The sequence below is a fragment of the Parasteatoda tepidariorum genome, chromosome 3 (genome assembly GCF_982258835.1).
Source record: "Parasteatoda tepidariorum strain Cologne lab strain chromosome 3, Ptep-v5.0, whole genome shotgun sequence".
Classification (NCBI taxonomy): domain Eukaryota; kingdom Metazoa; phylum Arthropoda; class Arachnida; order Araneae; family Theridiidae; genus Parasteatoda; species Parasteatoda tepidariorum.
In genome coordinates, this window is record NC_141757.1 from 122,784,975 (window position 1) to 122,929,153 (window position 144,179).

At 28.2% G+C, this 144,179-nt stretch overlaps 2 protein-coding genes across 3 annotated transcripts; one reads left to right on the top strand and one right to left on the bottom strand.

Moving 5' to 3' along the window:
• Window positions 1-11,005: 11,005 nt before the first annotated feature.
• On the bottom strand, window positions 11,006-112,037 carry LOC122271661 (kin of IRRE-like protein 3). 2 transcript variants are annotated; one of them, XM_087160029.1, is made up of 14 exons: window positions 111,681-112,037; window positions 72,699-73,037; window positions 64,105-64,215; window positions 61,320-61,520; window positions 52,235-52,531; window positions 50,577-50,867; window positions 34,538-34,831; window positions 25,728-26,027; window positions 20,520-20,642; window positions 18,965-18,992; window positions 17,005-17,099; window positions 13,894-14,030; window positions 11,956-12,248; window positions 11,006-11,126 (listed from the first exon to the last, which is right to left on the bottom strand). In XM_087160029.1, exons 1-13 carry the CDS (start codon window positions 111,769-111,771, stop codon window positions 11,997-11,999), a joined length of 2,559 nt encoding a protein of 852 aa, XP_087016155.1. In that variant the 5' UTR covers window positions 111,772-112,037; the 3' UTR covers window positions 11,006-11,126; window positions 11,956-11,996. The 2 variants fall into 2 exon arrangements, with proteins under 2 accessions (XP_087016155.1, XP_087016154.1); XM_087160028.1 differs by lacking the exon at window positions 11,006-11,126 and having other exon boundaries at window positions 11,714-12,248.
• Window positions 75,054-76,825, top strand: LOC147814265 (uncharacterized). The gene has a single exon (XM_087158507.1). The coding sequence runs from the start codon at window positions 75,054-75,056 to the stop codon at window positions 76,800-76,802; it is 1,749 nt and encodes a 582-aa protein (XP_087014633.1). The 3' UTR covers window positions 76,803-76,825.
• Window positions 112,038-144,179: the final 32,142 nt, after the last annotated feature.

Genomic DNA, 144,179 nt, shown 5'->3' on the forward strand with positions numbered 1-144,179 from the left:
TCTAGATGGGGAAAATTGACCTTCGCAGAATTTAATATAACTTTGTTTAAAATTTATTATTGCTGAAAACACTGTTGTAATATTTCTATGCGTATTGATTGTCACGTGATACACCATTTGTTTGCTTTGTTTATAATTGGACTTATAATAGTTAAACACAAAACATTTAGGAAAAGTAATTGTATTAACGTTTGATACATTAAGTCTGTTTTTATAAATTTCTGTTGTCATATGAATGTTCTATTTTTAGATCTTTTGGGATGTAAGGCATATTCGCATGTTTCTTGACGCCTGTACTTACGCATGAGTAAACACTTCAAAATCACAATGAACTACCAACAGTTTATTAAGGACAATCCGTTTAAATATTGCAGTACATGTAACTAGCAAAAAATTATGGAATTCGCGAAATGACAGTGCAAATAAGGACAGACCAATAAAATAACAAAAGATATACTGTTAAATTTTTTTATAGATTCAATGCACTTTTAAAACATCGATGCTAAGACTCCACGAAATATTGTTTTTGATGAAAGCATTTCCTGGGAAATATTCCATCCGTTTGTCAGACACTATTATAACCTCTTTTGTTTGAGGATGCGAACTGAGTCGAAAGCATTAGACTCTATACTGCACATCGAATAACAAAATGAAATAGGAAAAATAATATAAAATAAAAGGATAATGAGTAAATAAATACAGTCCAGAATATATTATTTTAGAGACCTTATCCAAATTGAAATAAAAAATGTATTCATGAATTACTATTCAAGCAAAAGAGAAACGCGGTGTCGCAATCGATTGAATTCATAGTGAGGATACATAATTATACTTTACGGGGCTCAATTGCTTTATAATATTTTGAAAATAGATGTAGATAGATATAATATACATATTATATACATACAAATTATAGATATACATATTATATAATATACATATTATATAATATACAGATTATATAATATACAGATTATATATATACAAATATACATATACAGATATAAGATACATATTATATCTATACATATATAATATGTCTATTCATTGTATAAAATGCCTATAATCGAATGGAAAATAATTAAATGATTAATATTTAAGACAATGTTCTATAGAACAACTAATAAAACATCCTAGGCATTCTATACAGCAAATCACCCTTTAAACACTTTTCTTCCAATCTTGAAACTGCATGCTTTCCAGCTTCAAGAAACCTGTGAATATTTGGAGAGGGGTATGAGCACAAGAACTCGCTAAGTAGCCTGAGAGGTGTAAAAATTATTTGTTATTTATGCCTCCAAATTTTGCCAAGGCACTACGTCTAGAGGCTCTTTCTCAGTCAGAATATCTCGGCGGTAAGAAAGCCATGGTAAAACTCCAGCGATGGTAAGAAACCACGTGATTTTGAACTTGGTCAGACAACTAGAATATTGTCTGAGCTGGTACCCCTCTCTCCAAACTTGTTTAACTCAACCAACGAAATGACGTATCGCTGTGTATACACATCACTGTATACGCAGATAGACCACCACGATAGATTTATCTTGTATCTAGCTGCATATACAGTGGTTGTGTCGCTGGATGTTTGGATCGAAATTGCGATCCCTGTTAAAAATAGAGCCCTGTTTAGAGGATATGTCGATAAAAAAAGGCTTGTTTATCCCGTATCAACAGGAAATTAATACAAAGCAGGAAATGCTTAGTGCAATTCTACCCAATTTATGAGGGGATCATTACATAATAATTCGCGCATTTCATACTTAATGCAAATGTGCTATATTGCAAGAAAAAATGGATTAGAGAACTTGTTTGCAGAAGTATTTAATATAATAGGCAGAACAATATTTATGTTGCATTTTTTTGCGTGATGGCAAAATAATCTAATAATAATTTATTATTTTTCCATGATGTGGCAAAAGGTCAAAACTTATTTTTATCATAGGCTTAAAAAAAAACTACGAAAACAAGCTAATTCTGTTTCCCTATTGAGCAAATGTAGCAGAAATATTCTTTAAACGTGCGTGCCTAAAACACAAAAATAGTTTTTTTTTCTTAGCATTCTACGATAACTGACAATTTTTCAGAAAATAGTATTTGAAAAATCGAACCATCTCCCTATAAATTAATCTGCGTTTTATCTTCTTTGAGATTAAAAAAAAAATGCAAAAATCAATGGTTGTGCAAAATACAAAGATAATAATGGCCAGATGATGGATGAAAATACGACGTAGTAGTGACAGTTTTCACTTGGAAAAACTAAGCGATGCGTATGTGAGTTTCGTGGAAAAAAACACCACTTGAATTACATATTTGAATTTGGCAATGCACTGCTGAATTTGGCTGTGTAAAAATAACAAAGAAGAAAAAGTATTAGTACAAATTTTAAGTTTCTGCGAAGGATAATGTAAATCGATTACGTTGTCATTGATTGCATAGTTGAATTTTTACTCTAAAAATGATTTATGGCCTTTTTATACGTTAGATTTTAAAGTACTTGCGAAAACTTATGAATGAGTTGAATTTATAGAAAATAAACTCTCCATTCCTTTTTTTAGAGAATTTTTTTTAAATATTTTTACTGATGTGAGCGAGTTTAAACTTTTTTTAACAAAGAAAAGTTAAGAAATAAATTGCACGTAGAAAAATTTAGATTTAAAAGAGACTTCAAGAATTTTGCGGTTTTATAACCAATAAAACTAAAAGATAAAATTACACCAAATAACGCACTGTTTTCTCAAACCAAGTAAGCATTGTAATAGGCATCATTAAATACTTTAAATCAAGTAATTAAAATTAAAATTATTTAAATTTTTAACGCTTAAAAATTTTTTTAAATAATAATTTTTTTCTGATATGTTACTTAATTAGGAAGCAGAACCCGGGTTGATTCGAGCAATTTTATATGAAAAAATAAAATATATCTAATAAGAATCCTTAATTAGAGGTTTTTAATTTTCTGAAATTATTGATTCTTGACGCAACTGAAAATCTAGAATTTTCGCTACAAAAACCAGAGTTGAAACAGACCTATTATGAGCCAAAATAAACATCTGACACTTTGAATGAATTTTTTTATTCACTTTTATACATTTATATGAAATGATTTATGTGATAATTTTTTTATTGGATAAATAGCCTTATGTTTAATAGCAGTCATAGAAAATCCAAATCTAGTGGTCTGAACTGGGAAAAAATGATTTACTTCTGCTGCAATTTATTTATTTGTTGTAAGATCAATTTGTGCATTTGGTGATGCTTTTCATATTTTATTGTTTGATTCATGATTTTTCAAATGATTATAAAGTATTTTAACGGTGAGTACTTTAAGTATTAAATACTTGAAAATTCTTTTACGGGTAAAAATGTGCATGAAACAGATAGATCGTACTTATTAGAAAAAAGTGTGGACTTGCAGAGAACAATTATTTTGCTATATTAAAGCAAAACAGCAAAATAACCGTAACTAAGATAGTATTCGAAGAATAAATGATAGACAATTGTAGAAACCCCGTTTATTAACGGCTTTCACCTAATACAGTTAAAGAACTAGAATTTTATAGCATCAACTAGATTCATCTAAATTGCGCTTAGTTCCTTGCAGCCTGGTACATATTATAGCCGAGAGGGCGAATATGTCAATTGCACTGCCGACAGAACTTTAGTTCGAGTCCCAACGTTGACAACCACATTTCCTCCATTCACTTCAAAATGTGAATAGTATCCAATGTGCTGCACAGTACGGTTTTCGACCCTGAACAACTGGAACATGATGCTCTCATTCGCACATAGATGGCAGCACCGTAAGGTTGGTTAGCACCGAAAAGTCTAGCATTTCCCATCTGTTACGATAGATGAAATAACCAGATAAATTAATCAAACCGTATTACACGGTTTATTTGATAACCACAGCTAACTTAACCAACTTACCACAACCTAATAACCAACTTAACCACTACCAAACTCCAATGTTCAGTTAAATTTCTTTTTACAGTATTGAAACCATGCTAGCTGTAAATGTTCAGAAAACCGCATAATTTTTTTTATTCAAAGGTAATTTAACCCTGCTAGTTAAAAATGGTTTCAAAACCGTAAGGGTAAAAAGTTTTCTTTGCAGTAAGCTTTACAGTTCATTGGATAGACTGGATGCTGCCGGTTATTTCACCGTAATTTTAGAATAAAAATTCTACCTGTCTGTTCTGAGACTCCAAAGACCACCAACTATCTATTTTCTCGTTCTTTGTAGCATACTCGGTGTATAAATAAGCTTAACCAATTTATATAATTATCAAAAAACCATTTACGTTTTCCACACTGGTTTTGGGTCATTAAACTGTACATTTAACATAATCTCCAAATTAGAAGAAAGAAAAAAAAAGGAAATTTTAATTACATTTTAGATGAAGGATCAACGCATGAACAAAAGAGTATGGGGAATTTGAAGAGTTAAAATTAAACATTTTTTAATTAGAAAATGGATGATTCCAAACAAAACAAAAAATATCTATAATAAAAAAAAATCACTTTATGGCAAAGACATAACAAACTTTCCCCAGCAGAGATAGATAGAACGAGGAATCTACCTGCAACAAAACGAATGTCTTACCAATTTCGCCAAGTATTAACATCTTTTGAATTGTAATGAACTGAAAGTTATATTTGGAGGTCGCATTTCACCCCAGAGTATACTATTGCACAATTTTTTTTTAACCGACACTATCTAGTTCTGTTCCAAAAGTATTTTAACAGAATCATACTTCTTTTGTTGGATATTTTTCCTTATCAGTATTTGACACGATACTTGGCAGTAATTGTTTAGAGGGAATTTGTTTTAAGAATGGAAAGAAAAATTTAAAATAGGTTTCACTAAAAATTGTAAGCACGAGGCCAATTTTGTATACAATTTAGAAAATAAGTTTTCTTTTTGTCGGAACAGAATCAGCTATTTAGAGGTTTCATAAATTTATTAAAAACTAAGAAAACTTTCTTTAAAAAAATTTTGTTGCAGAACATGAAATTTATTAGCAAAATTTTGTAAAAAAATTTGAAATAAAAAAAAAGAATTTCAATTTTAAAATATAAGAATTTTAATACATTAGGTGATGATAGTAATGAAAACAAAAGTGTATATTTCAGCTTTTCATCGTGGTCAATCATGTAGACTTCTTATCGAGAATATTTGCTGAAAAAGTCTAAAATATTTTCTAGTAAATCGAATTCCTTATGAAACTGTTAAGGTGTTTCAGATAGTTAATGAGTAATTTACTCTATCGAAAAGGAAATATTCTTGACTATTTTCTTTAATGCCTTTCTAGAACTTCTCCTAAATTTCGAGGGCAAGCTAAATGGGTATGAATATTTCGAACAAAAATCTGAATTACTAATCCTTTCTTAAAGTACTCGTAAGTTGTCGAAAATGTTCTTTTTAATTACTTTTGAGTTTAAATTCATATGATTTTGCATTTAAGAGCAAAAATAAACATTTTCCAGAAATTAGTAGAAAAAGCTATACATTTCAAAAAATGTAAATTATCGGTAAATGAGTTTTTTAGCAAGAAGTTTGGAATTTATTCTTTGTTTTAAATATATAAAATTTCAACACAGTTTTTTTAAAATAAAAGAAAAGTAATTATTTCTCGTCTTCTTCTTTTTGGCTCATTTATAATATAAATTTTAATTTTTTTTTTATAATTTTATTCACAATCCAATGTTTTCCCAAAAGTCAGTTTCAGTTGAGTTTTTGTTTTTGAGTAAATTATTCTGAAATTTGTATAAATAATTTAATTTGTCAAGAAAATCTTGACTTTATTCTTCGTAAGAAATCTATCTTAAACTTTATGTACAAGGTTTTGATAAATATGGAATAGTAAGCAGTATTTTCAGATTGCCTAGAATGATGCTTTAGTTAAAAAATACTAACATTTCCATGCAGGCAATAAGTGTATTATCCTGCGAAAATATTGAAAATGTGTTAGGTATCTTTCTTGAAATAATAGAAAGGATCATACTGATAAAAAATGCTACTGTCGAAAATAAAGTGCGGCTTATCATTATATATCCTTTAGCCCTTTATTTGTTGAATATAAATGTTATTACTAAAATCTGAAAATTGTTTTATGGACACATATACAAAGTAAAATTTATTTTTGGATTTCTTTAAATTTTGAAATATTATATTCTGATAAATCCTATTAAATTTATTCAATCTATGGACTTACAGGACCCTAATTGAAACATAAAATTTAAACTTTGGGATCATAAATTGCTGATATAAAGAGTTTACAATTTTTGTCAGATAATTGTGATTTATATCCATAAATTATTCGTATATTTAAAAACCTATATAAATGAAACTCTTTTATATATTTTATTCTAAAACATATTTCTGAGTAGTTAAGTATATAAGGATATTTAAAATGTTACAGATTAAAAAGTACTCTCGTGAAAGAAAGATAGCACGCCTTTGTGTAATTAATTACCGAATTCCACTCAAGTACAATTTCAATGAAAACGAAAACAATAATTTTTCTTCTTTACATATTTATTACATTAACTAATTCATTAATATTCTGTTGTAAGAGTTTTTTAAAAAGTATAATATGTTCTAAAAGTAATTATAAAAGTAAAGTAGACATTAAAATTAACTATAATAGTGGAATATCTCCTATAAATGTGATAAGATTCATTATTAAATTTTGGACATTATTTAGATATATTTTAAGTGGCATTTTTTTCTTCGTTTTTATTTATTCTTTTATTGTATTATTGCTATGTTTATAATTTTTTTTTAAAATCATATCTTAATAGATGTAAGATTCTTTTTCTTTTTGAGTTATGGAATTAAGACCGTTCTTGTTGCTTGTTGAATAACTGTTTGCGTGAAAGAATATAAGCTGCTGAAGTCAGTTGAAAATGTTCTTTGTACCAATAATAAATAATGCATAAATAGTTAAAAATTCCAAAGTACATTTAGTTTGTGAAATGTCACTTTATATATGGAAATGCAATAACGGATAAATATATAATAATTACAAAGTGGGAACTTTTTGTTGCACTTATACAAAAACTTGTTCTTGCTTTATTCGGGTAAGGGGATTTCAAATATGTAATAATTTTTTCTTCCAAAGTGGCAGTTTTTTAAATGATAAGTTTAATCTACTTGTGCCAAAATGTACACTTCAAAAGAAAAGTTGTGTGTAACAGAGGCTATGTATAAGCTCGGCGGTAAACTTTTAGGGGAGTTAAAGCTCATAATCAGGATTAGAATTTCATAGGAACATATGCCCGGAGATTTCATCGAAAGTGGCAAGGGGCATTTCCCTTCTATGACATTTCCAGAAGCACACAAATAAATATTACATAATAGGAAAGCGCCCCTTGTGGCTAAAGACGACATTTCCAGGCATGAGTTCCCATACCGTTTTAATCCTGGTGTATCCTAACCCTCCTAGAAGTTTGTCGTAACATTTATGTGAACCACTGTTATGTACAACGTTTTTAAAATTGGACATTTTGACAAATAATAGACCATAATTGTCATTTAAGGAAAAAGATCGTAACTTGGAGAGAAAAACCAATTGTAATTTAACGCAACGAAGTGAAAATATCCAAGATCTGTTAAAAATCTCATGAAGTAGAAAAAAATGTTCTTTGTTTTCTGTCGTTTATGGATGAACTTTATAACAACGCCAAACCTGTAAATATTTGTGAAAAGAATGTATGAAAAGTACTATACAACATAAAACATTTTATTCAATCACATAAAATTTCACAGTACTTTACAAATATTTTTAACCACAAGATATAAAAATATACTCTATTTGATATACATACATATTAATATATTCATTTGATCATAGCAAAAAATTTTCTTTTTTGCAACAATTCAATCTGCGAAACCGAAATATACAGTTACAACTTTACAGAAACATAATAAAGCAAAGTTAATGTATGCAATGACTTGTGAAGGAAAAATGTGTTGTTAAAACAAAATAACAACTTCACACTTCTTATTTTTAATAAGAATGGTGTGTTTATGATATTTTAAAATAGCATGGGATTTTATGAATATATCTATGTATATGCAATAGCATGTCCGCATAAAATAAAAGGAAAAAAAAACCTTTTTAAAAAAATTAATTATTTCCCTCCAGTTTTTTTTGCGCATTTTTTTAAAAAAATAAATAAATAAATAATGAAAATTTAATTTATTTTTGAAGTTACACGAAGTGAATAACTGAAAGAAAGATTAAGCTTAATTAAGTTTATAAAATTAATTTTCAATTGCTTAAAAACTGTAAAACGTGTAATATTTTAGTATTTTTGTAAATAATTTTGCAATTTAATATTTTTGTTGAATAAAAATTATATTGCTTTGCAATAATAATACATCATTTGCCTTATCTTGCTTTCTTTTTTCATAAATGAGGTTTTTTATTTAGAAATATAGAATGAAGCGATACATGCTTTTGAATTAGGATGAGTGTTCAGAAAATTTTAAGTAGTTTTCTTATAGCAAAACCAAGAATTTAAAAATCATATTACTAATTTTTCTAATTGAATTTCAGACAATTAATGCTCAGAATATTTTTTTAATTAAAAATGAACTTTTCCTGAAGCATCAAAATATAAGAGGAAATAAACCTTTCTTCATTTTTCCTATTCCATGTACTGATTTCAGTTCAAAAGATGACGCTGCAGATAGTGAATGAGTAACTAAAAAAAAATATACTCTTGATACGTTTTTTTTTATTATTAGTTTACTATTTGCAGTGTACCGTTATCTTGTTATAAATTTTTAAAGGAAAAAAGAACATCAATCTAATTTAGGGCATCCTGCACTATTTTTTAAAAAAAATAGATAAGTGAGAAACATGTAAATGAAAGCATTTGGTTTAAATTTCATATTCTTCTATTACGAATTTTGATCGCTGATTAAATAAAACCATAATTTTTCACTATATATGAAAAGAAAACTTCAGCTGCTTAACAATGTATTATTTTTTTCTTCTTTTCATTGATGATTGGCTTATCGTTTTAAAATAATATCTTCCTTTTCATATCATTAATATCATAATTTTTATGATAACAATAATTTCGTAATCGTAATTTTTCATTAATAGTATCATCATTTTCCCGGTTTTTCTTTTTATTGATCTTTTTAAATTAATGTATTAATTTTTTCAATTAGAGTCAGCTGTTAAACGTAAAATTTACAGTAAAAATAAAACGAATAAAAATACGCTTTCTGATTTAAAAAAAAAACAGTTATATAAAACTGAGCATCAAAATCAATGTAAACCGCAGTATATTAATACAGATTTTTGTATTATTAAAGTCGAATCTAATATCGAAGTAATTCATACTAGTGCATGAAAACATTTCTATCTTCTCTTTAAATTAGATGAGGAAAAGCAATCAGAAAAATTCATTGAAACGGAATTTGTTGACAAGGTATTGCAAGTCTGGTGTTTAATTACAAATTTAAAGCAATACAAACGACAGTATATACTTTTATAAATCTACTAAATCTCCCACTATGATACTTTTATAAATATTGAAATAAAGTAAGACTAAACAACTAAACAAAAATTCCTGAATAAACGTTTGCGAATCGTCATCAAAATATGCATCTAACATAAATTATTTTCAGAACTTAAAATTTAAGAAAATTATGATAATATAAAAACAACTATCATGTTATAGAACAATGGAAAATACCTTGGACATAATTTTAAAAATATTTTATGGTTATAAATTTTTGTTTAAAATGCTTACGATTTATTCCCCAAGTAAAAATGGTCATTGAAATTGTGTTATGTATATAAATTTTCACAAAATGTTAGATCAAGTGATTGCTTTTTATTATTTTATCAAAATTAAAACACACTTGTTCTAATACAAAAGTAAGCGTATGAAATCATGATTACGGTTGTGATTAAGTGATAAATAATTTTGAAAAATAAGCGAAAATTGAAATTTGTAGTCAATTACAACTGGAAAATTTAAATCAAAGTGAAATTGCAGGAATAATTATCATGGGTCATGTTTTTTTACAAAATAAAATTGTATAAAAATGTAAAATATTTTAAGTTCTTATCATTAATTTTAGAATTCAAAGAAAATAGTACTGACACTGTTTGGTATCATTAACTATGGGTTAAAATAAGGATTCTGTAATATTTTTCTTAGGACAAAATTAAAGATAAGTGTTTGTTTCTCACTAAATAAATTGTTTTTGAAAAGTTTACTTTAGTCTTTGTATTTATAATAAACTTATTTATGCAAACTTCAATGTTTATATTTATATTATTACAATGTTAATATTTACACAAGTTTTTTTAAGCTACAGGAAAGGAGATGTTAAGATGTTAAAAAAATAATGATTTTGAATATCGAGACTTAAAACATTTTCAACCTTTAAAGCATTTTTTTAAAATAATTTTTATTTCTTATTTTTCACGTTATATTTAAAAGCTTATTCCAAAAAGCAATAAATATATTTTATTAAGCTTATTTCCACAGTGGTAGGCAAAAATTGAAATTCATTTTATTCTGAAAGCCGAAATAAAATGTATTTTAAATATGCAAAAATAAAATTCATTTGCTTTTATACACAATATTCAAATGATATTGTTTACACACATGACTAGGAAAATAACACGCATGGATGACAATAATTTTCTAATGTTTAAAAATAATATACTGCATAAGAAGGACACTTGCATACTTGTAAGAATTATATTTAGAGCATGCATAAATGATGATAGTTTTTATTTTGTTAGAATTGTTTGGAGCAAGAAAAAATATACCATTAAGCAACATTCAGTATTAATATTTATCACCAATATCACTTCATTACTTACATCAATAAGATTTTCAAAATAAAATAATGAAATATAAATAAAATAAATTGATTTCATTTATATTTGATTAAATATTCATAATAAATTTATTATTAATAATAAAAAAAATGTCAATAGAACTTTGTGTGTGACATTCCTTTTATAATGTGAACTACATTTACTGCTGTCATTTCCACTGTTTCCGTATATCTTCATTTATATATATATATTTACAATGTCAAATATATTTCATTTCGTTGATATCAGTTAGAATTACTGTTGAGCCTGTAAAATAAATATCAGAAATTAAATGATAAATTATTGATAAATGCTCATTGTTATCAAAGCATAATAATAAATTAATGTTATATAAGTTATATTTAATTTTACGTAGTCATTATTTAGTGTATTATTCACACAATAATCTAATTTTATAGTAAATTGTAAAGAAAAAAAAAGTTGGTTAGTTATTAATGTCAATGAATTATGATGTTACGACTCAGTTTTCTCCAAGTATTTTTTCAAATTCTTAACCATTCAGATTGCCAGGATAATTAAGGATTTACCGAGTTACTTGGTAGAGCAGGGTTCATGTTTTGAAATACTCAGTTTATCTGTAGTCATTCATTTAACTTTTCTATTTTCTACCGTAACTTTTTAATCTAAATACATCATCTTAAGTTAAAGTTGTAATTTTTTTCGTGAAAATTAGTTTATTTTACTGTAAATTATTTTTAGATTCTCTTATGTAGCTCTGGTAATTTAATTCAGTCAATGTTGATAATCAACATGGAGCCTACACTGATTCGTTCCAATCTTATACTATTTCATTTAATCAATAACAGTTTAGTTTTTAAAAGCAGGCTATTTCTGTTGGGTAAATTGATAATTACTTATTGGGATGTTTTTAAATTCGATGCTAGCAGGTACTCATTTTTAACTTTAAAATGAATACGATATTGCAGGGTGATATTACAGAGTTGCAATATAAGATGAACTTTAAGTACAATACAGAACTATACACTTGCATTATTTATAAAATTATTCATAAAAAAAAAACATAATAGAAATGATAGAAATAATTAAGAGTTTACAACGAATTTTCAGAACGCACAATTTAAAATATGTCACGGTTTGTATTGCAACATTTTAATGTCAAACATCCGTTTGCTTTGCAAAAGTTGTTGAGGGCTGTGATGAAAATGTACTGGAAGAAGTAAGCGCTGCCTTTGTTTCAGAAATAGTAGATAATGTCTGTGAAGGCACATGTTGCTCACTGCAGGGAGTTGTAGCACCTTCTGCAGTGCTTATCGTCGGAGTGTTGTGGAACTGCAGAGTCACCATTTCTACAGGCTGCGTGGGAATCACCCAATCAGCAGTTGACCAAGGGGGGATTGTTTCAAAATTCTAAAAACGAAAACGAAGTCATTTACATTTTGCAAAATTAAGATGCCATAATACCGATAGCTCTTCATAAAAATATTGTTAAAGAAATACGAAAGGAAATACATTTTGCCACACACTGTAAATAAATTTTTTGGCATAATTCCTCTTATATATTTTGCACTATGAGTTATCTCCTCATTTAATTTATTTTTATGTTACTATGCACTCTCAAAAATAAGTCTCATGTTTGACGATTTAGCAATCCTTGAGCAGTGGTTCGTTACTTTTGAGAATCATTTCGTCACGAAAACACGTGATTTGTGACAAAACGCGAGCTCTCAAATTTGACGAAAATGCTTCCTGAACTCGGAACCTCATCACAGTACATTGTGATAGCTTGTTAACTGGAACAAAGCCCAGATGATGGGAAATAAAGTGGCGAAACAAGCCGATTAGCTGTATGGTGGTCAAGGTGTTGGCCTTAAACCTATATGAGTCTGGGTTCACATCGCACTTCGGGCATGTGTGTAATTTATTCTCCTGTCCTTATGTTGTTTGGGTTACTTTGATCCATCTATATAGTTCCCACAATAAAGTGATTATTATAAAAGTTAGATACATTAGACGCAACGAGTTTCTTCTTTTTTTTTGGTAAAAAGTAGCATAATGATTTATTTTTTTTAAATTTTGACGAAATTCATTCTATCGAAGATATGACGGCAGTTATTTTGTCACCTTGACGCATGTACCAGAAAATGTTTTCGTCAAATAAGAAGTCGTGAAATGTGAGCTTTCATTTTTTTACTGTGTGGTAATCCTATTAAAGTTTGATTCTTAATATACCATTTCGCTCCCTAACATTCATATAGATAATGGCCAAAGCCTTATAAGTTTGCAATGAAGCGATATGCCATTACCACAGCCATTCAGTGTGAACTGAGTAATAAGGGTTAATTCAGACATATAGATAATATTGCCGTACCTAATTTAATGTCAAACGTCTCAAAGAAAGATTCTTAATAATTTCATTAATTATCAAAATTCACAATAAATATATTTGTAAAAATACTTTTTTATGGGAATTAAAATTTTTTTATACATTTAAAAGGTTCTGACATTTTGCATCGTATATCAAAAAAAATGAAATTTAAACATTATTTTAAATTAAAACAAAATGATTTACGAGTTTATTTCTGGCAGAGAAGGTTTACTTCTCATGTTAACCTATAAGGAATTAAGTGTCTGGTATATCCTTATTACTGGAGTTTCCCGAGTTAATCATCAACTAATTGTTTTGAATAATTTTTCTTTTGATCCATTGAAAAAATTATCATTGAACTTAGCTTATAATTTTTAAATTTTTAGTTTTTAAATATTTTTAAAACTTAAACATTGAAAAACAAGTAGCTACTTAACAGTAACTACTTAAATAGAGAAATTCTGGATATTTAATATTCAGACTCCATAGATTAACGTGGATAAATTAAAATCACTTTTCTGTTTTAAAAGGAATCCTTTAGGGAGAATTTATGTATAGTTTTTCCGTCATTATTGTTTTTCTAAATCTTGAAATGATGCGTTAATATGCCATTATCCTAACATCAAAAAAAAAGTCACTGCTCAAAATTATTTAAAATATGTTTGATATAAACTTTATTTCTCATACTTTCATTTTTGCTTGTGGAAACATATCTTGATTAGATGGAAGTGTCACATGATTTGAATATGAGCAACTGCTTGAAGAAAAATATTTTCTTAATCCAGAGTCTTCGGATTTTAATTTCTCGCTAAAAACAACGACATCTAAAAAAAATATGGTTAACAAATGTTTTAGTTAAGTTTGTATTATTTAAAATAAAACTTACTTTACACAAAACCTTTATTTTTAGAACCATTGTGAACATAATTTCAAATGACATTTACCATTGCATCTGATTTTATTCTAAACAAGTTTACATATGTTAACAATGCATGCACTGACCCTTTTGTGTGAGTTATAACTTTCTATCTAACCTAATTTTACAAAAAATAGCATAAAAAAATATAATTTTACGTTATATTATTACAATAATATTACTGTATGCCTAAAAATGGTCCAAAAAAATGAAAATAGGTAAATAAAAAGGCATTCAAAAGAAATATGACAGTAAATAAGTATGGTTAAGCATAATCATGGTAATTCCATTCATATGCTAATTTAGTCTACATATAGCGTTACTTACTGAAGAAGCATTCTTCTTTGCTCTTTGTCAAAATATTCCAAATAAAAAATGCTATGGATGTTTCGAAATTTTGTCTTGAGTTGCTGTTACATATAATGATTACTTCAGACCCCTGTAACTTCATATATTTCTTATCTCGAGCCCTCTATTAGCAAACTTTGTAACTAATTTTAAAATCTTGTAAAAATAAACGTGGTTTCCTAAGCAAAACGCAGCTTGTCCTTTCGTATATCATTCCGGTTTTCTTTAATTAGTTTTTTCTTAAAAAGTCAATTTTTTTTGGACACTCGGCAACTTATTATTTTTTTTTAAATTTTTAATGACAAGATTGAAAAACAACTGCATTAATAAGTACAAAAACAAATAGAAAGCAAACATCGAAAGAAAATTACAGAGCGCAAGAGAAGCAGCTGTAGCGATAATTTATGAATCTGAATGGCCCCTGTCCTCCCAGTAGCGGTCCACAAGAGAGCGACTCGGCTAAGCATGAGATGGTCATCATCCATGAGCCGTATCAGATTTTAAATACTGCAAATAGGACTTTAAACTAAGCAGAAACAGCGCAAATGTTTCGAGAAATAGTCATGGCCAGTGGCGAGCCTAAATTCTTCCACCATTTAAATTTAGATCATTTTGAGACTAGATATGATTGACTTTGCAGAATTTTTGAGTCGTTTTAAGGGCTATGAACCGTGGTGGCTCAGGGGATAGAGCGTTCGCTTTCCAATAAGGTGAACCGGGTTTGAATCCCAGCGATGGCTGGTCGATATGAATTTTGCATCCGACTTTCACAGACAACAGTGCTGATGTAAAATATCCTCAGTGATAGACGAATCATTGGCTAAAGTCCCTAATGTCCTCCACTGATGGCAAATGTCTTCTAATTCTTGACCCAGGAGTGCCCTTGTCTTCTGGATTGGGTTCAGAACTACAAGGCTACTGAGATAAACATTAGTTGTTGTAAACCTACAATTGGGCCTGCTGTTCAACTGTAGTTATAAAATAAAATAAAAAGAAAGAGACTCTATTTGAATGGTAACTTAAATACCACTTTTTTTGTTAGCAACACTTAGTGTTTCGAGCGTATAATTGGTAACTTGTATAAACTTGCAGTTTTATTCTTAATTTGTAAACAGGAAAAAAAGGTCCCATAAGTTATTTTCCTGTTCAGTAAGATAAAAATCTGTGTGAGATGTTTTGAATCTGCAAAATATTTTAATGACTATTAGTTCTACAGCAATAGAGGTTTTTTTTAAACAATTAATTCAATGAATTACATTTTTAGCTACGCCTTCATTTTCAAAACAATCCTTAAAACATTTATTCTTTATTACTTCAGCACCAATCTTTTAATTATTGTAATTTACAGTAAATAATGGCGAAATGAAACTTGCTTTAAAATTGTATGGCCTAATACTTGACATTTTTAAATATTTAAGAAACATCTCGACTGCAGATATTAATATTTAAGGCAAAATATTAGAATCTACGTCTCTACCTTCCATTCTCTGGAGAAAATCATAATATTTCTGATCTAGTATTCTTAATTATAATTAGAAAACAAACGCTATTTTATTATTTTCAAGACAAATGAATAGAAAATAAACGCTTTATTCAAGTTATATTTCGATAAAAATCCTGAAAAAAAATAACCCTTATAGACAAAATTACGCAAATTATTATGAATTATTGAGATAAATTTGAATATTCTTGTATTAAAAATTGTTAGACATGAATTTAACATTTCTCTGTTAAGAAAGGAGAAGCAAATTTTGAATACACAGCTTAATACGCACAAAAAAATTTGACGAACGTATTTAACTTTAACATTTAACTAAAAATTTAAATTAAATAAATAAAATTAATGAAATTAATAATTAATAAAATTCAAATTATGTTGCAGAGCATTATATTATTCAAATACATATTTAGTATATTTACAAATTTTATTGGTGAATTTAAAATCAAATTTATACAGAATCAAGAATTTATAGTTGGTTTTTGGTTTGGCACAGTATAGTTATTTTAGTTCATTTCAAAGAAGTATGTCAATTTCTGGGTTTTTCAATCGGATTGTAATATGTAACAAAAAAATCGTTTAAAAATTCAGAAATGAGAATAATTATTATAAATCATAATAATTTCACTGCGCTCTTTGAAAAGAACGATTTTTGTTAGTTAATTAAGGAAAAAATTAACAAAAAGGTTGAGATTGCTCAATTAAAGTACTCACAAGGATATCAAATAAAGTAGTTTACATATATGGCCAAGATTAACTATTTTTCTGATATTGCAGCTCATAGTTTATGGAATCTTATCTGTAAATTGGAAGTGGAAGGAATACCTATTTTATACAAGTTATACAAGTTTTATACAAGTAAACTTGAGTTTGACTATTAAAATTTTTTCTTTATTTGCAGCTGTTTTTAAATACACTATATTTGAAAACTTTAATTAAGAACATTAAAACTTCAAATACAAATCAGTGTTTTAATACCTTAAAAAGTTTAAAAAGTAAAAGAAAATGCTTTGGATAGAACATAACTTTGATTTACCTGGTATGTTTTCTCTTAATTTTTCGTCTTCTCTTCCGTTACATGGAAACCCTTCTGAGCAGGAATCACCAGATTTCTCTGAATTATGGGCGGATCTATTTTGAACAAAATATTTACTTGTAGTTTGGCTATTCTAAAAGCCCTAATTAAAATTGAATTATAACTAGGAAAGAATTAAAATACGAACAAATTCAGGACACATTAATACGATAATTATTTTCTTACAAAATGCAAAATATAATTGTGCCACAATTATTATCAGTAAGCGATTTATACAAATTTATACAAGAAAGTTAGACGCAACGGTTCAACCAACGAAACACGATTCGACAGGGCGAATCAAACAGGGATTAAGCAGATTGCATTCAAACAGTAAACCATTCTTACCTATAGCCAATTTCATTAACAACGTAGGCACAAATTATAAAATAACTATAAATAAGCAAATGTTGCAACCGTGTTCTATCTATGCAACCAAATGTTGCCGTAGATGACGCCACTGGAGAACAAGAACAATCTCATCCCCTCTGCCTAAACAGGCATACGTCAACAACAGGAGCAAAAAGAAATTCAGTGAGAAGTAGAAAAGGCATTGCACGCCAGATTTCAAGACTTTCTGAGGTGGAACACACACCCGTATAGAATGGCGGCAAGTGGTGGACAAGCATCTCTACACAGAATGGTTTACGAATACTTCGAATAGACCGAGGCTATAAAAAGTTATAAAATTAGATTTCTCGAGAAGTTCTCAAACGATTTCATTTAAATTTTGATATTTAAAATTGCATATTTAAATTATCCAAGAAGAAGAGTACAATACAAAAGTTTTTCGACTTGTATTAAATAAAATAATAGAATAAATTGTTAAAAAATTATTTTTACGTGTAATTACTTTTCGATAAACGGATTTCATGAATGCGATCAATTATTCTTCGATTCACTTAAGAAGTTCTCGAGATATTGTGAAATACGCAAAATGTACGAAATTGCGACTGCTATCTTGCCTTAACTAATTGGACCGTATTTTCTAGATGGCGGCTAGCCTCTCTTCATATTTTGAGGCTGTAGAATCCAAATCCGCCAAATAAAGATATGCTTATTCAGGTAATGTTCGTTCTTGTACCTGTATTCGTAACTTAAAGTATCATAAGCAATAATTAATTAGCATACATAAGATTGGGCCATTGTTAATTAATGTGCTTAGACTCTGTGTTATCCAATTTTTTACTAGTAAATTGTATTATCTGTCCGTTACATTTATATCATGCTCTGTATCACCTATATATGTAACGCAACTTTTACTGATTAAATAGCTACGTTCTCTTATGTTCTAGAAATAATTTTATTCTGCTAAAAACAATATATTCATAATCCTTTTGGAATTTTTTTAGGACAGCTTGTGTAAAGTTTGAGTCATTCCTATAAGTACCAGGATTTATTTAATTGTTTTCACTTCACAAGCGTAAGATTATAATATATCTTAAACATTTTATACTGATATAAATCTTTTTCAAGAAAGAAGAAGAAGAAAAAAACCTTTTTTTTAAAGTAATTCTTACTCAAGGATAAAATGTTTATGACCCGTAAATATATTTTTTCTGGTAATTTTATTTTTAGTGTACATAGTTGCATTAAATTTTAATACATCTAGTCTAGTTAGATTAAGTTGTAACCAGTTTTAGTACATCTATTTTAGTTTAGTATGATTTATTATTTAGTATATCTTACGATTAGAACTAACTTTATTTTTAAGAAAATGAATGTATAATTTTTTTTTTTGCCTTAATATATTTCATTCAGTTGATTAATCATGAATGAATGATATATATTTATTTTAGTAAACAAGCTTTAATCAACTAAAATATTTTTTTTTATCAACTTGATGTGAAAGGAACGTATAATGAAAATATAAATAGTTTAACTTCATAAAAATAAATTGAGATTAGTTAAAATTACTCACTTTTCATTTCCTTGCTGGTTCATTAATTCTAAAAAAAATCAGATTTAGAAATAAATGCCATATTTTATTCAAAATTTAATTATAGTTATGTAAAAAAAATTGGAAGGCTTTGCAATTTTGTGTGAACACTTCTGAATCCTCAGTAAAAGTAACGAGTTAAAAAAATACTAATTGTTTACATTCTTAAATATATTTTAATGCTAAGAATAAATTTCAGATTTACTATAAAGCACTTCATAACAAACATATTTTTAAATAAATCATCGTATATTTTTGACTGATAGTATCACTATTATATCACCCAAATATATACTACTAAAATATATTTGCGTTTTAGTATGTCCACACTGTAAAATATAAATTCAATAATTAATTAAATTACATTTAATAGATAGAAGAAGGTTATCTCATTTTCTTATTACGTACTAGCATCATTCGACAAAGAATTTGTTTTCACGACTTTGCATTGGGTTCAGACTAATTAGTACTAAAGGGTTTTTCCTCGGTGTTCTCGCATCCTGAGCCTGGTATTTTGGTTCCTGGAGAGTATGTCTGTGTTACAAAGCGAACATTCTTTATTGTTTTATTCCCCCAAAGACAATAATACTATATGATTTTCCGCCAATGTTGAGTTTTGTTTTCAAGCAATTAGTAAAGCGATGTGGGGGCTCATGGGCTAAAGTACTCGTCTAGATAACAGGTGTCCCACAAGTTCGCATCCCAGCCTTGGCTGGTCGATACGAATTCTGCTTCCATCTCGCACCGATCACTGTGTTGTTCTCTGTGGTAGACGGATCGTGGATTATAATTATTTAGTCACCAGGCTAACCGTCGGTGGTCTTCGTAGTTTTTCTTTCCATTCAAGCAATTGCGGTTCAGTTCCATTAAAAAAGTCATCCACGAAGACTAGTTTGTCAAAAGACTTGACCCAGGAGTTCAATTGTCTTCTGGATCGGCTTCAAGCCTACGAGGCTACGGAGTTAAACAGTGATTGTCGTTAATCAGAATTGGCCTTGGTGCTCAACGCCGGTTATGAAATAAAGTAAAATGCAACTAGTAAACTACAAATAATGTGAATTCCACATCCAAAAGTGATATTCAATTCAACTGAGTAAAAGGACTAGTACAGCCCATTTTTTCAATTGCGCTTAATTCTTAATAGTTTTTCATTGATTTAAAAAAAATAATAATAATTGACCTTCATAGTGAATGTCAACTTGCGAAAACAAAATTAGCATTTTCAATACAATTTAAATAAAAATATATTTCCTTTCAATAGTAACTGTAAATGCACTTACAAACTTCTAGATCTAAAATTTTAAATAAACCAAAAACTAGTATATTCTATTTAAGTAACATAAATATTTTATCAAAAATATATGCAATATTTTTATTTATTTGACATTTGTTTAACAGAGTCAAATGCTTATACATAAAAATTAAGTGCGATGTAAATAAAATAAACTATTTTGGTATTATAACAAAATTAGAAAACATTTTAAAACTGCTAACTAATCATACGATTTCAATAGAAAAATAAGTTTTAATTTCATACTTTTTCTTCTTATTAAAAAGAATTTGATGGCACATGCTGTAACTAACAACACCAAAGCAAAAGCACAAGCAACGGCAGACGATAAATATACTATGGGACTGTACTCGAAAGACCAATTGCTACCTGCAAAATACGTAATAAAATGTGTAAAATTCATTATTAAATATTTTAGAAATATACAAAGACTGACAAAGAAGTACTTGAAATGTCACAAGTTAATCGCACTATAATTGAAAACTAACAAATAAACAAAATTAAAAAACCAACGAAGAACTTACACAAACGCGAAAGGTTGTCAGAAAGGAAAGGTTTTATTTATGTAAGTACAACGCTGATGTGAGTAAGAGATAAAAACTCAAACCAAATAGATCATTTATCACATAAAAAATGCAAATAAATGGTTCTTTTAGTATTCTGTTTTGGCCCCCCTATTTCGAAGGCAACATGCAATATGGTTCGGGTATTGAGCCATACAAGTCACTTATGATGTCTTATGGCATCTTGTTCTGCAGTTGTAAACACGCCTCTAATTCGACTAAACTCGGAGTCTGTTCAACTTGCCATCTAAATAATTTCAGACATTCTTGATCTGTGACAAATCTAGAGATCGATCAGGCCAGGGAAGGGTGGTAATGTAGCGTAGGCAGTCCTATAACACTCTTATTGTAGTTGGTCGAGCAGTGTTTTGATGAAAAATAGCTGCTGGGTGGCCAGTCTTCAGTGGTCACTCATGTGGTTAAAGAATGTTGTGAATACGCACCGTCAAGGCACCTTACATCAATATTAGACGCGGTCGTGTGCCTTATGCGATTGCACCTTACACCATCACAACAGATGTAAGAGCTGTTTGCTGCTGTGCAGTGAAGGCTGGATTGAGACGTACATGATTTCCATCACTGCAAGTAGAACGGAATTCATCGTTGCAGGTAATCTGGTTCCATTTAGTTGCAATCCATTCCTTACGAATTCAACACCACTCAAAATGGAGCCACCGGTGGGTGGGTGTCAATCCTACTAACGCTGTACAGCGACACACCATTCCCCCAGGCTGTGTGATGGTGTTAGGTGCTATCGCTTACGACTCACAAAAACCCCTAATATTCATCCATGGAAACATGACAACCGAGCAGTACGTTCGTGACCATATATAGCAGGTCTCCCAGACACACTTTTCAATAACACAATGCATGCGGCTACTGTCCCAGGCTTGCCTGCACCACATTACCACCCTCCTACGGCCTGCTCGATCCCCTAGATTTGTGATCGATTGAGCATATGTGGGATCAAATTTGATTTTTCAATTTTTCTTCGATTTGATTTTTTAACCACTTATTTATACCAACGTTGTACTTACACAGGGGCACTTTCATCCTGACAATTGTTTCTTGGTGCGCAAATTCTTATGGCAATGAGTGTATCTAGGCCAATTACTATAATTATTTTAGACTCACTAAGCAGGTACCAGAATTACCTAAGCCGCTTAAAATAGTTTGTTTAGTTATATTAAAAAAGTAAAATTCATAAAAAAAAATACTAAATGGTGTACAATTTTTGTGAATTCACTCAGTATTACATATTTCAATAGCATTTAAGTACATTTAATGTTTTCAATTGTTGCATCCATTGTTTGTATTGATGTAGTCATTCAGTCAGTTCATTCATCAGTATATTCAGTCACTCAGTTCAGTCATTATTGATAATGTTTTTGGACTTCACAAATCTCTATAGTAGAAGGTGAATGCACAAATCATCAAAACATGTTTGATTGCCAGGAAAGCAGGATTAGATAGACAAATAAATAAATACCTCTTTAAGTTTCAAATGACATTTGGACTGGCTTAAATGTTTAAAACAGCCACGTTCCATAATAGTAATTTGCCTACTTTCGATGTCAACTTTTTTTTCTCATTTTAAATAGCAATTCATGATCCACAATCTCTTATATATATATATATAAATATATATATATATGGGTCATTCTCACAAAAACAGTCATTTTCATGTCCCCAGTATATTTTATGTTTGTTTTACAGCTTACGAAGAAAAAAAATTCAGGGAAAGTGTCCTTCAGAATGCAAGCTAACAAAAGAATAAAAATAAAATTATCAATTTTTATTTTTTATTTATTTTAGGTAATTAAAATATACCAATATGTCATTCCCTCACTTGTCCCCACTGCTGATTTAAAAAAAGAAAAAAATTGTTTCTGAAATAAATTTTTTTTTTTTACAAATTCGTGTTTTTTATTTCAGAATACTGAAATATAGAATTCAGAAAATCAATTTTAAATTTAATTTCTGATAAAAATATTAACACAGCACTATTTTAAACTTCGTCCCCAGTGTTTCGCGTTATTCCCTCACAACAATGTTCATATCACCTGCAATCTTCTTAGAATAAAAATATTTTAATAAAAACTTCAGAAGTTAACAACTGGCATCATAGAACAAAATTGCAGTATATTTCCATCTTCAACTTAAAGAAGCTTTGCTGTGGAATAAATTTGAATGAATCAAGCCAGGTAAAATTTTTTACATTCGTCATTCCCTCATGTCATTTTTTAGAGTAAAATAAAATACAACTTCATCGAGAAAGTGGATAATTATATGTTGCTTTCTCGTATGAATATAATGGTATGCGATTGACTTCAGAAATTAATTAGGCCTAACTGTTATTTTTAAATTTTACTGAATTCGTCATTCCCTCACTAGTGTATAAAGTGAGGGAATGACGCTGAAGTAAGGGAATGATTCAAGATGAGTATATTATCAAGATTTTTTTTGTTCAATCGTGCCAGCCAATTTTATTTCCTAAACCTGTAAAAACTATTAAATATATAAGACTAAATTATAATAAATATTAGATATACTTAGTATGTAATAATTTTCAAACTTTAGGTAGATGTAACTTTGATAAAAACATGTATTAAAATAAAATATCATTCCCTCACTATTAGTGTCATTCCCTCACTTTTTAAATAGTGAAAATAATTAATTTACTTATTAATTAATTTGAGAAATAAATTAAAAAATTAATAAATTAATTTATTAAATTAATTAATTTATTTAATTAATTTATTTATTAAATTAATTAATTATTAATTATTATAAATTAATTATTTAAAAAATTAATTAATTTAAATATTAAGTATAATTTATAGGATATATAATTTCTTTATAATACCATTACATATTTCTATTAATATAAAAAGTTTCAGAGCTTTTTATTCACTTTACTTTTTTGGGATTTTATGAACTGAAAAATGACAGTTTTCGTGAGAATGATCCATATATATATATATATATATATATATATATATATATATGTATGTGTGTGTGTGTAATCAAGAATTACATTTTTGCATTACTAGGTCTATTTTTTATAGATATTGTATCCCCATATTCAAATAAGCGGGATTATTGGTTTGAAGAGTAAATAACGTTGCTCTTAAATAATTATCATGGTTGAAATAATCAATAACGAATGAAAGTTCGGGTCTTTTTTAATGATATTTTGATTCAGAATTAATTTAAATGTAATTAGTTTTTTTTTTTACAATTCTAATTAATATACATGGTACTTCAATATTTCCTTCATTATGCAACAAAAATAATATTCGATTTACATAATTGTGTTGAAAATTAATAAAAATGGCATAACTAAAACAATTACAAAACTGCTAAATATATTCTGATTATATTCTATTCATCTTATACAGGAATCTTCTAAGGAATGTCTTCTAAGGAACATCATAAAATGTTTGTTTTTGAATATATAATGTTGTAATAATGCTTCTTCTTTCTCCACCTAGCTGATTGTTTAGTTTCAATTCTTGTAAGGAACATCATAAAATGTTTGTTTTTTAATATATAATTCTGTAATAATGTTTCTTCTTTCTCCACCTGATTGTTTTGTTTCAAATCAAGTAAAGAACATCATAAAATGTTTGTTATTTAATGTAAAATGCTGTAATAAGGCTTTTTTTAAAATTCACCTGACTTTTTTTATTGCTTAAACTAAGTAAGAGACATCGTAAACTATTTGCTTCATAACTTTGTTCGAATATAAAATATTTCAATAGTGCTTCTTTTATTCCCACTTTATATTCTTGCTTCAAATCTAGTATAAGAACATCGTAAACTGCTTGCTAATGTATGTATAATGCAGTAATAATGCTTCCTCATATTTTCATTTTAAATCTAGTAAAAGAACATCGTAAACTATTTGCGATTGTATGTATAATGCAGTAATAATGTTTCTTCTATCTTCACTTATTTTTTTATTTTCAAATTTAGTAAAAAACATCGTAAACCATTTGCTATAAGTAGTTTGTTTGTTATATATACAAATATATGCATAATGATTTAAATCTTTTAACATTAAATCGAGCATTGTATAATTGCAAATGATCAAAATGTAAAATTAAAAATTTGTACATATCTGAGGTTGGAAATTTTGTTTAATTGTATATTTATTCTGAAAATCCTGATTATACTTATGAGTCTTGATTTTGATAAGTCTTAGATTTTACTTTAGGTTTATCATTGATGTGTTAAATGATCACACTATTTTTTATTCTTCATAATAACGTATTTGTTTGGACATGAAGCATTTTTATACACATGATATTTATTGTCAAAAAATTTGGCTTATTTTGCTGTTGAATGTGCATTGCTTGAAATTGATATCACAAAATTGTATATATCATGGCACCACATCTGTATTAAGTATGACTTCTAAGATACAAAGCGAATTCACTGAATATTAAAAATCAAAATAGATGTGTGAATTAATATATAGATTACATATATAAATGTAATTTTTCTTGCATTTTCTTTACTGTTCAAAAAAGGACTTGATCTTCTTATCTATAAATATACTTGTCAAATCTAACTTAATTGTTTTTCATGATTTTTCATTCAAACATATTGCTCAGAGCGTGCATATTTTCTTAACGTTCGAACTTGATTAGTTTGAATAAATCATTAGACAAAAATAACACTTTTAGATCTAATGTTTCTACAAGTAAACGCCAATGCTTTGTAATGCATCAGCTAGGGCTAATACATTTCACTTAATATAACTTAGTATCTCTAATATTTCTATTATATAATTTTTGTATAATTCTTCAACCAACTATATTAACAATTCTAAATTTTCTACATGCTAACTTGATTGGTTTATAATATAGTACAAACAGCAACTTACCATTTGTGGCATTGCTCTTTGTACCAGGGGAAGTCAGCACATCAAGTATGAGGGGTTTACTTTTTCTTGCATTATTTATGAGGAAGACTTGCACTGAATAAATAGAATTTCGCCTCAAATTCTTTACTTCAAACTCTGATTCTTTGGTTGTGAAATTTTGCACCAGCAAATTTTCATTGTCCCTGATTTCTACATAGAAAATGTCCTCTGCGTTCATGCCTGAAGTTGTATTGCAGTTAATTGAGATGGAGCTGTAAGTCCTTTCTGCTTGGAAGCATGTGTGCAAAGTGGAAAGAATGTCTGAAAAATATGTCGCCAATCTTTCTTATAGGTTAATCAAGTCGAAATATATTTCAAAATGAAAAGATAGTCCAGTTATTGAGTTTTAAGGATAACTTTAAAAAGTCGCCGGTCACACTAACCTAATAACTTATCAGACTTTTAAAAAATTAAAACTCTTCAGAGTTTAAAGTGTCAAAAATATGCATGTATATTTTAGTAAACTTTGCAATGCACATACCAAGTTAGAGAGACATTCTAGAGGTTCTTATTTTTTTTGAGTATTTTTTCTTAAAGGAAAAGCTTTTCTACTTTTGTGCTTCGAAGAAAAATATTCAAAATTACTTCGTGTTTCAAAAAAATATATATATTTAATTTTCGTCAATATATTAATAATAGCGTGTGCTATAATGAATGCTGGTTAATTGAATTAATCTTTCATTAATTAAAAATCAAGAGTTTATAGAGTTATAGCTATTCAAAATTATTTTATTTGCAAGAGCAATGAAAAAAAAAACAATTAGGATATAAAAAAACTTCGTTAATAACATTATCAACATAATGTACAGTCGGCAAAAAAAAATATATCACCCTGAATAACTTTCGCTCTAATGATCGGATCTTCACGAACTAAGTGTCATTCTTGATCGTTCCTGGGGGTGACCTCAAATATGCTAATTAATTAGTACTAACTATTAATTAAGTTACGAAATCAGACACAAAAACATACTTTCTCTGAATAAACATATATTTTTTTATACATATTTAGATTTCTTATCTTCAAAATATAGGGGGTAGCCGCAATCTGGGAAATGTGGTCCCCATAGTATGGTCAGGAGAGCGATTCAAAGTTTGGTCCCCTTAATGTTAATTTCGCTTTTTGCGTTTTCCGTCATATTTTAAAAACTAATGAAGCAATTCAAAAACAATTGCACCCACTCATGAAACTCATTTACCCAAAGATAATTTCCTGAAAAAAATAATTTTTAATAATTATTTATTATTTTTTATTGTTTAATTAAAGTGAGGATGAAAAAATGTTGAATTGTAAGGTATGGACTTTTTATGACCATTTTAATCTACATATTTTTCATTTGAAAAATCTAAAGTTTTAACTGTTTTTATTCATTAGAAGATGAGAAAAATTAAAATTAATTATTTTGAAAAAAATAATTTGGCGACAATGAAGAAATGATTGAATGGGGTGATTAATATTAAAATGCGATAGACTTACGAGGAACTTGACTTAGCGCCCTTAGCGTAAAATTTCATTCATATTTTTTCACTAATAATCATTTGCTAATATTTTTATTTTTATTTTTTAAAACTATAAAATACGATGTTCCTTTTTTAGTCGTCTAAAATTCTATTTGCAATTCAGTAAAGAAATTTGAATGAAACATTTTATTCAAAGAATGTCGAGTTTTATAAAAGCATGCTTCTGATAGAGTATGATTATACACCTGATTGTGATTATTTAGAATGATTATTTTTTATTTTTTAAGTTTTTTCTCAATAACAGATACAGTTTCAATAATATACATACGTATGAATAGATTTGGAATAAAATATTTATCAATTTCTTAAATATATTTTTTATAAATATTAATAAAAATACGTAGTCCACATTTTTAAGTATCTCTCTCATCATCGTAAATTTCTCAACATCTGATGTGTCGTCTTAATCTTAAAAGTAATTTTTTAATCACCTGTCCGGAAGTGTTTCGCAGAACTATTTTACCAACTATTTAATTAAATTTTAACATTTTTAACAATCTTATTCTTTACCCTACTACGTTTATTATTTCTTCATTAATATACTAATAAATTTTTCTATTTCTTTAATTCTTTCTTTAAAGTAAAGTTCCTTTTCAAATTATAGCCAAGTTTTTTTTTAAAAGAATTATTGTCTGCTAGCTAAGAATAAAACTTGTTAAGAATAAAACATTCCGCTGTTTAAAGTTATTTAATGCAAAACAGCTGATTATTTACTAAGCATACTATTTTTTTCGAAAAAAAGCATTAAGTATTGATTGTCTTCTTTTGTTTTGTTTCTTGTGACTTCAACATAGATTATATAAAATAGTGTTGATTTTTAGAAGTCACTACAAAGAGTATAAAGATACCGAACATAAGAAGCTGTCGAATACGTAGCCAAAATTTTTAAGCTTCTTAAAATATATCAGTATCTTAAATGTCGTCCTAACATCTTAGTTGTGAAAGTAAATTTTTTATTATCTTACCACGTGTGATTCGCTAATTATTTCCTTATATCTTTTACTCTTTCTTCATGATTCCGTGTAGATTTTTTTCCAGATAATATACTAAACTATTTTGTTTAATTTTTAACTTTAGCAATTTCCAAGATATAATTGTAATTTAATTTGTTATCAGGAAAAATGCCTTATTTTGTTAAGCAGGAAAAACTAAAAATTGAAATTTGTATGAAGATTCCGAAACCGTGCAAATTTTAGAATCATCTGATTTAAAAAATAGAAAAAAATGCAATAAAAAATACTCGATTTCCGAACTTATTTTCATTAAAAAAAAAAGCGTGGCAAGAAGGTAAACATACGTTATACAGAAACTTTGAAAATCAATTTTTCCTATATTTCGTCCAAAGGGGATAAGAATGATATTGATCTAAGGGACCTACTCAATAATTTCATTTACAGAATGAAATCTGCTTGATCGAAGCATATTTCTTTGAAAATAAAAACGAGGAAAAAATTAACTTTTATTATTTATCTAATCTCATTCCATTTATTAACTGATATCGGTATCTGGATTAAGGATATGCGATGGAAACCCCGTTTACTATTATACTATAAATGCATTAAATCATGTAGCCTGAATAATTTATTTTAAGCAAATTATTTAATAATTTTAAGCAAATAAGGGTGCAAAAATAAACTCGATTAAAATACTCCGAAAGTATACCCTAAAATATAAGTAGAATAAACTTTGGAATCGATATATAAAAAATACCTTTTCAAACAACTTCGAGTAGAAAAGAAACGCTAACTTGTTTGAAATAGTTGTCCTTGTAACTATTTAATTTCGATTCCGGGTGCTAGGGGACATTAAATTTTCACATTCGACTTTGGAAATTTCAATTGTAAACAACATTTTTTTATGTCCTTAAATTAAAATGTTCAGGCTTGCAGCAAAAAAAAATTGCACTGCATTTTTATGAAGTAGTGAATTATTATTTTAATTCAAAAAAAAAATTTTTTTTTACTGTTTTACTGCATTGATTTTTTCACAAAGTAGTGAATTATTATTTTTTCAATCTAAGAACTTGTGCCTATAAAGTATGTGAGACTTATTTTAATATCGAGTGAAATAATTAAAGTTGTAATAAGTTGCTTAACTAAATAGATAATCCCAAGAAACTGAATCGAAAATATAAAAACTTCGTTGATTTAAAAAACATTAGATGATAGTAAAAATAGACATGTTTTGAGTGTCCAATAATAAAAGTCGCAAGTTATTGAGGCTTGACAAGTTTTAAGAATAGGCGATTATATTTGAACGCTCAAAACAAGTCGACTTTTACTTCCCTCCTCATATTTTTTGAAGCCAGTTGAGTTTTTATCATCAATTGTACTGTTCTACATTTAGGTCTTGATCATTAATTTGAAAAGGATTTTACACTCGTTAAAGTAAACATATGCATTTTCATATTTTAGCAAGATTTATGTGATCTTTAAAAACGTAAAAGCATCAATATTGTAAAAATTATATTTAACTTTAAAATTAAAATTTTGAGACCAGATATTTTGAGTTAATGAAATTAAATATTTTATCTTTTAAATTTTCATGCCCCCATTTCAGTATCTCAAGGACCTTACGAGCTCTGCTTTAAAAGAGAGTATCGTATCAGATATATATGTTACCGGCAAAGCATGAAATCCGGCATTCTGTAGAATGCCTAGGCATTGTATATAATGCCTAAAATTAGCCGGCAAATATTTCACACATTTCCTAGCCATTCTATTGAATGACAAATGAGAATAAATGTTTTTTAACTCTAGAAAGACGGAAAATTAGTATATACCTATATTGCCCAAAGGCAGTCAAAATGACTGGATTGTGAATGCGTAAATAAATTTGTTTAAAATTCATTTTTAACTTTTTTTATATTATATACAGTTATATAACAAGTCATTAGTAAATATTAACAATAAAAAAAAATTATATGTTGTACAAAATGTAACAAAATTCTAAGAAATTGCGTCATTATATACATCACAGTTTTTCTAAATGAAATTAAAAGCAGTCAAAATGACTTCCTTAGGCAATCTAGTGTCAATCAAATCTTAAATAATTTATAAATTGATTCAAATTTTCTTTTCAAAGAAGATTAAAATAACATAGAAATTTAAGTATTGAACAGAAATTAGCTTAAAAATTGTCTATTGCCTAGAAACATCGAGATATTTTCGATTAACTATTAATTAAACCTCTCCGAACAATCACAGAGCATTATTTCAACTTTTTTTTACAGTCATAGCTTTGTTGCTTAGCAACCTGGTACAATTAAGCATTCTTTTTTTGAATTAGTCAATGGGTTATCTTAAAATAATCATTTGCGCAAGCTGCTTAAAATAATCATTTTTTGGCGGCTTTCTGGACTAACGCCAAATATCTTAACCTTTATTGTGACCCAATTTTTCTAAAATTGTGTCTACCCCCACTAATTCAAGTGACTGAATTCAAATATGCAAAAAAAATATATATGTTTATTCAGAGTAGTACGTTTTTGTGTATGATTTCGTAACTTAATTAATAGTTAGCACTAATTAATTAGCATATTTGAGGTCACCCCCAGGAACCATCAAGAATGACACTCAGTTCGTGAAAATCCGATCATTAGAACAAAAGTTATTCAGAGTGATATCTTTTTTTTTGCGGACTGTACACATGAAAAAACACCAAATAGAACTATTCCAAACACAGTTTCAAACATTAGATGCAAGCAATAAATATTACAATTTATAAATTTGTTTTTCCATTGATATTTTATTTAATATTTTCCTCTTAAAATCATCAGGCCTATTGTTTTTTATTATATATATATATATATATATATATATATATATATATATATATATATATATATATATATATATATATATATATATATATATATATATATATATATATATAAGTTCAAAATGAAGAATAAAACAAAGAAAAATTATAGACATATGAAAAAAAGGGGGTGGGAAATAATAAGTAAAAAAATAGCACTTCATCAGGGGACACACTGCCTGCAAACACACAGGAGCCTTTCTGTTGTTAGTGGCCGAAGCCAAAGCCAATAGTGCCCCGAGTCCCCAAATGAAAATACAAGCAAAAATAAAATGAAATAAATACCACATTAAATTTGGAAAAATCACATCCCAGATGTACACATAAAAATTTTCTAGAATGAAACGCCTCCAAAGCACATTATAAGCATTCTAAGCAAGTAACAGTTACAGTTAAAAAATGAAAATATTAAAATAACAAAATTAGTAGCGCAAAAAAAAAAAGAAAAAATTATATATATATATATATATATATATATATATATATATATATATATATATATATATATATATATATATATATATATATATATATATATATACAACAAAATAAACGAATACAACAAAACACGAAGAAAGTTAAGAAAAACAATAAGTTTCATTTATTGCGCATAAGCTGCAAATAAACAGAACTCATTAGATAAGCTCAAAATGAATATAAAACATAGGAAAATCATAGACATATGAAAAGGGGGGAATAATAATGGGAAAAAAATAACAAACAACTGCTTTAAAAAAAAAGGATGTTTTTCTTTAAAAAAAAAAAAACAGAAAATAAAAGATATAATCTTTTCATCAGCCCACACGATTATATCCGCAAAAAAGAGTGCTTTCTGATATTGTATCAATACAGCCAAAGCAAAATATATTAATACGATAGTGTGAGGAGCACTCAAAAAAAATTCTTTTTACAAAAATTACAACAAATAAATTAGAACACAATATGTAAAAATAACACGTAAAAACAGAAACTAAAGTAAAATAAAAAGAAAAAGCAGCATAAAACAAAATCCCTAAAGCGAGTAGCGAAATCAGATGTACTTACATGAACGGGAAATTTTTCAAGAATGATTTAAAAATATTTTTGCAACAAGATTGACAGATTACAAAAAATGAAAACAAAAGAGCAAATTGAGTGTAACTAGAGGAATTTAAAGTGCCGTTCTTACTGCATTGCTGTAGTGATTTGTAATGCTGTGCATTGATTTGTTAATTACCAAGGATGGACCCGAAATGGATGTGCGCAAGGTAATATTATACTGGATAATTTAAAAAGTTGACCGTAAATAATTTTAGGAAATAAAAAAAATATTTATTTAAGAAAAAAAATAAAATAGAAAACAGAAACATAAATTGCCTGTTTTGCAAATAATTTTAGCCACGGATTTGCCGAAATGGATTGGCACATGGAAAAATTCTATAAATTATCAAAGAAAAAAAAATAGTAGATAATTTTAACAATAGTTTGATCGAAAATGGGTTTGCACATGGAAAAATTATTAAATAAATTTTTTGTAAACAATTTTACCCTCGGATTCCTAGAAATGGATTTGCACATGGAAAAATTATAAAAATTAACAAAGAAAAAAAATTTTGGTAGATAATTTTAGCCACGGATTGGCCCAAAATGGATTTGCACATAGAAAAATTATATAGATTAGCAAAGAAAATTATTTAGTAAAGGAATTCTTTAGTAAATAATTTTAACCACGGTTTTGCCTGAAATGGATTTGCACATGAAAAACTTATACAAATTAACAAAGAAATTATTTAGTAAATAATTTTGGCAATGGATTTACCCGAAATGGATTTGCACATGGGAAAATTATATAAAATAACAAAGAAAATGTTTAATAAATATATCCACAAAAATATACGATCAATTAAATGATTTTATCTAAAATTTTATTACTTTAGTTGGGTATCCATTGTTTTTTTATCAAATGTTGAAAGAGTTTATCGATTTGTTTTTTTTGGATAAATAAATATTACTACATATTCTTTAAATTCTGTTCATTTCATTAAAAGTGGTATTTAAATAGATGCTAATAGAAACATTAGAATTCCAAGTAATTAGTTTATTAATATTAAAATTGAAATTATTTCTTTTATCGTATAAATCAAAAAAGCAGATATTTTCAACTTTTATAATACCCAAATCCAAAACATTGAAATTAATATTATCATCATGATTACGAAGTAAGATTAATACCTCAGGGAAAATGATAAATGATAATGTTATAAAATGATAATGATAATTAAATGATAATTTAAATGAGTGATAATTTAATATTAAATGATAATTTAATAAAATGGTAAAATCTTGGAAACTGAAGATAATTAAGTCATCAATATATCTAAAAACAAATTTAATACTAAGAGTATAATTTTTTTAATAATAATGCAAAAATAAGTTAGCTAAGAGAGATGAATGATTAGATCCTTGTGGTATTCCATCAATTTGAAGAAAAATATCCCTTCCATTGTAAAGATAATTATTAAAAAGGCAAAAATTAATCAGAATTTCCCTACAATCAATATCGCAACAAAGGATATTTCTGAAATCATAGTAATAATTCAAAAGGACATCTTTTAGTTTAGAAAGGGGAATGCTATTGAAAAGATCCTGGATATCAAAAGTCGCAATAGAATTAAATTTATTATGTTTAATGAAAACTAAAACCGGTTGATTATTAGTGATAATCCAAGAGAAACCTTCTTTAGAAATATTGTTAATAATTTTATTAAAGTAGTTAGAGAAAATGGTGCCAGGTTTAGTTAGATAAGTATTAGATTAGTATATATATATATATATATATATATATATATATATATATATTATATATATATATATATATATATATATATATATATATATATATATATATATATATATATATATATATATATATATATATATATATATATTATATATATATATATATATATATATATATATATATATATATATATATATATATATATATATATCTATATATATATATATATATATATTATATATATATATATATATATATATATATATATATATATATATATATATATATATATATATATATATATATATATATATATATATATATATATATATATATATATATATATATATATATATATATATATATATATATATATATATATATATATATATATCCACTTTTTTACATTTTCCATATTTTTTTTTCTTCTCAAAGTTTTCTTAGTTAGCTTCAGTGTTCGGAGGAAAACAATTTCTACCTTTTCCAGAATTACATTCAAACTTACACTAAACAAAAAACTTACACTACTATTGTTGCATTTGGTTTTTAAATAGCTGGTGCTTTAGAAGGATGAGGACATAATGGAACAGTTTTAAAAATGCTTTCATTTCTCTAAATTATTTTGAAAGTAAAGCAGTAATGAATAATAAATTACCAGTCTGCGAAATATTGAATGCGCATGGAATACTTTGTTTTCCAATAGAGTTTGCTCCCCAGCAATACATGCTGCCGAAATCTGCTTCAGATTTGGGAATGTATTTGAGTAAACTAGTTTTTGAGGATCCAAGAGCTTTTAATTCCTGTACATTTCCACCTGTTGTAGAGCTGCTAAATTCCCATCGATAGTTAACTGTATCTGGGTCAGCTAATACCTCACATGGTATCTCAATTGGTTGATTTATCATGGCTGAAAAGGACTTCCTCTCATCCGTCTTGCACATTGGAGAATCTAAAATACATATCGCGTTGAAAAATATAAGAAGCAAAAAAGAACAATATATGTATACAATAAAATAATAATTATATATATATATATATATATATATATATATATATATATATATATATATATATATATATATATATATATATATATATATATATATATATATATATATATATATATATATATATATATATATATATATACTAGGGGGCGCTAAGCCTCCTGTTCGCTGCCTCTCACGAACCCCGATGATTGCTTCGCAATAATTGTCTTTTCTTGGCAGAAAACAGTTTTTCTGTTAAAGTTAAAATTATTCTCTTAACATCTAAGTACTAAGAGGAATTCTGTTTGCTTACGCTTGCGCCTCTACTTCCCACGTCCAAATATTACTATCTATTAGTATCATAAACATTTAGATCTCTTGGTGAACAGAAGTGATTTTTCGAAGTAATGATTTCTTTGTATAACATTTATATTCTTACAAAATTACATTGTTCAAACAAATTTGATGAGATCATAGCAACCATAATTTAAATTTTCGCTAAAAATAGCAGTTCTGGAAAATAACGTTAAATTAAGGATACAAAAATATATAAAGGAAAATAATTCGCGATCGCAACACTCTAGTACGCCCTCTAGCGGGATCCTGAAAATATCAGACATTAATTTATCATGTTTTCATTTACTTTCATCAAAATCATTGGCAGAATCAGACGCCATTTTCTTAGCAGCAAATAAAAATCACAATTTCCCTAAGGAAAAGCCGAAGAATTTGAAAAAACTCTCCAGAATATTGGGATATCTTTCAGACCCAGATCACGCCGAACATTTGAAGAAAAATTTCTCAATAATTTCTAACTTCTATTATCAACAAACTTGCATACTGTTACAGATGTTTGTATTAAAATAAAATGCATTTCTTCTGTCTTCAATTCATTACAAATTAAAGTGAAGTCAACATTGCTTTCGTCATTACAATGAATAAATGCGAATTTAGAACGTACAGAACTGTAATAGTTATAGAATATTCTTCTTCGTTATAGAATAGTATATATTTCTGTATCCATATAATTCGGAAAACAGCAATAAAAAATTATCCAAATTACTTGAAATAGTAATTTGGATAGGATTGATATAGAATATATATAATCCTTGAAATAGGATTTGTGCTGATTGTTAATTAATTTTTATCGTTTTCGAGGTAAGTACTTTTCAGTTTTGAAAGAATAATTTCAACTAGAATTCAGCTATTCTGTTTTTAGCTACATATTCAAATTCACATCAAGATCTTACAATTATAAAATTTTGTTGCGTAGTATGTTATCTAAAAGTAATGAAGGGATAAACTATGTATCTATTATTTGAGAAAAAATGTTTTCAAACAAGGAACATATCATTTTGGAATTCTCCGAATTTATAAATCAGGTAAGTGTAATGATTTTTACAATAAAAAATTTGCTTGTAAATATTTTTTTTTCTCATTTGATGATAGTTCTCTACGGAATGGTCTTTTACGTCTGATTAAGAACTATAAGAATGAAAAGAGAAACAATATGGAAGTTTTTTATTTCAATAAGAGGAGCTTTTAAAATCGTTTTTTTATCTTAAGAATTCTTTATTTTACGTTTTTTAGTTTATAATTTTTCGATAAAAATTGTTGTTAAAATAATCGTTTTGAAAGATTAAATGGTGCAACATTATGTGCTTATGTATGCTTCTTGCACATTCCAATGCTTGAAGTAATATGATTCAGAAAAGTATGGAATAAAAATTCGGCACTTACCTATTAACGCCACCGCAACTACAGATTTGGCGGTTTTTAAGTGCCACCAATCAACACCTAAAATTTTTGCGACAAATCATAAAATAAAACACTTTATTTAAAATCAAAGTAGTTTATCAGATTTCGGTGGACAACGGACAAAATATTTAGCTACTGAAAAAATAAAATTGCATCTTGCTCTATTTTTGGCAAGTCCCAAAGACGCATTTTCGTAGCACTAAAAAATGGTAACAAAAATCGAAGAACAAATCATTTTGGAATTCTTCTGATTTATAAAGCAGGTTTGTGTTAATTTTTATAAAATAAAAAAATTCACTTTTAAATAATATTTTTCTTATTTGATGATAGTTTTCTATAGAATGTTTTTCTACGTCCGATTATGAATCAAAAAAGAAAAAAACATGAAAGTTGTTTATTTTAATGTAAGGAAATTTTAGAATTGGTTTTTTCTTTTTTGTTTTGTATCCTAAGCATTCTTTATTTTACGTTTTTTAGTTTCTAAATAACGATTTTTTATTAAAACTTAACATATTTTGACAAAAATTGCTGTCAAAAAACACTTTTTGCAAAATTAAATTATATAAAATTATGAAGCTTACGTATACTTTTTGCTCATTTTAATTTTTGAAGTAATATGATTCTTAAAACTATGGAATGTAAAGTTTAAATAGGCTCTTCAGGTTACATCATTAAATTTAGTAAAACTATTTCTCAGGGGTTAGGTTTCAACTCTAATAAGAAGATACATAATTTTTTCTGTTTATTTACAAATATTTCTCTGACGTGTTTTGGATGTTCCTTCTTTAAAAAAAGAGATGCCATCTTGTCTTCGGTTGCATAAGAAAGGATATCAAACAATTTTCTTTTTTAAATTTAATAAGCCACAATAAAGAAGGAACGTTACAATGCTACACGCTACATTAAAGACATCTCCAGAGTAACTTTTCATATAGAAATCGCAGGTATTCGTCTCATACAACAACGCCCCCTATAGTTCGTTGCTATCGCGAATACCTTTACGACTTTTGCTAATTTTATACTGATGACAACCAAAACAATTCGAAATGAATGAAGAAAAACTGGATCGTACTTCAAGATTTTTAGGCCTATAGAAATGCACGGACAATAATGGAAAACTCTGACATCATTATTAGGCATACTCAAAATAAAAATCGCTACTCAGCTTTAGATGGTAAGTTTAGTTGTAACATTTTAGCAAACAGCATTATTAAAAACTTTTACTTTTTCACACACATGCGTTCTCAATTTTAATTGGCTGTTTCATGCGTTACTAACCGCAAGTGTTCTGTGATTGGCTATGTGTTAACATTTCCCTCTCTTCTTATATTATAAACTCCTGTTTGTGAAAATTGCAACACTCTGAAGGAATCGTCATAATTGAATAAAATTTGCTACACAGTTGAGTGGTAGTGGTACAAATAAATGATTAAGCTTTCAAAGCAAACAAACAATAACAAGAGATCGAAACCAGTATTTTGTGTAGCCACCACGCACAGCATTAAGCGCTGCTACACGACGTGGCATGGAGTCAAGCAAATTTTGAAAGTCTGTCTGAGAAAGAGCATTCCATATAGTTTGTATGCGCACCCAAAGTTCGTCTGTAGAAGCAACAGGACGAGGATCATGAACGAGGCACCGACCAACGAAATGACACACATGTTCAATCAGTGGCATATCTGGGGAATACGCAGGTCAAGGACGAAGCTGTACCTGTCACAATGCAAGGAAGGATTGAACAGTCCTAGCAATATGAGGACGAGCATTGTCTTGTTGAAATACAGCGCCTGGCAAGGCTTGAAGGAAGGGAACAGCTTGGGGCTGTAAAACTTCACTGATGTACCGGTTGTTGTTCAGATTACCCACAATTCGAAGCAATTGAGATCGTCCATGATATGCTATGGCACCCCCAGTCCATAACTCCGGGTGTTCGTTCACTGCAGCTTTCGATAATGCACTCCGGAAGGTGGCGTTCACCGACCTAGCGTCTGACACGAATGCGTCCATCATGGTACCACAAATTAAAGCGGGATTCGTTAGAAAACACGACACGCTGCCAATCAGCACTCTGCCTATCAGCACCTATTTTGATTTGCCAATTGTATCCGCTGGCGGCTATGGTTTAGCGTGATGGTGATTCTGCATAAAGAAGTCCTTGCTCGCAGTCCACGCTGCAGTTGACGTCTACGAATTGATGAAGAACACAATGAAACACCTGTAGCTATTGACCACTGTGCTGCCAGTTGTCTAGAGGAGGCCGTACGGTCTGTCAGCACCATGCGGACCAAGTGTCTATCATCGCGAGCTGTCGTGACATTTAGGGGTCCACTCCCAGATTTCCGAGTTGTCTGACACTCCGCCCACTGCTTCCAAACACGCATCACTGTGCTTCTGTTATGCTGCACACGAGCGGCTACTGCACGATAAGACAATCCAGCTTCACGAAGGCCGATGATTCTCCCTCTTTCAAACTCTGTAAGTTGTTGAAATCTCGCTCTCTTTCGTCAAAGAGGCATAAGTAACGTCTGAGCTAACGTTTACCCTACAAAAAATGATCAATAGAAATCAATAAAAACATTTATTGATATCAATAGAATTCTATTGGTCTGTACTTGTTTCTATTGATATTTCAACTGATGTCAACTGATATCAGTAGTGTATTGGCATCAATAGATGTTGAACAATAGGGTATTCTATTGGTCTGTACTTGTTCCTATTGACATTTCAACTGATATCAGTAGTGTACTGATATCAATAGATATTGATCAATAGAATTCTATTGGTCAGTACTTGTTCCCATTGACATTTCAACTGATATCAGCAGTGTATTGGTATCAATGGATATTGATCAGTAGGTACTCTATTGGTATATATACTTGTCTGTATTTCACACTTCAACTGATGACTACTGACATCAGTAGGGTACTTGTATCAATAGATGTTGATCAGTTAGGTATTCTACTTGTTTTATCAATGTATGAACTGATATCTACAGATTTTTATTAACACCAGTAAAACTTAGCAATTATTGATCAATAGGTATTTTATTAGTCTATATTTGTTTTCATTAATACAGCAACAGGTGACTATAGAATTACTTTACATACGTTTGCTTACAATACATATTTTTCCAGAAATCTAACAGGTTACGACCTTTTAAAATTAGATTACTTAGTTAATAATTCTTCATTATTTTATAATTTTTTTTCTTGATTATATACTGATTTCCGATAATTAATTTCTTAGATTTTTATAAGGATTCTTAACATATATATTAAGGGTAGAGAAAACGCACACTTTCTATGTGCACTAATTAAAGAATACATATTTAAAATTATTAAAATCATTTTATAATTTTGGAAGAAAGGAAGTTTTTGAGTAAAACTTTTACACATTTTAATAACTTTAAAATCTGCTTAAAGTCATTCAAATGAAAGTAATTTTATAATAAAAGTAATTTAATAATAAAACTTGTTTTTATTAGTTTATCATTTATTTACTTATTTATTTTGTAATTTTCAAAATTTATTTTAATCAAAGTCATGATGGCAAAAAAAAATATTATTAATTGTATCACTTTAAATTTTATTATAAGTTGTTATTAATTTTTATTGATTTATTATTATTATTGAATTTATACTAAACTAGAACTATTCGCAAAATAAATTAATTATTTTAGGTTTCAAACAACTTCATAGCAAAATAAATACATTTACATAAATTAAAAATTCATGTAAAATCTCAAACTTTTTACCTTCAAACATTGACCTCGCCATCATAAATTTATAAATTTCAGTCCCTTTTTGAAATTTGTTTTAAATAAATTTAGATCATAAAACAAAATAAACTTTTTTGAATGAAATAAGTAAATTTGTTTTGTAGAAGCATAGTTAATTCAATCCAATTGAATCTATAAAAGCAAAAAGGAGTTATTAATTCAGAAACGAAAGGGGAGCATGCAAAATACGAGAATCGATTTTTAATCGTTCGTTAAATCTGTTTTAATCGTTCGTTAAATCATATCAAGCTGCCTACACTCCCAATTTTGAGAAAGTTCCTTTTCAACTTTTTCCCCAGTTCATTCCGTTTCTCAGTCTGAAGTTACAGCCAATCACATTACTTCGACTTACGTTCAATGTTTACAATAGAGCGTCATGGAAAGAATGAAGCATATTATGGGGAGAAATATTTTAGTAAGTGTAATTTTTTCTTTATTTCTTACTTTTATTTACATCTTTGTTAGTTACAGAAATATTAAAACGTATGCTTGAGTTTTATTGATATTTTAAGCTATCTATACATGTATATTATTCTTGAATTATTACTGCATGTGCATGCATAGGTAGGGTTACGATATACTCGTATATCATATACAGATTCCATCCATTGCATGAGAAGAAAGTATTTTTTATGTTTTTTTTCTGGGTTTCTTTATGAGACTTTAATAGAAACACTTTGTTCACGTGTTATTTACATAAATTCCCATTAATATCGTTAGTAACAAATTAATTATTTATTTAGTTGTGTATAATATTTTTAAACTTTGCATTATATTTTAAATGTTAATCACAAATTCTTTTGTTATTTTTAATGCTTTTCCTGAACTGTAGCCAAAAAATATGAAGCGAAGCTTGATAACAATATTTTTCAAAAAATATATATTGATTTTAAGGTAAAGATATGTGTAAAAACTTTATATACAGTGAAAAATTTTTTTTGCTCTCTGAAAGGCAATTTAATGTTTGGGTAATCTAAATTTATATTATTAGTATAGTTAATTAATTACATTAAATTTATGTTATTAGTATAACTAAATGATATAATTAAATATTTTTTTGCTACTCTGTCTTGACTGTGTTCAAGCAAATGCAAAAAAAAATTTCAATTATTAAATATTTTTATAAACAATAATTATTTTTATAAGTAGTTATTTTTATAAATAATTACTTTTCTATTTGCATTTAAATTTTCTTTGTTTACTCCATTTTTGTTATGGGTTAAAAGCAATCCTTACACTTTCTTAGTAATTTAATCTTAGCTGGATTTAACTTTTTTTTCTTTTCTTTAACATGTTGAATGCCACGCTAATTTTTCACGGCTTGCCCGTCTGGCCAAAATGATTTTTTCAGTATGTATTGCATTAATTTCTTCCAACCTAATTTCTTCTAACCTTCTTCTTAGTAATGATAATAATATAAAAAAATTAGGAGCATTAAAAATTTATTCTAATTATGCATTTCTAATAATCTAGGCTTCGCCGTTCATTGGTGACCCCTGGGGCGCTACAAACAAACTCAGTGCCAGTCACTGGTGACCCCTATGGCATTCAACGTGTTAAATTAGTTCAATAGTATTAAATTATCAATAATATTAAATTTAAAAATTATTTTGGCTAAACCTATTCTTAATGTAATAAAATCTTCATGAATGTATTTGTGTACATTGTGATGAAAACTTTTAACAACTTATTCAAATAAAATACTTTTACATTGATAAGTTCTGTTTAAAATTTTCTAGCTGAATGGAATGCATGACAAGACTTGTATTTGGGGTACATGGAGAGGAAAACCAGGCAAACATGTCACGGTTAGTCTGGCGTCATGATCCGTCTACCACGAAGGATATTTTACGTCAGCACTGTGGTCAGTGCAAACTTTCTATTCCTTGAGCCATTGCGACATTTCTGGATATGATAAAGCTGATCACTTCACAAATACTGCTGTTAATTTCCTCCACTCGTTTTTACTCTCCACCATTTGATGATATCTTCTCCACCGTTGTAAGAGTGATAGACTAAAATATAATGAATGAGCGGGACGTGGATGCTGCGAAAAAGATTTGGTTAGGCCTCCTCTGCAATGCTTTGCCAAGTTTTTTATCTAGAGCATTTCTTCTACCGGATACTATTTTGAAATAACCGTTACTATTGCTCTGAATTATTTTGACTGTGTTAAGTAGTGAAAATTGAAAAAGAGTGTGTGATTCAGTTTTTTCGAAATTTGAATCATGTTTTAATTTAAAAGTTCTGTGCGAAACATGTGAACTTTTTTTATAAATACCTACATTACACGAGTCTTAATATACTCTTCACTCTTTATAGCAAATTTATCTGTATATTATTACCTTTTACTATGACGTTTTATTATTTTCTCTTAATAATGCTAATTTTATTTAATTTTAATCTATATTTTTTTGCAAATTTGGATTAGGTTATTCTTACTGTTTAATTTCCCATTGTATTAAGTATGATTTTCCATTATAATTTTGCTGCTGTTGTTGTGTTTTCTTTGTTTACCTGCTCTTTTTAATTACTGACCTTTAATTATGATATTACTATCTATATATACATAACCCATGCTAAGGATTTAAAATTATTAGCAGGTTTTTAAAATTCTAAGCCAAAAGTAAATCTTAGCAATTTTTTTATGATTGATTTTTTCTGTAGGAAAATGCATATTTATTATAAATTGAATTATTTTATAAAAATGCAACTACAAATTAAGAATCATTTTGCTGTTGGGGAGGAGTAAATGAAAAATGAATGGATAAATTTTTCTTTTTGTTCGAAAACAGCATTCGCCAATACTTTCCCCAAAATAACATTTTTGTTTTGCCAAATTTCAAGTTTAGCATATTTGGTAAGATGACAAATGCTTAGCACAAGCTATCTATAGATAAAAATCAAATAAATGGTATATCATTTGTGTGTATAAGGATTTAAAGCCTATGGTATACTTTAAGATTGTTCTGTCATTTTTTTCTTTCTTAAATATTGAAACTTTTTACTCTTAGAATGCTATGTCAAACACAATGGAGGGGGGGGGGGTCTTGAAATGACAATAAATTGACTTGTTTATTTTAGTCAGGTTTTTGGCTATCTATAAAGTAACATTTCTAATCCATCCATCTATCTCCGAAACATTTTTTTGTGTAGTATTTTAGATTCAAAAATTATTGACAATAATTTTCTAACATTTTAATTTATTGTTTAAAAAAGTTTAATTAACTATAAAGAAGCTTAAAAAAAGTTAATTTGTTTTTATAAACATAATGCAAACTATAGCTTTTGATAAAGTGTTAATTGATGTCAGTATTTTATTTCTCGGTAAAAATCAGGTGACTTAACTTATTTACCCATTTGTGTATCAATGTTTTATTTTCCCGTTCAGAGCTGTTCACTAACAATCCTGCATCAAACTGTAGTAACACACATTTTGATACGCTTGTTTTAATAATAAACCGGTTTTTAAAACACTATTCCAGTATGCTGAGCACAGTACACTAGTACCAGTATATGCTGGCTCTAGCATGATACTAGATAATGAAACTACAATTTAGGTATTATACCGGAGCCAGTATCCTGCTAACTTGTGAAACACCAGCTTCGGTGTGATACTGGCTGATGAAACGCTGGGTCTGGTATAATTCCCGATCCAGTATCATACCAGAACCGGTGTTTCATACGCCGGCATGATTTTTCTTATACCAGGAATTTCTTCCAATAAGCTACCCTCTTGAACTCACATTTTAAGTTTATTTTTATAGTTATATTAAACAATAAAATATAATTTAGTAATAAATTATATTTAAAATTAAATTGGAAATATGAAAAGGAAATTAAAGTTAACTTTAAAACTAGCATAGTGTAGGTATAAAGAAGTATGTTTTTTTAGAATATAATTCTTTTATCCTTCCACTTAAGCAGTGTTTAAATATTCAAAACATTTTTAGATGCTTTAAATAAGTATTTTTTTATACTGTCCTGTTATATTTTATTAATTTATATTAAATTTTCCACTGGCTGCAGCTAGTAGAAAATTTACTATGTTGCATACAGAGCATTTGACCAATTCAGTTAAATCTTGCATATTAAAAAAGATAAACAATGTTGCATTTTCCTGTTTAAACCTATCTAATATGCTTTCATTAATATTGTTTTCCCTAACTTAGACCAGTCTATTTTTCTGATGGGACCATGATGTCTCATTTCCTTGTACAGACCAGTAAATTCGACTGATATCAATGTTCCATTTCCCCGTTCAGACCAGTTCATTCTACTGATATCAATGTTCCATTTCCCCGTAGAGACCAGTCAATTCTACTGATATCAGTGTTCCATTTCCCCGTAGAGATCAGCCCATTCTACTGATATCAGTGTTCCATTTCCCCGTAGAGACCAGTCCATTCTACTGATATCAATGTTCCATTTCCCCGTACAGATCAGTACACTCTACTGATATCAATGTTCTATTTCCCCGTACAGACCAGTACACTCTACTGATATCAATGTTCCATTTCCCCGTACAGACCAGTACACTCTACTGATATCAGTCCATTCTACTGATATAGACCAATACATTGTGTTGACCTACTCTACTGATATCAATATATCATGACCAGTCCATTGTACTGATCTACTCTATTGATATCAGTGTTCCATTTCCCCGTACAGATCAATACATTTTTTTTATTGATTTCTATTGGTCATTTTTTGCAGGGTACCACTAGCAGATAACCTCCGATAACCATAAACGCCTCACTACAACCGGCTATTTATTCGGATCCATCCGCCGTTCAGAGGGCGCTTCTCAGCATACGCATGCGTTACGGGTTGGAAATTCTAATCATTTGCATATTCTGCTCTACTTTGCATTTCCTGAAAATTTCAGCTCACTCGCGTAAGTCCTTCATGGTGTTGCAATTTTCACAAACATGAGTTTATATATATATATATATATATATATATATATATATATATATATATATATATATATATATATATATATATATATATATATATATATATATATATATATATATATATATATATATATATATATATATATATATATATATATATATATATATATATATATATATATATGCACTCCATAACAAAAAAATCGACGCAGAAAGAACGAGTTGTCAGATTGAAACGAAAATTGGTGGATAGGAAGACAATGTACAGAATAGTAAATGATTAAAATTTCAGAACAATTTAATAATTTATTGCAGAGTTACAGTAACAAGTTCAATAAGGTGTTGGCCCGCCTCTAGCCTGGATACAAGCTGCCACACGGCGTGGCATAGACCGATAAAGCTCCCGGATGGTCACTTGCTGTATTTCCTGCCAAATTTGATCCAATAGTCGAACGAGATCATCAACATTCCGTGCCAGATGCAATCGCCTTCCCATCATATCCCAGACATGCTCGATGGGAGAGATATCTGGTGATCTGGCAGGGCAAGGAAGAGCTTGACAAGCTTGCAGACAGTTCATGGCAACACGTGCCGTATGTGGTTTGGCATTGTCCTGCTGAAACACCTGCCCCAGGGCGCTGCAAAAGGAACGGTAGCAAAACAGATCGTAGGATGTCGTCGACGTACCGCTATGCAGTAAGTGTACCTCTAATGTCGACCAAAGGGGTCCGGCTGTCAAAGGAAATGGCACCCCAGACCATAATGCCCTGTTGAGGGCCTGTGTGGCGTGCAGTTGGAAGCGGGATTCGTCGCTAAAGACTATACGTCCCCAGTTGGCATTATTCCAGCCTGATCGAGCCCTGCACCACTGTAATCTGGCACCAAGAAGCAATTGGATATATATATATATATATATATATATATATATATATATATATATATATATATATATATATATATATATATATATATATATATATATATTGCGTGTGTGTGTGTGTGTGTGTGTGTGCGTGTGCGTGTTTTTCCAATGCCCACCAGATTGACCCTAGCAATTAAGGTATCAGCAGGGCAGAATATAAAATTCCTTTCGAAAAGGAAGTCAAAAGTTGTGGACATATTGACGGCATAGTGGATATTTTGGCCATACTCAGAAGTCATAGCTTTATTTCGATAGGATAATTTTTTCCCCTCCTATTTCACTTATTCAATGCTTTTTTCCTGTCCAAATGAAACAGGAAGTGACTTACTCCTTATAAATATGTGCTTACATATAGAATCGCAATATATTTGCTTGATTTCAATGCATATTGAATTTCAATGCATTGTTTGATTTCAATGCATTCAGTTCATTGATTTTCAATGCGTCCAGTTATGACAAAAAATATCATGGTGACTTCATTTATTTGGAACACACTCTAGGAAAGATTTCGAAATCAAACTGATTACCAAAGAGAATGACATGATTGAAAGCTACAAAACATGTTTAATTGCCATATAAATTCCGTCTTAATCTGCAGTGCCTGGTTATATTTTGAATTTTTTTTCCTTTTCATCCTCATTTTTGTTTTTTGTTTCCTTATTCCTTTTTTTCATTTAATTTTAGTTAAGGATTAAAAAAATAGATAAACCGCGGACATTATATAACACCCTATTTATTTAGCTTTCTTCCACTACGAAACTCAAAATTTTTCGTATTTTTTGTCTTGAAATCAAAACAAAGAGAAAAACTCATTGCAGTTTACTACCAAATCCCATACATATCTTGAGTTTATAAGCGTTCTATTTTAAATTGATTTGCAGATTTTCTGATTTACCAATCAAGAATAAGCTTTCCTGGTCAATTACCAGAAGAATAAAAAAAAATGAAAATACTATGTTACTCTTTCATTTATATTAATAAGACACGAATATAGAGAAGTTTTTGAATTGCGACAAAATTATTATAGTTTTGTTATTATACATTGATTAATGACCTTACTTAGACTTTACGCAATTAAACTTTATATGCAATTTTATAATAAAAATAATTCGTAATATTATATTTTTAAGTTACAAATTATTTTTTTCATTTGAACAAGTTTTAAAGTCAGACCATTATCCATACAATTTGATTCCTTAGAATTTCATTAATAAAATTTTTTACCCGAGAAACATTAAACTCAGTATGCGTGTTAATTTACAGTATTGGTGTAAGATAATCTAAACACTTGGAATTGGTTTAGGAAATGTTTAAAGAATGTTCTACGTAACAAGCGTTGGAAATAAGAATTCTAGTTCTCTTATTTAGAAAATGCTTCTTAAGAAAATCGAAAATAAGACTAATGTTATTTTTTTCTGATGCATATCCCGCACTTTTATGACTTTCTGGTTCTAACGTTTCGTTTAAATAAATTTTCTTTCGAAGTTAAATGAATTCAAAAAATTATAGTGTGCAAGTTTCAAATTACTTTAGAAGAATCGGAAGACAAGTTGTGGTGACTGCAACAATATATTTCCTTTTCTCAAACTTTCGATTTTTAAGACAGCTCATTGGCATAATTTTACCTTCTAAAAGACAAAGGCGTAAGTTTAGAAAGCGCTTTCCAATACCAATTAGAAATATACATTTCCCAAATAAATGTCCTGTCAAACTTGGTTAAACTTCTCTAACTATTTAAATGAATGAATGAAAGCTTTGTGAAAGTTGTCTCATTTTGTTGATTCTGTCCCAAAATCATCCGTCTTGTAGCAACATTTAGATTTATTGTTATATCGTATGACGCTCATTTTAAATGGTTTAAGTGGAATTTCACTTATGCAAATATCGAAAATACAACAATTCTCTATTTGTTACACTCCCTATCATTTTAAAATATCAAGTTTTGAAAATAAAGCATATTTTAAAAGTTTTTTTCTTATATTATTAAGAAGTAAATTAAGAATTAATTATAGAGCTATAAAATGCGAAACGTGCATCATAGCACACATACTACATATATTCTGCAATATACGTACTAAAGTTGATATTCAATAAAAGAAAACTTTTGTCTCAGAATGAAGGAAGAAAACACCAAGAACCAGAAGAAAACAAAAATAAAATAACAATAAAAAAAGGGGAGAAGGAGCAGTGTAGATAAGAAGAAATGTGTGATGGAGATGGGGGTGAAATTCTGGAGGTGTCGATAAAGATACAGATGTTTCACGTAAACAGATTTCCAAGCATTTAAAAATAATATGATATTTGTTAAGTCACAAACCAGTCTAATAAATTTCTCTGAAGCGATTCCCGGAAATCGAAGCCAGCGGATGAGGATCAGTGATTTTTTTTCTTCTTTATATTGTTTAGTTTTATACACACATAAAACAATTCTCAATTATTAACTATTTTTCTGGTTCACTTTGGCTGTAGCAGAATTATTTAAAATAATAAATAACAAATAAAAATAAATAATATTTCGTGGCCATTTGAATAAATTGAGTATAATTCATTCTTTGCTAAGTCTAGATAAATGTCCTTCTCAAAATTTCGAAGCATCTGAGTTGTATATGCATACACCTGAACAAAACACCTGACTATATAAAAACCGTTACAAAACACCTGACGTTAATCACTGTAAAGATTAAACAGTTTAACTTAACTTATTATATATTTAAAGATTCTATATCTCGTTAAAAGTATATTATTTAGACTAAAAAATAATGAAAAACTAAATATTAAAACAGTTTAGGGTTGCAATGATTATAGTTTTTGTTATCCTTTTTTTGTAAAGTTAAACTACAAGCAGTGTTTACCAACTATTTCTTATCTATGCTGATTTTTTTTAAAAAAAGTGTGATGATCATGAAATAAAATTAGGAAAATGCTACTCATTTTATTAAAAGCGAAATCAATGTATTTCTAATTAAGATATACTTTATTTTCAATTTAGTTATTTAAAATTAATGTATCTATATTTATAAATAAATATTTTTAAGTTTCAGTCACTTAAAAGGAATTGCCAAACTCAGCTCAAATCAACTACATAGTACATTTGATCGAATTTTTTTCAGCTATTTAAAACCGTGAAATGGAAAAGAGGTTATATATATTTCAGTAATGTTATATGTGATTTAACTAATTAAAAGCTTAATTACAAATATTATGGTATGAAATAAAAAATACACTAATTTATATGATTTAAAAAATTAAATATTTACATTTTTTTCGAAATCAGTACTCAGAAATCAGTTGAAATATTTCAGTCAATATCAAGCGTTTGAATAAACAGGGTGTGTCTAAATTATGTTTTCAATTATGTGATACTAATGTGATATTAGCGAGAAGTGTATCTTATCTGATATCCCACTCAAAAGTTTCACAATACTATCAACATTTGCTGCACTAAATCTAACACTCTTAAATCTTTCATTGTGCTGAATATTTTCTCATTTTGTCAGCAGTGTTCATTGTATAGGCCATCCACAGTAAGAAGACAATCATTAAATATTTGATCCTTCCCTTTATGTATGGATGACCTTGTGCTAAAGAATAGTCTTTTCCTACGTCTGATTTAATCTTTCTTAAACTCGTTTCCACGGAGCTCTTATTTTAACTAATGGAGCCACTGTATTAACTAATCCTATTTTAACTCTTGAATCATCTTATGGTTGATGGAATATATGCGATTTTGTAAATAATAATAATAAATAATTGATTTGAATAGATATTTATTCTCGACGGAAATGGTTATAATCTTGACCCATAGTCTTTAGCAACCCTAGAGTAAATTGACTACACTACAATTAACATTTTTTCTGCTCTTTTAATGGAGCTATGTGATTCTGCATATTCAAAAGGTGGTAGATTCATACATTAAAGCTAAAACGGGGAATCGCGTTCTTCTTTTATGGAACAAAAGCTGCCAAGTTTCTATTGAATTCTCGAACATCTCTCCTCCATCATGAGCCTCAAAAATTTGAGAAGGTAGATAAAGCTTTTACCGCCAAATCACCAAAGCGGCCTTCAAGTTGTAGAAGGTCTCAATGTCTAAAATAGCACCTTCCTTTTGCCTGTAAGTTTGATTCTAAATGTCTTAAAGTCGCTAAGTTAAAATACGGCTTTTTACGAAATTCTTGAGTGGTCAATAAAAGTTAATAATTTGTTAACATCAGCCGAATGTATACCAGAAACATATATTTTTATCTAGAGAACATTATTCATGTTATATAGTGTTATTAGCAACAAAAACTAACCCTAATTGAATAGAAATTGTATGAGTTACTTACATAGTACTCTGAGATAGATATGGCTGCTTTCACCTTGCCCTTCACTGTTGAGTCCTGTGCAGCTATATTTCCCTCGATGCTCTCGAGTCACTTTTTGCAAAACTAAAGACTGGTTACTTATTATAATTCCTGCGCTGATGTTGTTTTTTAACACTTGCCCATCAAATTTCCATCCAGTCTCTGATACCCATGGATTTGCGCGAATATTGCATTCAAAGTATACATCCATGCCTTCTATGATATTAGTGAGGCGTAGTTTACTACCTAGCCTCAAACTCAGCAGCGGTACATCTGAAAAGGTGAATAACATATGCATAGAAGAGGTACAAAGTATTTATAATTATTATATATAGTAAATATTTATAGTTATTATTATATATTATAAATGATTTTGGTTAGCTTCTTATAAATATTGAGCAAATCAAACTGTTGGGTTTGATACAATATACTGTTTCTATTTTATACAATTTGTCGACAAATGTTCACAAGACTTCAATTACCCTCCATCAAAAATCTGTTCCCTTAAGGAAATTTGTTATAATTTTTAATGCAGCTGTATGTGCACGTTATCTTGTAAATTGTCACGTCGTAGTTACATTTAATTCATTTTATTTAAATGTTTTTACTTTTCTTAAATTTGAGTATTTGATGTAATAGAGCTACAACTGGCACTTGTGAAATTAAATTTTGTAGTTTACTTAAAATTTGTCCGAATACTGATAAATGTATGGCAAGAAAAACAGATTAGAAGAAAAATAGAATAGAAGAATAGTCTGGAGAATAAGTGTTTCGCGTAAGTTTATAAAACAGTAACAATTTTATTTTAATAGTTTAGTGTTATCTATCAATCTTCTATTATACTTTGTACAATGAAAATGAATTAAAAGTTGTCAATGAACGAGAATATCTTTCTTTTATTTTGATTAAAGTTAATGTATTTAACAGTTTAGTTATCGTTATTAATCTACTATTTTATGAATCTGAAAAAAATAAACTTGCATGAAGTATAAAAAAAATTTGCTTTTACTTGTTTTATTTTCATTTTACTTGTTGTAGTAAAAAATCAAATAGTCTATGAATGCTCGTGGAGATGTTTCTGAACAATTAAGAATTTTTAAGTGTAATATTGCAACACAAAAACCTGTAGGTCATCTTAACCATCATATCAACACCGTAAGTAGCGGTATACAATTTAATCATAATTTACAAATCAGTTCACTGAAATATGCTTTTTTTTTCAGTACAATTAACTTAATTCATCTGTACATGCAGATAACATCCAACTTTCATTTATCTCCATTTATACTCCTAAATATGATACAAATTGTTTATCTTTGAATAGTTCCTTAAGGAAAAGTAATTTCGCTTTGATATTTTCGCTTACCGATAAATAATGAACCAAATGATACAAAAATTTGACTTATATTACATGTTCTCTTAACTAATATATAATAAATATAATAAATTAAAACAAATAATTTTATAAGTAATATCATTTATCTAAGCAATTTCCTAATAAAAACAAACTTAAGTTAAGAATTTTTAAACTGAACTGAAAATAATTAAACTTTTTAATCCTTGAAAACATTTTCATCAATGAAAGATAAATACAATTTTCGTTTACATAAATGAAGCTTACTGAATTCATTTGTACCTACAATGAACATCTAACTTCCATCCGTCCTCAATAACACTCCCGGGTATTGCAGGGTTATCTGCTTGGCAGTATAGGAATTTTCCATTGTCATCACTAGATGGCGTCAAAGTCAAAATGCTGGTTGTGATGTTACCTTGGGCAGAAATGTTGCTGACAGCTTCCGTTAACTTAAAACTTCCCTTACGCCATGATATAACAGCAGACGGTCTTGATCCTCTTGCTTCGCATTCAAACTGTACTGTTTTCATAGCTGAAAGTACTTTCTTTTTTTCCTTGACATGCACTGATAAAGGTTGAACTGAAAATACGAAAAATAATCAAACGTAAGAAACACTAAAAGAATTTTATAAAAAGAAAGAAAATTACAAAATTAGCAGCAAACAAACAAGAGATAATTAATGACTACAAATTAAACATTAAAAAAAAAGATGTCAAAAAGACCTGACAAAACATAAATGTCCTTTTTTGAAAGAATTCTTAGTATTTAGGAAGAATTTTCATTCAATATTTTTAGATACTTTACACAACCTTGTAATTAGTAAGACAAAATTCAGTGTTTATTTGTTTCAGATGATGATGGTCAGAAAATTAAATTAGATTTGTAATCTTCATTTAATTATACAAACAAGTGAAATGACGATATTATTTACATTATCTTCATTAAAATCTACATTATTTGTGACATATTTTTTCAATATTAAATAGTAGATGCCATCATCAGTTGTGAAATTACATTTAAATAGGTGTTTAATTAAAACTCAATAATTTAATTATTTTTTATGAAGCTTATTTCAATCAAAATATATTTATTTTCTGTAGGTCTCACTTCTTTTCTATTTCACTTCTAACTTTTTTTCGGATGATCTTAACAAGCTTTAAAGGAAATACTATACGGGCCCATTTTATTACCCATTTCCTAAATGAGAAATTTGTCAGGATGACTAAAACATTTAGAAATTTAACAAATTTTCACTGATTCACAATATCTAACATGACTTATTCATTCCCTATTGGAGACGATTGTTATTTATTTGTAATTGATAAACTCATTTTGTTGTTTTTACTTTTAGTAGAATAAGGAGTTTTTGTTACGATCAATTTTAAATTTATGTAACGTTAAAGTAAATATGATAATAATATATTAGCATGCTTTATTCCATTATATTTGTTTTAAATTTTTGTACAAAAAAAGAATGAAAACCTAGTATTTCATTGGAAATAGTTCACATGATGAAACTATAATGCTAATTAATTTGAATATTTCAAACTACACATCTCTTTAAATTTCTAAATTTTTAAAAATAACTTGGTTAGTATTTTAAAAATTTCTTTTTAATCAATGTAACTGTATATAGCTCTGTACCTAAAAGTTGAATTACGTAACTAGTAAAAGTTTAATGGTGAACATAGATTAAATAAATTATTTCATAAAGAATTAATTCTATTGTATTAATAAGGCATTTAATAGAATGAAGCAATGAATGGTGAATATATATATATATATATATATATATATATATATCTGTTACGCTTTGAAAGCCTAAACAATCTAAGTTCGTAGTGTGGCCGGTGCTTCTTGAAAAAGATACAGGAAAATACAGGAATCATAATATAATTTTATTAAAGTAAGGGCCAGAGCCCCAGAATGACAACCTTACATGCTGGTGGATAGGTAGAGAATAGCACATTTGACCTTGGAAAGAGGGTTTTTATATCTTTCTGGACAATATATTTAAATGTTAATAGGTCTCAGTAGCGTGGGACTGATCAATTTCCCAAGCTGCTAAAGCCACATCATCACATTTTTTGAGATAATTAGATCAATATTATTACTTTCTTGTGGGAAAGGTTTTTAAACGTTTGCGCGTTGGATAAATGCTCTATTTAAGGATTATATTTAATATATATTTCTTTTAATATTACATAATATTCCCCCCTTCTGAAGAAAGGTCTGATCAATATGCTAGCCTATTGGTCAGAACTTCCCCCTTCACGCGATTTCAAATTAAAATTTATTATTTTTGGTATATTGTCCAATATTATACATTTATAAGTAAAGTATTACAACAATAACATTTATAAAAAAGTAACTAAATATTTCTGCATAACTTTGAATAACAATAATTAATTTCTTTATAATAATTAAAAATGATTATGTACATTTTTCCTTTTCCTGTTGAAATGAATAAAAAATATCAAAACAACTTTAGAATATCTAAAACAAAAAATACCATGACATATCTAAAATAAAAATAAATCAAACCAAAATTTCACTACTTGTGAAAAGTTCTTTTCTTGAAGTAAACTGGATCCATTGTTCAGGCCTAAATTTATTAAGTTATTCATCCATTTAAGAAGAAAAAAAAAGTTTATGTTCTTAATCACCATTGTTTCATTTTCGAAACAATTATTATTCATGAAGTCATTTAAATTCACTTATCATTTACCCAGTTTTTCTTACTTTCTCATTAGTAATTATGTATTTTCACAAATATTGTGTAGAATTATTCACAACATATGAGATACACTTAAAAAATCAATAGAAATAAAATAATACAAGTAATACAAATAATATAAGCAATCTAGTTTAAAATGTTTACTTTTCCACATAATAATTAAATTCTTCGATAGCATAAAAATTTACATACAAAGTGCATTATAAATCTTTGTAGAAAATGATATGCTTTATTCCAAAATAATAAAAATATAAGCGTTATCCATTGAAAACAATTGATGGTCTAAGTTGGGTAAAATATTCCCAACTAGACGGAAAAAAATAGGGTTTTAAGTTTGTTTACTCATGCTTGATCCTTAATTGAGGAGAAAACATCAGTAAAGAAACATTCTATGTGAGGAGTCCCACGGTTCAAAAAACCATTTCTATATATTTCATTTGCAAAATAAAATTTAGGAAATTTACCTAAATTTTCCGAAGTAACTCTCAAACATCATGTAATAAAAATTCAGACATAGATAGATGCATTAAAAAAAAACGGGACTCCAAAAATAGGGGCAGAAAATAAAAAATGAAAAACATATGAGAATACCAGCATTGAAAAGCTATTATGAATTTTTTACATACAATTGAAACTGTTGACTTGGATAAAATTTCCTTAATTTGTTTACATGTACTATTTCTGATTCTTTCTTAGTGAGAAAATTAGGTTTATCAATTTCAAATGACACCTCAGATAATTTCTTTAAAATTTTGTATGGACCAGAATATGGTGAACTTAATTTCCTTGTGTTAGGATAATTGAATTCTTCGTAAATTACTAAATCATTAACTTTAAAATTAGGTTCCAAAAAATGAGTGTCATAACGAATTTTAGTTTTCTTAAAAAACTCTTGGGTATTTTGAGCAGCTATTTTTCTTGCTTCATCAACTGGAGGATAAATATTTTGATTTACAAGAGAATCACAAGGTAATTTTCCATACATTAAATAAGCAGGAGGAAATTGTGTTACAGAATGAGGGGTGTAATTATATTCATGTGTTACTTCTTCTAATAACTTTGTCCACGGAATTTTTTTAGAATTTTCGTTGATTTTACATCTTAACCTAGAGATTATTGTCGCATTAGATTTTTCAACTTTTCCATTTGTTTGCGGATGATGAGCTGAAGTCAATAATTGTTTAACATTATAGTTTCTAAGAAATCTTCTAAATCTAGATGCTGTAAATGCAGCATTACGATCACTTAAAATTTTATCTGGAACTTGAATTTGAAAAATTTGTTTTAAGCAATTTGTATATGTTTCAGTTGTTACACTTTTTGAAGGAAAAGTCCAAAGATATCGAGTAGCATGATCAATAACTAAATGCAAGTATTTTTTAGTGGAGTTGTAATAGTTGAGCCCTCCGACAGTATCAATTGATAAAATTTCAAATGGTTGCTCTGTAGGGGGCATACTTTGTAACAACCCAAATCTTTTTTGGTGAGATTTTTTGTTAATTTGGCAAGTTTCACAACATTTAACATAGTTAGAGATATCAATTATTATATTAGGCCAATAGTAGAAAGGTGAGATTAAAGCAATCATTTTTTTAATACCAACATGACCAAATTGAAAATGAGTTTTTTCCAATATTTTTGTTCTTAAAGAAAATGGTATTACTATTTTATGCAAACCTTTTTTCTTAATCGTTAACAACTCATTAATTGTTATGAATTTAGGATTACTTAAATTTTCGTTTAGTTGTGCTTCTTTAATTTCATCATGATTCACAACTGGATTGTTATCAAATAAACTAAAAAATACAGAATATCTAGAAAGCATATCAGCTTCATGATTATTTTGACCCTTAATATATTTTACTTCACAATCATACATTGATAGTTTTAAAGACCACCTAAAAAGTCTACCTGTCGGATTTTTTATTTTCTTTAACCAAGTCAACGCGGAATGATCGCTATAAATGATAAATTTATTTCCATGCAAATAACAATGATATTTATCTAAAGCATTAATAATAGCTAAACATTCCAATTCAGTAATAGAATAATTTCTTTCATGTTGAGATAAACATCTGGAGTGAAAAGCTATTGGATGCATTGAGCCATCGGGATGTTTTTGTTTTAAAACAGCAGCAATTGCTTCTTTTGAGGCATCAACAAACAAATGACATGGATAATTAGGATTATACAAAGTTAAAACAGGTTTAGAAATTAAAGACGATTTTAATTGATTAAATGAGGTATTGCATTCTATTGTCCAATTCCATTTAACATTTTTCTTAAGAAGATTATTAAGTGGCAATCTAAGTTCTGCATAATTCTTAATAAATTTATGGTATACATTAATACTACCAAGAAATCGTTGTAGCTCTTTAACATTTTTTGGAGGTTTTAACTGTCTAATAGTTTCGATATTAGCATTTGCAGGTGAATATTGACCTTTTTCTATTTCATATCCTAAAAATTTTATTTTAGTTTTAGCAAATTGACATTTTGAAAATTTAAGTTTTAAATTTTCAGTTTCACATATTTTAAAAATTTTCTCTAAATGATCTAAATGTTCTAAATAATTATCAGAATATATGATAATATCATCAAAATAGTTTAAAGCAAAATCAACTTTATGTTTCTGTAAAATTTGACGAATAGCTCTTTGAAAAATAGCGGGTGAATTTTTCCAACCAAACGGTAAACGTAGAAATTCATAAAGGCCAAAATTGGTTGTAAATGCTAATTTTTCAGTATCATTTGGATCTATTGTTAAATTCCAGTAACCACATTTTAAATCTATAGTTGAAAAATATTTAGCATTAGACAATTTATCAATTAAATCATCAATTCTAGGTACAGGTTCAGAGTCAGTTTTGGTTATCTGATTAAGCTTTCTAAAATCTACACACAATCTGGTTTTATTACCTTCATCTTTTTTGTAAACAAGCGTAACTGGGGAGGAGTATGGACTATAGGAGGGTTTAATTATGTTAGCTTGTAATAAATTATCTATTTGATTTTTAATTTCTGCATTATCTTTAACAGATGCTCGATATGGACGCAATGATATGGGCAGTTCAGAAGTTAACTTTACTTTAACAGGTTGAAGTTTTAAGTTGCCAATATCAAAATTATTTTTGGAAAATACATGATCATAACTAGACAAAAGATAATTTAACTTTACCCTATCCTCTTCAGAAGTTACAGGTATTTTATCCTGAAATTCTGAGGGTGGGTTGAGCCTGTGCTCATGAATATTTAAACTATTGAAATTTCTTTCATCATAAAAATTATTAGTTTTTATATATCTATTATTAACACAATCATTTACATTACAATTCACATTTTTAAGATCAATTTTTTGTTTATTGTTGTAAAATATATTAGTATGATATTTATTTTTAGCACTATAATAATTATTAGACTGAGAAAATTTATCATATGTAACATCTTTAAATTTTTGAAAAACTCTAAAATTTTCAAAATCAATATGTAACTTAAATAATGAAATTTCATTAAGACCAAGTATTGCATAATTAAGAGGGGTGTCTATAAAGGCGCATGTTATTACTTTTGTAATGTTTCCTATTTTAACACTTACCTTTTGGAGGTTTCCTTTGATATTTCCTTGAAATTGCGAAATTAAAATCCTAGTAGAGTTCAAATGTTTTTTTGATTGTCGTATAAAATGTTTTGGAATTATAGTGATGTTGGATCCTGTGTCCAATATAGTTAGTAAGTTCTTATTGTTTACTCGCGATGTCACACATAAATAGTCATTTGATGGTCAGCTGTTGTTATTGCTGTGCTGCGGAGGCTGGGAATCATGCTGAGGTACTCCATAGCGATTAAGAGAATTCACAAACCTTGGCTGTTGCATTCTGTGCTGATTTTGGGGAATCCACTGCCTTGGCTGCTCCATTCTGTACCGATGTTGGGGAATCCACTGTCTTGGCTGCTCATAGTATCTTGGATTATCAATCCAGTTTTGTCTTTGGGGAGTAGGTCTATTGAAGGCATACTTTTCATTTTTTTCTAACTTTGAACACAACTTAATTAGTTCTTCAACAGTAGAAGGAGATGCTATACTCAGAAAATTACGAAATTTTTCTGGTACGTCAGCTTTGATGGATTCTAGCAACAGCTCCTTATCTATGCTTAGATCCTTCGACGCTCTCCACTTCTCTGTAGCATATTCAGAAAATGTCTTTTTTGGAGATGGCCTCATAGACAGAAAAAGTTCATACTTATCTTCTCTAGAAAGAGAAAATTTTTCTTGTAGTTTTTCCTCGAGTTCGGTCCATTTTTCAATTTCTATGCATTCATTAATGTAGAAGGTAAATAAGTCTCTTTTCAGGTATTCAGATATGTTATTTATTTTCCAGTTTTCTTCCAAATGTAGGATTTCACATTTTTTATTGAAATACTTGATCCAGTTGGGAAAATTATTTTTATCCTCACACGGAGAAATATTAACGCGTGCTGGAGCATCCACCTGTTTTTCTTCTGAATCAGACATCATTCATTTAATTTTTCTGTTTCTGAATTCCAAAGTCATCAAAATAAAGTTCTAATCGGTGATTAAAGTGAGAAGAAGACAAAACAAAGAGAGAAATAACAGTCCTCGTTCTTCTTAACCACACCCACGCATTCGAATTTCTAATCCAAGGTTACGAATCATTTAAGAAGCGAAAGTCGATTATCAAAAGATGTATTCCATTGTTAAATTAAATAGCATTTTCAGTTTTCAATAATAATTTTTCGCGACAGGAAACTATCCTGCCGACTTATCTGTTACGCTTTGAAAGCCTAAACAATCTAAGTTCGTAGTGTGGCCGGTGCTTCTTGAAAAAGATACAGGAAAATACAGGAATCATAATATAATTTTATTAAAGTAAGGGCCAGAGCCCCAGAATGACAACCTTACATGCAGGTGGATAGATAGAGAATAGCACATTTGACCTTGGAAAGAGGGTTTTTATATCTTTCTGGACAATATATTTAAATGTTAATAGGTCTCAGTAGCGTGGGACTGATCAATTTCCCAAGCTGCTAAAGCCACATCATCACATTTTTTGAGATAATTAGATCAATATTATTACTTTCTTGTGGGAAAGGTTTTTAAACGTTTGCGCGTTGGATAAATGCTCTATTTAAGGATTATATTTAATATATATTTCTTTTAATATTACATATATATATATATATATATATATATATCAAAATAAATAAATACAAAAAAACACGAAGAAAATTAAGAAAAACAATAAGTTTAATTTATTGCGCATAAGCTGCAAGTGAACAGAACTCATTAGATAAGTTCAAAATGAAGATAAAATAATGGAAAATTACAGACATATGAAGAAAGGGGGGGGGGAGAAAAATATTAATAATAAAAAAAATGTAACAAACGAAAAAAAAAGGATTAATTTTTTTAAAAAAATCCGGAAAATAAAAGATATAATCTTTTCATCAGGCAACACGATTATATCCGCAAAAACAGTGCTTTCTGATATTGCATCAATATAGCCAAAGCAAAATATATTAATACAATGGAGTGAGGAACACTCAAAAAAAATTTTTACAAAAATTGCAACAAATAAAATAGAACACAATAAGCAAAATAGCTCGTAAAAACAGAAAATAAAATAAAATAAAATAAAGAGAAAAAACAGAATAACACATAATCTATAAAGCGAGTAGCGAATTCAAATGTACTTACATGAACGGGAAATTTTTCAAGAATGATTTAAAAAATATTTTCGTAACAAGATTGCTAGATTGCAAAATATGAAAACAAAAGCGCAAATTGAGCGTAACTAGAGGAGTTTTGTTTTAGAAAGCCGTTCTTACTGCATTGAAGTGCGTTTGATTTGTTAGTTACCAAGGGTGGACTCGAAATGGATGTGATCAAGGTAATATTATACTGGATAATTTAAAAAAAGTTGACCATAAATAATTTCAGAAAATAAATATTTATTTAAGAAAAAAATGGAAAAGAGAAGCATGAAATGCCTGTTTAGCACATAATTTCAACCACGGATTTGCCCGAAATCGATTTGCACATGAAAAATTATATAAATTAACAAAGAAAATTTTTTTTAGTAGATTATTTTGGCCACGGATTTGCCCGAAATGGATTTGCACATGGAAAATTTTTTTCAATTAATAAAGAAATCCCCCCCCCTTTTTTTTCATATGTCTGTAGTTTTCCTTTGTTTTATCTTCATTTTGAACTTTTATATATATATATATATATATATATATATATATATATATATATATATATATATATATATATAGATAGATAGATAGATAGATAGATAGATAGATAGATAGATAGATAGATAGATAGATAGATATGCTAGAAAAACTGTACACAATTTAAATAAATTTCGATTTAAAAAATTTGTTTTTTAATAGCTCTTTTAGCAATTTAAGTAATCAATCAGTTGGAAGAGTAATACAAAAATTACTTGGAAGAGATTGATTTAATTGAGTAAGAACAGTCAAAATTATATAGTAATTTAGTTGAGCATTCCAGACCATGTTTGGTCATTACTTAAAAAGGAAATGCATATGTATAATGTCTTAATTATTTTTTTTATCTTAATGTGCAGGGAAAAAATAACTTACAATAAACATCCAGTGTTACAGATATTTCTAATGGAGGTAATATTACATTGTTTGTAGTCTGGCAAATAAGGGTAGTCATTAAATCACTTCGCTGAAGCTTTTCTATTAAAAGCTCATTTCTCGTTATTTGATCCACAGAATCATAGCTATCATCTAGAATTCTTCTGTTTTTCCACCATATTAATGATGGGGATGGTTTTCCTGGAAAATTAATTAACCGATTAAAGAACAAAAATTCTTCATAGGATAACATATAAACTCTAATTATTTTTAGGGGATACTTGTATATTTTATCAAAAAGTTATTATTAATTACTGATTTATACGCATCGTTAAAAGAATATTCCATTAGTTTCTATATAAAATTTTAATATTTTGAAATATTTTGAATTAACCAATTAAAGAACAAAAATTTTTCATAGGATAACATTTAAACTCTAATTATTTTTAGGGGATGCAGAATGTAATATTTTAAATATTTTGAATCAACTGATTAAATTTGTTTTTTCTTCTATTCAATTCCATTTGTTTCTATATTCAAACCAATTCTATTTGTTTCTATATTAAAAGTAATATTTTGAAATGTTTTGAATTAAGCTGAAAAAGAACAAAAATTGTTCATTGGATAACGTAAATTGCAATTGGATAAAATTGCAATTATTTTTAGGCGATACAAAAACTAATATTTCAAATATTTTGAATCAACCGATTAAGGAGCGAAAATTGTTCATGGGACGACATTTAAACTGTAATGAATTTTAGGGATACTAGTATATTTTAACAAAAAGTTATTATCAATTCCTGATTTTTATGTAACGTTAAAATAGTTTTTTGATAGTTACTATACAAAAATTAATATTTTGGAAAAAGAAACAGTCTTTTAAACTGTATCACGCATTCTAACATTGATAAAAATCACCAACATCTATCTTCATACTTCCTTTTATCTCTGTTTTCAATTTTTATATTTTCACTATCATGCTCAAATTTATTTTTTGTTGTTGAGCAACAAACGAATTTGAGGTGTTCTGTAATAACCGCTATTAATATGCTTCTTGAGAAGACTTATCAAACATAAACAATGAGCAGATTTCAGTCGAAATTAACAAATAATTAAAGGAAAACAAATGGCAAATCAAACAACAGGAAATCAGATGCAATAAACAAGTCGACAGGTTTGATTGTAGGAGAAAATGGAGAGGATTTGAAAGACGATTATTAGAAAGATATAAAACTTCCAAGGAAATATGTTTTGTTGTTTATAACTTACTATAGTTCATCAGTTTTAGAGAGAGTTTTTTATTTTTCCCCTCCATTAAATATTAATTTGTGACCCCATGAGTATATTTTTTATTTTTTGATAAGGATTCTAAAGATACACATTAAGAGTGATCTTTGCGGAACATCCTGTATGGATGGATGGTTAACCGTAAAACTAAGAGCAGTTGGCACTATGTCTTGAAATTCACCGTAAATCTTCCAGGTTACTACTCCCTATTTATTTTTGCACTTACTTTTGTTTGAAAAAGCGGAAAGTTTGAAAAATATTACTTCACTTGTAGTGTTTACAATAAAACGAGATCTTTCAATTTAACTTTTAATGAAATCAACAACAAGCGAATTTGAAAGACTGAGCAATATTAGTTGGTATGCATATATGAGGCTACCCAAAAAATAACAAACTGTGATATTTACAAAAATATAGCTAAATAGCGGAGAACATTCAAACCTTCCGTTCTTATTATGCTGTGATATTATTTTTCTCAAATTTAATTAGTATTTATAGTATTTATAAATTATAGAAAACTCTTATGAATGGTAAAATTAAGCGTGAATTTAAACGCAATAATAAAACTTCCTTAAATATGAAGCATCGCTTTTGCATGAGCATATGCGGAAGGATACAACGGAAGTTCATCCGGTTTTCGGAAGCTTGTTATTGTTTTCAATTAATCAACCATCCGAGTAAAGAGAGTTTTTTAGAAAATAGATTCCAGTGATAATTTAAGAAATGAAATAAACATTTCTTTATTGGTTTAAATATCTAGAAGTTGACTTTCATTAGCAACAAATATAAACAAACTACTTATCTTAGGTTTTATTACAGATTTATGGGGGGAAAATAAATATACCAAAATTAAAGTCGTCCCTTGGAAAGTTCTAGTAAGAGATCCAGCAGCTCGAACACTTCAAATTTGCATTGAAACGCATTATATCACTTTTATAATTATCATGCATTTAAGATCAAAATGAGGAATTTCACTATGAAGCTGATCTAGATATGTTTCTTGGAAATCTTAAAATTATTTTATAGATGCTAATTACAATTAACTCAATCTAGCTTTTATGGGAGAGCAACAGATGTTAGCAGCATTGCAAAATCAATAACACTAACTGACTTATTTAATATTAACCAAAGAATATTATTCATATAAACAGCGTAGCGTTTCTTTATCTTAAACCGTACTCATAAAGTGTGACCATTTAAAATATTTATCGAAATGATAAATTTCTAAATATCTATTTTTTTCTGTATAATATATTATGAAAAGTACTAAAATTGATGGGATACTCAATTTTATTTAATTTGTGCGTCACATGTGTAAATCGCATTAGCCTGAATTTATGAAGTATTCATAATTTTTTCTTCTTCTATGCTGAAATCAACTAAAAATTTTATGCCTTCTCAATAAATTCATCTTTCGAGAATATTGTGACACCTATTAGTTTAATTCATTACAATAATCATTTGATGTTCCCATATCATAAATAATTTCATTTCTTACCTCCCTCTGCTTGACAAATGAGTCGCAGACTTTCCCCTTCGTTGAATGGGCCAATTACTCCACTTAAAACTTTTCCATTGTGATCTTTAATGATTGGCACTCCAGGTGGAACTGGAATAAGAAAGATATCAGCCTATGTGTTAAAATTTGTTATAAATAATGAATATTCATATGCATATCAGCAAGGTAAGATAATGAATATTTATTTGAGAATAAGGATAGGGTTTGGGTGAATAGAAGCAATTGATGATATGAAGGTTTAAAAAGTTTAATGATCTACTAGAAGAATTAAAGGGAGAGTAGGATGATTCCACTAAGAGAGCCATTGATGATTATGCAATTTCGGAATTAAGTAACTTAAATCTATATTTATGACATACACAGGCTTTCGTCACTGGCCTTTGAAATGCACAAAAGTTACTGGAAAAATTAAAGTATTTCGTAACATGTCTGATATTTTTAAATCAATTACAATTAGCATATCTGATTTTAGAATAAGTTGGAAAGAAGCCAAATATTATTTAGACTGACTTTTTTAGGCTTGTAGCAGTAAACTTTGAAGAAGGTTATTTAAAATAAGCCTTTGCACCCCTGGGTTTAATGCATATAGTTTAGTGTTTTAATTAAATCCAGCTAATTGAGCAATGAAATGTGAATTTCGATTAGCTTGAAGGTAAGAAACTCATGCATGTATTTTTCTGTTTAGCCTTCTTTCATTGCAAAATAACGTAAATTTTATTGCAAGAAGTCAGATTATTAAATTAGACAACGTCATCTATGTTTTCTTTTAGTTTATAGATCTTTTGAAACTTATTGGTGCAATTGAGACTTTCTCAGGTAAATTAGTCCGTTCAAAGTAATTATTTTTTAAAATTTCCTTTAAATTTTTAATGTAGAAAAGAGCTTGAAAATTGGTAACAACCAAGGTTTATGAATATAATAAAGACAATTAGTTGTTTTATTTTTTAGAAAACAAAAGACAGTGCAACGTTTTTAGCTTCTTTTGAAACTGCAGGTTTTTAAATCGTTAATTTTTATGAGAACTTTTAATAGAGGGCATACGCTTTTTTTTAAAAAAATTTAGATACTTTAACGAATAATTAATTAAATAAATTGCAAATCAACTTCGAAAAAATACTTCTCATTTTTATTTTATTTTAAATACGTATTTCAAAAAAAAAATTAAAACAATAATAATAGTTTCGGTCAAAATCTGTCTCATAAATAAATAAAGATCATTTTTGTCAAAGTCACTAAAATATGCATAAAAAAGACATTAAAGTATTCAAAACCATATCTGGAAAATCTAACTTCGGGAAACGGCAATTTCATCAGTTATATATAAGACCTCGTATTTTAGACAAAATACTTCTGTCTTCAATTACTTTTTTAATCTTTAGGAAGATAATATTGAAAACTGTTTTTCTTACCATCCAAATTTATTCAGTTTTAAAAAGTTTTTAAAAATTACGAAAAACAATAATTTTGATTATAATTTGTATCCCAAATAAATAAAATCAGTTTTTATCGCTCTCCTGAAAGCAAGTTAAGAAAATTGCATTAAAATATTTAAAGCTGGATGTTATTAAATTCAAGAGAAAATGACTCTAGTAATTTACTTAAAATGACGATCTGTCTTTTTTGTATCAAGAGCCTTATTTTGAAAATCAGAAAAAAAAATCTGAAATTGTGAAAGTTATATTTTTTTATTGGCTAGATTTTTTATTTATTAAATAAAGTTGTGAAAGGATGAATATTGGGTTTGAGATACTAAAAAAGTTTTTATTCCTCTGTAGAAAATTTGAAAGTTAGTTTAACGTTTTTCAAGGTCATTCCTTAAGAATAAAGTTATGGGCATGCCCTCGTATCCACGGGCATTGATGCTTTTCAGAGTTGTGCTCCGTCAAAGTTAGTGAAAAATTCAGTTTTTCGCGTTTTCTGCCTTGAAATTCTTGGAAACACAACAGCACCCCAATAACTTCTTTACTGAATGTTAACGTTCACCATTAGGACAAGCTCTTTGCAGTAGATATAGCTATTCGAACTTTCAAAAAATTGCAAAACCTAATTCTTCTTCTCGCTAATCTCAAAACAGCGTCATCGCTGAAAAAAGTAACTATACCATCGTAAGGTGAATGTATCTACTAACACGTCAAAAGGAAAAATCAATGGGACGACGTCCCATTTTCAAGTTACTTACAATTACCAAAGTTACATATAAAAGGTATGTTCGTAATCACTTTCCTTATCTTTTCTGAAACGATAATGATGGCTCTCCCTCTTCAAAATAAGCTAAAAAAAAAAGAGATTTTATAAGGACTCCATCTGTAATTGAAATATATAATTATGGAATAGGAAACACTTGGGCATGTGTTTGCACATACATTTAACTGCTAAATCACAGTTTTTCTTGTCAGTCATTTCTCCAAGGTATTAAATGGATTGTCCTGTCTATGAAAAATTGTGAAATCTTACTATAAAAATCTAAAAATGTTATATATTCTTTTCTGAACTGAACAACTCTTATAAACAGGGTTAAAAGATATAACTTCTTTCAAGTAAATCTCAGATATGCAAGCTTTGAGAGTTTAATTACTTGATTAATTGCGTACTTGACTGAAAGTTTACTTGTTTAAATAATGTAATATATAACGATAAAGTATGCAACCTATAAAAAATTCAATAAACAAATTTTATGTAAATATTTATAAACATATGAGAAAAAAAATACTCTTGTAAAAAAGACTGTTAGATTTCCAAACGAACAAAATGAATTTTTGTTTTGCATATTTATCTTTTGTAAAAAAGCAGGACCGCATCAAGATCCAGAATTCTGCTTGTAATTGGAACGGAAATACAGGAAGATGTGAAATGATTTTGTCCTAAAGATCAGAGAATAAAATTCAGCAATACATTTGATAAAAGAGGTAAAAAAAAATATTACTTTGACAATTGAAGAAGAAACAGAGGAAAATGCTCCTGATGTTATGTGATCCATATTGAATAATATAAGTGATTTCAGTTTCGTTTAAGCAGATTGCCATTTTTTTTAATAACTTTAAGAAGCAGCTGATCCTAAAGAAGTAGCTGATATCCGAAACAGCAATATGAACGTAAAGTGTATCAGATTTGAAAAGGATTAAATGGGCAGGCCACATTATAAGAATGGAGGATAGCAGGACAACCAAAAAAGTTTTCTGTGCCAGGCCAACAGGTACAAGAAAAAGAGGACGACCAAACCTAAGATTTTTAGACTGCCTGGAAAAGGACCAACAAATTTTAAAGATAATTAACTGGAGAACCTTGGCTAAGGGAGGAATGTCTTGGCATAGGCTTGTTGAGAAGGCCAAGGCCCATCCTGGGCTGTCGTGCCAATGAGAAGAAGAAGTATCAGATTTGAACAAAAGGTGAAAAGATTTTAATATAGGGAGAAAATGATTTCTAGAAAAAGATGAAAAAAATCTTGTGTGAAAACGAAACGCCCCGCTCAATTAAATGTCGAATTTTTTGACTTCCTAAATTTGATTTCAAAAACGTAAATAAGTTACACTAAGAACTGAGTAAATAATAAGTGATATATAACAAAGTTTATGATTTATTAGTAATTTCTAACAGTACTTTATACAAATACATTACAAAGAAAACCAAGCTGTTGATTTAGTTTATTTATGGCATAGCGTCTCAGTGATTTTTGTTCCATAATTATATCTTTGAATTATAGATAGAGTTTTCTTAAAATCTCTTTATTTTAGCTTTAGCTTTATTTTAGCTGTAGAAGGAGAAGATCCACCTTGATTGTCTTAAAAAGGAGGGATGTGGTTCCAACATTGCATTTATTTGCAACTTTGGTAATTTTTTTCTGTAATTACCAAAATTCTGTAATTATTGCATCCATTGATTTTTCTTTACCACATGTTAGTAGATACATTTACCTAAAAGAAGGTGTAGAGCGAAGATGCTGTTTTGAGATAAGCTAAATAAATAAAGTTAGATTTCGGAATTTTTGAAAGTTTGAATAGCTATATCTACTAAAAGCATCTATATCCGAAGGAAGTGCTCGGTCACATACTCAGTAAAGGAATTATTGAGGTGTTGTTGTTTAACTTAGATTTTCAGGGTAGAAAATTCGAAAAAATGACAGAGAATTACTCTAAACATCAACAATGACCCATGGAAAAAGGGAGCCATCCCCCCCCTCATAATTAGACAACGATATACTAATAATATAACAAAACAAATTTTGCAGCATTGTTGCTTTCTTGAGATGAATAATTTAAAACATACTTATATTTCACTTCGGAACGTTGACCTTGGAGAAAAATAATTTATAGTCCATTCCACCTTAAGTTGGCACTGGAAAGAAGGGTAGGCAAACCGGATTACAGCCGTTGTCATTGAAACTGGGTTACTCTTTAAGTTGGTTGGGGGATGAGGTAGCAAAAAAAGGAGAGAAAGTGGCCAGTATTGGCGTTAAAGAAAACAAAATGCGATTTTTTTTTTTAACCAGAAATCTTACCAAAATTTTGAACAAAATACAGAAAATAACGCTATTTTTTAGAGCATTTCTAATAATTATTATTTTGAGATACTAGTTGTAAGCTGATTTTTCTTATTATGGTTTTTAAAAAGCAGATTTTCTTATTATGATTTTTTAACTAAACGAAACTAATTTTAGCAACAGAAGAAAAATATATATTTAAAAAGATTTTTTTTTTTTTTTTGCAGAAATCTAAGTAAGAAAAAGAAATGCACAGATGCGCATAAATACTTTGTTTTAAATATTTATTTTTATATGCTACTTATTTTTTGTAGATTAATGTGCATTTAATGTTAATTTATCCCACATTGTTGTTGTTTGGCGTTTTGTGGGGAAAGGAAAGGTCAACATAAGCAGGAAATTATTAATCGTGAAAAATATCATACCTATGTTTTTTAATATTTGCTGTTCTTTTTTTTACAAATAAAAATTCCAATTTTTTTTCAGAAAAGTTTGTCGTTTTTTACTATAAAAGTAATTTTTTTCTGAAATATATTTGCTTGGTGAAATATATTTAAGCAAACTAAAGATTAATAACTTACAAAAGAAAAAAAAGCTATCGATTAATAAGTAACAAAATAATACAAACTAACAAAAAAACATGCTAACATTTAGTATTTAGCAACAAAAAAGGAAGAAATAAATCTAACAGGGAATCACAACAAAAAATTAATAATTAATGCAAAAAAAAAATAATTACTGTAAAAAACGAGCTAACAATAAAATAACTAGTAAAAAACAACAAATTGTAGATTAACATTGCATAGCCAACGAGGCTATTTCCTTGGCCTTGAAAACTAATTCAGCGCTAAACTAAAGCACCTGCTTCTTCTTTGTACATTCGCTTTACTGAGAAGGTATTTATAAGTTAAATACATTTCATTTAAACATGATAAACTTTTAATACATGTTTCAAGATAAACTTTTATTATTATGCAACATTTATTTGTATTTGTACGCGCATTTAAACTGCAATTAATTCCAAAATAGCGAAGAACTACTTTTCAAAGGCGGAGTATTACATTCCCTACCCTTCCCTGCAGTGCCAACTTAAGGTGAAACATAGTACAGGAGCTCAAACTTGCATAGTATTCATTTTTTATAACTTATTTCAAAATGAAAAATCGAGTCAATCAAAAAATACAACAATCATATATTGTCTGAAGTTCAAAATAATGGCTCTTAAATATCAAAACTTTGATATTTAAAACAAAAACCTATAATGCTACATTTGCCATTTCTATTTAGTATTCTTCAGGAAGGTATTATTACGAAGAAAAACAAATATTGCAAAAATATAAAATTAAAGTATTTATTGCCATTTGATAAGTGTGGTCATTATACCAAACATAAGATCTCATGTTTTCCAAATGAAGAATACATTCCTTTGTTCGTGGTCTACAACTCAAGGAGAGGAGAAGTTACTTTCAGATACTTTACCACACAAAGAGTGATGGATGTGATCATTAAACGTTCACTGCCAAGATGAAACTGTGAAGGGACTCATTAAGTGTGAGTTACTTTCATAAAATAAATGATATGTTTGTACCTCCCTTTTCTTAATTTCTAAGCCATGCTAGAATAATGAGCTAAAAATGAGGGGGGAGCTCAAATTTTGTAACAAGAAATGTATCTACCAGATTGAGAATTAGTTATTTTATTACTATACGTTTTTGTTCTGCATCACGCAGTTACATTCGTTACAGCAAATATTTCCAAGGTGTTATTTTTAACAATGGTTCATCTATATGTTTGGTTTATTATCCAGCATTTCAAAATTAAATTCTACAATCAACAATCACTTTCATTCAATTTGTGGATTTGACATTTTCATTATTTTGTGTTATTTTTTTCAGCCATGCGTTGTTCATTTTTTTTGTAGTTGTTTGCATTATGGTGTGCATACTTGTGGAGTATACCAGATACAATCAATGTGATTGACAGTATAACTTTTTCCTTAATAGATTCATTTTTTTTTAGTTTATCTTACATTAAATTGTCTGCGAACAGTTTTGAATTATTTTTCCCAAACATTCTTGGATTCAATGAATTTTTATTCCTTTATAATCTGTAGTACTTTTACTTATTACTGAACAACCACATATTTAGAACTGTTTTAAAGACTTGAAAACATAACTGGTAGAAAATTTGCAATGAAAAAGGACACAGTTGATGTCATCAATTAAACAGGAGGGCCAAATAAAATAATGAGTCAAATTTACACCCATCACGACACGTCAGAATATTTTTGATCGCGATATTTCTCTAGATATTCGTAGGGATAGCTGGACTATTTTGTTAAGAAAAATGAAGCATTTGATACAAATGTTTAAATATACAGGGGGGGGGGGTATGCTAATTGAAACTGTACCGGGCAAAAAAGGCATGAACCATAAAAGGATTTTACCATTAACAGATAGTAAACGAAATATGGCAATAAACCAAATCTGTAAGTGATACCAGCGTTTGCGATGCTTTTTTTATGCCTGTAAATCACACCAATAAATATACGTTGATTATTCTTTTATGATTTATTACGTTACTAAAACCCAGGGCTAAAGAGAATAGAAGGGCTAGTTCACTCCGCTCTTAGAGCTGAAGCTACGATTTCCCTCCTCATGACGTCACTGTGTCCACAGATCTCGGAGATCGCAAGCAAAGATATGATAACTTTGCATCTTTCTCTTTGTAAAAATAAGTTAGACTTTTCCTGCTTATTAGCTTTCAAACTTTACATAATTAACACATTATTTCCGTTCATAAACGTGGTTCAAAAAAACTTTCTTGGCCATTATATTAAAAAAAAATACCATTTTAAACTTATAAAAATGTTTTACTAGTTGGCGAAAATGACACTATGAATACTTTATTTTAAAAAGTTCAGTTTTAACTTTAACTATTAAGAAAAATGATGGCATATATCGACACTTTTTTTATCTACATATTCTTTTATAACGATAAGTTAAGTTAAATTTAGAATCCCTGATTTTTAAATATGTCGTTAATGGCAATTTGTTCTTACTTAATCATTAGGAAACATCCTAAAGATTAAGTAAGAACAAACGCTAATTACTGAAACAAAATAATAATTTAGGTTCATAATGACATTAGAAATTTTACAATTGTTTATAGACATTTAAATTTACGATGATATAATTTATAGATATTTAAATTGAAGAGAATATAATTTTTAAAAAAAAACATAAATATTTAGAATAACTACATTAAAAAATATGTTATGAAATTAGGAGAATTTCAACTATATACTATATATTTTATTTGTACTTTTTATTTACATTTTAATTTTCTTTGACTTTATCCATTTTTTAATTCTTTTCACCTGCCTTTCTTTATGAAGTAACGAGGCGGTTTCTATTTAGATAATGAATTTTTATAAAAGTTCTTTACGACAGAATAAACGTATTGCTGTTTTATATTAACTGTGTCATTTCGGAATCCATTCCTTACATAGTTGTTCATTTACTTTAGGGAACACGCGAAAAATTATACTTTTTCCTTTTGTTTTTGTATCAGAATTTTTGCAAGTTGCAATCGCGCAAACTGGCACTTCGATAATAGCTTTAAATTCTTGTAAATTCACTGCAAAAACTGAGGAAAGTCATTATAGGAGATAGCAAATGTCTTAGAATATCTCGCAAAAAGAAATGATCCAATATTAGTTAGAGCTAGTAAGACCAAACGCTCCGTTCTTGAAGTAAAAGTACGAGCTTTGCGCCAAAGTGACGTCACTAGAGTGACGTCGGAGGATCTGCGCGGCGAGAGATACTTCAAAGGAGTGAACCAGCCCTTCTATTCTCTTTAGCCCTGACTAAAACCGGTTTCTAAGACTGAATTTTTCCCAAAGCTGGAACTTCCTGTGGTAGCACTTTCAATGTGCAAAATGGGAGGGTTTTTTCACCTTCCTTTTAGACTATACGTTTCGTTTTCTTTTTTTCCTATATGTCTTTATTGGCATAATGAGGTTTAAATCACACTACAGCTACAACTTAAAACAGGGCTTTGTACGTCAGTTCAAGCTATATTAAATCTTCCTTACTTGTCACAGAAACAACTAAAGCAAAGTGTTGCGTTCTAGCCTTTTGGAAATCGACTCTGCATCTGTATAAACCTTCATCAGCAAGAGTTATTTTATCTATCTCTAAAACAGCTGGCTGAGGCACTGTACTGAAGAAGGCTCTTCCAGAAAGAGCTTCATTGGTCGCGTGACGGGCTTGAGACAGTTGTCCTCGCCTGGCATCTAAACTGTAAATGGGGGTAGCAACATCATCTTTGTACCACAGAACTAAGTAAACTTCGTCATTTATAATGGGTGATGTTATGTCACACGGCAGTGAAATTCTGCTTCCTGACACCGCTTGTAATGGAACTGGGATTTCTGAAAAATAAGTAAACAATTAATAAAATGGTTGCAGTTTGCAATTAGAATTATCAAATGCAAAAATTAACTTTGAAGCAATAGAGTTTAATTTTTAGATGATATTTATTTTTCATTAAATGATTTTTAATAATCTGCTTAAGAGTTAAAAGTATTTTGAAAAAGGTAAAATATATTTAAAAATTTAAACGTACATAAATTTTTTACACTCTAAAGTATACTTTTTAAACAATTTTTGGTTCATTAAGTTTGCTGAAATCTCAATATAATAAAATCTTTGCATTTAAAATTAAATCTCCCTTTAAATCACTTAAATATTTAATGTATTTTTTACATCCTGCAAACTTTATATTAGGCTGCATTCTTTTAACAATTACTCACGAACTTATTCAAAATAAGAATAAAAGACATTTTAGGGAAATTATTTTAAAATAAAGCAAGTTCTTTCAAAAATGTAAGAGAAAGAAATGGAACTGACACTTTTTTTTGGCAGATTATGTGTTTTTATTTTTAAATAATGATCTAGTTTACGAAATTGAAATTATTTAATATTATAGCAATAATCAAGTAAAATTTTTCTCAAATCAAACTTGGAGAATTAAAATTAAATGATTGAATTTTCTAAAATTAAATGAGTGATCTAAATCAGTCGAGAGCCAAGAACCGTAGGATCACTTAACCATTCACAGATAGCATCTATGACGTTGTTCATTTTTATAAAACCGAATAATACGTTTCGATTTGGTCTATAAAACTCATAACGTATTACATAAATTTCAGAACAGTTAGAAGTTAGTAGCTTTAATAGCTCCATCAACTTTATGTAATACTTTTCTAATTACTTTGATGACTTAAGCGTAGATAAATACTCACACGCGCACACACACACACAAATATATATATATATATATATATATATATATATATATATATATATATATACATATATAATACCCTCTAATTAATTACTGACTCCGATAAAATAAAATATAAATAAATATTAATATATATAAACATGTCTGTATTAAAACTATCATATCGAGTATAATATGATAATTTATATGCTAATTATCATCGAAGTAATCTTGTTTTAAATTTTATTCCATAAAATGGTAAACATTTAAAATAATTAAGCAATAGTTATTCAACGTCTAAGCCTCAAAAGTGTTCTATTTCTAATAAAATTATAACGTTTTTTCGCAGCGTATAATTAATTTCCTTTTGGATAACTCAATGGCTCCCGCCTGTACTAACATTCGATTAAGAAACATGCGCTCTTCAAAATTAAAAATACCGTTTGAAATTTTTTAAAACAATGATAAGGGGCAAAAAAGGCTACAGTGGACACCCAAAATCGTAAAAATCACTCAAAAAATTGATTTTCCAATTTTGACCATTTTACATTAATTGAATAATGCTCTATCACATGCAAAAAGAATTTTTCCGATTTGAGCAATTATAAGCAAGCTATAAGCTAGTTTCGTTTTCGTATTTTCGTGCCACGCCCCTTTGTTTACATTTTTACTGTCACCTGAAACCTCATAATTTTTAGTCTTTTACACTTGCTAAGTATTTTGATTTTCTTTACTTTTAAAAAATTATTATAAAATATAAAATTTAAAAAAAAAATTTCTGTGGCAATGAACTTTAACTACAACTTTCTCTTATACAATCGTGTTTGTTTACAATCTGAACCTTAGCGTTTGCGACTTTCTTTCACGTTCTAACCTAAGTTATTTTGAATTTTCTCATAAACAACAGCACTTTTCAGCGCTAAACTATTTATTCTTTGATTTAAATTTATAACTAATATAATTTTCTTCAATTTCTGCATCTTCTATTTTGATTTTTGTTTGGAAATTCTTGTTGCTTTATCACTTCTAAATTATTTTTCTTTGACTGTTTCTAATTTCATATATTGTTTATATTTCCTTATTTTCTTTATATTTCCCTATTTTCTTTCATTGGTTTTTTTATTATTCTTATTTATTTCTAAATTTTTGGCTTTATATACTGATGGATTTAATCACATCAAGGTATAGAAAGCCGAAGGTTCGCCTTACGAAAAGAAGGAAAACTTTGATCGCTAATCTTCAAAAACGAAAAAGTGAGACTGATAATTTTTCTGATGACCAATCTGTTGCAGAAACATCTGAAACTCGCGAGATTAATGATTGCCCTATTTCTGATGTTCCAGTGGCTGTAGAAAAACCTGAAGCAATATATGTGTTTACACATAGTGCAATGTTTAGTCAACTCCTGCAGAATGTGCCCTGTAAAACCTGTGGTAAAGAGTCACTGAATATTAATCAGCACCAATCCCTTGGATTTTCCATAAAATTGGAGCTTCTGTGTCAAGAGTGTGGCGAAAACTATGGCAGTACTTTCTCAAGTGTCAGAGAAAAGGAAAGCATGTCTTTTGATGTGAACAATAAACTTGTGAGTGCCTTCTTATCAATTGGGAGAGGCCATGCTGCCATGGAAACTTTTTCCTCAGTGTTAAACATGCCTAGTATGGACAGAAAAACATTCACCAAATGTCTGCGCAACCTGAGTAATAAGAATGTGGAATTTAGGGAAAATATGCTAAAAGTTTCTCGCGATACTGTGAGAGAAGCTCATGTGGAAATAGATTCTTCTATACACGGAGATAAAATAATTGATATAAGTGTGTCGTTTGACGGCACCTGGCAGAAACGTGGCCACACCTCCAATTTAGGAATAGGTGTGGTTATCGATGTTCTTACCGGCCTTGCTGTTGACTTTGAAGTACTTTCAAAGTATTGCCAAAACTGCACTGTTACAGAGAAGCAGCTTGGAAAAAATGCACCAGAATTCGCAATTTGGTACGAAGGCCACTCTTCAGAATGTGACAAAAACTTCAGCGGCACATCAGGATCAATGGAGATGCATGCTGCTAAAATTATGTGGGAACGCTCTATTGATTCCTGTAATTTGCGTTATGTCTCAATTCTCAGTGATGGAGATTCAAAGACATTTTCCCTTTTGCGTGAGACCAAAATCTATGGAAATGATGTGGAAATAAAAAAAGAAGAGTGTATTAATCACGTTGCCAAGCGCCTTGGCACTGCTTTACGCAACACAGTAAAAGAGGGGCGTGTTAAAAAAGTTACGCTTGGCGGGCGTAAAAAAGGACTAACAGAGGCGAATATATCGATGTTGCAGAACTATTACCGTAAAGCCATCAAGAATAATGCGCCAGATGTGCAGAAAATGAAGACTGCAGTTCTCGCAACAATTATGCACTGCTCATCAACGGACGCTCGACCGAAGCATAATAAATGCCCTGTTGGTGATGCTTCCTGGTGTTTTTATCAACGGGCTCTGGCAAAAAAGGAAACGCCACAATCACATAATGCTATGAAAATTTATTTGTCAGAAGAGACTTTGGAAAAAATCATGCCTGTATACCAAAGACTGGCTGCAGATGAAATTCTTTCACGGTGCATTGCAGGCAAGACTCAAAACTTGACTGAGTCATTGCACAGCTGCATTTGGCGCAAATGTCCTAAGGACACCTTTGTGTCTAGGACACGGCTTGAAATTGCTGTCACTGAAGCGGTTGAGGAATTCAACTTGGGGCATGTCAAAGCATTGCAGTTGAAAGATTTTAGTGATGATGTCAACTTGAATGACAGCTTTTCAATGAAAATCGCTAAAGCTCAAGATAGTCGACGGCAGTCACAAAAGCGACGCTGCCAAAGTCAGACCTATAAAACCAAAAATATACAAAAAAAGCACTAAAATAAAAGTGAATGCAGTGCATCATACGCTTCTGGTGGATTTTGAATGGTGTACTTTCTTCTAGTGTACTTTTATTTACTTACCATTTTATACTTGTACATGGACTATTTTATATCTGAATTGACATAGTCATTTTATGCTTATGAAGATTTGTATTTGGTAAAACTGTTTTGTTCGTGTTGATTTTATGTTTTTTTTATATTCATTGCTGAATATATTCATACCTAATGAATTTTCCAGCTAATTTTTGCGAAATGAAATATTTTCCCAATAATCAATATTGCAATATTGAATAATTTTTGCATTCAAATTTAAAATTAATTTTATTCCTTTTGATTAATTGTTTAACTTTTGTCATACATTATCAAAATTCATCATTTCAATAAATAAATTTATAAAGAAATAAAATAAATGTGTATTTTATGGCAATTTTTCTGATTATTTTTACTATAATACCATATTTTCTTCCACATTAGTTTCTGATATCTACTACTATAAATGGTTAAATTTATATATAATTGGTTTGTTCTGATATAAAAAAGCATATTAGTTAGTAAAAACATAAGAATTTGAAAAACATTTGACATTATTTGTGTTGTTTTGCCTTTTTATTACAAGAACTTGATTTTCTCAGAACACAAATTTTGCAACGAACTGGAAATTGAAACGGTTCAATGCGCTGTAATTTTGATGACAACTGCATGAAACTTTCCTTACACACTCTCTAGATCAATAAAAAAAACTTGTAGGGAAAAAATTTTGAAATAGTGTGACACAACATATTTTATGGTCATTTCAATGCTCCAAAATGTTCGTTGAGCGACGATTTTCATGTTTTTCTCTCCGAAACTTGCTTTTTCTACTCTGTATGGAAATTGGTAGTAAAATGTGTAAATTTTTTCCCTACAATTTGAAGAGAAAAGTAAATAGAGTTGAAATTAACAAATAACTTTTGAATTTAAAAAAAATTTTAGCGCAAGGAGCTAATTTCAACTTGAAAATAAATCGAAAATTTTTTTAAAAAAATTTGAATTTTTCATGTTTTAGCATGAATTATGTGTCGAACTATTTTATTTTATGTTCTCTATCTAAATATGAACAATCCCTGCAAGTTACAGCAATGTGACATTATTTTTAAAAACAATCTTGTTAAGAGTCCACTGTAGCCTTAGCCATATCATAGTAGAAATTTTGAATTGCTCGATGCTATGGTTAGAATTGAATATAAAATGTGACTTAACTTGATGTTTCATCGCGGTTGCAGCAGATTCACATTTTATTACATGGAAATTTTAAAATTTAATCTTCTACTGATTTTTCTGACATTATATGTATCTCTTCTTCTTTTATTTCAGAAAATAAAAAAAAAAATTTATTTCATTCATTGTTTAAATTTTTTTAAATATATTTTATTCATTTTGTGGAAATTTTTATATTTATTTTCAAGATTGTAGTTATTTCACTGTAATTAAGCTTGCAACATAATTCAATTTCACGGGATTGATGGTTATATCACTGCCACGCTCCCTACTCCGATGTGCTGTTTACTTTAATATTTTTGTTTTTTATTTTTTTGACAACTGAGAGTAAAAAAAAAAACAAATTTCATTTAGCAAAAATCATCTAATGTATTAAAATAAATCATCATTAAAATAATATCTTTAAAATATGAATTATTTTCTTTATCGTTTGTATGCTTTTTCCAAAAACAAAATTTAAAAACAACTGAATTTGTTCCGCTTGTTTTATCTAAACTTTTGTTTTCGTGACAATAAATAATTATTAGCACCTATACGACTTTTACATACATTCTAACGTAAAAAATAGATAAAAAATTGATAATAAAACCAGATTAATTAATAACACTTGAAAAAAATTACGGCACTAACTATTTATTTTTCAAAAAATTCTTTTATTAAAATTATCACATATAAATGTTTAAAAAAATAGATGTAGAAAGAAGAGATACAGTTCCTTTCTTTCTCTTTTTTTTTCGGGAGGAGGCGGGTAAACCTCATTCACCTTACAATAGGGAAAGAATTTCCGGTACTAAACTGGTGGAATGAAACTGGTTAGAACCAAATTTCTTCTAGTTTACATACAAAGTGAATTCAGTGAGAGCTGTAAGACGAATTAATATATACCTGCTGCGTAACTGAGAAAATAATGATATACAATACAAAACACTTCTTAACATTATATAGTAAAATCTAAAATATATTTTCTTTTGACCATCCTTGTTGAAAAGGAGTGCAACCAGCTAAACACATTTTCTTAAAAATAGCTGCTGGGCTTCATCAAACCATGAACTAACCACATTCTTAAATTTATTGTTAGAACTTTAGTGCAGCAGATGAAACAAATTTCGATTTGACGGCAAAATTTGTTAAGGAAAAAAAAAAGAGAATGAATAAACACTTAAACAAATTTATATACTTTCAAATCACGAAAAAAATTTTATTTTACTGAAAAAATGAATTAAGAGAATTATAACAATTTTATAATTATTCTAATAAAAATGTCAAAAAATTACATGGAAATATTACACTTTTACGGTTAAAAGTAAATTATAACTGATAATTATGTACATATTAACTAAAATGGCAGTATTCTATTTTTACAGCTGATTTCTTTAAACTAAAAAGAAAGAAAGAGAAAAATACTAAATCTATGATTCATATTTTTAAATCATAAACTAACCATATATCTCTTACAATTCTCTCCTCAAATAATGATAAATTAAATCCCTCAAGTAAAATATGAGAACTTATGGCCAGTTGATGCAGAAATAGTTTTTGTTATAATTTCATTTTAAATTAAGGAAGGCGATGGCGCTATCCGAAGGCCAAAGGGTGCCCTTGTTGACACAAACGGAGAGCACTTTATGTGAAGGCTGAGTTCTTAAAGATTTAAAATGCAGGTCTTGATAATATTCAGTTTTATTAATAATTTATTGAAGAAGATAAGATGTAGTGTAATGAAACGCTCTAAAAAACGAATCAATTTTAATAATTTGAAGCGATGATTCTATTTTTTTAATGATTATATTTTTATTCTAAGAAGCTCACTCAAGAATATGCATATATTTCATATAGACAATTGATTTTTATGCAAAATTAAATACAAAAGTGATTCCTCAGAATAAAAAATATTTTTAAAAATAATGTTGTCAGAACGGTAGAGATAATTTAGAATATATGACCTTCATAGATCTTAATTAATGACCTTCTTAATCTTTAAAAAATATTTTTTTAAATAATGTTGTCAGAACGGAAGAGATAATTTAGAATATATGACCTTCATAGATCTTAATTAATGACCTTCTAATAATCTTAATTAATGACTTTCATAGATTAGTAGAAGAAGGATTGAAACAAAGGTTGAAAGAGAAAGGTTGAAACATAAGCAATTATGCCTTTTTATTACTCTTTCTGAATCTAATTGTGGGAATCAAAAAATGTTATTACTCAAATACTAAACTCGCTTACACTAAGACAATTTGGCCCAATAATCATTTTGATATTGTATTACTTTATCATTAATTAAGATTAGAAATTGCTTTAATCTTCGAAAAATTACTCAATGTAAAACGGGGGATTAATCGCATCAAAATTTGTGTCCGTCTTTGTAAATATGCGCTATCATATATATATATATATATATATATATATATATATATATATATATATATATATATATATATATATATATATATATATATATATATATATATATATATATATATATATATATATATTTTTTTTTTTTTTTTTTTTTTTAAAGGGCCCGTAATGACCGTATTGTCAGAAACTTTTGAAACATCAAATGCGATATTTCAGAAACCGTAATATGTCTCTTCAAATGAAAATTATAATAATAATCATGAGGATAGTGGAGGGGGTCATGTGGGCGAATTTCCCCCCCCCCAAGTCCCTTTTTCTTCTCCTAGTTTGCAGTTTTTTATTAATTGTTATCATTAATTCTTTCTGAAACATTTATTATGTATAGTAATTTTTTTTCGTTCTGTTAAATTTTGATAAAAAAATAAAATAAAAAATAAAAGTCCTATGAAAAGTAAGTAGCAAGAAAAAAAGTTCTCATTAACTCTAAACTCGGATCCCTTACTCCCCTCTACAAAACTATTCTAAACGTTTGATAACTGCACGTCTAATGAAATGTATAACGTTACTATGAGGAGCCATCGTTTTCGAATGTAATTTAAAATCAGTTAGTCGTTGCATATGTCAGGGTCAGACCGAAAAACTACTCCGTGAATTAGATAATAGATATAATTCTTAACTAGAAAAAAGTTTGTTCTAACTGTCCTTAAATGATTAAAATGTTACAAAGCATTAACAATTTTGCAGCTGTACTGAAGGTTGTTAATATTGCAAGGATGTATAGCTTGAAATGGAAGTTTTTTTTCTTCATTTACTTCAGTTGATGTATAATGGTAGCGGCTTCCAGAAAAATTTGCATTTCAATCTATTGGGATTAAAACATTTGTTAAGACGCTTTTTTTCATTTATTTATTGTTTCCTTATCTATTTTTTGTTCGACTGTCAATGGTGAGCGAATGACGTATTTTTGACAGGATAATTTTGGTTGATTGGATTGAATTAAATAGTGTTTAAGAACGGAAAAAAAGAAAGACATATCGCTCTAAATAGTAAGCATATCTTTAAAAAACAATTTTAAAATTATATAAGGTTAATTCTGAATTTTTTTATTAAGTTATATATTTTGCATTACGAAATTTGCATACACTGGTGAATATATCAGTAATACTTTAAGAAAAAAAAAACTGGTGCTGTAACAGAAAATTTAGGATGAATGAATTTTCCTCTTGTTGCTCCTTCAAGTCAAAAAAAAATAAAAAAAATAATAATAATAATTTTTAAAACAATTTGTAAACGATGTACACACTCTTCCTTTCAAATAACCAGATGTGCTAACATCAAGATTCTATTGCTGATTCTCAGAAAAGGGTCCTGCCTTATTTGAAGACTAGGAACAAGACAAGGGGGATCCTTTGGTCAAGGAGGGAACACTATGGTTTAATTAATGTAGACGTAGCTGTCTTGCCAAAGGGCACAGAGACATTTCTGAAGGTCACGGTTCAGATGCATCACATAAATTTTTAATCTCCTAAAAAATATAAAAGTTAGTTGCGATTTCGAGCCATTTTTTTTTACAAATAACCACTTCAATAAATAACTTTTATTTTATTCAGAAAATTGGATAAAGAATTCCTTCATTTTCTACTTACTGTTTTTAAATAATTTTTTACACACAGCTATTTAAAGAAATTTCTTTTATTTTATTCGGAAGATGAGATAGATAATTTCTTTATTTTCAGTTCAATATTTTTTTAAAAAATTTTATTTTACAAACTTTTTATCTTGAACTCCTGGCATATGTTATCAATATTGCTAAATAAACACATAATTTGGTGAGAATTACTAATAAATAATTAAAAAGGTGACGGAAGCAAAAGTTCGAAAAAAAAGTTACAGGAAAGAAAAAACCTTTATTATTGGACTCCATGCCCGCTATCACTCACCGAACAACGATACTATTTTCAACCTCACAACAGTTCTTATGCTGTCGCTTCATGATGTGAGCTGGCTCTGAGCCTTAATTTTATTAAATACCCCACTTTTATACTTAAGAATACTTTATGCTTTATTTTAAACATATTAAAAGGTACACAACCCTGTTCAACTCGCTATCACTCACCAATCTCAGAAATTCTTTTTGCAGTGAATTTCAGACTAATTCACTGACTCGTGTAACCTACCTCACCCACAATGAGGTTACTTACCGATAAAGTGGTCAAAGAATGAACAATTATCAAAATATTGTTGTGGAATGATATTTGTTCCTTCCGTCCTAAAACCTGTAAATTTCCTTAAAAATTTAGCTCCGCAAATCAGAATGTAACAGTTGTCTAAGGACTGCATACGAAAACTCTTTGAAACAGAGGCACTTTCTTCTTTTGATATTTTAATTTTCTGGAATTTTGAATTTTAATTTTCTGGAAACCGAGGGAGGTTTTCGTGGTTTTCCTCTCCATGCATATTCGGGTTAGTTTCAACAAAAACTTGATAAAAGGAGATCAAATGGTCAATCTTTAAATATAGCTAGGAATATAGTTATTTTAATCATGGACCTTTTATCTTTACTAAAAAAAATTTTTCTTAAATTTTAAGGGAAAAATAGTTACCATACTTCTATCTTCCGCGATAGGTAGAACTACCAGGACTGTGTCTCAATATACATTTAAAGTTGACACTTAAATTTTTTTTGAAAAATAAAATTTATTTAAAATATTTATAAAATAAACCAAATTAAATAATTTTCTAACGTGTTGATGAGTATTCAAAATTTATTTCTCAGTATAGTGAAAAGTTCTCTTACGAATTAGTATTTTGAGTTGTATATGTCAATATTTATTCCCTAAGATGGTTTGGATTATAAATAATTTAAAATAAACGTATACTTAACATGATACCAAGATTATCCACTCTAGCCCTGTGTAGTGGGGCTAGTGTGACCGAAAACAACATTTAAAAAATAAAAAATTGGAAAAAAAACCTGACACCTTTTTATGTTCAGATATTAACCAAAATTTAGTAATGCTTGCAAGTCATTGTTAAGAAAATGCTTTATGAGTTAAAAATTATATTTAATAAGCGCTTTTGGCAAATTTGTATAAAATGTCCTTACCAGCCCCCTTTCATCCAACGTAATTAGTTTACTCATAAATTATTTTATATTTTCACTGTTTAAAGTCTCTTATAAATAACGAATGGTTTTTGAATTATTAAAATAATTATTAAATAAATTATTTTAGTATGAGCGGGAAAAATATTTTTTTAGGATGGGTGATTAAATTGCTACATGCTGGACATAATAATCTCACCTTGAACTTGTTATGCACCTTGAACTTCTCTTTTATATAAATATGAATAAACCAATTACTCTTCTTTCCTTCTTTGATGCCGAAAATAATTCTGAACACGTAAACTTTTACTTATTGTTGGCCTTTATTAAAAATTTAATAAATTTGCTTGAGAAACAACAGTTGTATCTGAAATTAATTAATTATGGATGAAATTAATTATATATATATATATATATATATATATATATATATATATATATATATATATATATATATATATATATATATATATATATATATATATATATATATATATATATATATATATATATATATATATATAAGCATATATATATATATATATATATATAAATATGCGTGTATGTATATATATGTGTGTGTATGTATATATATAATACTTTTATCACGAAAAGATAAATATTTTAGGTATTTAATAAAAACCTCGAAAATGCTGTTTATAGTTCTCGAAAGCGGCTAACAAAATTTTCCTCTAAAAATTTGGTTGCGGACTTACGAATTTATTCTAGTGGTTTTACTAATTACATATCAAAAGTAAAAATATTTAACAAAAATTTTAAAATATGAGTTTAATGTTGGAAGGAATGTAAAAAAGTTTTCAAAATTAAAAGAAAAACCCCTCAGAAGGAGATCCCTCCTCCTAAACGGGATTTTAAAAATATACCCAATTGGAAGACATTCAAATGTGTGGTCCATTTGTGAACTGGCGTTGTTCAGTCTCGGCTGTAGCAAAGGGCTTTTGGAAGAAAGAGTGAGAGATGCCCTCAAAAATTCTCGTCAAGGAACTTCATAGAAGAACGTTTATTTCAGGTAAGTAATTTTAAATGCCTTTGAATTAAAAATTGTTTGAAATGTTAAAATTTCTAAAATGTATGCTAATTAAAAAAATTATTTTTAAAATTATTTATTTTTCTTACTATTTTACTTAAAAATGTTATAATTGTTTTGCGGGCTCATGTATAAACTGCACTACAATGCTAGAATGCTTTGAAATATACTATGAGTTTAAATGATTCTGATTGAGAAATATTGTATACTTTAATGTTATAAGATATACTGTCATTTAATTAAAGGGAATTTCAATTAATTACATCAATCATTTCCAAATCATTGTTAAAATCAAGCGTTTGATTTCTTAATTGATTGATTAATTTTTATTTTATTTTATCCTCTCAAAATTGTATTGATAAACCGTTTTAAAAAAGATAACTACGAATGAGATAAGACAAACCATTTTTTTAAGAAAAAACGATTGTCATTCAAATATGAAACTAAAAAAAAAAGTCTTGCATTTTGAATTAAGACTTGTCTTCCTTTTATTTGATCATTTTTGTTTACTTTACTTAAAAATGATATTGGTACGCCATTTTAAAAGTTGAAATAATAAATTTGGTAATTAAAACTAAGCTTTTTCCCTTTCGAAGCAATAATGTTGAATTCACTATATGTTGTAATACTAAGATAATATTGATGATTGTAGCTATCATAAACAATTGTTTTTAAAAGGAAAATGCTCAGTTTGAAGCACGAATTTAATTCTTCATGTTTGAAATGATTTATTAAAATTATTTCATGACTCAAAATATTTTTGAAAGAAAATGTTTATTTTAAGTGTTCAAATTCATTTTTTCCTGTTTAAAATGGTTTATCATTAAAATTTAATCAATCTGATTATTGGTTTAATTATCCAAATTAGTTTTAATATTAATAATGATGTACCACATAATATTAAAATATACAAAATTTAGGAAACAAAATTCTGCACTGAAAATTAAAGACAATACCTAAATTTAAGTAAATTATTTTATTTATTAAAATTGTTACTGGTTTATTTAAAATTTAAGTGCCTGTCAAATAATATTTCAAAGTATTATTATGGGTAATAATCTTACGACTTTGCATCTTTCAATAATGTAACTGTTTTGAAAAGGAAAAGACTTTTTAACTGGACAAACATATTTTTTCATGTTTAAAACAGCTTACCATTACAATCGTATAATAAAAATTGTAAAGTTAATAAAAATATTAAAGAAAAGAAAGTCTCAATTCTCAGTACAAATTAAGTAAAAATTAGTTTAAAAGAGAAGAAAAAGATCTGTAATATGTAATGGTACTATAATATTATCTTATATTAATACCTTTTCAGCAACCTATTTGTTTTCAATGGGAAAAGGCTTAGTTTAAATGTCAAAATGTAATTTTCTAATTGCAAAATGTAGCTTTCTAATCAGCGCTGCAATTTTTAAAAGGTAAATATATACAATTAATGAAATATTAAGAGATTATAAGTCTTATTCAAAATGCAATGCTTGATTTAAATTAGGTGCGGATATGACATTCATTCATACCTTAAAAAATGTTTTACCTTACCTTATTATGTTCAACCTTACTTAACGTTATGATGTCTTATGTTTTATTTTATGGTTAACTATTTAAAATAATTTATCAATAAAATTTTTAGAAGGTAAAATATTTTTTTAAACACAGTTTTTTTTTTAAATTTTATCTAATGTTTAATATACAATACTTAATTGAGTAATGGACGAACTCTATGCATTAAAAATATAAAGTTACCCTCACATTCTTGTTCATAAAAATTATTTCTACCTTTTTTTGAAAATAATTAACACTAGATTGCCTAAGGAAGTCATTTTTACTGCTTTTAATTTCAATTAGAAAAATAATAATGACATAATTTCTTAGAATTTTGTGCAACACGTAATTTTTTTATTGTTAATATTAACTAATAACTTGTTATATAACTGTAAATAATATAAAAAGTACTAAAAATTATTTTTAAATAAATTTTTCTATTTATTCTTTTACCATCCAGTCATTTTGACTGATTTTGGGCAATGTAGGTATATACTAAGTTTCAGTCTTTCTAGTGTTAAATATGATAGCATGTATGAAAATAGTAAAAAAAAAAAAAAGAAATCAAAGGCAAAATAGTATAGTTATTAAAAGCTAAAATTGAGTTGCCGTATCCAATCTTTGTTCTTACGGTTTAGCATTAGTACTTGATTATACAGTGAAACCTCTCGGGAGTGAACACTCCTTGTAAAATGGTTATTAATGGAGATAGGTCGTTCTTGAGCTTACCTCTATTGAGTATGATTGAGAAAATATTATGGAACGTAGATGATTTTCAGCAAGAGATTTTAATTTTATTCAGTGTTATTTTCTTGATACGGAAATGCCACTTGTGTGAGATTAATGAAAACTGGATCGATGAATAAAATTTAGCTTTAATAAGAATCACCATTACTCATATGATTATGTGTTAAAATAAATTTACTAATTATGAATAATGGAACCATTTTAAATAAATAAGCGATTACTATTTTTGTTTGAGTTTACATTTAACTTTATCACAAAAATTAGTTAGAATTTAAATATGAGAAGAGGTTTGTTTGTTAGAGATTCTTAGTTTTTTAGATTTTTTTTTTAAATTTAAGTCTAAGCTCTTAAAATAAATAATTGATAGAATTGTCTTTAGAGCACCATGACTGCAACACGAGGTTATCTCTTGTAGAGATCGGAGAAAAGAGCGCTCTAAATAGGAGCCACTTACAAATAATTTTAATACATTTAAATCTACTTATTTGCTTTGTTAAGATTTTTTTGTTGATAGTTTTTTCGTTTTCCACTCTTTTACCTTATTAGAGAGGTTTGGAGTAGGTTTTGATGGTCTCGTTTAAAGGTTTTCTTTATTGTAAAGTCTATAGAAAAAATTTCATGCTTTCCAAAAGTGGTCGTAAATAAAAGAGGCCGCTACACAAAGGTTGTATTTCCCAGTGGTTTCGCTGTATTTAAAAAAATTATTTATTTAGTTAAATTTATTTAATTTACCCTTTGAATATTAGACTTTTTGCTATATTTATTAATGCAACTTATTTGATAGATAAGATATAAACTTGAATTTCTTTTATATCCATTTGTAGGTATATTGAGAGCAACACAGTATGGAATTTTTAAACACCGTGTAAGAGTAACTGATTATAATCTTCGTTACAACTTTTTCTTTACTTTATTTTTATTTATTTTAACTTTTACCAATATTTATCTTAACTTTTACCAACTTTACCTTTCAAAATTAAAGTTAATGATTTCATATATAAAGTGTATAATTAGTCGTATGATTAGTTTTGGACACGTGACTTGTTTTGGTAAATGTTAAGAAAATGTAGTTCTGTATACTTTGTTTTAATGCATACATCGTAAATTAGAAAAATGCTCTTTTTGTACTCTTAAGAGTCTGTGAAAAAGGATTTATAAAAAAAATAATAAAAAGAAACCTGAAAATTTGCCCCTAAGAAAAACTTCAAGTATAAAATGTGAGATCAATGTCAAAAGTATAAAATAAAACGAAAAAAAAACTGCTATATCTCCTAAGTATTGATATTTTTTACAAATTTTCTGTAGTAAATTATTTTCCCACTTAGCTTTTACCTCATGAAGGGAAATAGTTCATTGCTGTTTGTTCACTATTGTATCACGAATTATATATATATGTATGTATATATATATATATATATATATATATATATATATATATATATATATATATATATATATATATATATATATGTATATATATATATATATATATATATATATATATATATATATATATATATATATATATATATATATATATATATATATATATATATATATATATATATATATATATTGTCGTGTGTGTGTAAAGTAAACAGAGTAAGAACTTATTCACATTAATTTCAAATATTTGATAAAAATTTAGAGGATGCATCAGGTTTGTATTATCTTAATTAAAAAATAACAAATTTAAAAATTATTTTAGCTACTACTGGGAGGGGGGGGGGGTAAAATCTATAGATTCATTTTTTTTTTGTATATAAGTCAACAATGAACAGTGATAGCACAATTATTTGCAGCTATATTGACACCAAATAATGAGGTCTGATATTCTAAAACTGTTTTACGTTTTTCTTTGTTGAAATTATTTTAGTAAGTTTAGTTTACTATTTTTATAATTAGTAAGTTCAGCAACGTTAATTTCAGCTATAACACTTTGGAACGATTGGAGGAAGGGATTCAACAGATAACTGTCGCAACCACTTTTAGAATGAATTGGAAAATCTCAATTTAGTTGGCATCCCCATGACAAAATCAATCAAGGAATATCTAATGATCATACAATTAATTGCAGGTAATATTTCATGTTATAAATTTTACAGATGTAGTGCATGTTATGTTCATAATTTAAGTTGTTAAGCTCAGCAAACATCTATTTTATCTTACCTATTATCTTAACATTTTTCTATAATTAGATTAAGAAAATTAATATTTTTAATTTCAAGCGCTTAATTTGGAGAAATCAAATAAAATCTCATTGTTTGGAAAGTTGTTAAATAAGGTGGCTGTCATGAAATAATTTGCAAAGTGAAATATATACAAATATGAAAGTTGAGTGAAAAAGAGTTTTTGTGAATATAATTTTTTAATTTCTAAAATATTACTTGAATGCATGTTACCATTATGTATGCTCATAAAAAAGTTCATTAACTATTTAACATTTAAGTTATATGTCCATTCTAAAGCCCAAATTATAAGGTAAAATAGTGATTATAAATGGAAATTGAAGCTCTTCTTCAAATCTAAAGCATTTAAACTTTGGCATATTTACTATACTTCAAGAAAAATAATCATGTTTATGGCAGCGCCATTTCGTAGACAGATATTGTAAACATTTAAATATTTGAGTGAAAGAGGTCTGATGTGCTTTTTTCACACAAAGAACTTAGGAGCTACCTACGTTACCGGGGGAAACAATGAGCTCAGAAGCAGATGTAACTACTCAAAAACCATATGCGAGCCCTCTGGTGTTTTATTATTGCTTTTTTTTTTAATATTGAGTTGGTTGGATTGATTTTTTTTCTTCCCTGGTGATCTAGTAAGCAAACTATTGAGTTTGTCTTTGAAAGATAACAAAATGAATAACAAAAAAAATTTAAATTCTTGATATGCGGTAAATACATCCATGTAATAAATCGAAATTTTAAAACAATTTTGCTTTTCCCTTAAAAAAAAAATAACAATAAAATAATAGACAAGAACTTTATCATAAAAAAAGCTTAAATCATAAAAATTGTAAAAACTTAACATAATTATATATAAACTTAAAATTAGCTATATTTTGAACGGAAAAGTTTGTTCCTTTGTTTCTACTATCACGACTGGGGGCAAAAATTTTAAATATCAATCTTAAGAGTTGTTAAAAAATTTAAATTCAATGAGAGATTTGAAGAATGGAATTTTCAGATTGGTTTATCATTAGGAATTGTTTTATTTTAAACTGGACACTCTGTTTTTCAAATATTCTAAGGGCAACGTGAGTGATGTTTGCTTACTTATAGATCTATTTAAGTAAAAAAATACTTCATTGAACTTTTTTTTAGTATCTATTCCCTATTCATTAAGTCAGATAAGCTTAATGTTCAACATGAAGGTGGTAGCATATTTGAAGAAAGTCACAAAACTAATATTTCTTACGTTATCTGAAAACACGAGATTATTTGTTTACTGTTACGCTTTCAAAATCTGTTTTTATTATGGTAAATTTTGACTATCAGTCATTAGCAATATTACTTTCAAAAATGTGTTTTGAAACTAATAAATACAAATTATGTAAAGTTGCCATTAAATACAACAAAAAAATAGTAAGTCAAATAAATTTAAAATTATTCTTTCAGTTTTATAAATTTGGTCAGTATTGGCATATGCCTTTTGGTTTTGTGAATGATTTCATAGTGCTGATTAGCACCAATTTATAGATTATTGAACTTTTTTTATCTCATAAGAAAGATATTCAAGTAGTTACACAATAAAAAGTAGAATTTTTAAATGCATTTCTAACATTAATTTTAATTGGTTTGGTTGACAATTTAAAATGTTAGTTAGACTTGCTTTGAGCTTGGTTCATTTTTTTAAAATTATAATAACTTTATATAATAACTTTATATAATACCTATACACTAACTCTAAATATAATACCCTACCATTATCATGCCAAAATTACAATAAAAATTACCTTTGTTTACATTTTTTCTGGAATAATTTTTAAGTAGACATATTGTAGTTTAAGGTTGGATTGTGTTCTCTTAATATTCAATAAGTATTGATTAATATTTTAAAGTGTAAATGATAATTTCTCTTATTTTTTTCGCTGTTTATCATATATAGAAAACATTTACACTAAAAATGATTTATAGGTGCTGTCCGAAGGAAATTCCCTGACGTCACACAAGCATCAGTAGGAGTTGCTGTAAAAAGGTGGCTGAGATATGCTGGAGACAGAGAAGGTGGTAGAAAGAAAGGAAGAAAAATTCTGAAGAATATTGCTGAAACTGGAATGAAATGAATTTTATAATACTGCTATACTACTACTATTTATAATACTATTGATGAAATAAATTTCTGAAAACATTTATCAACCAAAGCTTTTATATATTGTTAAAATAAATTTCCTCAAACATTTATTTGCTTATTTCCTTGTTAACTGATAATTATAAACACTAACATTAAATAAATATACATGCAAATATTATCAATACATGCAAAGAATTTAAATAAATATAACTACATTAAAAAAATAAAAGTTTTAATTATAATTAAATAAAAATGCGCCTTCAAATATACTAGATCTATCAGGCAGTAAGGAAAAAAGTAGCTGTAAAAATAACAAATCTTCTACAGCGAAAGCCCTAAAAAGTATTAACACCGCGAAAAGTTAAAGAAGAAAATATAACCATTAATGGAAATTTATTGGCTACTTGTTGGCTCAATAAAAATTAATATCCTTTTTTATGATGGGTCACTATCGGAAAGCTGAAAACTTCCGATATTGGTCTATTATGGAAATTTATTGGCTGCTTGTTGCCTCAACGTAAATTAATATCCTTTTTTATGATGGGTCACTATCGGAAAGCTGAAAACAGCCGATATTGATCCATTATGAATCAGCGACATCTAATATCGGGGGAAATTTTAATGTTTCTGGACAACTGAAAACAGCCGTTAAATCCCGATATGCACTTGGCAAGAATGGCCCGTAATGAACGAATAATAAAATGTGTCAAATGGCCAACATTGACAGTATCGGCTCCAGCTGCCGGCCGGCCGGACACTTTTTGCCGTGGCCGATTCGGCCAACTATGTTGGGCCGATGGAAGTGTTATCGGTCACTGTATATGGGCCCGTTATCACGCCTTAAATGTTGTGTTTGCTGGGAATATAATTACTCATAATCTGGAAATGGTTCTACAGATTTGCAAAAATATCGTTGCTCGGATTTTGATAATAATATACTATGAATTATAAAAAGATAAAAAACAGGAGATATTTCTCGTTAAATCAAACTACCATGTTTGTCCAGTATAAAGAGGGATTTTATGAAACTAAATAACATAGATAACAAGAAATGGTCTAGCTTTCGATTCTAACCATCTTACTCGAAGTTAAGGGAGCATTAAGATGTATTAAAAGGGATTCACAATATTTAGAACTACACAGCACAAGACTGAAAACCGTCAAAAGCTGATATTAAACTTAGAAACTATATTGATCTTCGAAGCATTTCTGCGACTTGATTTACAGTCTCGTATGCATACAATATGATTTGATAAGCCTTTTGAGGATCATTACGTTTTATATAGTTCTCAGTAATCAGTAACAATGAATGTCAGCTATTTCAAAGTTACATGCCTCGCACTTAACTGCCATGCTATTTATTATAAATCCATTAGCGAATAAATATATGTGAAAGGCAGCATTTTCAATTATATTGTTTGTCCGTAATATTTGTGACAAGTTGAAATCAGAGTGTACATTTGCCATAACAGTAATGTTGTAAATGTTGTGAAAGAAATACAGCTTTGTGCAAAACACCTTACTATTATTTACAAGTCTCTGCTTTTCTTCGGAAAAAAGTTAGCAGTCCCTACATTTAGCATAGAAAATGGAATCCAAAGCTTGAGAGAGAGAGACAATAGCCTTTTTGCTATTATTAAACTATTTTCCAAAGATAATAAAATGTAATGGAAATTAAAGAATTTAATAAATTTTTGTTGCCGAACTTAATTATTTTAGGTTTTATTTAAGAATTTTTAAATTTGGTTCAGTTCAAACTAATCTAAACTATTTTCTATAACCACGGAACAAAATGTATCTAAATTTCCTATTTATTCCTTGCAAAAAAAATATGCTTTGTAACAATAAAGAAACCATTATATTATTAAAGGTCTGTTCCAAAAGCTAAAAATATAGAAAAAAATATTTTTTAAATGACTAACATAATGTAAAAAATATATGTATCAGACATTGCGTTAACAGATTTTAATGTAACATGAAAAAGAATACGCTAATGCGGTATTTAGCGCCAAACCTTTTACATCTAATGTCAAAGGTTTAAAGATAAGTCCATTTCTTATCATTTCTAACTTTTTGTTTCAATTTGACCTTTTCTTAAAAATCTTATCTTAAATCTAGTTGCAACTTACTGAAAAAGTTAAAGAAAAAAATGTTTTTCATCGAACCTAAAATTGACTTTTGTACCGTAGGAAAAAAAACGAAAAGGAAGAAAGAGAGAAAAAAAATAATGTTCTGAAAACAGTCATGCTGAAAAAGAAATAAAAGAATTAAAATGATATAAGAAATCGATTTACAGTGCTAAATTATTCATTAGTCGAGAGAAAAAGACGATAGTTTGTTCGATAGGGAACTTTCAATTGTAAGAAAGAAAATGCATTATTCCTGATCTGATTCTCGTACTTTATATTTTAAAAGAAAGTTAAAAAAGAAATAAAATTAATACTATGGTTGAATAATTGTAAAATTAAAATTTAATTCTTGAAATTTTAGAAACACACAAAATACACGAAATTTGCTAAATAGATTCTTTTTTCCGAAATATATCTAAAATGACTAGGGACGAAATATATCAAAAAAAAAAAAAAAAAAAAAACGCAGCTTTTTATGCTTTTTGATTTATATATATCTGATTTTCACGTACTCAGTGCAAACCTAATGATTCAGGGGTTTAACATGAAGGTAGGTAGGGTTTAACATGAAGGAGTTGGTAGGGCATGTATCAAGAATGCTAAAACTGACCTTTTTCGATGTACCTTCTCTAAAATTCTACATGTGATATCATTTCAAATGTTTTGGGGGATATTTGAGATTATATCAGTTGTATGCAGTGATAATTTTTTTGTGTTAACGGGAATATTTTTTGAGTTATGAAATAGTTTTACTCAAAAATGATAAAACTTTTTAAAAAATAAAGTTTTCTGTTCATAATTTTTGGAAAAACAATTCTGCAAAAGATATGTATTAACAGTTATAACAGTGTGAACATGTATATGGAAATATTCTGTGACAAAAAATTGAAGCAATATCTTGATTACATGCTGAGAGAAAGGTACATCGAAAAAGGTAAGTTTTAGCATCATTGGTATATGCCCTACTGACTTCCCTTAACTCAACTAAACTGTGCCAACTGATATATGTGGAAGTTTTAATTTACAAAAAAAAGAAGTTTTAATTTTGAGTTTCAGAATTACCACATTTAAATTATTTCTATGAGAAATATAAATGATAAATCTACTTTAAAATATTTTAATGTTGCTAAATTGTCATTTTTACAAGATGGTCTTATTTTAAGCCATAAAAAATTTCAGGTTAGTACGGTCAATGACCGGCAAAGTGTGATCCAGTTAGTGACCGTACAAAAAGCATATGCTCGTAAAACTACCATTGAAAATTATGATCATAGAAAAATATAAAATTTCTAGTAATTTTTTTCTTCTAGTTTTTTTGTTCTCTAAAGGTAGCTTAAAGTTTTTGAAAAGTGCATCCCTTGCATTTTGCATCCCTTGATATTTGCAAGATAGAAGCACTCGGCTTAACAAGGTAATCTGCAAGTTAATTCTCATTAACACCGCAATATTATTAAATCTACAAGCAAGATCTTCGTAAAATATATGACCATTGACAGTACACTATCGTTGTGCTCTGAAAAGCGAACTATAAGTTCAGTCCTTGACTTTTTTTTGAGACTCAAGTGTTTTGTTTATAAAATCAAGGTGAACTATAGAACTGGGTGCTGCCATCTTTCGATAAGTGAGGGAGTTGCGTGTTTATTATCAAAGGCTGCCAATGTAGAGGAAATATGAGAGAGATGTTCTTTGTCTTTAACCTGATATTGTAAACACTATGGAAAAGGGTTTATACCCTCGAATTCAGTTAGGAAGCTGCATAAATTAATGGTCTATTACAGGAATTTTATTGGAGTTCATTAATTATCGATACTGGGTTTTTATCTTAAATAAATGGGATTGCCGGATCAATTAACAACCAAACATCCGAACTTAACGAAAATTCCCTAGAGTGCACTTTAGAATTAATTCAATAAAAAAAGACTTGTTTTAGATCCTACATCAATTTCCGATACTATAGGTAACAAAGATGGAATAATAAAAATATTTCGTGAGTGCATACTGGATAACTTTTATAATACTTTTCCTTGGAGACTTAAAGTTGTTTTGAAAAATATGTGAAAAATTTTGTGATTTGTATGTGTGTAATCCAGGTTCTATTTAATTAAAACACAACTTTCTGTGTAATATCACGCAGCATATACTGAGCAAAAATGACATAAGAATATTCTAATAATTATGCAAGAAGTTTTGAAAGATTATTTATAAATTTGAAATCATAAAAATACTTTGTGTGAAACTTGGAGGTATAAATTTTTTTTGGAGATTTAAAATTATTTCAAAACATAAGTGGAGCATTTTACTCTTTGCATGCGTGGAATTCAGCCTCTAATTAATTCAGAAAATATAACTTTTTGTGTGATTTCACACAGCATATGCAGAGCAAATAAGAGAACAAAATATCCTTATAATCATGTAAGAAATTTTGAAGGATCATTTATAAAATTGGAAACATTACGTGAAACTTATTTTCGTTACGAAAATACATCTGATTTTTTTCACAAAAAAAATCCCCATTAGAGCAGTTTATTTTGCTGATGCTATCGGATGCTGCTGAAAGTTTGGATAATTTACGTGATAAATGATGCGGAAAACTGACTGAAACTACTGTAAGAAAAAGCTGTTTCAGCAATAAATGTATCGTGATAATAAAATGTCTTCGATATTTCGATAAAAATAAAAAAGATTTAAACTTCGAGCAATGGAGATAATTCTTCAAAGGATAAGGACTTCTTGGAAATATTATTTCTGACTTATTCATTGTTCCGGGAAGACACTCAATTCTGAAAATGTCTAAATGCGTCTTGCTAAGAATATGTCGAAGCAATTTTATTAAATCAAATTCGTAATTTGTTTTTAATTTATGCTATAAATAAATATTTTTTTCTTGAAACGAAAAATTCGGAAAAAAATAAATATTATTAAATTTGTATCTTTACAGAACCTCTTATACATCAATATAATAGAAATAGGTAATTATACATTTATAACTCTACGCATTAATGTTTTTTCATTTAAAAATGAATTTATAATATTTATAATGCTTTCGATGGTATACTTTTTAATAACTACAAAAATCTTTTTACAGATATTCTGTAAAATATTTCAAGGATGTTAAAATTTAATTAATTTTTTAGAAAAAGAAGAACATTGTAGTTTTTTATATTTCTTAAAAAACTATGCTTTCATGCTAAAACAATTGCTGAATTCATATATCTTTTAAACATTTTACCATTAATTCTTTTTTTAAAAAATGAACAATAATAAATAAAATAAGTAATTTAAAATAATTTAAGATTGAATACTTCGATATTAAAAAAAACTACTGTTTCAGAAGTATTCTGCTGCATGGATATTAAATCTTATCATTACTGTGAATATTCTTATTATTGAACTTAATCATTAATTTTTTTGTTATTTTATGTCAAAATTGAAGGTTATTTTTTAAGCCGCATAATTCAGTTTTAAAAACACTATTAGAGATGGAAATATTACTTTTTACAGTTGCGTACACTTTGTCTAAAAATGATCAGGTCGACTTCTATTTAATCAGGAAATAGTTCAGGTGCAGTTACATATTGACGTTTTTTATATATTGACGTTATTTCGATGTAAAAAACAACCAATTGCCGTGATATAGAGATCTTGCCGCGTATTCTTGTGATTGAATGAAAAGAAATTCAAATAAAGATTGAAGAGTTTAGAATTAGGTTCAGTGTAAAATGGTAAGGTATTTTATTTCATTTCTATATTTTTTTTCATTTTTTATAAATATAATCACTAAAGTTTAAAGAAAAAGTTAAAATTGTTTTTCCATTACGCATAGCCTAACATTATGTTATCATTAAAAAAGTGTAGTATTTTAACTGAAGGATTTTATGTTAATGTCGCAACCATATAAAATATTAAAGCATTTGGAAACGATTGCCACTGCTTTTTCATTTCCAGTAAGTCCACCCCCCTGTTCCTCGTGTCAGAACAGGGTCTTTTGTAATAATCAAAACTATCAACAGCATAATTAGGATCTTCTGCAGGTGAGCATCTGCCCAGATATTTCGGAAAAATGCAGCTTACTTTGTTCAAATTTCTAATTAGTTTTAAAGTATTTGAATTGCAGGTTTGCAATTTTTACAAACGAATATCAATTCACTCGAATGTTTTAATATTGTGTTGCTTTATTGGAACAGTATTGTGCTAGCGTTTGGACAGATGACATGAATAAATTTTAGAAGAGTTACGCTAGTAGCCCTTATGTGTCGCGAGCGACAGCAAAAAGAGCGCGTATCCTCTGAAATAACTAAAATGAGAGAATGTTGGTTTTTAAGTAATAAAAAATGTAATACTTTACTTTGCGCCTTATAATTTAATGCGAAACCTATTCGCAGTAGACAGTATTCCGCAATCGAAACCTATTCGCAGTCTACTGTGAAAACTATTCGCAGTAGAATTACAATCTTTGCAGTATAACGGAAGAGGAAAAATTCAACTTATTTTGTTTATATCAATTATGCGGCAAATATAGAGTTCACTTAAAAATATTGAGTTAATTTGTCTGCCGTTTTATTGGTAATTGGTAAAACACTGTGCAACCAGAATCGAAAACTTTCAAGCGATTGTGATAATGGAACTGAACATTTAATGTAAAAAAACACAGTAATTCCCTGTTTAGAAATTAAATGGAATTAAAATTTAATTTAAGTATATTATATTAATGCTATTAATTTTAAGCTATTTATCAAATTAGAGAAGATTAGAGAGTTCATCGTAAAAACTGTGGTGTACAATCTCTCCGAATATGATACTGAATTTCCCAAAAATTGTATGAGACACCAAATCAAGCGTTCATGTATAGTTTAAAAAGTGTAATTTAAATCTAAACATCTATAATAGAATAAACTTACATGAAATTGTTCCTTATTAAGAAAAAACGAGAAGCAGTTTCCATTCAAGAAAATCCCGATTGTTTCGTTTGCAAAAAGATTGTTGTCTTTTTGTGAATAGTTGTTTTTGATTGAATAATTTGCTGTTCGCCATTAAAATAATAGTTATGCATATTTTCAGTTGCTTATTAAGGAAAATTATAATTTTTTTTTTTAAATCTCTTTGAGCTGTATTAATTGATTTTAATATGTATAATTACTGCCATTTTCCGTCTGTTAAGCCTTTCGTCTTAATATTCTCTCTGTGCTACTTGTAAATTTGATTTACAGGCAAATTTTATTTTAATTATTAAATAGTGCAAATAGCATTCTAAATTATTGATTCTTACTTCGTACTGTATCGTAAAAATACATTTTAGTGTTGCTGAATGCAAAATAATTAGCATTGCTACTTCTGTTGTGTAATTGAACATTTTTTGTGTAATTGAACATTCCTGGCGTAGTGGAACACCACTTTGGTGTGAAGTAGGTGCCACCATTTTTGGCGTTCAGATACACGGAAAATGTTTTAACCCAAGTAAAAACTTTAGTTAACAGACCTTTTTAATTCAAACAAACAAAATGTGAAAATAAACTTGGTATATTATGGTCTAAAAGAAAACAGCAATAGTAATACTGAAATTAAAGTAGCTTATATAATCCTGCTTTTCCGCACACAATTGAATCTATTTCAAACGCAGGGTCATATTTTCGCTACTTGTTCCCCAAATGTTTTGACAACTACCATTAATTATTCCCCGAACTCTCTCTTAATAGAATGTTTAAATTAACACAGTAATATTTTCGATCAGTGATCATTGGAATTTTAGGTAACTCATTTAAATTAGGAAACCAATTCAATTGAATAACTGAAATTATAATGAGCTTGAAATTGCATACGCAATTTGATAGCAAATGAATTTAAACTATTAATATTTTAATTACACTTCAAACATTTGATATTGGTTTAATATCAAGTTTCCCTTTTAAGTTAAAGCCAAATGTTTCAAACATTCAGATGTCGCATAATTTCGATATTAATACGATGTAATGTAATGTTACGATATTAATACAAAACTGAACTCAAGTTTTATACTTCGATGTTGTTGTCTCCTTACATAGATTTACTATTTTAAGAAGTTTTTGTTTTATTGAAGTGAAATTATCTTTTAAAGAACGGTAAGTGTATCTCGATGCTACAAAACTTTAGGAGTTTAGGATTGAATAGCAAACCGTGACATGAACATTACCTAAAACATTACGCAACATTGCGAAGTGGATAGATTTATTGGCCATAATGCGTAGAAGATAACTATAGTTCAAAATAAGCAGTTTCAGACACAATGGAAGTTCGGTATTAACTATACATTGATAGCTGGTTACGGTTGTACAGCACAAAAAAGGGAACACCCTAGATAAAATCAAATTTCAAGTGTACGACTTTTGAAAATTGGGTTAAAATCTTTGTATTTTATCATATAAATTAAATACTTCAAAAAGCAGAAATTTGTATGATATAGTATTAATTGTTTTAACTTTTATGGAATAAAATATTAAAAAATAACGATCAATAATTAAATTTTATCTTTCAATATAATGTTCATTAACTAAACTCATTTTACGTATCCGGGAAATCATTTTTTTGATTTCTAACTGAATTAAATGTGCTTGATTTCAAGCGATTCTTTTTCGACACTATCATTCATTGAACTGGATTATGTTGTTAAAAGTTTGTCAGGTAAATCTGTAGAATTTTGCTCAATTTTACTGATACGATTGTTTTAATTTAATATATATTTTTATTTTATATTTTCTTATTAGATGTGCTGAAACATTATTGTGTGCTAAATATGTTTTGCATGCAAAACCAACAGCAACAATAAGAATAATAATAAAAATACAAACAATAAGCTTTAGCAAACACAATCAAAATAAAAAAATTACGTCCAGCTTGTAACAGACCTTAAAAATAAGTCATTTTCATAACATAGTCACTACAATAGATAAATTTTTTTTTCCTATAATAGTCCCTATACTATTGAGAAGCCCTATTTTTTTGTAATAAAGCTTCTGTTCGTGGTAAATTCATGGGAAGGTTTTTCATTTTGAAGAAACGTGGTAAACCTTCATTTTTGCTTGTTTTGCATTAATACTATTTATTTAAAAAAAAGTATTCTTAACGTTTTACACACAATGCTTAGCAAAGAAGAACAACCGTTTTGTGTAACAAAAATATCACCATTCATAACTACAATCATTCGTAACTTTGTAACAAAACTATCACCATTCATAAAGCAACTTATTTCTTTCAGGCGATAAAACACATCCATCTTCTAAGCAGAAAATTCAGCTCTACTGCAATCCGGGCAAATAGGAAGTATTAAATCATTTCCCTGGGTTTCCGGGCAAATATCACACAATTTATTGGATCGAACATTCCTTGCTCTAACAAATAGAATATCCCCACCTTGCTAGAAAAAATCTCCATTTATTGTTAATCGCCCGAATATATTGATATCATTCATGTATTTTGAACACAACATATAAGTATTTTAGAAAAATCTGAAAATATAAATACAGAAAATGCACTAGAAGATATTGATTCAAAAAATCTAAGGATTTAAACGACTTACGATTCTTTTCAATCTTCTTTATTTTAAATCCTTAATTTATGAACATAAAGATTTGAAGAGAGCATATTTTAAATGATATAAAGTTATGAAAGAACATTATGAAACTTTCTATGTACCTTTCCGTTATAACGTTTAACGTACGAACGTTATATAACGTTTTCGTCAAAGTTATTTAAATAATCCGAAATTTCGATAATTTATCAAAGTGCTAAAGAAAAAGCTGTAATGAAAAGAATATAAAAAAATAGATATATAAGTTTTTTTTGTTTCTTCCGTACTCGTAAAAAGAAAAAAAATATAAATTTTTTTTTATGCTTCTAGGAAAATTTAAGCTTTAATCGAAAATTTATTTTCGCAATCATTCCACTCGACTCTCTGCTTTGAACTTTAATTACTTCAGAATAAATAATTTTTTTATCGACATGAACTCATCATATGTCATGATTATTCATATGAACTTATCATTATCATTATGTTCAGCATAAAAAATACACCAGAGAAAATATCTCATTTAGCTTGATGACAACGTTAAGACACGTGAATGTAATTATAAATAACTTTATATATTTTTAAATTCTCTATTACAAATCTATTGACTTGTTTTTCGACGTATTAGATGAAGCATAACAGAATATAAGGAAAAAAAACAAATAAAACTAGTCTGGATAATCTTTGTCAATAATAATCTTATCAGATAAGTCAGCCCTCCTGGCAGAAAATTAGATTTTTACTTCAAAATATGAAGCTTACGAAAAAGTAAACTCATGGATAATAAAATTTTCTAAAAGAAATATTTTAATAAATTAAATTTAATCAGAATTTTTTTTCTCATTACTGCAGAAAAAAAATATATAAATTTTAGTATCTAGCACGATTTTGTCTAATTTTATATGTAACTACATAATATATTATGTAGTTACATAATATATTATGTAATGGCATATAAATATTTACCAATATTTATATGCCATTTTATTCTTGATTCAATATCATAAAACAAATTAGCGAAATAAATAATAGGAAATAGATACTCCATAAAATTGTTAAAAAGGCTACATAAATCAGTTTTCTTTCGTTCTTATAATTTTTCATTGTTATTATCAAGTTGTTTCATTGTAATTCTCAATATTTTTCACTGTTGTTATTGTTATCATAAAATCAATTATACATTTACCTACACAATCATTTTGGCATACAAACGAAAAAAAATTGAAAACGAATTTTTCAGTGGTTAAATTATAACAAACACTGTACACAATCATGCCATTAGTCTTAGAACTGTGGAACCTTGAACTAAATAACCCTCCTTGCCTTCCTCGGGCCAGAGGGTCATAAATGCTCTACTTCAATTGAATCTCATCTTACAAACGGATAAATTGATTCCCGCAATATGGTGCATACTTATACAATACTGAAATAAATTAGTGTATGCAGAATTTCCTGTTTTGAAAAAAAAAAAAAAAATTTCTTACTTTTTAGATACAATTAATGTAAATTATTAACTCTTCTGTGAATAATATTCCCATTAAACTCAGGATTTTATTTTGCTTATTAAAGGCATTCTCATTTTTATTGAAAACAATTATTCTCTTAATTCTAAATTACGATTATTCTGTACAGTTAAAAATAATAGTTACATTATTTCATTTAACAGAGATTCTTGTTTTTGTTAACAGACAATCTTGTTTTTGTTGACAATAGAATACTGCGCTCAAAATATTTTGAAAATGAAATTGAATAAAGTATTGAATATTTTGTATCTAATATATCTTAATTCAAAAACATGCTTCTTTGAGCTATAAAAAATTTTCCTTTTCCACCCCTATTTTTCTTTACTTTAAAAAATGTGTACTTCCAATAAACCATAATTCTAAGAAACAGCGCTTATTCAACATTTTCTACTTTCAAATCTGAAACTGAATATATATTTTTGAGATACTGAATTATTCAGAGTTCTTCCAAAGATTGAAGTAGGGAGTTTCATTTATTGCTCACTTTTTTTTCGCAATAAGCATTTTTTGAATCCCCGATATTATGCGCTAAAAGTCTTGAAGTAAGCATTTTCAATTCATATGAGATCTTTCTATACTCTTTTAAATCCATGCATTTTCCTCAAATAATCATTCAAAAAATGAACATTGTAACATGAAAAAGCTTACTAGTTTAAGTAGTTTTTTTACTGGTGATGTCGTTATTATTCACAAGAACTTCAATATGAAAAGGCTACTACGAAATAAATCTTAAATTATAGGTATTATATAAATATAATATATTTTACCATGCAAGTTTACCCAGAGTAAAGTTTGCCCATGTAAGTTTGCCTAATTAAGAAATTATTATATTGTTTAATTTAAACTTGAGAAATGATTTTTTTACGTGTTGGGGACAAGTATCACTTTTTACAGAGATAACTTTTTACAAACTTCCTTCTAGTATTTTTCCAAGTAGATCTAATTTACAAGTTTCGGGAATTTCTACACAATACACATTAACATTTGGTAATCTATATGAAAAAATATTGTTTTTCAATAATGCTCTTTATAAACACTATCTAGAGCAAATTAGGAAATGTGGCTTATCATTATATACTCACAAGCCTCTTTCTTATTAAGAAAAAAAAATTAGTTATAGGTCATAGAATAAATAAAACATACTTCTAATTGTAGCACACTAAATTTTTCTAATTCGTTATTCGTAAGAGATGTTTTCATTGAAACCATCTCCTGCAATGCAGAGTAGATGCTGCGGCTAATACCACTGCTCACAATTATACAAATGTTCCTTAAAGTTAACTTATTTACATCATGTAAAAAAATTAACTTTAAATACTTATACAAAATATTAATAACTTGTAACTTATATTAAGAACTTATATTAATTAGTGGTTCAATTTTCTAGAAGAATTTTGGAGTAAATTCAATGCAGCAGAATTAATTACTTTTCAAGTTTTTTTTAATTAGTTTTAAAATTTTATAAACACTAAATTATGATGGTAAAAACTGTAGAAAATTACAGCAGTTATGAATATAGTGTAATATTTGCAAAAATGGTTATTTCATGCCACCTTTAAAAAGCAGCTTTTATGGTTAAATGACAATTTTAGTTTGAAAAGAAATAATGAAACAATTACATTAATTCCCTTTCAGACAATTGAAAAGCTTTGGGCTGTATAATAATAAGCAATATTTTTTTAAAATCCTATACATTGTTTCCAAATATTTACTTTAAAAATATTAAACTTTCTCGAGATAACTGTACATTACATAAAAATATTTTTGGCTTAATATAGAATGAATCATGTTTTGAAGAATCGTGTTTTTTTTAAAGTTTTAACTAAAACAAATGTGACTTAAAATTCAAATATAGTGGCCAGCTGCGATGTTTGACCATTACACTCTTTCTTTAAAAAAAGTTTCATTCATGGTGTATTATCTATATATCTTTAATTTCTTTAAATTAAAATGATTTAATTCAAAAATTAAATAACATTAAAAATTTTGTTGCATTTAATTTTTGTTGAAAATTAACAATTAATGCCAACATAGTTTAAAAAATAAGCTTTTATTTCAAATCTTATTCAAATTAATTAACTTTTGAAAATTAACAAACTTGATGAAGATTTATTATGATTGGATAGTGGCCCTTCGACATTTGAATAATATTGCATACACTAAAATTTAGATGAATGTACAAATAAATAGAAGACGCGATTTTCATTATTTATCCTTATATTTAATCACATATAAAAATTCTGGAACTATGCTGATTGATATACTTATCCAGAATGTACGAGATTCGAATAAATTTTAAATAATGAAAACTTAACAGTGCTCTTCGTCTTTTTTTATTTTTTTTTCAGAAAAAATCGTGAATGTAAATCACCAAGATATACTTGAATAATTAAATAGTGACAACTATTGCAAAGCAACTTTAAAATGATAGCATTAGAATGCTAATGTTTTTAACAGGACACTAATTAAATTTGAAATGAATTTCAAAACTAAATAATGCATGTAAAGGAGAACTTTTTCATTAAATGCGGTTTTTTCCGCAAAATATTTTTGTTGATGCAAATATAAAATGCAGATTAAAAGTCAACCGTATTAAATGATAATGTTAAAAAATTCAAAGATTTTTTGAATTTTTATGGTTTCATTATTCATCTTTTATGACACTGTATCAGAAAAAAGAAAGATGTTCAATTTATCTTGATAATATTTATTAAGACCTTACTTTTTAATTAGGTAATAAATCATTTCGTTAAAACTTTTCTTTCAACACCCTTTTTTTTGTATGTGTATAATTCAAAATGAAACAAGTATCTTTTATGAAATGCTTTTATTTTAATTTAATATTTGATAATGTTACTTTTGAACTAGACTATATAAATTGCAAGAAGTTTGTAATTGTAATTTGAAAAAGAGTCAAATGTCATTTTTACGATTGTTAAATATTTATTTAAGTTTTCATTTTTTTAAGAAAAATCAAAAATAAAGTGACGTCATATTGCAATATTTTTTTCATTAATCTGTACTTAATTACTTGGACATTATTATTAAACTATACTAATGATTTATTTGTCTGTCAATTTTTTAGATTTTTTCTATTGAAACGATCACAACTATTTTCACAATGAATAAAATAGTTGTTCTAATAATGATTAAAAAATTGTTAGCAGGAATTTTTTAACCTTAAGAAACTTTATTAATTGAAAACTGATCAATAAAAATGTCCTTGTGCAGTTTTGAGTTACAGTGTGCAAAAATAAATGGAACAACCTGAATATATTTTCATCTAAAAATTGGATCTTCACGTTCTAGGACTAAATTTTAATGGTTCGAGTAGGTGACTTCAAATTTTCTTCTCAATTAAATTAATTAGTGCAGATAATAGTTTACGTTACGAAATCAGACATAAAAACGTACTATCACTGAATACACATACTTAATCTTTCAATGGATTCGGATTTCTGACCTTTGAAATATAGAGAGTTACCACAATCTGGGAAACATTGTCAAAATAGTTGGTCAGGAGAGCAATCCAAAATTCAGATGCTTTAATGTTAATTTTAATTTCTGCGAATTTCGTCCTATCTCGAGAACTTTTTAAGTGAATCATTTTTCCAGACAATTATAATATTTTTTTTATCCAATGAAAAATACATGCAAAAAATTTAGAATTTTTGGGTATATGATACAGTAGATCATTTTAAAGAATATGATTTTACATGGCAAAATACAAAATCTGAGTAAAATTGATCTAATAGATTCTGAAAAATCGAGTTTGAAATATAAGACTTCTTTTAAAACTCGAATTCTCAGAAACTATTTGACCAGTTTAGTTTAAATTTTGTATTTTGCCACGTAAAATTATATTCCTTAAAGCTATGTAAAATATCAACGTATACAATTGAATTCGAAATTTTTTCGACCATTATTAAATAAAATAATTATAAATATCCATCAAATGTTTTTTTTTATTGTAATTCTCTTTGGGTAAACGAATTTTAAAATTGTGTGTTAAAGTTTCTCATTAAAAATCATTTCATTCTCTTAAGTTCTCAAAATAAGGCAAAATAAGCAAAATGTAAAATTAACATTGAGGAGTCTAAACTTTGAATTGCTCTACTGATCAAACTATTGCGGTCATATTTCCCAGATTGTGACTCCCCTTTATATTTAAGGAGTGTAAGAACGGAATATGGTGAAAAAAAGAATGTTTATTCAGAAAAAGTACGTTTCTATGTTTGATTACTTAACTTAAAATATATATCGTCTACATTAACTAATTAGATTTAAATAATTAAGAATAATTAAGATTAATTATTAATTTAAATAATTAAGATTGAGCCCCATGTGCTGAAAATGCAACCATTAGATCAAACGTTATTCTAAGTACTCAGCATATTTATCCATGTATATTTTTTGCGCACTGTACATATTAAAAAACATTGCTTCTACAGAATTTTTCAATTTTATTCAGTAAAATATACTGAAACTGAGAAATTGATCTAGATCATTACTAATTTTAAGCCTATGATGAATTTCTTTCCATCTTCTAAAATTTTATTACCACTTTTCTAACATATTTTATTTGATTTGAAAATTATCTATACTTCCTACAGAGTATGGTGAGATGGTACAGGAGTTAGTGCGTTAGCCTCTGAAACAGGTTTTCGGGATTTGAAACCTGGTGATGAGTGGGTAATCCTTTATTTACAATTTATTTTTATTTTTGCCGTTAAGTATTAAGGGAAATATTGTATTTACGCCAGTAAAAGTTGCCTTTTTAGCATGAATTTGTTCAATATTTTTTACAGATAGTAAATTCTCAATTTAGAAAAAAATTTAAATTTACTATTGCTCTCAGAAAATAATATGCCTATGCTTATAATCTAGTCAAACAAAATTTACTCATATTTCATGACCTTTAAATTTTTGACATTTTGAATCAATAGCATATGACACTCGTCTAAGTCATATACTGCCATTTCAAACACACTGGATAAATTATATATTTTAAACCATATACTATAAAATAAATTAGTAGTAGGTCATATTGTAAAAAAGTTCTAGCACAACTCTTAGAAATAATTGCAAATAAAGATAAATTATAATTATTTTTTGTAAAGGGCATTAATTTTATGTGAAAATACATATTTCTTTAAAGTACCGAACATACATGATAGCAATATATTTAGTTTTCTTCTTCTTTTATGAAATATGCTGCTGAAGACTATAACGAGAATTATATTAATTGACAATAAAATTCTGAATTACAAGCAGCCCTTATGGACTTTCCAACATTGAAAAATTATACAGAATATATAAAAAAATGCCAAATCAAAATCATATGATGTACTATGAATGAAAAGCTATAAATATGCAAAAACGAAAAGAAAAATAAATTGTCGGTGTTATAAATCCAGAAAAAAAAGCAAAAAAAAATATTCAAAATTATTTAGCAATGATTAACGACTTAGACTGACATTTTTACACTGACTTGTAGCCAACATTTGATAATGTACATCTGTTTTATTACGTGTTGAAAAAGGATTTTGAACAGTTAAAAATGGCAAGAATTTAAACCTCACTACAAATTCCTCGTATTATTTTTAATATTCTCGGTATTTTATACACAAAACATCATTCATCTTTAAAAATTTCAAGTGTTTGCATTTCATCCTATACTAACAGGCGCTAACTATAAATTATAAGAAAATAATATTCTAGACTTTCCTGATCTCTTATAAATTCTCTATCATTATTCTTCACACACCAAAAGAATTTTATATTCCCATGACGGATTTGACATAAGCCCAAATCCCTTTTGTACAATGCTGTTTTTTTTCTCTCTGAAAAATATTTCAATATTAAATTTTCAGCACTTTCCACTTCATGTAAGTTACCATACGAAAATAGTTATTAAATTATTTTAGAAATCAACAATGATTTTTTGTTGATGATCATTAATTAAAATTCTTTTTCTTCCCGTTATTATATGGTTTTTCATCGTTTCCCATTACTTAGTGATTTTTTTTGTCATTTAATAATATTTCATGTTTTCTTATTATTTGTTTAATTTTTTTTTTCAATTTAAACGTACTGCCATTCTTTAAATATATTCTTATGGATTTTTTTAATTTAATGCTTCTGGGACACTACAAATCTTGAAAACATGACATTTTACAAAAAGACACTGCAGAAATTATACAATTAATTATACTACAAATTGTGATGAAAATTAGGTAGTCAACTCGAGTAGAAAGAGAGATTAGGTTTCGAATTTTTTATTTTATGAATCTTCAAGTGGTACTTTAAAAATCTTCCATTGATACACTCAGTGTAAGCTCAAAATTCATATTTTTGTTCAGTTTCAAAACTACATATCTAAAACTCTTAAGACATATGATATTTGATACTTTTTATTTCCTTTACCTAATTTTGACTTATCTCTAAGCATTTTACTACAGAATTCTTGTGACATTACATATTGTAAGTTTATTGTCCAATGCTGTATTAAAGAAATAATTCAGCTTATTATTTAGCGTGTTTCAGACAATTACACAATTAAAGAAATATTTTTAATAAATTCGCTTAGTTAAAAATAATCATTTATCATGTATCGAAACCTTTCATTTTCATTTTTAAAGCGTCCTGTCAAATCTATCTCTGAAACGTCGAAAAAGCTTTTTCTTTCTACAAAATACTATATTCCTATATTTAAATCATAGAATGGTAATTAAATTAATGTTATGTTTTATATAAATTGCAGAATATTCGGATACGTCTCCTATTCTATTTCACTTTGCGAACTGTTCCATTCTACGGATTAAAATAGAAAGATTTTTTTAAAAAATCAGAAATAATTAAGTCTGAAAAAATTAGAAAACTAAAATTCAATTTATTCGATTGCGTTCGCGAAAAAGTATAGCATTATTAGTTTATTGTAAAAATCTTGACAAATATTACAGTGTCATTTTTTTATCAGAGATATAAATGTAGCAGAAAATATTTGCCGAAAATAGGTCTTCATCTATATCATTAAAGTTTCTTTAACAATTTCAGCACGTGAATATTTTAGTTAAATGTGATAACTAAAGTTTTAATCGCAAACTTCAATTTAATAACTAGTGAATTAATGTCATATAAATACAAATGAGATCGTTTTTAGATTTTCGATATAAAACACATTAAATTTTAATTGTTGTTAATGTACAATTATGTTATGTTGTTAATGTACAATTGTATATTTTATGTACAATTATGATTTGGCAGTATTTTAAAAATATTTGACAATTTCATATTCTGTAATGTATATATATATTAATGAAATAACGAAAACTGCGAAAAAATGTATTTTTACAGAGAAGAAAGAAAAATTACTACCAAATAAACTATTTTTCAGAAGATTTTTAAAATTTAAAAAAAGGATAAAGAGCTGGAAAATAAAATAAGGAATGGATATAATCTCGTTGTCAGCTCACACGATTATATCCGCCAAAAAGTTTAATATTGCATTAATATAGCCAAAGCAAACTATATCAATACAACAGCGTAAGAAGCACTAAAAAATGAAACTAAAATAAAACATATTAAGCTAAAAATAAAAAATAAACCATATCAAGCAAAAATAGAAAATATAAATTCAAGAAAATACAAAATGCAATTTATAAAGCGATTAGCGAATTCAAATGTCTTTACGCTTACCCGTTTAAAAAATTTTCGTTACGAGTTTGCCAGATTACAAAATATGAAAATAAAGGCATAAATATATGAAAAATTGACGTGTTTTAGGGCGCATTTTTTCTAAAATACAGAGCCCCATTTAATTTGTAAGTTTCCTTTAAATGGCCTGAGACAGAATTTGCGCAAGGTAATTGACAATTTAGTTTGGTGAATAGAGAAATTATGAGCTTTTATTGAAAGCAAATTTATTAAATATTCGAAGCTTCTTCGACAAGGATTTCCCCGAATTGGATTTGCACATAATAAAAAGATAAATTTGGAGAAACTATACAATATATTGATAAGAAATACAATAATACATAAGAAAATATACAATAAATTCTTTATCAATTATAACATAAAATAACTCAGTGATTTTATACAGAATTATTTTTATATCCATTGTTATTATCGAATTTCGGAAGAGTTAGTAGCTATATTTACTTTTTGGAAAAATAAATATTACTACAAATTCTTTTCCTGCATTTTCGGACATTGGGAAAGCTGACAACAAGGTTTTTTCTTTTCTTTATTTTGTTTTCAAGCGTTTTAATTTATAATGTTAATTAATAAATGTTTAATTTTTTTATAAAAATAATTAATTTCATAATAATTTTTCTTCTTTTCTATAAAAATATTTTGTTCATGTTTTCTTTGTTTTTTTTAACTTATATTACAGTTTCGCTGTACTTGCAACGTAGCGCAGAAAAAAGACATATTTTTCTTTCTTTCTTAATTTTCCTTTTTTTAATGTCTTTTCTCAGATATGTTATATTGTGGCAGAACTCTTATCTCCGCACTATAGCATGCAAATCAATTTTAAGCAATTTTGCATTTTTATGACGAATTTTTTTGCTTAAAGCAATCAAACATCTTATTTTTTATGCAGTACATTATGTATACATATATTTTGAAACTTTTGTCTAAATTTCTTAAATTCATAATTATTATCCACAAACTCATTAAATTTGAAAAGAAAATCGAAATATATTTTTTAAATATTGCAAAATATTACTTAATTTTTACAAATAAAAAATTCAAAAAAGATCAAAAAAATACACTGTACAATTGCATAGTATAAGATTTTTTTTGCTGTACAAATTTCATTTAAACTGTGCAGTCAACAACTGATTTTACACTGATGGAAAAAAGAAAAATTTTCAACAATTGATGGAAAAAGAAAGTGCACAATTTTTTCCAACATCTCTAAGAACGTAAAAAAATGCAGTGAGTAATTTAACTAAATAATAAACGAAAAATAATGTTCATTCATTCGTAAAAATTTAAATAAATATTATAATAATAAATTTACAGTTTTCCATATAAAATAAATATAATTAAAAGGAGAAAACATGAAATAATCCTGTTGCATTTGCCTACATTTTACATAATATTCTTTTGAGTGCATGCATTTTGGAAGTTAGCAAATTATTTACAAATCGTTTGAAATAATGCTGTTGAAATTTCAGTTGATTTTGGAAGTTCATAATTTTTTTTTAACATAATTTCATTAGTTTGTATTCGTAAAAAATTTTAAAATTAAAAAAAAAATTAAGGAATTGTGATGTAGCATAATAAAATCAAGCAAACTATTGCTATACTTTTGCTTACCCAATTCAGTAGAAAGTGGTTCTTCTTCAGTAACAACTTCAAAAATTCCGGAAACTATATAAAATGTCAAAAAATCAAGTGCCAGAATCATATTAACACGTAAAAAATATCCCACTTAATCTTTTAATCAAACATGAGTTTAAATATTTTTTAGTTTTTTCTTCCGAAAATCTTGTTTGAAATATATTCCATGGTCCTCATAAGCATGTCATTATTTTAAAAGCAAAGGAAATTAAATTTTCAAAAGACACGAAAACAAAATTTTTTATTCTTTTCAACCCTTTAATGCGTTCTTAGAGCTCATAACTTTGAAATCTTTGGGACCATCTATTTCTCTACTCAAACACGATGTGACTAAAATAACGGGTGAAGAGTGAAAAGGGTTGCAGGGCAGATTTTCCCGCCAAATCTTGGCGAAATATTGGCCGTAGATGCTTTTTTGATAAATTGAAAATACCCTTTTCTGCTGAATTTGGATTTTGTCATCTTTATTCCCAAGTGAATCCGGTTTAGCTTAAGTTGTCCAACTATTCGTAAAAAAATGTCTTTATTCTTATATAACATATTGTGTAAAATCAATTATTTCTGTTTTTATTTTTCTTATTTTATGTATACTTATATAATACTTTAGTAGATAATATTCTGTATAATTTTATAATATTTATCATTTCGGATAAAAGGAATCATTTTATAAAATGATTGAGACATAAAATAACTTTTTCCATTTTCTGTACTTGTAACAGAATTTCATAGATAATATTCAGTATATTTTAATAATTTTTACCGTTTGGGTTGAAACAAGAACCATCTTATCTATATTTTTTTCAGTCATGCAACTACTGTTTTTTTTCCTATTCTCTCTGCTTATATAATACTATCATTGATATTATTCAGTATTATTTTATAATTTTTACCGCTGCGAGTAAAAGATAGAAAATACCAATTAAATACCAATTATTAAAATACCAATGAAAATTAATCCAGTGCTAAAATAAGTTTCAAATGTGTGATGTATGTGAGTACATATAACATTTTGTATCGTGATGTCAGAAGAAACTTTTTTCAGACTTCTGCACCACTTTATTTATATTAGTTATTAATTATCTATATGTAAAATCAATTCATAAAATTAAACTTAATTATTAATATTAATATAAGCTTTTTTTTTAAATAAGGTACTTATTCCAGCCCTCTATTTGAAGAAAAAAACCAATAGAACATGAAAAACCCACCCCAGTTGGGGTTTTCAGGAAAAACCCGGGTTTTTTCCAACCCAGGCTTTAAGTAACAGAATCTTAAGAAAAATGTAAATAGAATGACAGAGGGGAGTAATTCAAAACTTTTATTTTTATTAGTTAATAACTTGAGTCATTTAAATCTTCATTTGTAGCTATTACTACTACTCTAATCACTATTATGTTTTAATGATTAAATTAACTTTAATTGAAATATTAAATATATCTAGATTTAAAATGGTTTGTATTTAAATTAATAGTAGCCAGCAAGTACATTGGCAAAGATGTAACATAACTTTATAATTATATTTTCATTATTTATTTATTTATTTTTTGAAATAACTATCTAGTGTTTTCCCTTAGTCAGTTGTTGTTGTTGTTGTTGTCTTGTCCGTAGTGCAAAGAAAATTAAATTTGACCAAAAATATCTAAAACAGCTTTGGCCGCATCAATAATTTCCATTGATTTCAAATATTATTTTTCGGGCATTTCAAAACTTATTTGGTATTTGTGTTATTTGCATTGCATTTGATCAATTATTTAAATACAAACCAAAGTTAATTGATTTAAATCAATTTATAATTAGATTGTTTAAATTTATATCTATAGATGTATTCACTTCATATGGTCTCCTTATTGTGCTTGTGAATTTGTCAAACTCTACCGAGGCTTACTAAACAAAATTTATTTTATCATTTCGATAGATATGAAAAAAAAATTAGAAATTAAGATTTTGACTTGTTTATTTTAATCAGGGTTTCGGCTATCCATAATATAATATTTCTAATCCCCATTCCATTTTCATCAAGTCTGAAGAATGCATTCACACTTTTCTAATGTTTCTGCAAAAAAAATTTTGGTGTGGTATTGCAGATTCAAATATTATTGACAATTATTTCTAATATGTTAGTTTATTGCTAAAAAATTTAATTAACAATAAAGAAATTTTTAAAAAAAGGAAGTTTATTTCATTTTTATAAACATAATGCAAACTATAGCTTTTGATAAAGTGCAGGCTTTTGATAAAGTGCCCATTCAGAGCAGTTCACTAACGCTCCTTTATCAAACTGTAGTACCTCACAAATCATGTGTTAAAAAAACGCGTTTTTAAAACCCCATCCAAGTATAATGGGTGCAGTACTCAAGTACCAGTATATCCTGGCTCTAGTATGATACCGGTTAATGACACAACAGTACTGGTATAATACCGGATCCAGTATCATACCGGAACCGGTGCTTCATAAGCCGGTGTAATTTTTTTCATACCGGGAGATTTTTCCAATAGGGATCAGTTGGTGGTTTTGTCAGATGCCTATGCAAAATCGACAGCGCAATTAAAACTTCCCAATTTGAAGTAGCATGTAACAAAATATTATGCGTACTAATTTTAATATATAACTTTATTTGAACACGGAACCATAAAAAATTACTCTTCATCAATGAATAATTAATTTTCAAACTAATTTGGATTGCAAAGATATTTCTCAACCACTTAAAAATGCGTGAAATTCTTTTAAAAATTAAATATCAAACAATGCTTTGTTTATATGTAATAAAATGATATGGTTTACAGTTGTTCAAGATGTTCATATGATGAAGTAATGAATCATTTTCAAACTTCTTGCTAATTCAGAAAATGATTCTACTTTTCGTAACTTCAAATCTGAAGTAGAAATGCAAAACTCTAAGATGCGAGTAATAAATGGCATACTTTGTATTTTCACACAGTCTGAGATGATAAATTCTTCGAAATTATGCATACTTTACGTTTTTAGTTCTTTGTGCTCCATCTGAAAATGAAACAAGTGTATATCCTGGCGTGTAAGAGTCTGTTAGCAACTCCAAATGCTTTTATCAATCCATCAGTAGAAAGGATGCTTAAAACAACTTGGTAATTTGAAGGCAAAAGGTAATGCTGAATCTACGGGAGAGGAAGAAATACGTTTCCCTAAATACATTAGTACCATGAAGTTTTAAATGAAACCCCTGAAAACGTTTAGGGAAAGGTTTCCTTTTTACACTTTTTATTCAAATCAGACTGTTGGACCACTAATCAAAATGACAACCGAATGAGGATATGCAAATATGCGAGGGAAGTTAAGTGAACAAAGCTTGATTCGAGACTTTTGTGGGAATTCATAGTTCAGTAAAACAGAAAAACTTTCACATTTTATCTCTTTACATGTGATTATAAAAGGAAAATTAATTGTTCTAATGTGAAACGAAAAAGGATTCTTTTTGAAAGTCTTTTAAATAGTGCATAATGGTTTTTTCATTTCTTTTAATAATAGACAAAATTGAGTTATTTTTTAATGCAGTGTCTACAATCATAACACTTAAAAATTTGCTAAATTCCAAATAATGTCTTTGTTTGTTTATATTTCTTTAAATAAAAAAAAATATCTTGTATGCAGGCTGCATCTAATAATTCTAAATGCTGCATTTTTTTATTTACTGACATACAGTTTCTGAAACTCGATTGAAGAAATGTTTTTTTTTTCTGATTGAGGTCACAACCCAAATTTTTGAAATCAGAAATAAATTTAAACGTCAGCTTTTTTCTGAGTCGAGTGTTTAATGCAATTCAAAGAAATAAATGAAGAAAGAAATTTGAAAGGAATTGTTCAAATTATTTCAATATTATTTCCCTCTTAAGAGTTACAATTTAGTTGCTAGTTAAAAATTTATTAAAAAAGTTGTGTTTTAACATTTATTTCCCTTTATTAAATTTATTTAAGCAAAGTAAAACTTAAGCATCATAAATGTTAATGTTTAAAAAACATTGTGAAACTATGCAAATATTTAAAATAAAAGTTAAAATAGTTTGCTTTTAAAAATGATTCCTTTGTAAACACTAAAAAAGATACTCTTAGGAGAAAAATTACTCAGAGAAAAAATTTTGATACAATTACAGTACCGTATGTAATTATTAAAAAAACAACAACTTCAATTTGGAAATAAAGCAAAAATATATAATATTTATAAGCCATTCATATGGTAGTTTTTCCATTCATATGGTAATGGTTTACCGGAAATTCCGGTTTTCAAATTCATAATACTTATTACCACACACTTTGTAAAAAATACAAAACTGGAAAATAAATTTAACCGAATAAATATATTTAATGCCATTACCTAAGAAATCACGATAAAAGTACCGAATTTTGCCACATTTGCTAAATTTTATCACATAATGTAACACTATATTTTATGGTTAATTTAACCTAAATTATTATTAAAGTAACTTTCGATATAAATTACGGAGGATAAACTTATCCATATCCTGGTAGTTTTGACCTGACAATTTTCCTCAGTGCAGGGTATCTACAATTAGTTCAATTGGATGTTTTCGAAATTATTATTGAAATGTGTAATCTAAATATCAAATTTATTATTTAATTAAATTTTGAAATTCATTAAATTTGAAGATTTACTTTAATATAAGTAAGTGAAATACTTATTTTCTTACAATTTAATTTATTTTTATTTTATTTTTTATAACTTTTTTCTTCATTAAATGATTTTTAATCTAACTTTCGTATTTTAAGGAATATGTTATCCATAAACAAGACTTCTGAAAACAAATTTTTACGTAGTTCTATAATACATATTTATTTTACCTCATATGGGTATTATGCAAAATGATTAACCCTATTTTCTGTGAAACGTGAGGTTTGAGAAGGGATTTGTTTTTTAAGGAAATAGCCCTCTGCATCAACATACCAAACAAGTAAGAAAAATTTAAAAAAAGAGCCAAGGAGCAAGATGTAGGGGTAGTTCTTTGGTTTCTTCCGGTATACAATTCTTATTTTTTCGCTTTATGCTCTAAAAGCAAAAATTTTAGGAAATTTCGAAATTCTTCAGTGATAATATGTTATTTTATTACATTTAAATAATTTCGTAATTTTACTGGTGAATTAACTGTTGAAAAGGAAAAAAAATTTAAATTACGCACACAAAAGTAAAAATCAATCACTGAAATTTTTCAAAATATGTACTATTTACAACGAATAATTTCGATTTGATATTTGATTCTAGTAAACTAGTTTTACAGTTTAAGTACTTAAAGAAAAGTATATCTTGCTTGCCAGATCTAGAAAAAGAAATGCATCTTGATATGATAGTGTTAAAGTTTTCTATTCACTTCATGACATTATGTTTCAATTAATATGAACTTACATTTTCATTAATAAGGAATAACTTATGTATGACAAAATTAATTATTAAATTTCTTATTTGTCCTCTTTAATATTCTTAGCATAAAAAAGCGCACCACTACAAACCTTAAAATTGGAAGTAATATTATTATTTAATTATTTATAATATAATTTAAAATATTTAGGAGAAACGATTTTATTCAAAACACTGACTTTTATCACGACTCGTAACGTGCATTTAAGAAAAATATGATTTCAAAGAAATTTTTAATTGTTATTGTCAGTGCAATAGTAATTCATTTATTTCCTTTACAATCAAAATTTAAAATAAAAATGACAAACTGCTTCATACTTTATGTATGATTTTCTTTGCACTTGTAAATTTATGGTTTCTATATCATACCTGAAAATATGTACAATTATTTCTAAATTTATGTAAAAATATGCATTTTTTTGTGTATTGTGTAAACATTTAGTATAAGCATTAGTATATCACTAGTTGTTTTGAAATAAATACGATAATATCTATGTACAAGTATTAATGATTAGAAATTCCTATAATCTTGTCTTGAGTTTAACAAAAAAAATTCAGCATACAAATTTCTTTATCAAAACTATCGACCTGACAATTTCGAAAAATTTGTAAAATAAAAATAAGTCTGCCTCTTTTAAAGCGGTAAATCATTTGAAACAAGAAAACAAATTGCTGTACAGAAACTTAGCGCTCCAGAAAACTAATTATGAAGCATCAATATTTATCGTTTTTTTTAATAACAACAAACTTGAATGCATGCCAGAAAATATTTGATTTCATACCTATTACAAAGTAATGAGATATAAGCTTTCTTTTGCTTTAGATGTACAGTGGAACCCGTTTAAGAAGCTTTGTGTGCAAAGAAATAACTTATTAAACGGGAAAAATTCTTAAACGGTAAAGTTCAGAAACACACAAAATAAAAACTGAAAAATTTTAAAATTATATGACTTATATTATAGAATCAGCATAATAGAATAAATATTTAACTTTACTATTCATTTAGAAAAGGATTTCTACTAAATAAAACACAGTTACCTATCTTATTTTTAATTTGACACATTGTTATTTACAGTTTTGCAATTACTGACGAGATTTTAGAGAGAAAAAATTATGTGAAGTTGTTTGTTTTTTCCCACTGACTTTTAAGTGAAAATTCTCCAACTGCTGTAAATGGTTGAACACTTCCGAACACTGTAAACAAATTTGCGAAAAATATCCAACCCTTTACTGGCATCAGAAAAACCAGTAGGTTTATACGTATCTTCTCCAGTTTCACTCAGTTCTTCTGTGTCATTTGTAACGTAACAAATATCCTCTAATGTAAGCACATCGCAAGGTAAAATTTTGTCGTTAACAGACACATATTCTTTAAACGCTGCAGTGAAATTAAGTTTATTTTTTAACGACTTAAAATCATCATCTAAATTTTCATTTGTTTCTTCATCTGACTTTACGTATTCAGCTTCAGAGTCATACTCTTCAGTTGTATCTCCGTCAGAGAATCCAGCTTTTTGAAAACAATTAGCAATCGCAGATGGTGTTATTAATTCCTCTGCTGATATAATAAACTCAATCGCTTCTAAGACATTGACTTTTTTTAGCTCTCCTGCATTTTCAAGTCCTTCCAGCATCCGTTTCACAAGTCGCATTTTATAATGCTACATAAATACCTTAAAAACTCCCTGATCCATCGGTTGTAGAACAAAAGTTGAGTTTTGTGGTAAAAACTGCAACCTGGTGTTAGTGTACTTATTCTCCTTGGAATGAGCAGCGCAGTTATCTACGAAAATTAAGATGTTTCGTTTTACTTTCCGCATCTTACAGTCTAACTTTTTTAAATAGGCTTCAAAAATTGCAATTGTCATTCAGAATTTTTGATTACTGTCCTAATTATAAGGCAGAGACTTAACATATCGAAAGCAACGGGATTTTTCTCGATTTACCAATAACTAAAATCAGTAATTTTTCTATACCATTCATACTGGCCGCAACTAAAATTGTCAAATGTTCTTTGCAGTTTCTTCCTCCATGATAAGCGTTCACCTTTAAAGGCATAAGTCTTATTGGGTAAAAGATTAAAAAACAGTCCACATTTATCCATGGTAAAAATGTTCCTTGGTTGATAACCTGAAATAAGTTCAGGTAATTTAGTGTTCCGTTCCTTAGCTTCTTGTAAATCAACACTGTTACAATCTCCTTTAATTGTTTTATAAACTAATCCAGCTCGTTTTTTTCATCCGATCAATCCATACATTGAAAAGGGTGAAATCAACATTCAGTTTCTCAACTATCTCTAAGTCTTTTCCTCTAAGAAGAGTTCCGTTGACAGGATGTTCGCGGATCTTGCTTGTTTAAACCATATCATCAGTTTTTCTTCAATATCTTCGTATTTTCCTCTTATCACTTTTTTTTTATTTTCTGGGATACACCGGAACAAGAGGGTTTAAGATGATGTTTTTCTTAGCAATAATGCTACTAAACGTAGTAACGGGGAGATTTAAATTTTTTCGCTATTTGAGCTCTTATTAATTGAGAATAGCTCTCTACAGCTTTTAAAATTTTTACTTTATCCCCAACAGATAGTACTTAGAGATAAAAATCAAAATTAACCTTCACACTAAGAAATGCTGCTAAATGTTTGGATGTATCTTTCGCATCAGTCATTGAATGAGTGGGGAGAGCAATGTTGTACATGAGTCATCAGGCTTCTCGATTTTCATTTAGGGTGGACACTGTGTCCAAGATATTCCCCACATTCTTATCAGTTTCATTGTTCATTTAAGGGTTAACATTCCTTTGCTCACACCTGTCCCGGATAAGTCGCCTTTTTTGTAATGGGCGAGTGAGGAAGGTCTGTGGTCTTTGATAATTTTGCATAGTTCATGCACCTATTTTTGTGACAGAAAGTTAAAACTAGATAGGACATTTTAAATATAAAGAAAAAAAATTGAAAAGGAGTGAAAACTTTTTAAAAGGGTAAAAGACTTCTTATAAAGGAAAATTTAACATTATGGTATTTGGTTTTCATAAAAAAATAACTTCCTAAGATGTAATACTTCCCAAGCGGGTTCCACACGATATCTTTTGCTTTAGATGTATATGCAAATGTATTATTAAACAAAAAAATAAATATCCTCTTTTAAACTTTGTTTATCTTAAAACTATTGAAAGATGTACGTAACCGAGTGCTATTGCACTTTTATTATTAGGACCTTAGTCTTTTAAACACGAATAAGTCTAGTAAAAAAATATTTAAACTTTTTTTATAAATATTAAACAAATTACTATTTGTTGTCTTTATTATGAATATGAGAATATTTCTAGACGTAAACGAAAGTATTATATTTTTCATGAAATGCTAATTATTCATTGAAAAACTGGAAAAGCAACACGTAATTTGGAATTATTGAACTTTAATTGTTGAAACTTAAAATATTCAAGAATTAATGTAACAATTTGAAACTCTGCAGATAGATAATAAAGATATTTTTTTAGAATATAAAACTCTGTTTTCATGCAGGTGGGAAGAGCAGATACAATTTATAAAAAAGGTTTATCAGGTAATTAATCAAAACGTAAGCATATTGATGAAATACAGTTGGACATATTGGATAAGAATTTGTCAACAAAACAAAGTAAGTGTCATCGCTAAATATACAATATGCAGTTAAGTAGAATGCTAAACACTATTATTCAGCAATCCAGGTTACGGTTAGAAGGATCGAATTTCGAAGTTTTAAATTAGCAATACTTTTTTTATCAAACTGTGATTCTTACAATAAAAAAAAACTGATTTGCAACAGAATATTTAGCTTTAATAGTTCTTCATAAAAATACACCTGTGCTCGGCCGATGATGGTGGTGTTTTGATTTCGCTCTGATAAATATTAATTTATGTTGGTGATTTCGATATTTCGATGTCCTATCTTGTGTCAAAAACTTGCCTCTACACCATGCTCTAGCTTTTGGAGTGTCTACGGTTGGTGAGTTGAATTACAAACTCGTTGTATCTTATTTAACGTTGTGTGTATTCAGTGATTCAAGATGGCGCCCGAAATGGCGGTGATAAATAAATTGCTGACCTGGAATAATTGATTGATTGATGGTTAATACATGATATCTGTTTCAATTGATTGAAGACGGAACTGGATCAGTACCTGTTGATCAATTACCTGCAACCGTATCAAATCTCAACAGAGGGGTCAATTTAAACTTTGCGTTGCTTATTTGAAACTTTTCCCAAAATTGGAGTTATGGCAAAGTTTTAATGAATTTTGACTGTTTTTAGCTTCTGATCAAATTTTTGCAACTTTTGATTTTCTTTCAAAATTTTGAATTTGGGGGTCATTTCATAATTGAGAGTTGAGAGCGAAACTGGATCAAGATAAGACTGGATCAATATACCTTTGATGAATCCGGATGTTTCATATGTTGCTTTTCTGAACTACCTGGCTTCCTGCTCGCATCGATCTTTATCTCCTGCTGCAACTTAGGGATCATTTCAACTAAAGAGTGGTTGATTGTGAGAGGCCATTTTTCAGTGTTGCGAAAGGTGGTATATACCGTATCGGAGACAAGTTGCTGTCGTTATTGGTTGGCTCCCTCTATGTCTTTGATCGACATTAATGACTATCAATTTTAGCCACTGCCATGGATACTGAACGGTTGAGAGGAGCTCAATCCTTGAACCAGAGTGAACAGGAGGAACAAGATGACTCGAATCAAGGAGACTCCTTGTTTGTTCCATTAATTACGCCTGCAATGACACTCCAGAACAGAATCCACTCAATCTTGTTGAGAGACAATTGTAGGATGACCAAAAGCGATAAGGAGGTTATTATGAACTACTTGGCGGATCTGATGATTCTGGTGTCAAAACAGGACGCTCAAATTGCAGTTCTACAGTCCAAGATGGATGAGTACTCCGCATTGAATCGTACTTACCTAGATCCGTTAATAGAAGACACAAACAAGCAGAGAGAGTTAAACAGGAAAACTTATGCTGATATCGTCAAGAACAATAGGAATAACAGGACCATCAATACCAAAAAGAAGAAGGAACATATAGCAATTATAAGACCAATGGCAAATGATGTGGGATCGGACAAAACAAAAACAGATATAACAAATCGAATTGATCCTGCCAAGTTGAAAATTGCAGTGAAAAGGGTTGGGAAAGTTAGAAATGGTGGAATTATAATAGAAACGGAGACAGAAAAAGAACTTGAAATATTTAGAAACGAAATGGAAAAAACTGGATTAAACAAAGAATATACTTTCAACCCACCTAAATTAAAAAACCCCTCTATAATTATCTTTGGAGTTGAGGGGCAGGTGAGCAAGGAAACAGTCGGGGAGTCACTGGTGTCCCAACATGAAGGTGTCGATGAGGAGGAGGTAAACGTGAGAGGCTCCTTGGGAGGAAAGAAAGGTACCCGGCACTGGATTGTGGAACTTTCACCTGATGCTTTTCATTACATCAAATACCAGGATAAAATTAACATCAGCTGGAGAAGATACAACTACGACGAATATTTTGCGGTACGCCAATGCTACCGTTGTGCTGGCATCGGCCATCTCGCAAGAGATTGTCAAAGAGATGCAATCTGCAGACATTGTTCCTCAAATGAACACAAGATCCATGAATGCGAGGAGAGATCATATTGCGCGAATTGCCAACTAGCGAATGAAAAATATGGATTAAATCTCGAAACCGGCCATGGCCCTTTTGACAAGCAGTGTAACCAGTATCAGAGAGCACAGGCTGTCCAAGTAAGAAACACCGACTATGGCAAGTGGTATAATTAATCATCTTCCAATAGGGCACCTGAACCTTCATCATTCGCGCCTGGCTAACATGCAACTTAATCTTGATATAAAACGACTAAATCTGCAGATCATTAGTCTTAATGAACCCTACTTTCAGCATGATGGTCAAATTCCATTCTTCTCAAATGATCTTAAAATTTATTCATTTAGAGAGAAACCTAGAGCGGCAGTTTTGGTGGGAACAGGGATTAGCGATGATTCCCTTGTTATCTGTCATAGAGATTTGTGCGCTGTTACCTTCCAAATTGACTCACAAATGTTTGTCTTTGTGTCTTTCTACCTACCACCTAGTGACTCAATGGATCCAACACTTAATATCCTGGACTCTCTTTTGGTCAAATACTCCCAATACAATGTAATACTGTGTGCTGATGTTAACGCTAAGTCTACGGTCTGGGGCCCGAGATCTGATAATAGGGGAGATGACCTGTTGATGTTCCTGATTAGCCATGATGTTCATGTAATCAATGATCCTGAGGCTCCTCCGACTTACTCATCCACACTGGGACACAGCTGGATAGATATCATTGCTACTAACTCTGACTTGCTTGACAACTATACAGTCCATGACCACATTAGTTTGTCTGACCACGAATTAATTACAGCTGAAATAACCACCCAACATAACAAAATTCAACTTAAAAATAGATCACACAATTACAGGAATCTCAGGTGGATTGATCTCAGGACAAAGCTTTATAAGATTCCAGAAAAATGGAACGCTGAAAATATAGAGAATATTGATCAACTGGAAGATCTTATCAAGGGTATAACTAATGACATTAATAGGGCTTGCGATGAATCTAGGAGAAGATCCGGTTCTGGAAAAAAAGGACCAACTTGTCCCTGGTGGAGCCCCAGACTGAGTGAGATTAGAAATAAAACTAGAGCACATAGAAGATTGTACCAGAGAGCCCGGGAACAGGATGACAGAGTGGCACAGAAGATCAGGTATAAACAGACTCTGGCCAACTATAAATGTGAAATCAAAAAAGCAAAAAGAGACCACTTTAAGCAATTTATCAACGGTATTAACCTCGAACAGGCATTTGGATCGCCATACAAGATTGCTGACGGTCAAGACCTTAGAAGACAGAATCTCTATAACACAATCAGATCTGATGGGACCACCACAATGGAGCTTAAAGAATCGATTGATAATATCCTTGCTTATCATTTTCAGGAGGTAGGGGAAGACATGATCACATGCTTTGGACAGGAGGCTGAGGATGATCCTTTTGGCATGTATGAAATTGAGTGTGTAATTAGAGACTTAAAAAGTGGCAAGGCTCCAGGACCAGATGGAATCCCGGGAGAGGTCATCAGAGACCTATTTTACACAAATAAGATCTGGTTCACTAGTATCATGAATAAATGTCTCTCTTTGGGTCACTTCCCAAAATGCTGGAAAATTGCCAGGGTTGCCCTAATTGGTAAACCAAACAAAGATCTTGTCAATCCAGATTCCTACAGGCCCATTTCCCTACTGCCAGTCTGGGGAAAAATTCTAGATAAACTTTTATGCAAAAGACTCACATATTACTTGGAAAGTAAAAATAGCTTGAATGATAATCAATATGGCTTCAGATCTGGTAGGGGGACGGATGACGCATTGAAGGCTGTAGTGGATTTTATTGGTGAGGCTAAACAATCTAGCAAACATACAATTGGAGTGGCCCTAGACATCAAGGGTGCTTTTAACAACGCGAGATGGGCTATACTCAGGGAGAGACTTAACAGCCTGGATCTTCCAATCAACATACTCAAGATTCTTTTCAGTTTTTTAAACGACAGAAGTGTTTTATATGAAAACAGTGCTGGTCACATTTTAACTCGAAGAGCTTTTAACGTTGGTGTTCCTCAGGGTTCTTCCCTCGGGCCCATTTTATGGCTGATCCTTATTGATCAAGTTTTTAATATCTTTAACGAGGAATATTTTAGCCGTTTTAATAATTTTAATTCTACTGATTTTAAACTTATCATTTTTGCTGATGACATGTTTTTACTTTTGAGGCGTACCATCTTGTATCACTTTGACTCTCTGGCTACACAAATTCTCGGCACGATCTTGACCTGGGCTGAAACCCAGCATCTCAACTTTAGCAAGGAAAAAACCAAACTAATCACTTTTCCGAAATCTAACAAAAGAATTGCTAGACTTCCTTGTGTCAAGATGGATCTTCCGGATAACGCTAATATAAAGAATGTGAAAACACTAAAGTATCTAGGTGTTATCTTGGATCCACAACTCACCTGGATTCCCCATCTTGACGAAGTTAAGGATCGTGTACAAATGTTCAATCACAAATTAAAGAGGATTGCTAGAGTCACCTGGGGTCTCAACCATCATGTTCTAAAAAAGATCTACCTCCAGGCAACCGAGAGAATCATCATCTATGCGGCCTGTGTCTGGTTTAGAAACACAGTCAAAATAAGGGAAAAACTAAAATCAATTCAAAGAATTCCGCTTATTACCATTACCAAATCTTATAGGACTGTCAGTACTGATGCACTCCAGATACTGGCCGGGGTAAAACCAATCTACTATAAAATAATTGACGAGATTTACATTAAAAGAAATATCTGGAAATGGAGGATAGAAGACATCAATTGGCTTGAAAATCATATGTACTTTCCTGATCACCTCTTACTGCCTCCCAAACTGGTTCATCCCTCAAACTCTCTCGCGTTGCCCTGGGGGAAATTTCTTCCAACTAACCATGGCATTGAAATCTTCACAGACGGGTCGAGAATTCAAACTGAGAACAATGGTAGACTTATAAATAAATCTGCATATGGTGTTGTAATGAAGATAAATGGCAAAACCATCAGTACCATCTCGGCGCGTTTAAATAACAACTGCAGTATTTATCTGGCTGAGCTCCTTGCGATACAGACAGCGCTCCAATGGCTTAAAAACCAGGGTTCTCCAATGGCAAGCATTTACACAGATTCCCTTTCTTCACTTATGAGCCTGGAGGACCCACGTAAACACCTCAAACTTATAGAAGACACCAAAGCCATGTGGAGTAGCAACTATAATATAAATTGGATTAAAGCACACTCAGGCATTGAAGGGAATGAAGAGGCCGACTGGGTTGCTAAGGAAGCCACTAAGCTTGGCCAGATTGATTTTGAGATCCCGGGTGAAAAATGCGAAATTAAATCTTACATTAAGAACATTACTTTTAACCGCTGGAGAAATGACTGGAGGTCTAGTGACAAGGGAAGACAAACCTATAAATTTTTTAAAGATCCAAGCATAAAGCGCCTGCAGGCCAATTTTTATTTAAACCAGCTCCTTACTGGCCACGGAGTGTTCGGGACCTATCAACAAAAATATTTCAAAAAATCAGCTTCATGCATTTACTGTGGAGTGAGACAGGACATTGATCATCTACTTAAGCACTGTCCAAGATTCCGGGCACTTCGTGGAACCCACATGAATAATTGCGAAGAGGAACATCAATTCTTCGCTATATTGACCTGCAGGAAAATTGTGACTCAAATTATTAAACAAACCCTCGAGGACATTCTAGCCCCAGATCAACTGGCCCCAGTCATGAACCAACAATAGAGCATGTCATCGTTAATTTTTACTAATCAACTTTTAGCCTTACATTTTGAATTTTTATCTACTTTTGATTTTAGACTTCATAGACTTCTAGTCAGACTTTTACTTTTAGACATTTACTATTTGGACTTTTAGCTTTCATTGATTTTAGTTTTGAGATTTTTTATCTCTTGTTTCCTTATTATTATAATCATTTAATTCTCGACATTTACACCGGCGCTATTGGGTTTCATTGCCTTTAACACATGTTTTTAATTGTCAAACTTTATTGTTAATCCACTTTTAACTGATCACCACCACTGTCATTTGGCGAAATGTTACTGTAACTTTAGTTTTTAGAGAAATTTTATTGTAATAATTTTACTTTTATCTCCGTATACCCCCCTGGGGTGGGTCGGAGTTCAACCTTACTTAATAGTTCTTCATACCTTTTACAATGCTCAAAATACTATTTAAACTCCATTTTTTCTAATCGCAAATTTGAAATTTCGAAATTCTGTTAAAATAAAAGAAATAATATTCAAAATAATGTAAATTTATTTTATAATTCTGCAAATAAGAAATAGATTACTTTTCAACTCAATGACACCATGTTTCCCGACAAAAAACATGAATCAGAACAAAATACATTCTAGATTCAAAGTTTTGTTTCCATTTTGGCTCTGGGGTCGTTTCACCGAACATACCACCCGCGGTGTTTACCCCCATCCCAACACTTTGAAAGGAGCACCTGGGGCACGTATCATCACAATGAAAAGAATTAAAGGGGTTATCTTTGGCATGATAACATGCAGTCAAAAATCTCGCCAATATTATTATTGAAAAATCATACCTTTCCTTTTTCATAAGGATTGGCTGTGCATCCTCCATAAATCGAAACTGAAAAATGAAACAAGAAGTAGAACACTCTTATAGTGACTGATGTCTATATGAACTTGTTTAAGAAAAGTCGCTTGTAGGTTCCAAGAAACGCATTTAACATTATTATGCGTCTTAATATATCGCACATAGTGCATTTATGTCATAATGTATTATTGTCGATCATCGTTCGATTCTTCAGTAAAGACATTTTATTTTATGCTCTTGAAGAGAAGAAGGTGAGTTTTAATTTTGGAAAAATGAATTTTCAATTTAATCGAGAGAATTTGAGACACTTCCTACTGGAGATGTTCCCAACATTGGAAATCCGAATACGTTGGAAACGTGTGTCATTCATTAGAAAATGATGCTTTTAATGCAGGGTTTGTCAAGCATGAATACAGCGGTAGAACATAAATTCGCGGAAAAATTGAAACATAAAGCTCAGTAAATCTTTATTTTATATCTTAAAATGAAAATTAATCTAAAGTCAGGAGCAGAAAATTTTTCAGGGATGCATAGAAAAAACATTAAATTAAAAACACAGAAAAATTTCTTTGTAATTCTGAGTAATTTTCAAACATAATTTCAATGATTTCTTAATGCTTAATATGTATAAGGTAGTTTAAGATAGTTTAATCCCGTTGATGTTATTTTTATATTTTGCTCTTTTTCTTATATTTACAAATATAATTTCGCTTTTTCGTACCTTTTTCTCTCATTAAAAATTAAATTAACATAAAAATAATATATTTTTTTTGCTTAATTTAATAATGATGGAAACATGGAATTGTAAAGTAAGTAATACGTCTCTTAAATTAAATAATGTAATCCCGAAAAATAATTTTTTATAGATCACGTAACTGAATTTATTGCGAAAAATATTTCAAAACTCACATTTTTCATTTCTTGGCCATTATTTTGCCGATTATGTGCCTCAAAAATTGCATTGTTTAAAAGAAATATTAAAAAAACCTTTATCCTACAATTCGACATATTTTCAAATATTACAATTATGTTATAGGATGTCAACAATTTGAATCAAACGTATAAAATCGAAGATTTATATCACATGATTTATTTAAAAAAATCATTGATTCAAATAAGAGTAAAAAAAGAAAGAGACTATAAATTGAGTCTTGAGAGCAAAAATAATAATTTTTAAAGTAATTAAATAATTTCAAAAAATTATCCAAACATTATTAAATATACTGATTAATAAATCCAATAAAAATCCTGTAAGTATTATATTTTTCCAATATCCAATAAGTTCCTGCAAAATCGAATTTCAAAAAAGTCAGATATTTTGATATCTGTATTGAATTTTTTGGAATTAGAAAATTAATTTTTTCGGAAAAATCACAATGTAAGTTCACTGTAAACCAATTATTTTCTATTTGTTGCATAATTGTTCTGGTTATACTTACGAAAATAGAATTATCATTGTATTTAAACTTATAGTCAACTATCATTACTTACATATTAAATAGTAGTTATTCTTATGTTTCATGATTCTATTTTTTCGAATAATGTTTCAGAATATATTTTTTTTACTCTTGAAAACATATTTAGTTCGGAACTAGTTAACTCAAAAACTCGCTTTCTCTAAATTTTTCAGTGTTCCTTCAACTTTGAGATATCTGCACTTAAAATTTGATTCACAGGAACTATTCGACTCAAATTTCGTCGCTTGCCGTGCAAAATTAAATTATTTAGAAAGATGAAAAAAATTGCACGTAATTGAATCTAGCACACCCTATTTGTATTTATCATAAATTTTTCAAAAATAAGTAAATAAAAAAACACATTTTGAAATTTCTTTAGATAAATCATTAGTTTTTATCACGCCTGTAAAGATTTTTTAATAATAAAATGTGACCATGTTGAAAAAATAAAAGACCCCAAAAAATTTTATATATATTTTTTACTGTATTCCTAGGTTGTTAGTTATTATATATTCTTTTAATTCAAAATACTCTAAATGCCTTTGTTTGTGAGAGATTAATTAGTTTAAGAAGAAATCGGTTAAATAGTTCCCGAGAAATAGAATTTTATTTATATATACTTTTAAAAATTGATTTCGCTCAAATTTTGTATTACAATCTGATAAAAGATGTAAATAATTGTGTACCTTACTTGCCAAGATCTTTTCGACTATTATTAAGAAACATAAACTAAATAATAATAAATATTTGATAAAAGCTATATTTGTATCTTTGGATAAACGAATTTTATATGTGTGTGCAAATATTTTTCAATTCGCTTCAATGGTTCGGAAAATACGGAAAAAGTAAAATTAACATTAAGGGGTCTTTGAGCCACTCTTCTGACCAAACTATGAAAACCATTATAAAAAAATACTTTGGTGTGAAGAAGTTGATGAATTTACCACTCGTTGAAGATATTGATTGACGTATTTTCATTTGTTCATATATTAATTTTTTATTTTATTCCAGAGTGATACTGGCGAGCAATTATATGATAAACATCATAAACTGCTTAAATGAAGAATCAAACATAAATATTAAAAAGTATTTATTTTTCTAAATTTATAGAATCATATGGAACTTGAAAGCAAAAAAAAAAAATTCTTTTTTGTGTATATATAATTGAATACATTAAGAAAATGGTCCTGAAAGTCTGGCTGCGATGCTAAGTCCAGCACGTCACCTCCGTCCATCCACTAAGAAATCAAAAATGAGAGTCTCATGTATTCGTTAGCATAGTTTTTGTCAAAGAAAGTTAATGGATCCATGTATTAACTACATTAAATGCCAAGGCTTTTTCTTAGCTTTACGTATTCAAATGTGTTGGTCGAAAAGAAAGTGTGAAAAATAATCGAGAATTTTAATGAAATCAAAACATTAGCTACAGTATAATTATTTTCTAATTCAGTTCTAATAAGTTAATCAGATGTGCAGTTAATCTAAAAAAAATAGATTTTATTCTGCACTTAATTCAAGGTTATGGTATACGAAGATTACAGATTATGCCAATGACTTTTATTTATTTAAAAAGTATTAAATACGGTAATAATTTGGTTTTTAAAATGCTAGGAAACATGTTATGCATATTTTAGCTTGACAACCATATTTTGCAGGTCAGAAATTTGATTTCGTCAAAATTTAAAAGCATGTTTATTCTGAGAAAGTACATTTTGGTATCTAATTTCGTATCTTAAAATATTGTCAGCACTAATTAATTAGCATGTTTGAAGTCACCCTCGAAACTTTAAGATTGAGTCCTAGAACTTGAAGATCCGATCTTTACGTTCCAGGATCAAAAATGACTCAGAGTGGGATGTTTTTTTTAATTATTATTATTTTGCGCATTGTACATCATATAGATAATTCTAAATTTTATTTGGCTAAACCATGAAAAAAAAATGCTAAAATTGAATTGATTTGCAAGAAGTGTTGGAGATCATAATGAAAATTATGCCGGAGAAATAATATTTATAAAGAAAAGAATATGTAGGTAAAAAGATTGAAATGTCGGAAAAGGATAAATAAATAAAAAATACAGAATATAATATTTTATAGAGTGTGCTAATTCGGGATTTGACAGAAGCATTGTTTATCCTAGTCAAGCCTCTTCAATACCATTGGAAACTGCAATTTACGTTCAAATTTACCACATTTATTATGCCAGCAGTGTTGATTACTTTTAATTATGGTTTATTACCTTGCTAAGTCATTTGGATTCACAAATGGAGAAAAATTATTTCAACCATTGAAATTATCAGCAAGTGAATTAAGAAAGCACGCGTCTCAGAAACGTGAGCTTATAATCCCTCCTCCCTGAATCTGAGAGCTTTCTGCAAAAGACGACTACAAACGAATATACTGATTATATTTTACGAAAGGGCCATTCCTTTCCATATACTATCCCTCACTTGGCGATTATCATGGCACATACTGAAGCGATAAAGACTGCCAATCTAGTCTATAGCATCTAGTCTATAGCATGGTCTATGGTATGGTGATAGATCATCAGCACGCCCATAAGAAGGAGCGGGGGATCAGAGAGATTCGGTGAAGCGACCCTTACACAATTTGGGTACCTCAAAAGCAATAATTTTTAGAGTGTTACGCATTCTTCTTGAAGAGCGTTATAAAAATCGATTTGAAATGGTTTATTTAAATAAACGCATTAGTTTACTCGAACATAATATAGAGTAATATTTTCTTTTTAAATTTCTTATTAATTTATGCGGGAGGCAGTTACATTCTATCAGTAGAAATTGAAGTTAAGTACAACGTTCATTGATTCAGCCAAAATTTTAAGAAACTGTAGTCTCTTACTCCAATTTTATCTCTTTGTTACAGTATTTTTGTTCTTAAGCTTTTTTGGTTCTTATAATTTTTTTATGAGCTTTTTTCGAATAAAGTGGTTCAAAATTGGTATCTCCAAGCATTTAAATTTGTCATTGTGCGCGAGGAAAAAAATCTACTAAAATCGCAGTACTGTATCGTAATAAAAAATATAATTCTGGTTAATAAAATCAAAACATAAAATCTTTAAACCATTCATTTAACAATTTTTCCTTTCCTATGGCAACGTTTTACCGGAAATTATATTTTCCGAAATTATAGTTCTTATTACTATATATTTACTAAAAACAAAACTGAAAAGTTAATTTAATCAAATAAATGGTTTTTATACTATGCTAAAAGGTATTGTGGTAGAATAACCAAATCATACCTCATTTAGCAAATTTTATTGCTTATTACAAAACTATATTTAATTGTTAATTTATCCAAAATAATTGCCAAAGAATTTCGGTAAAAATAACCGAGCTTTTGCTGTTTTTATAGAAACAAAACAAGATAATTTTTCCATATTCTAGTAGTTTTGACCATACTTCTCTCCCAGTTTGCATAACGAGAGTTTTTGTGAATGATTTGTTCCAAGTGCAGTTATCAAGTAGCAGTAAGATACATAAAAATGAAATCGTAATGTTAATTAATTGAATGAAATGTTTAAAAGTTATAAATTTCAAAGTGTGTTACGCCCCATATCTTTTTAACTTCATTAAAAAAATGCATTCTTTTACACAAAACTAGACTGAAACATGTAACTTACCAATAAGTAAACGAAATCCGCTTGAATTGAGAAATAGTTTGAAAGGTACTACTAAAACAGATCGGGCGTTCGACAAGCTCAACGAGAAGGGAATGAATTTCTTAAGTTTCAAATTAAAACACCAAATCAAAATTGATATCTAAATAATCCGATTCCTTTCCTCTGTTCTGATTGATAAGATATTTAAAATTAAAAATCACTTGAAGGCTGAAAGTGTAAGCGCACAATCATATGAAAGCCTCTTCAAATCAAAATGACAACATTTTCTCTTCTAATCATAATTTCCTGAAGATAAAAAATAAAAAAATTTAATTTGTAAAGAGATCTGTGAAGTGATTTATTTCACAAAAGAAGATTATTTTGTTTACGTTTTCTAGACGCGTCTCTTAATTCCTAAACTAAAGCCATCAAATAGATAACGTATTAAGAATATCTGAAAAAGGAGACAAATGCTTACACAGTAAAAATAAAGTTTAGAACAAATTATTTTATTCTGCGACACCATTATTTAAATCCTTGATCATTATATTTACATATGTAATGTCACAAGGAATTCTGTGATCTGTAATTGTATTTTCCGAAATTAAAAAGCACCAGATTAGCAGTTCCTTTTTAAAATAAGCATTCAAATAAATCCATGTTTATTATACATTATGCTGGGTTTGATTGGGGAGAAATGTTGAATTTGAAGGATTTAGTCAAGTCATCTGAGAAAGTGTTGACATAATATATTTAATCCGAAAAAGTAACACTTTTGAATAAGGAAAAAATAATTCTTTTATCCAACTTAATTTCTTTTAATATTTATTTGATTGCAATCAACGAATAAAAATGAAATTCAAAGGTGTAATAGGAATTAAAATATAATAGTGTGGTATAGTACTAGAAACGTTACATTAGGGTACTTATAAAAACCTATATTACTTCATATGTAAGTCTGAATTTGGACAAATTTAACAATTTGTTTTAAAGAAAGCTTTAAAGATATCTAAATTAATGATATGATAATTCCATTTAATGTTTATTTCTTGTTCATAATTCTTTATTCCTAGCGAGTTGGTGAGATTATTCTCTCATAGTTGTTCCACCATTGAAACTTTGCATGCTCTTCTGTTACTATTCCTTTCTTCTTTCAATTTCCCAAAAATATCGTTTTCAGCAGGCAATACTCCAAATACAAAATCTGAAGATATATTTCTTCTCCAGGTCAAAACTTACAACATAACTACATTTAAGCTAAAGGAAAACAGTTGGTCTTTCAGTACAACATATTATATTCTGGCAACATATTAGTTCGTCCAGTCTCTGTAAAAATTGAAAAAAATGGAATGTTTGTTGTCTTTCAATGTCACATTCTATGAAATTTTACATGTTTATATGACTTTTTAGCACTGCAAAACATTTTTAGTTCCCTTTAGCCGCAAGCATATTCAAACACCTTTTATATGTTGTCATAACCATCTTGTGATGCTTCACATTCCTCTTAGATTTTAGACAAGAAAAACAAAAAAAAAATTTTTTTTTTTCATTAAGTTAGTTTATTTCAGAGCATTTAGTAAATAGTCTAAATGTAAGGTCCATAAAAACTAAATGAATTGCCCAATGGATGGTGAATGAGACAACTAAGAATGGTCTGGAAAGTCGATTGCGGCCGGGCATTTGTCAGAATCTCTTTAGAACAATGCTCTTGACCTAGAATAGGCTTTTATACGTTTTGGACGGAAGTAAAGAATTCTCCTCAATGTCTCTCTTTCACTGGATTGGAAATAAAGGTAATGAGATTCGCTCTGAAACTTGCTTTTTCTATTAAGAAGACTAAAACCGATATGCTGTTACCCGCAACACAGCAGGATTTGTCGCTGAAACTATATAAGAAGATATGCTATTTGAAACAAGTTGTTATTATATCATTCAGACTGCACTTGCGTGAATTTCCGAATAAGCTCTGAATGTGAAGAGCATACATTCTTAACCATATCATTCGAACTGCGCTCATATCTACGCAGCTTTATAATGAACTTGGTTGTAAATGGAATATATTCGTAATTATGAGCCTGTATGATACAATAATCATATATATAAAATCAATAGCTTCATAATTATACCGTTCCATCTGTAGTAATATTCACAAGATGATGTAATATTGTATGTATATAAAATGAAGATAAAACAAAGGAAAATTATAGACATATGAAAAGAGAGGGGGGGGGGAAACAAAAATGAAAAAAATAGCTAGCAACTAATCCATATATATATATATATATATATATATATATATATATATATATATATATATATATATATATATATATATATATATATATAACATAAAAAGCTTCAATTAATCTTTTTATGTTAGTTTCTTTGCTATAAAACAACTCCTACTTTATCACTAATTAATTATTCAAATCGAAATACTTTCTCACACTTTTAAAAGCTACATCCTGTTTCTAAATCTATTTTTAGCCAAAGTATGCATAAATTTAAATGAAGATCTTTTTCCCCTTTTAAGCCGTGGGAATCACTCGAGCAAGTTCATTAACCAATAGTAATTTCTAAGATTTCCCTTTCTTCTCTAAATAGAGACATTTTCGGATTATTTGCAATATTTTCCCTACCAGAAAGACTGATCCTGAATGGAGTTAACATCACTTTTTTTTCGCTGGTCTTCCACAAGAACATGATCTAAATAAAATACATCTGATTTCATTAAAATCTTGTGTCTGTTTCCCTGCTCGGTCCGAGTGCATTATTTTATATATATATATATATATATATATATATATATATATATATATATATATATATATATATATATAATCATTTATTAATGTCTAAAAACCAACTTTAAAAACGTTTAATTTAAATGAATGGAACAGAGGAACAAAAAAAAACTTTTTTTTTACTTCTTGTAGGTTTATCGTCATACAATTACAAATTTTAACTATGTCATTAAAATTGAAAATTTTATCAATTTATAGTTTTTTCGCAATTTCTAAGGAAATGATACAAGTATGATGGTATTCACAAGAATCAAAAAAATTCGGTTCGTCATTACTTATATGTTTTATATGTCATTCATATGCTGTTAAACCAAGGAGACCAATTTTTAATTGGAGTAGTTGAAATTTAAAAAAAATAAATCGTAACAATTAAAAATGTATTTTAAAACACGATTTACCATTCTAACTTGTGTTTGAAACTATCAGAAGAAGTTTATAAATCAAACTTTTTAAATGAAGAGCATCATTATAAAGTTACCGATATATAAGAAAAAATGTACAGAATCATTCCATGGAAAATCTGATCGATGGATAAAAAGTTATCCAAACGTAATATTTTATTTTCTGCTTCTCTTTCTAAAATGTGCCTTATTTTGTAACATTTTTACCAAAAGCTTAAAATTATTCAAGTAAATATTTTAAAAAGAAAATATTTTGATGACGTTAGATTTTAAAAAATTTTTCGTCATACCTTTTTAGTTCAATTAAATAATTTTTTTAGAATATTTAAGCTATAATAAGGCAAAGAATTTTGCATTGAATGGGGAATTTTTTAATTTTCTATCCATTAGATCAATTAAGATGTAAAGTCTAAAACTAAAAGTTAAAAAAATTAATTAAAAAAGTAATTTATATTTTTCATCTTCATGAATTTAAATGCTAAATTGAAATAACAGTAAGGGTAAAATCACTGTTGAACAAACACGGTTTTTAGTGTTACTTCTGTTCCAATAAACTTCGATGAAAAGAAAATGTCAAATACAAAAGATTTTTTGAAAAAGGAATTTAATGTTTACTTTGACATTTAACAATGAATAAGATGTACTAAGTCACTGGCCTTAAAGATTTCCTTGAGTAATTAGTTCTTAATTTACTATACGCCTTCAAAATAATTTCTTTAAACTCCTGATATACAAAAGGAATTTTTGAAAGAACTTAGTTATTTTTTGAAAAAATGCCCAGCAATTGTTTAAAAATAATTTAAGGGTAAATGTGTAAGTAAATCGCTAATGATCAGTTTAAAAAAACTTATCAAACTAGTTATGAAAATTATTTTAAAACCTATTTTTATCTATTAAACTTAGTTCGAAAATATCACTGCATTTCAGAAATTTCAATTATTGGGGATAAAGTTTTAATTATTGGTGATCTGAGGTTATTTTAAGTAGATGGAGGAAACAAACCTATTTTTTAAACAAAGATCGAAATTATGTATATTCTTATTCCCCGATTTGAATGTGTCTTCAACAAAGTTAGAAGATGTTTGGTTTTGAGCAAGGTAAAGTGATTTTGAATTGCTCACTTTAAAAATATGATTTTTTTTCTTTCCTGTAAATTAATATATTTAGCAGATTTTAAGAAATTGGAGCTTATGGAGAAGTTACAATGACTAATACAAAGTTGATAAAACTATCACTAATAAAAAATAACGTATGACTAATAGAAAATGTACTTATAAAGTAGTTTATAATAAAACTTATGACTAATACAAAGTTGCAATAAATTCACCATGAATAATCCTTCTAATTTTTATCATACAGAAATCATACACTTAATTTAGACCCTTTAAATCCGCCTAAAACACCATTAATGCTTGAAAAAAATTGTACTCTATATTGCGTAACTGGTTCTTTATTTACTTATTTTTTTAAACTAAAGTTTTCTGAAAATTCACTGCATAAAAACTCTGCCTCTTTTGATCTTAAACTTTTCGATTGTTGCTAAAGAAATCAACTTTGTATTTATTTAGTTATCCCAAAATTGATTAAAAAATTGTTAATAGTCCAAATAGAGAAAAATTATCATTATTTTTAACAAATTTCTACTGTGAGATGAATTTTATGAGAGATTTCGAATATATTTTCCGTCCGTTAACGAAGAACTTCATCTCTTAAAAGCCTTAATATTCTGTACATAATTTGAGTTTTCCTCTCTTCTACCTGACAATCAATTTAAAAAGATTTTACTTTTTTACCTATAATAGTAAAGTTAAACAAATGTGTTTCAATCAAAAGTTGATTTTTTTTACTTCAAACATTTCTTGCATACGAAATTGTTGAAATGATCTAAAACTTAGATAATTGTCTAAAAGCACGCATCGAATGAAAAAAAAAATTAAATTACCCGTGGGAATTATTTTTAAAGAATGCCTTCTGAAATACTTAACTTGATTTTTAACTGTAGCTTCTGGGTGTGTGGGAAGGTAAACTTTGAAATCTTACTTGGGAACCTTCATTTTTATATTTACTTTTATTTTAGCAACAGGTCCCTCCATTTTTGTTTTTAGTTAGTGATATATAATCACATAATGAAAATGGGGAAAATATTGTATAATATGGAGAACTTGAAAAATACAAGACAAATTAACAAAACAAATAATAAATAAATAAATTTAAAAACTTTTCTAGATATTTTCTAATACCTATCCTATTACAAATTAGTCTCTAACACCAAACTCGGCACCACACTTTGAGAAGCTAACTAGGTTAAGGGAACGGGACGTGAGATAAATTACTGTGAATTATCTTAAACAATATTGTTAATATGAATGATGTATATTCTCCGTTAAAATGGAGGAAAACAGAATTTCATGAAGCAGAGGGAGATTAAGAAATCCAGATTGGTCATATTCAAAAATAGTTTATAAAATTTTTCTCATTTTGCTGAAAAACAAAAAGTTCAACTTCCATCGCACTCACATCCAAATGATGCTGAGGTAAACATCTCCACGCACGATTCGGATCTCCCAAAAAGAAAATAGGGTTTACTTCTTCCGTTGAAGAAAGTAAAAAAAAAATTTTTATAACTAAAGTATGTTATCTTCATGCTCGTATCACAAAAAATATATCATTTACCTTAAAATATTGAATTAGTAATTAATTTAATTTGGAATAAATGATAAAATGCATTAAAAGATTCAGTTAAGATTTGAAATGTATTTAAACTAAGAATTTGCAATGAAAAGAAAAAAATATTTCCAGCTGTAAGTCCTTAGTTTCGAGTAAAATACACTTCAAATCATTATCTTTAATTTCGGTAAACACTAAAGTGAGCATGTTATCTTTCAGAGCCATAATTTTCCTTCAAATATATCATTCCTTGTTTACTTCTTCAAATAATCTAATTAAAGTAATAGCATCAATATTTTGTTTCAATTAGAGTGTCTTTGTTTGAGTTTTCTTAACATAATGAATTTCCGGTTCTAAATAAAAGCCAATAACCTAGAGCCTAATTAAAGTACCCTTTATCAAGAACGTTAGTTTAATTTAGTGAAGGAAAACATGCTTCGTTATACTAAAATTAAAAGTAAATATTACATTTAGAGAGAAACAATTGTAAGTACAATGAATATTGATAAGAAATTTTAAAAAAGTGAAATTAATTTAAATCTGGAACTATTTGACAAATAAGAACAATTATTTTCTTACCATTTCTACTTCAGGAATTCAGTGTAATAATAAAGTAAATTATTCTATTATTTTTGTTATGTATTCGGCTGTAGACAGCAAACAACACAGATGGACTCGGGGTCGCTTTAGATGATTATTACTAGAGGCTCAAGCCCAAATATTGCATATCAAATCCACCAAATTCACTCTTTAATATATATATATATATATAATCACTATAGCCTCCGGAATCCGAGATTTAATATGTTCATAACCAATTACCATGGAATTTCAGAAATTTTGGAAAATATTTTTCGCAGTGGTAATATATTAATCTATACCAATATAGTAGAATGTTTAGATGTGTGTAGGTAATTCTGAAATGATCCGTTCCAAATTACATGCGTTCGAAGAGACGGTGGACACTAATGTCTATTTTAAAACTCTGTCTGACCACAGATTACACGCTACAAGCCAAAGAAAGAGTTGATTTGTTATATATTTTATAATATTCTTGCTTTTTTTCCTCTCTAATCAATTAGAAATAAATATTATCGCAATTTTTTATTAAATATTTATCTTTGGTTTTCTTTTTAAAGGTATCACAAGTAAAATCAACGTTAGCAACTTTGAAACATGGGTTGATGACATTTAAGAATTCGTAGTTTAAAAGGAATTTGAAGTAAAATGTTTCTTAGATATAGATATTTAAGCTGACGTCACTTCCCTTACATATCTGCTATCCATCATATCCATATAATCCATCAACAATTCATCAGTAAGATAGAAACCAATAGAAAGACGCTTCTATTGTAATGAGAATCTATATTGTCCTATAGGAAAAGTACAAACGATTAGTTGCCATTCGCAACCAGAAAATTACGATAACTGATTGATTTATTGCACTCAAGGATGTAGTTCAGATTCTGACTTAAATGCTTAGCTTTTGTAGTTATATAGATGTTGATTTTGTGAGGTGTAAATGAGATTGAAATTCATGTTTATTAATGAGGTTGTTTTTGGTGCAAAACGTAACCTCATTTGCTACCTCAGATGTATTTCTTTACATCTGTCAACCTCAAAACAACATCGAAATTTTCTTTTTTTGTGAGGGAATGTAAATTTTAATGCCTTTTGTTGCACAATTAAATCTACTTTTATATAAATATTCAAATCATAGTGGAAGCAAAGTGAGTATGGAAATTAATCATAAATTTCAAATTTTTACGAAATTGTATCGTAGCCAAGAGTTTATATTAAAAACAAATTTTAGACGTGCGCTGTACCACTGTTAATAAAATATAATTGGGAGTAAAAATTAATCAGAAAATTTGTAACATCTGAAAAAATTTCAAAAACATTATTTGTCCAAACAATAAAACTGAAGATATATCAGTGTTTTATACTTCCCTGGTGATACATATAGCTTATTTTCCAACATATGGCCCAAAAGTTTGTTTCAAATAATTCAACATAATATCTGCATACAAAATCCTTGTGAAAACATCACTCTAAATCTCCTAAGAATCTTATTTATGATTTTCATAATCCCATCTTTTAACACATAAAAGAAATATTTATGGTTTTCATAATTCACTGTGATATCTTATTTAACATGTCAAGCACAAACACTTTCTTGAAGTCAGCAGTAGGGCCTAAATAGACTCTTTTGTATAAACCAACATCAATCTGAGAGTCTTTGTGAAAGAAATTCCTTAACTCATAAAAGAATGATGGATGTAAAAGGGAAGAGTGAAGGATGTTTCAAAACTATGTCATTTACCAGACACTTTTGGGATATCTATCTTATCTTGCTAGCAATCAATCAAAGTATCTTTTTAAACAATAAATATAAGACTGTGCTGCTACTGAAATAGCTTTTCTTAATGGTAGGTGCTTTGTTTTACAATGGCATTTTTTGGAAAGAAATAGTTAACAAGAAAGCATTAGTCTGCAAGATATGAAAAAGAATCTTTAGAGAGTGATTTCATGTTAAATACGTTTATTTTAGACTAGAGTAAGGGGTGAAGAAAAAGTATTTGATCAATAAATCAGCATTAACCAACACTACGAAATCCTGCACAAAACTAGAAGACCTATACCGAAATAATTGAATTAGCTAAAACAAATCCATTTTTTTTAAAAATCTTTATAATTGTTACCATTTTTGGTGGCTCTATACCATCAGATTAAGCAAAACACGATTTCATAAGTTCTTCGAAATAAAGACTAATTATATTCAGTATCATTTGGCATAATGCTATTGCTCGAGATCAACTTCTAATAGTCAAAAATAATACCATAATCAATAACTTTCCTGAACTTATCCCTTATGGTGAGCCGTAAAAACTATTTCCACAGAGGTATCGGTAATACAATATTTAGAATTTTTTAAAACTGCCAATCAACATAATAGCAGTAGTTGATATTAATTAGGCATCAATGGCGTCAATAAAAATATGGCAATCTCTTACGGTTTATGTACACGAATAGTAACTCCTTTAATTAAACATTTTAATTAATTTTTTTTTATGTTTCGAAATCTGTGCCTATAACTAAAATTAGTTAAAAGTTATTCTTGAAAATAGCTATTAACGACACTAATATTGTTAGAATTATTTTTTGGCGAAAAAACTCAAAACCATGTAATAAATAGCCAATCTATTGTTGTTCCCAATAGTGCTTATTAAATGTGTAAAACCATGTAATAAATAGCCAATCTATTGTTGTTCCCAATAGTGCTTATTAAATGTGGTATTAAATGCACCTAGTATTACAGTTATAAGTACTGTGGTAAGGAGAACCTTTCTATATCAAAGTGCATGATATAGCTACAGTGGTAATACACTTTTTACTTCCCACCGAAATGGATGCGTACTCGAATAACACCATCCTACACGATCATGTCTCCTAATATAAGGTTTAGATTTCACATTGAAGGTAATCAAGGCATAAAAACACATACATCTATATTATTACATGTATAGATAGATGCATAGACTGAATCCCATATTTCATCATTCTTTAGAAGTGCTCAGCATTGGTGTCGATTTTCCAGTTCTTCTTCTTTGCTGTAGGTAGATATTTGTTCACATGAAAGGCTTTTTTCTAATTTGGTTAATTATAATTATAAAGGGGTTGGTTAATTATAATTATAATTATTATCATTTTTGAGTTTTGCTAGAAACATTTTTAATAAAGTTAGAGACTATTTAAATTGGATGAAAGATTTTCTCCAGAAACTACATCCTCCTTTATTAGCAAACTCAACACTTAGCAAAAAATTTTATGCTTAAATTATTAAATAACGCTACTTCAAAAGTGATTTAAAAGTTTTCTTCGTCATATTTTTTGAAATATGAACCTATTAAAATGTTTATGGATAAAGATGAACAGCATATTTTAGGCTAAAAATCATTTGATATTTTGTTGGAAAATTGACTTACTAAGTTTCAGTATCGAAATGAATTTCACTAATGTTACTTATCGAAAAGGTTTAGATTAAAGTTTATAAACGTTTTAAAAAAAATGCTATTATTGGTTTGTACCGTACTAAAAGTTTGTTCAAAAGACATATAAATAATATATAAAAAACACAAAAATTTAAAAATAAATATATAAAAAAATTAAAATAATAAAAACTATATATCAAAAACTATTTTTAAAAACTTAAAATATTTAATTTAAATTTCGTTGATATGATTGAAAGTAATATGCTTTATTATTTCTTTGATATTACTGAAAATAATATGCTACGTTTATTTCTTTGACGTGACTGAAAATAATGATTCTTCAATATCTTTTAATTATTTTAAATAATTGTTCTTAGTTTAATTTGTTTTCATCAAATTTTGCTATGAATTATTTAAAAACAAATTATAAATTCCAAATTTTATATTTCTTTGCATAAATTTTGATAAAATAAATTATTATAAAATATCTATCTATCCTCTTTGCACCAGCTCACCTCAGGCCTTTTTTTCCAATCATCCTTGTCCTGAAAAAGTCTCCTTGAACCCCCTCATTTATTTATTTTTGCTTTGGACAGATCTTCGTGTATGTATTTTTATTAAGTAAATCTTGCCTTTCCTCTTTAACGTTTTCTATTGGGTACCCAAGTAAATGCGTTGAATATCACGATTTAAACAGAGGGTATGATCAGCCCTTCTTCATATCATAAAGAAAAAAAAATCCAAATTTAATTTTAAAAATAATATGAAAATAGTTTAAAACAATAACTACATATCTACTACAAATTTCATGAAGTTGTTTTTAACTGATTTTGAAATATCTTGCTTAGAATTCGGAAAAGAAATAATAGAAAGTATTTTTTTTCCATTATCCATTTTCTTAAGTTTCAAAGTCGTATGTTCGATTTGAGGAAAAACCGATCTTTAGTACTAATTGAGACAAAAATATAAATATATATTTTTTAACTTTAAGACATAAATAATGGAACTATTTTCAAAATTGAATAAAGAAATAATATTGATGATTTCTGCGACCTCCACCCTTTTTTAAAAAATAATTATTTTTGATAATAGCTAATAAACTCATGGAGTATTCAAAAACTTGCAAAAATATTTTGATTATGAGTTATTGTATAATCTATGAACTTATTTTTTATAGATATATTCATACTGTGCAATATATATTCAATTGTAAAATATTGATTAAATATTAAAGATTTTACTATATATATCTCTTTAAAAATTTAAATTAAAGTCTAAAAATAACGAATCAGAGTCAGTGAAAATGGTAGAATTGATGTTTTGAAAAATGACCTGAAGTAAGTTGCTTTTGTGACTAAAAGTATTCTCGTGCATTTTCACTCTCCAGATGGCAAGATGGCAGTGCATGCTGTGTTGTTGCAAGTGATGGCCAATACTTTCCAATGATGAAATTGGAATGGTTGAACAGCTGAAAGTTTATTCGATCTATTTCAGAAAGCAATATGTAATGGTACAAAGAGCTACTCATTAATAAATTTTCTGTATTTATGGAACCTAAGTCAAGGATCAAAAGTATTTTTAAAAGTTAAGGCAATCACCGTTGCATATGATTTGATAGAAGCCAGCAAATCTGCCCTATTGATACTTGAATGTCGGGTAAGCATTAGAAAATGATATGACTAATGACACGACTATCTTCAACTATATTCTATTAAATGCAAAAGGCACCTGACTTCTTATTTGTAGAATGTTACTAAGAATTTTATAAGTAAGCTGCATGGCTTCTAAATTTTAAAGAGTAGAAATTGAATATTTAATTTGAATTCGCAAAACTCCAAATCATATTAAAAATAAACATATTACAACACTATAAAACTCGTC

Bases quoted from the DNA above. Each gene is read 5' to 3' on its own strand.
- LOC147814265 (XM_087158507.1), top strand. From the start codon at position 75,054: ATGGATTTAATCACATCAAGGTATAGAAAGCCGAAGGTTCGCCTTACG.
- LOC122271661 (XM_087160029.1), bottom strand. From the start codon at position 111,771: ATGATTCTGGCACTTGATTTTTTGACATTTTATATAGTTTCCGGAATT. The intron at 64,216-72,698 runs GTAAGGAAGATT...TTCTTATTCCAG, and splicing joins TTTAGTTGTTTCTGTGACAA to TTCCACCTGGAGTGCCAATC. The intron at 34,832-50,576 runs GTAAGTAACTCA...TATGTATTTTAG, and splicing joins TATCTATCTCAGAGTACTAT to ATTCTCCAATGTGCAAGACG.